Below are 144,179 nucleotides of genomic sequence, written 5' to 3'. Positions count from 1 at the left end.
GGTTCGTATGCAGAGGAAAAATAAAAACGAGGATCAAAAGATCGAGGAGAAATGGAGAACCAGTCGAAGAAAGGACCCGAAAAAGATCAACCCAATTCGAGTGTCGTGAACCAATTGCAGTCCCTGTTCAAAATGGAAGAAAAATTCGTAATCAAGTCATACCAAAGTGAGATTGATGCTCTCAAGATAAACCATTGGTTGCAAAGACTAGAAGTTTATTTCAGAGACTATCAAATCGAGGAAGGGAAAAAAATCTCATTCACGTGATTGAAATTAGAGGACCATGTACTGACTTGGTGGGAGAGCCACATAGAAACCCTAAGGTTGGAGGGAGAACCTCTAGTGACTAAGTGGGAGGAATTCAATGCCATCATTAAGTCACAGTTTTATCCCATTGGGTACGTGGAGGACCAATGGATCTAGTGGCATTAGTTCAGGCAAAAGTCGGGCCAAAGCGTGCAGGAGTACACCATAGAATTCATAAAGATGGCTGTAATTTTGGGTATCTCTCGAAAGAACCCAGATGTACTCCTCAAGTATTTGGTGGGTTTGTACCACCATATACATGAGAAAGTGATGACGTTCAAGCCCAAATCAATGGACAAGGCTTGTGTACATGCATAATACCTGGAGAACATAGACTTGAAAAGAGTGCAATCAAGTGGATCAAAGTAGAAGGAGAAACAAGAAGATTCTAAGGAGAGGAAGAAGAATAAAAAAGGGGGAAAAGATAAAAATACAACAGCCACAACACACAGTGCAAAGATACTGGCAACCACTAGAACCACAGCAACATTGATGGTCATATAGAGGAGAGGTGTTGGAAGTTGCATCGAGAGTTAAACCCGAAGAACAAGAAGGAATATAATAAGAAGAAGAATCTCATGGCCACTGATTCAAGCAACCAAGTTGAAAGAAGATCAGACGTGGATGAGAAGATCGTTTGTACATTAGTGGAAAAGGAGGTGAATCTGAGTATCCTTCAACAACAGGAAGAGAAATAAATGACCAAACTCTTCCATATAAAGATACAGGTCAAGAAGACAAATATTAATGCTTTGTTTGACTCAGGATCGTAGGTGAATCTCATTGCAGCAGAGCTAGTCAAGAAGTTGGGGCTGGAAATTCGTGATCATCCAAACCCATATCCACTGGGATGGGTGAATAAGGATGCAGAGCTAAAGATACTAAAACAATGCAAAATTAGATTTTTTATCAGTGTTGATTTCATTGATGAAGTAGATCTGGATGTGGTTCCCCTTGATTATGTGGAGCCATGTTTGGGAGTCAATACATGTACATGTGTGATGCAATATTCATGAGGAGAGCTAACCAGCATTGGCTCATAAAGGATGGAAAATCATTCATCATCAACACACACAAAGGAAAGTCAAAAATTTCACTGGTAAATGCGAACCAGGCCAAGAAATTGATCAGTTCCAGCAAGAAGTATGTTTTATTGTTTTTAAGAGAAAGTTAGTCTAAAGAGGAGTCAATAAGAGGAAAGGCATCCCTGGAGGGGTGTACTAAGAAATTGAAAAAATAATTGGAGGATTTATTACAGGCATACAAGGATGTGTTCCGAGAACCTAAAGGGTTACCACCTAAGAGAGAAGTGGAGCATGAGCTTCAACTATTGCCAGACTCCCCATTACCAAATATTGAGTTGTACAGGAAGTTTTTTATAAAAGCAAGTGAGGTGAAGAAATAGTTGCAGCAGCTGCTGGAACAAGGTGTCATGTGACCAATTAACCATGTGGGTCACCCATCATCATTGTGCCAAATAAGGATGGGACTTAGCTGTATAGATTATCGGGCGTTGAACAAAATCATCCTCAAGAACAGATACCCCCTTCACAAGATGATGATCTGCTAGAACAGTTGCAGCAAAAAAATTATTTCACCAAACTAGACTTGAAGTCTATATATTACCAAGTTCGATAAAGAAGAAGATACATGGAGGACCACCTTCTAAGCCAAGCAAGGTTTGTATGAGTGGTCAGTTATGCCATTTGGCCTATGTAATGCACCAACTATGTTTATGATATTAATGAATGATATATTGTGCCCTTTTATAGATTCATTTTTTATTGTCTATATGGATGATATACTAGTATATAGTGATACTTGGGAGGAGAATATTTCACATTTGACGCAGGTGTTGGAAACATTGAAGAAGCACTAGCTGCTAGCAAGTCTTAAGAAGTGTGAGTTTGTGTAGTAGAATTTGGTGTATTTGGGGCGTGTGATCAGTGGAGGAGAGTTGAATATAGATCCTTCCAAGATGGAGGCCATTATGAAATGGCCAGTTCCTACTAATGTTTCTAAGGTCATGAGTTTCAATGGGGAAGCACATTACCTGAGGAAATGCATAGCCATATATTCAGTGATAGCAGCACCACTCCATGCCATAACAGCAAGTGCCAAGAGTTTCCAATGGGGAAAAGGTTAGCAAAAGGATTTCAAGGAGCTAAAGAAGAATATCAGTCAAGCACTAGTTTTGGCATTACCAAACTTGCAGCAACCCTTTGAAGTGGAGATAGAGTGAGTGGGTATGCTATGGGAGATGTCTTGATGCAAAGAGGAAGGCTCATTTGCTACCATTCTAAAGTATTTCATGGGGTAGTTATTAACTACCCTACCTACGATAAGGAGCTCTATGCCATGGTGAAAGTTGTGAAGAAGTGGAAGCACTATCTAATGGGAAAGAAGACAATCATCCACACAGATCATCAATCGTTACAATACTTGCAGACCCGAAGTAATTTATAATAGACCAGGCATTACAAGTGGATGGTGTTTTTACAGTAGTTTCATTTGGTGATCAAGTATAATAAGGGAAGCATAAACAAGTTGGTCAATATTCTTTCAAGGCCACCCACATCAAAGATTACAACTTTGGGGACTCTTATGAACATGGAGCCATTCACCCATGATGCATATAGAGAGGCATATTCAGAAGATGAGAACTTCAAGGAGGTGTATTAGCAGTTGCAGAGCCACAATCATTTACACGATGGCGACAACATCTTTTACTACCATCTCCAGGATGGGTTACTCTAGAGGTTGGATACGCTATCTATTCCTAGAGGTGAGAATTTATAGTTGATTAGAGAGGCTCACACCTCCAAGGTTGCAGGGAAATTTGGTGTAGGGAAGGCCGTGGCTAACTTGTAGAGGTATGTGTATTAACCTAAGATGTAAGAGCAAGTAGCTAGGTTCGTAAGAGGATGCATGCTTGGTTGTACTAGCAAGCCTAGCAACAGGAAACAGGGTCTATATCATCCCTTACCTGTACCTACTCTTCCTTGGGAAAGAATTTCCATGGCCTTTATGGGAGGTTTACTAACAACCAGTAAGGGACATGACTACATGTTTGTGGTAGTTGACATGTTCAGCAAGATCTATGTTCTGATGCCCTATATAAAGACCATCAACGGACAAGAAGCAGCAAACTTGATCTTTGGGCAGGTTTGGGTGCACTTTGGGATACCAAGGAGCATCATTTCAGATAGGGAGACTATGAAAATTCATTAAATCCGAGAATTCCTACTGCAACATTGATGATATTTCTTTTACTTGTTAGATTTACATGAACAAGTTATTTGTAGCTTCCTATGGAAAACATTGAAATACATACACTATAGCCTAAACCAATTTAAATAATATGTTGAAACAAGAAACTGGACAATACATAAAAATACACACAAGTGACACAGTTGTTTTCGGACAAATGTCCCTAGAAAAACCCAATGCAGGAAAACCGGTGCAAAAGATTTGAAGGTTTTTATTATTATTCAATATTTTTCAGAATACAAATTTTTGATGCCCTCCCAAGAATCCAGTTATAGAGAAATATGACTGGCAGAAGAAATTTGTGAGATTACCTCACTCTTCCTGGCAAGTCTCAACTAATCTGGAAGCTAAACTATGAGTTCCCAAGCTACTTCTATGTTTCCCCTGCATGGGCCCTGCATCACCTCAGCTATGGATCAATTTTATCTCCTGGAGCTCTGACGTCAACCCTCCCAGCTCAGAACGTCAAACCCCAACAAATTTCTGATCTTCTGCTTGGATAACTACGTTACATCTACGTCAACCCTTATGGCTGAGCGTCAACCCCTCCTGGGTACTATGATGCCTCCTTCTCATGTCTCTCTACCTCTCTATTGTGTATCCTTGGCTCAAGAGAAGATTTTCCAACCAAACTATCCCTGCCCCTCACTGCAAAAACTCACTATCAAAATTCTCACAACAACTTCTCTACTTCAGAAAATCGAACTTCTGAACTCTCTCTCTGTATCTTCCAAATGAACCTCAAGCTTCCTTACATAATCATATCGTTAACATTCAACGACCTAGATTAGAAGCTAATCAATGGCTAATATCATTTCTACTTGATCCTCATCTTCTTCTAGAAGCTACACCCATAGTTCGATTAATACCCATTAATTATTTTATTTTCAAAAGTTTAGAGTTAGGATCCCATTAAAAATAATTAATTATTTTAATAAAATTATTTCTTGGTGGAATTTCTCAAAACGCTTTATGGGTTCTTTGGAATACATGTGCCCAAGCCTCCCTACAAAATTTGAGACTTAGAGCATATTCGATGCTACCAGAAATCAACACTCCCTCTTAGTGAGGAATGTGCTCTAGCAATGAAACCTGTTGAAGCATCACTATATTCTGTAACATCTCCCTCTGTGATTTTGAAGTCTGACATGTTGTCCACCAAACACTGCATAATTGTTTTATCTGTACTGTTGCTGACCCTACCACTGTCAACATTGCATCCGTACTGCAACTCCCTCGAAATTTTTTCATCCATGTTGTCACTAGCACTGCCACTGCCAACTACCCCTGCATTGCAAATTTCCGCTGCTACTACATCATAAACGGAAAAACATCCCAAATTATTGAAATAATTGTGTTTAGTATGATACCATGTGAATGCTAGAGTCTGACTACTACTAGTCTCTATGCTAACCCTCTGAATATTTTGTGTTGTTTTTTACCTCTGCTTTGTGCCATCTGCACTGCTGCCAACTCGGATTTGCATTGTTCAGTCTCTGGCGCTCCTAGCCACTGCAACTATCTCTCCAAACTTCCACGACATCATCCAACATTATTCCATCCTGCTACTTCTAATCTGGGCTCTCGTAGCAAGGAAATGATCCAAGAGGTGGGTTCCTCAAGGATCCTTCCCATCTTTAGCTATTTTGAACTACAGCTCCAAATCAGCCCACCTCCCTCCTATAGGTATCTTGGCTGCCATGGCAAAATTTTCTTCCTCGATTTTTGAGGGTGTAGCCTTTGGATTGTGCTTCTCATATTTTTCCTTCTTCTTGAGAGGAAATTTTGTTGCGTAGTGACCCATCTCACCACACCTGAAGAACTTTATCTTCGAGACATCCTTCTTTCGCCTTTGCTGCTCTTGTTTCCCCTTCGATGAAAGGGTTGCATTCTCCTCCTCCTCCTTGGGCTTTCACCCACTGCTACTACTTTCATCAAGCTTACACTTAACCAAGTCTCTCCTTAATTCCTCACCCTACCCAGATGCTCTGGACAAAGACTTGCCACTCATCTAAGATGTAATTGAGGGCCAATCTAAACAACTCGGAATCCTGAGGTGTAGACCGCATGGCTGATTTCTTATCTCGGGTCTCCTGAAGCTTTGTGAGGAACAAATCTATGTGCTTCCCCTTTTGAATCTGTGTAGATTTTAGTTTATTCTCTAGGTACATCTTCTATTGCTCGGAAGATCCATGATACAGCATAGAAAATGCATCCCACATCTCCTTAGCAGTCCCTCTGCTAGCGACGGGACATACTACATGATCCTTCACTCCATCAAGGATCATCCTCTTTTCCTTCGCCTTTTTTGCTTTGTACTTCTTCAGCGGATCCTGATTTGTAGGCACAGCCACCATGCTATTGACATATGTTTTGAAAGGATGCTCATCTAGAAGGAATGACATCCTTGCCTTCCATATGACATAGGTGGACACTCCATCCAATCTATCTTGATGTCTCAAACTACTGGTTTCCATCTTTTTTGATGAGCCTCGGTATTGCAACAAGAATGTTGCAACTCCCAAGGCTACCAACTTTAATTATCAACCCGAGGTTCATACAAACTTAAGAGGTATCAGCACTATATGTGTAGCATACAATGTGTCCTTCCTTTGATGTCATGATGTACTAGAGTGAATGTAAGGAAATCAAATCCTAAACTAATTTCATAAATGGGAATTTTACTTTGTAAAAGAAATTAATCCTAAGCAAAAACAACAAATTATAATTGAAATCCGAAGAGCATGAATTCAAATAAATTGGCCTAATCCACAATGTAAAAAGGCATTTTCTAATTGGTGTTTATTCTTCCTCAACCATTTATTTAGAGCCTAGGGGTCATGATTCAACCCTAAGGGACCAAAACCAATCTTTTTGAGCAAATCTGGGCAAGTATATACACGCTGGAAGAGTACTACAAGAAACTACAGGATGTTACAGATTTACTACAAGAAGTTATAATTCATCGAATGACCAAGAAAATAAAATCCAAATTGGATGGGACAAATTTTTTTATTGAATAGGATGTATTAGGTCTCCATTCCAAGTGGAATCACTCAAAAATACCTTTGTTAACCCATGCTAAAAAATAGCAGAAAATTACTAGTCTAAAATCTAGAAATTCGAGAACTAGTGAGCTAGTAAGGTAAAAAAAATTATTAAATAGAATTTTTTTGTGATATAATGAAAGTGGAATAAACTCAATTTAATCTTGCTATCATGTTCCAAAAAATAGCATAAATTTATTGTTATTTGCCACAAGGGACTTCCAGAAATCTAGATTTGGGAATAAGAAAACTAATCCAAGTAGCTCAATGATTAATATGACCTTTCAAAGTTGTTCCAATGATTAAATGATGCTTGTGATCCTACAAAATGACTCACTTCAACCATTTAACCCAATCCTACAACAAGAAATCATCAATACTAATTGCAGAAATAGGAAAAAAGACAAGAACAAGAGATGCATGTGAATAAGAAGTAAAATGAAGAAAAGCAAATGATACAAAAGGGATATGAGGCTCTTGGGGTGTCTAAGCGCAAGGAAAACCATATTCTTGTGAATGAGACTGGGATTTAGAAGCTAAACATGGCACCAATCTTCATTATTTACATCAACACAATTACATCCCTACATGAAATGAAAGTGGAGTAGCAAAAATACGAGTTCTCTCCAACACAAGACTGAGAAAAATCAACCCATAGAGAAAAATTGGACTTGGTGCTTATATTAAATGATTAGGAAGCATTACCCATGAAAGGAGGAAGCTTTCCCCACAAAAATCCCTCAAATAGTGGATCTAGTTCCCAATACTAGGAATCCACATTAAATGATAGGGAACACGTTCCTAGATTTTCTCAGGCATTGGAGATCAAGAATCTGTGCCATAATTTAAAAATATCTTCTTGATTTATTATTTAATAGTGATCTTCCTGTAGTAGGGATCAAGTCCCTAAATTATCTCCTCCTCCAAATCTTCATAATCTGTGCAATATTCTCACAATATTCCACAAAAATAAATAATATTCGGCACAAATATGTAACTATCCATAAACCTTCCTAATGAACATATTAAAGTTAAAAATACATTATCTAATGCAAAACGAGAGGTTTAATGTGTTGAATTATGGTAATATGGGCCTTAATTTATGTCTAATTTGGAGGTCCATCATACCCCCTGCTAAAAGTGTTGCTCATCCTCTTCGCAACTTAGTGACCTCATTGTGCCTCATTCATGGCCCTAGTGGCCTCCCTGATTTGTACATTCCTTCCTTTTTACCCTTATACAATATGGGTTATTTAAGAATTTTTAGTTTGGCAAGGTCTTCCACATCCTTTTCCAATCTCTTGCTACCTTTTTCTACCATTTGGACACCTCTGGAACTCTCAAAATGCCCTTAGATGAGATCATATAGTAAACTAGGACAACCTGTCGTAATTCCTGTAGTAAATAAAAAAAACCCTGTAGCAGCCTATTTAAACCTATTTTGAGTGGAAATGATAGTTTGAGCTTAGGATAGGCCCTCAACTTGACTTCCATGCCCCTCAATACCATTTTGGACCGGCTTTTCCATGCCTTTCTCCCATTTCTATAACAACTTTTAGGCCTTGGAGAAAAGCTAGAAAGAGATTAGAGACCCCTTGGAAAACCTCTTTTCATCATTATAGTTTGAGTTCTATTTTGATGGTGAATGCCTTCTTGCCTTTCATTTCATTCTTCTTCTCTTTTGTGGCCTAGATGATTGCCTAATGGGATTTGGAGTTCTGTGTTTTGATTAGGTCTCTCTTAGGCACTGTCATTTTGGTTTTTAGCACAATTTGTTCCTTTCTTCCTTCTTGTAGTAGCATTTGTCCTTCCTGTCATAGCCATTCCTTCTCTTTCAGGGTCTTCTAACTCTATGGGAGTGATGATAAATGATGTATAGAGTTTGGAGGATGATACTAGGGCTCAGAGTGAGTAGTGTAGGTTTGTGAAAATTGAGAGGATGTGCTCTGTGTGTTTTTTCAAGAAATTTTCAAGGTGAGACAGAGTGTAGGGTTTGTTCTTGAAAAATATTAAATTTGTCTTATGAAATGGGATGGATGAACTATGGATATGTAGTGGATATGAAGTGGATGGAGGGCTTGGAGTGCTTTGGTGACTTGGATTTTGCACAAATTTCCTCTTTTAACTGTTGTCCCCACTCCTCAAAATCATCACCCTTCCTAATTTGGTTTTTCCACATTGCATGAGTGAAGGAAAGAGTTGCAATTAACTAGTTGAAGGTGGTCGAGACTATTGAACCATTCTTAGCTTATAAAACCACATCTCTCATGCATTGACAACAAATTTCTAACTATAATATGCTTAAGACAAGAGATCAATAATATTGTATACATGTACCTACCTGATGGTTGTTGGAGAGGCATGCATGTTGTTGTTGAGTTGATGATCGATCCATCATCCTTTGGAGGTGATAATTTCCTTTGTTTACTTCTGCACAGGTCTTCATAGCTTGGTGATTAAACCTTTGTCTTTCAGTTACCATGAGCAAGCTATCTTAGTCAAATTTGGCCTTCTTGGAGTGTTGGGTCTGGCCATGGGTGATTTTCACCTTCCCCACACTTTTCACAATTTTCATACCCCTTCTCAGCACTTCTTTTCACCTTCCCTAGCTTCCTATAGCCTTCAGCTAGTTTCCTGTAGAAAACTAGGACATCCTGTAGTAACTACAATAAACCTTGTAACAGCTTGTTTAAACCCATATCTCCCAAATGGTATATTGGATTGATCTAAAATTTTCTAAGCTTGTTTCTAACATCCTTATGCACCTCCCCATAAAAAAAAATTGGCCATTGGATGCACGAATCTCAAGAAAAAATAAAAATGGTTTTAGGTGATGGAGGTCGATTTCTCAAAAATAGTGCACTGGAATTTGTTTAAATTTCTTGGTAATTTTACCATCATCCATATGCATCTCCCCGTGAAACAGATTTTCAAATGGATGCACAAATATGGAGAAAATTTAAAAATGGTCGTAGGTGATTGTTGGCTTAGGGGGTCCTAACCCAAGTTCAAATTTAGTTTTACCAAACAAATCCCTACACTACTCGCCCTTTCGGCATCAATCTGTAGTGCATGGACTGAAGTCTCACCCAAAGCAGTATGGGGGGATGCTGGAACCAAGTTTCCACACCCAGAGATCATTGTGATGTCCTTTTGGCAACCTAGATCTACCTTCACGCAAACCTTTATGCTCTTGCAACCTATTGTTGTAATTTCCTCCAATCGGCCTCTAGACCTTTGCGAAGATCTATGATTGGATTTTGCAGACCCTGAACATGTCAATTAGCTATTTATGCATGCTTTATATTACCCTTAGACCATTATTTGCTCAGATATACTTAAGTGTTTAATAACTTTAACAGAAAGCATTATAATCTTCGTGTAATCACTTAACATTAATTGTGTTCAGATAACAATGTAGATCAAGTAAAGTCACGCATAAATACATCATTATTTCATAAACCCATTATTCATCGCAGCATAAAGCGCATTCATGCATAACAAAAGTTAATAGATAAAACACAGGAATTTCTACAACAATCTTCTTTATTGATATTTAGTTAAGCTTACAGACTCAAGCCTTTCCTGCACACTCAACTCCAGGGGTCTGTGCACTCAGTTGCAGACACTACTCTAGGTCTGTACGCACTCAGCTGCATAGCCTTTCCCTCCTCTAAGACTTCTACTTTTGCGCTAGAATTCTTCACTCATACCCATAGAAAACTTCTTAATTTCCTTATACATCCCTAAGACACACCTATTTATACAATTCCATGGTCTGCAGACCATGGGTAGATCTTCAAAAGCTGACTCAAGTTACATAAAAGAAGGGTAAAACCCTTTTTGACTCTTAACTAGCTACGTGCTCCATGACCACAATTTGCGGAGACTCTACATATTTTTACATCAAAACTTGGGCTTTTGCCCCAAAACTGACCCAGGGGACCCCATCCCAACAGGCCCCCAATACAAATATCGTGAATCACCCTCGAGTCACTCAATTGGCGTAGATATCTTGCTACGAAGATCCCCCAGCTCCACTTGAACCACTGCTACTTCAATCGTGCTCTGTGTGGTTGCCTGCTTCACTTGTTCAACCAGCTGCTCTATCGCTAGTCCTTCGCTATCCTGCTTGATCTTCTGTTGTGTAAGTTGCAAGTTCGCCAACTTTTATTGTATGTTGGGGGAGACTTGGTAGGCTTGTTCCAACCAAGGATCCAACCACACCTTAAGGACAAACTCTTTTTTCTGCACGGCTTCCACTTGTGCAAGGAGTTGCTTTCCCTCCTGCAACTTGGCAAGGAAATGCATTGTAGCTACTTTGCACGCCGTCACCCACACTTCGTTGTATTGTTACTGAAGCTCGCAGGTCTTTGTTTTTAATCTCGGCAGGTTGGGATCTTCCTACAGGGCCATCACTACTTCCATGGCCTTCTCAAACAATGTTGTGAAGTCCACCACTACAGCATCGAAAATGGCTATTCCATCCTTAACAGTTGCTTTGCATTGTTCCCTAACTTCTAGCAGGGTCGAAGGCTGTGACCTGAGCTCGAGTTCTTTGATTTTTAGGTTGATCTCGAACTAAACTCGGGCCACCTTTGTCTTAGCATCATGGACACCTACTGCAAGTTTCTTGATCTTGGCCTCAATTGACGCCTCCTCTAGTATGTGCAACTCCAGCACTATCCTACATGTTTCTGCCACCATGGCTGCCAGCTGGGCGCTCTGCGCCTGGATTGTCTCCTTTGCCTTCAATGCCTCTATCTTCTCGATGAACATTTGCTCATTGTTCACCCGATATTCACTGATTAGGCTAAGAGCATGCTCCTCTCGTGCTCATAACTTTGTTGTCACACGTGTCTGCATCGTGTGAATATACTCGTTGGGGAGCGCTGTGAGGTTGAGGACAATATTCTTCAGAGTACTTATGATGACCTTTTCATCAGCCGATTCTGTGCTCAATGACCCTTCCAGTAGCGTGATTGCTCAAAGATCGACTGATCTGACCATCCCTACATCCTGACTGGTTCCTAGTGCCAAGCTCATCTATGCGTCGTTCACCTGCCCTGCACCCACCTAGATCCTATTGGTCTGGATCTACAACTCGCACAAATCCTTCTGAAGAGTTCCTAGTGACTGCAGGTGTTTTTTTTCAAACTGCTGCAACACTTCTATTGTGGTATCGCACACTTTATCTCCGATCTCGTCGAGATCGCCTTCTATGAGCATTATGGGATCTAGCGGTGGCTTCATTGCTTTCGACTTCTTTCGGGGCCCCTCCTTCTATTGTTCACTGTACCTATTTACCCAAAATGGAGTGCTTTGTTCTTCATCTCTGCCACCTACCCTCTCTGACCACTCCTCTTCCTCGGTCTGGGGCGAAGGGGATTTACCACTCCACTTAGAGTCACATTGTTCCTATTTGGCCTGCTGCTTTGCAAAGCGCTCTTTTTCCATCTGGGCCTTCTCTTTAGCCTCCTTCCTTCGCTTTTTGGCAAACTAATGGACTGCCTGCTTTGTTGCCTCCTTCTTTTTCTCCACGAAACTCCCCACACCTTTTCTAGTGCCTGTGGCCAGATCAGATGGAGAATGCCAATCTACTGGCCAACGCTTGATAACCTCTTGAATGGCATCATTTGTGGCAAGATAAGGTAGATCAAACCACCTCTTTTATGGATCCTTCTGCACCCTGATATATACACGGTGGAAGTATGCCTTAAATTCTGCAAACTTTGATAATTGCTCAAACACAGTTGGGGACAACCGTGGCTTCTAGTTGATGGCCATGTGAATGCTCGCCTCCATCAACACCTAGAAAAAATTTGTTTCCGTGACCCGCGCAGAGTTCTTTGTGGCCCAAAGGGAGGCAATTGTGCAGCCTCTGGCAATACTTTCTCCAAGGGAGGAAACTAGTTGTCCTCCCATAGCTCCCAAGCTACTAGTACGATGGAGAGAAACAACCAAGTGTAGTGGAAGGTTTTTCTCTCGTCCTGAGCCTCATGACAATTCACAAGAAACTCGTTGCTAAGGTAGAGTGACCAGTTAAAATGCACGCCTTCCACGCACTGTGTAGCTAACGAGATTATTGGCACTGGAACCTCATCGACGTGGCATTTCCTCATGACCTTAACAGCGAGGATCTGCATGGAAATTTGCACCGCGAGGTTAATATAGACATGATGGAGTACCCGCGTGACTTCTTAACTATACTTAACTTATCCTTCATCTTTTCTGCCAGGTCACGCTCACTAGTTTTTCTGCCAAACTCCTTGGTCGGATTCAAGCCTGAATGTGGCAGGAGCATGAACCAATGGATCAACATGTCAGTGATTGTGATCGAAGCGCTCAACCACAAACATCCATAATGTACTAGGGTTGTCATGATGCAAACCCAACCGAGTAGTGAGCTCTACCATCATGTAATTTCGAAATGAGATCCAGATAAGTAATGATGGTTTGAGGGTCACCAAATCAATCTATGGCATGGTTGAAAATAAATTGAGCAGCAGTTTTACTATCGGCATCACGTGTGGGCATCACCTTGGCCATTTAGTTAAATAATCAATGGAGACGATGATATAACCATTCCCCTCATTCGAGCGTGGGTTACATGTCATGAAATTAATACACGATTTAGCAAAGGGGCTAACAATAACAACTAGGTGTAGGAGTGTCGGTGAGGCACATTTTTTATGGTTGTAAAACTAGAAAGCATGAAATTTTTGGACTGCTAAAATGCAATCTTTAAAGATTGAAGGCCATAAATAATCGGTACGAAGGATTTTCTGAGTAGTAGCATACCATGACATGTGACCACCACAAGCCCTAGAGTGGTAGTCATTTAGGACTCTCTCATCTTCTTCAAGTGTCAAACATCTACAAAGGATAGAATCAACACCAACATGGTACAAAGTATCACCAATGATTCGATAGGGTTGGGACTGATGTCGAATGCAACGAAATTCAGAATTGGACAACTCTGATTGAAAGGTTTGGGTTTGGAAATAGACAATAATATCCCCATACCATGGGTCAAGAGTGTTGATGAGAAAGAGAGTTTTGTCACAAATGAGCTCATCAAAAACCATAGATGTGGTTGTAGAGGGAAGGTCACAAATTAACTCAGTGAAAACTAATGATTTCTTTAATTTGGTAGTAGCAAATTCCAAATAAAACTCTTGAAAGATAAAAATCCACTAAGAATACTTCCCCCCGGTAACACACAATTCAAAATATAGGTCATGGGGTTGCAATCAAAATTCACGGTGGTTTTCCGCAAGAAAATATAGTGTCGAAAGCGTTGAACAGCTACTAAAGACAGTTTCTCAACATTGGCATATCGAATCTTATTATCAATAAGATTTTTTCTTAAGTAGTAAATCACGTGTTTGTTTCCATCATCATCGGCTTGCACCAATAACATGGAAATAGTACTATCGGTTGTAGCCAAGGACAAGAAGTAATCGCAGTGATAATCGGGGGGATGCAGTAAAGGGCACTAATAAGGGTGTTTTTTAATGCATCGAAAGATTTTTGAGCGATTTCATCCCAAATAAATGAGATCCCCTTTTTCAACAAACGAGTAAATCCTTTGGCAAGTTCAACATAATTGGGTACAAAACGATGAAGGAAATTAGCTTTCCCTTGCAAGCTCTGCAAGTGGTGTAAAGATGATGGGGGGGTAAATTCAAAATGGCCTCAACTTTGAGGAGATCAATATGGATGCCTTCTTTAGATACCACAAACCCTAGGAAACAACCATATTCGACGCAAAAGACACACTTATGCATATTTAATCGAATATTGTAGTGTCTATAGTGAAGAAAATTCACTTGAAGGTGGTCAGGATGATAATGATGCTTAGTAGAATGGGCTGTTAAGCCGTCAAGATACTGTTGAATGATGTGTTTGATGTCATGAAAAGCATAATAAATCGCTCGTTGGAAGGTAACACCAACATTTTCAGACCAAAAGGAGTTTTTTGTAGGAAAAGGTTCCCCATGGATAGATAAAAGTAGTTTTATGTTGATCGGCGGGAAGAATGTTAATCTGGTTGTAGCCAGAAGAACCGCCCATAAAATAAAAAACCTCACTCCTCATGCATTCAACAATGATCTGGTCTATAAAAGGAGTTGGATAATTATCTTTCGGACACACCTGATTGATATCACGATAATCAACACAAACACGAATAGTCCATTGTTTTTTAGTCACAGGGACAATTATGTTCGAAAACCAATTTGTCAACGAAATGGCAGTTACCTTTCTAGGGTGCACTAGGCGAAGGCGCTGACGAACAGGCTTCATGTTTGGGTAAGTAGGAATTCCGTGCACAACAATACTCGGATCTATGCCAGGCATTTCTTCATATGACTAAAAAAGACATCATGGAATTCCTTAAAGAGGGCAGTGTAAATCTTGAGCTCATATGGAGAAAAATAGATCCTGACATGGATGTTTTCGACAATTCTTGGTTTAAAAAAAATGTAGATGGGCATCCTAGCAGTAATGTTCTCCACGTTTCCCTTAGAAAAAACTTCATGCACTAGAATAGGCATTTGAAGTGGATGGGCTAGTGTACGAGAAACAAAGGTTTCTAAACACGATGAAATCTCTCTGAGACTCGGGAGAACGAGGAACAATTATGAGCATCATTCTAGGGAGTTTCCTCAAGAGACATAAATGATACTCCCGCCTGTGGGAGATGTCTCATTCAAGGGATCCGAAGAATCCTAAGAACTGAGTCAAGGGGATTGTGAATACGTGTCTAGATGCATACTAAGAGTAGCATGACTTTTAGAAGTGACCACTGAATCCAAAACAACAACATGATAGGATTGTTCTGCTGGGTTGAGCAACATGATATCACCAAAAGAATCAACCTGATTAGGGTGAGGAACGACCCAAGGATAGTGAGAAGTGAATATCATGTTGATGGAAGCGGAATTTGGAGTTGGGAGGGAAAAATTTCCCATAAGAGAAGAGTCTTTAAAAAGACCCAACCAACACTCTCTTAAGGGATGTTAGTATTTCCCACATATGGCACATTGTCATTTGAAGATCTAGAAGAGAAAAAGGCTAACTGATCAACAGTGACTATTTTCCCTTCTTGAGGAAAACAGAGCACACAAAACAAACAAGAAACCACGCAAAACATAGCATGAGTAAAACTTTGACGAAGTAAAAGGTTATCATTTAAATTGGCATTAACGACTTCTACTTCTAAGTTAACGGCTTTTCCTTCCAACGTTATGGGCGAGTTCGTGACAATACCATAAGGATGAGATCCTCTGCCATCAAAGGCTTATAAGGTGTTAGGACACTTGTTAAGAGGCGGAGAGGCAATATATTTCCAACATGAGATAGACATGATGCAGGTGGAAGCGCCCTCATCATTCACAATCTGATGAATCGTCTTCCCTTTTATAATGACCTGGATTAAAAGGGAAAGTTGATGTGGTTGATGTGTAACTTGATTTTCCAGGTTAATGGTAATCAAACTCAAATCAGTAGGTTCAATTACTCCTATATCAGATAGTAATGCTTTCCGCTGTGATGGACAACTCTAGATAACTTCCAAGGCGGACATCGTCGAAGGTGCTTGAGCTCAATCTTTGACAATATTGTAATGTTGGGCAGCTCACACATTCGAATTGTAAGATGATTTCCAAAGGACACCTTTGGGAGGTGGACGGGTAACAGAGTCATTACTAGGTCTCTCAATATGAAGAGGACCGAAACTGGGTGGAGTAGAAGTGGAAGGTATATTAGAACTTCTTTCTCGACAACCTGTTTGGGAGGACTCTCATAGTATTTTTACTGAGTGGAAATAGAAATAGGGACTATTCCACTCATATAAACCTGAGAACCGAAGATGTAGAAGAGTGTGGTTGTTCTACTAATTGGGTTTGCTATGATGGAAAAGGTTCTTTTAATACAACTAGTGTCCCTTGAGTAACTTTTAACAAGCGACTAACTTCAGCATGACGAGGAAAATCCTTGGTATAGTGATCTTCCTCACAAATGAGGCAAGGATATTTGGGCTTACGTTTAGATGCATCATCAACAGACGATTTCGGAGGATTCTGTTTTGGGGTATTAGATTTGGATTTTCCTTTACCCTTCCTTTTACCTTTTGAGGCTTTTTTGTCACGGTAAACTAAACAACATTAACCTTGAAGGTTTTACCAAGATTTGGAGAGGGATTGGATATAGTAGTTGAAACGAATTTCTACTTCGAAGAAGTTTACTGGAATTTTGAGTCACTAACCCAATAATACCATTGACAGACCGTGGTACATCTAGAGGTTTAGAAGATGTTGAATCTGTAGAGGTTCTCAGAACATTAGGCAAGAGATCATATAATGTGCTAGATTGGGAATAAATCAAATCTAAATATTTGGAAATGACAATGGCTTGATCTTTGGTCACGCAACCACCCATAGCTATGTCCTTGGCAATTTTATTAATAAATGATTTGGTAAACCATTCAGTTAACATCTCATCAGGTATATCAAACTTGATAAGGCAACGCTGATGTCTCCACTCATGGATATGATCAGAGATGTGGGTAGCAGTATTCTGTTTCAAAGACGTAAGCAGATGGGTACCAATTTCATATCGAACTGGTAATTGGAAGTGAGTAAGGAAGGCCATTGCCAAAGAGTTGAAGTCTTGATAGGCACCTCGAGGTAACTCGATGTACCATTTCACGGCAGCAACCGTGAGGGTTCGGTTGAAAATACATAGACAAACAGAGTCCTCAACCTAGGAATTAGATGAACACCATAAATGGTAAGTCATAACATGGGCCTGGGGGTCTTCTCCAGAATTTCCTTCAAATTTCAGACAATCGCCAAGAATCTTAGTAGGAACCGGAGGCCAATACGGCGAATGGAGTATTGGATCATTTGTGAGCCTTGACACATCTGGTAGTTCCAACGTTGCTAGAAATGGAAATTGTGGATTAAAAGGCATGGGAGGCCTTTGATAAGGCCCATCTTGTGGATTCCAACCTTGTTGGTATGGGTTCTACCCCAAAAGTGGCGGATTTTGACCATAAGGAGCTTGATATTTCCCCCACTGAGAGGTATTATGACCATACAAAGGCTAATTTTTCCCCCACAAAGGTGGGTTTTGACCAAGATAAGGTTGATACTGACTCGTCATAGGCCATTGAGAACTATAAGGTGGATAAATAGCTTGTGAAGCATATGGATTATAAGTTTTTTTTTGCAATTGTTAACCCTGGTGGTAAAAGTAGTGACCCTGCTACTACAGGGGTTGACCTTGTTGTTGTAAGGGTTGGCCTTGTTGATACAAGGGTTGGTTTTGTTGTTGCAAGGGTTGTCCTTGTTGCTACAATGGTTGTTGATAAAGCCCTTGTTGCACATAAGGTCCTTGTTGTACATAAGGTTGTTGTTGTTGGAAAGTTCCTTGTGGAATTTGTTGAGTTCTAGGTTGGTACTGATAGGTTCCAGCTTGAAATTGACCAGATGCCCCAAATGAGGGATTTGAACCAGGCTGCATTTAGGGGCCTGCCTATTGAGTAAAGGGTGGATTTTGAGGTTGTTGTGAGCCATACGAATGGTACAGTTGTTGGTACAGTATCTGGTTCGAAAGAGGTTGTTGATACGAGATTTGGCATGATCCAAATGGAATAGGTGATCCACTAGGATAAGATACACTGCCAACATTTTGACTAAATCCAGTAGTGTGAGTTTGAGATCCACTCACATAAGTTCCACCCGAAACAGGAGGTAGATATGGAGGAGGTGTTTGATGCCCCTCGTGCGGTGGGATAGGTGGTGGCACATACTGTCCACTTAATGGAGGACCTAAGGAACCTATAGGGACATTAATTGTCCCAACTGTAATTGTCAGTTATATAGGAACTGAAGAAACTGCAGTTGGTATAGGAATTTGAGAGGCCACGCTTGAAACAAATGGACCAGAAGTAGGCACGGTGCATGATGACCAAATGGGATTGTGATAAAATGAATATGAATTTGGAGTACCTGAAACCAATTGAGCCAAATTGGTATAACTATGTGGAAACAAAAGTTCACTTCTTTCAGGCGATGGTGGAGGTGGTACACTTCCCACATACGAAAATCCTTCAGGTGGAAAGTTATATTCAGAATCATCGCCAACACCAAGAGTGTGAGTGGCTGAGACTTCTGGAGGAACTCGAGGAGAAGTTGGAAAATCACCTCCTAATGCCATGGGTGGAAACAATTGGTGGGAGGTAATCTGAGATGATGGTGGAGATAAATCCAAACGCACACCAGGATTATCATATGGACTATATGACCATTGAGGAGATGTGACCAATGGATCAAAAAGTGGATTCAAAGGGAACAATATAAACCTCTATGGACTCTCAGGAGTTTCTCGGTGAGATTCCTGAAATGATGAGTCTTGAGGTGGAGGATGAGAATCAAGGGGTTGAATACTAGGGATAATTCCAAGTTCAAGACTTTGGTATTCAAGTGACTGTGAAATCTTAGGATGGAATCCTTGTTATGACCCTTGAATGTCAGATGATTAAGGGGAAATGTAAGGTGAACCTGGTGGTTCAACCATGATGACCTTCTCTAAAAAACAATAAGGAGTGGTTGATTTGAGCCTATAGTTAAAATTTACTATTAAACAAGTAATATGAGGCCAATGATAATTGCATAAGTAAGTCATGTTATCGTGGGTAGTTAAATTTTATAACTTAAAAGCAAGAAATAAATCAAAAAGGGTGTACTAAGCAAGAGGCTTTACCAAGTATTCGTGAACCGTTTATACATGCCTTTGCCGAAACCAAGGACTTGACATACGATGACTAATCTCCCCAAATTTTTTGTTTGGTGTATCGTGTCTACAAGGCAGTTGACTGAGTTTCCTATGGCTAAAGGATAGCAACCTAGCGGAGTCTCCCAATATATACTCGATGATATGGGGAGCACAAGTTCATGTTAGCGTTGTCTAATGCATAACCATTTGGTGAGAGTGTTCCCATTTAATTGCCATACTAGAGTGCCTCTGATATACCCAAGAGTACTAGAGAACCTCTGATATACTTTCGTATTAGAACACGATTTCATCCCCTGGATACAATGCAGGTAGTTAACAATAATTGTTAGGTTTATAGACATTGTATCATGTCTCTAGCCTAGACCTCTAAATGTTTGTGTTAAGTTTCAAATGCGCCTTAGGTTAATTCAATAAATTTTAATGTTGTTTTTGAATTATGTTTCAATTTTGGGCTCAAACATTGTCATCTAATTCCTAAAATGCAACCATATGAGAAAAGGAAACTTTTCACTTCAATGAATGCTATACTAACCAGGGAAGAGAGTTCAATCAATTAATTCATCAAACAAGAGAATGCATAAAACAATATGCCTCCACTAACTTTTCTTTTCCAAATGCAATATGAAAAAGCAAAACTAAACTTCACTTTCACTATTCAACATGCAACCTATTGAAAGAAAAAATGGCTTTTAATACCGAGATTCACTTTAACTAAATCATGTTTTCTTTGATTTTCAAATGCTCTAATGCAATTAAGCTTCAACTAAAGCAAAAAATTAAATTTTTGATTCAAAAGCTCCTAATGCAAATGATGCACCAGTCAAAGTAACATCAAATCAAATCCAAAAGCACTCAATGAAAATGTCTTTCACTTTCTCTTTTGAATAGATAAAGTATTAGACTATTTTTAGTTTATAAACCAAGCAATGTAATCTATGCTTGATAAATAACAAAGATGAATTTCAAATAAAAGATTACTTAATACAAATAAAAAACAACTTTGCAAAAGACAAACCGAAATTAATGAAATCTAATTTTTTGAATGATTTTACCAGATAATTAGACCTAAACAATCAGAAAACCACAAACTAAGTGACAGTCACAAGCGGCAAGTGACAATCAAATGACCTATAAACCCTAAAATCAATCCAATTGCATTCAAACACTTGAAAGTTCAAAAAGATAAGAATTTTCTAATGAAAGAAAGTAACCAGAAAAAACACCATTAAATCCAATCATAGAGGACAAGGCAATACCTCAGTGGCTCAAACACACTGGAGTTTGATAGAGAAACCCTAGGTTTTTTGCCAATCTCTGAGGTCAGCATGGTTGTTATGGCCAAACTGCAGTTGAACAGGGGACCAACATCACTGTTTAAAGAGAAAGCGTGTTGGCAGCGCGACTGTTAGAGAAAAAGCACGTTGGGCAAGGAATAATGCAAAAAATAAAAAGATTTCCACAAACACTTCTAGAATTAGCACTCTAAGGTAGCAATCAGTGATTGTGAAGACCTATACATACTCAAACTAACTGAGAACACGATGATCGGTCAAACTGATCAAGAGATCAGTTGAGAAAATAGGATGAAGAGGCTATAGCTTCCCCAGTGGAGTCGCCATTTTATTGTGAAGGTGAATCCCCTCTACGAACAGAGGCGATCCTTCTAACCTAATGAGTGGGTCTAGTAACAAACTAACATACGCTTTCCTAGTTTATGTTTAAAAAATGTAGAGAGAAGAAGAAACCTACCTCACTCTGATGCTAATCACTCAATCCTTTGGAGGTGACTTTGATTCTTCCACTCTAGGCCTCGCTCCTTACTTTCTCTTCACGTCCGAGTACCTGTAAGGAATATCAAAGAGCTATGCAAGATACAAGAGCATATATGGCATGCATTAAAAACAAATTACTTAATAGATAAAGGAGTATTAAGCTAAAAGCATAAACATTTACACACTTATGGAAACTCAGCATCAAATGTATATATTAATGAGCTAGAAAGGGAAGCATACAACCTATGCCTTGATGTTGGAGACCTCCTTTTGGTGGATGTCCAAGTCCAAGAAAAGAATCTTCAAACACTCCTCCAATCTAGAATGGGTAGCATGTAAGAATAATCTCAACATAGGGATGCAACAATCAATGACCAATAATTTGGGGATGGAAGGGAGTGAATTTATAGGAAGGGAGAGGGAGTTAGGGATCCATAAAAGAGGGAGGAAGGTCCACATATCAGGGGGAAATCCCATGATGATAAGGTCAAGAGGTCCAAATGGGAGAACTCGACCATATCAACAACAACCAATATCCATCTCGTTGTTCTCGAAGGTTCTAGTGCATGAAGCTTCTCCTATAGTTTGGGAAAACCTGCCAAAAGAGGTTCAACGCGGATTTTCATATCAAAACCCACATTGGCAACGCTAGGGTAAAACTTTACAACCTACCATCAGCACGGGCAGGTAGTGTAGGAAAACACGTTGATACTAAAATTTAGGTTTTTATTTAACCTTATTCAAAATGGATTCAGGGAGTTTTCCTTTGATTCTTTAGGGAGGTTTTGGTCTGTATATCATGATGGATATGATGCACAGTTGTCAATGTTTTGGCACTTCGGGATATGGAAAAGGAAGTGAACATGAGGCATGAAAAAATATTGTTTAACACCAGGATGACTTGTTATAAAGCTAAAACAATGAAGAATGTTTTGGTGATAGTTGTTTGACCATATTTGCTCATTAGCTGCACCTAAAAAGTAGCAGAAGTTGAAGCTCTGAATTTGCAACAAAAAAGACAATTTCTTGAGTTTAGCTTTGGAATTTGATTTGTTTAGAGTTTTGGTTGTGTTATCACTCAGAAGTCTTCCCTAGAAGTTATAAAAAGAAGGAATAATCTGAGGTAACCACAAACCTAATCTTTTAGACTCGGGTTCTAGCCAACCTAAGTCCAGAGAGGGCTCTCTCTTTAAATTTAACTTTTTTGTGGAGGGATTTTAGGCTAGTTCTGAGTGCTCATAAGGTTTTGAATTTATTGGGTGGTGGAATTCTAGGAACAATGGACAGAGCAAGGCCTTCAAGCCATTGGGCTATGGAGTCAATGAAAGGATGGTTTAACTGGATCAGATCAATCACTAAAGGAAGAGTTCACAGGGTAGGCTAGCAAAGCAAAAGGCAAATCTTCAAGTTCCAAGGGATGAGATAGTCCTAACCAGGGTGAAAGGGCAATGAAGAATCCTTAGACTAGGATCAAGATAAAGAGTAGGAAGTGATCATGAGAAAATGGAAACTAAGAATCCTTTACTGTAGACCTAGGGGGGAACTACGAAAGTAAGGGATCAATTAAGAATTCCCAGACTAAGATAGTTTAGCATAAAACATTAAGAATGTAAAGAATCAAGACAGAGAGCATTCAAGCGAATTCTGAAATATCATTCCTAGTTTAACATTCAGATTTTATAGAGACACATATGATTATTTATCAACATGAAGAGAAACAATCATAAACATGAGATAGAGAATACCTATTTGATTTCCGCTTTACACAAGAATCCTGTGAAATGTCTTTACTTTATTCCTTGGTCTAGCAAGTCAATCTAGTTTTGATTACAATAGCTCCTTAACTTGAGAAGAAAATGTTTATAGAAATGTCTTTAAATCCACACTCAATACTTTGAAAGGTGAAGCATTTATACAAAAAGTATTTACAAAATATATTAAAACAATTTGATAATTAATCTAGGAAATCAAAATATCTTCAAGCATGAAGATAAAGACATATGGAAAACTGCATCATGTTGTCCCTTTTATTTTAATTGTGCTAGCTTTTTTCAGTTTGAATTTGAGCTTTTTAGGTTAGCAACTAGAATTACTTTTGTCTTTAACCTTTGACTAATACTCTTTAACATGTTACTCTTTGACCCTGATTACCTTTTTCATCTACCTTCAGATTTACTGGGGTAGTAAATCTATCATTTTTACCCACCATTCATTTTCAGGCAACTTTACCTTGAGCATCTTTCTATATATCTCGTTTGTCTTAGTGTATTTGGAAAAATTTGGCTTGATGACAAATAGATGCTTTACCTCGTGCTCCAAGAAGAATAGAATTTCTAAATTATCATATAATACTTTCCCTGTTGGCAATTCTTTGACTCTTGAAGTGCTTGCCTGTTCTCTAAACAATTTTTCTAATCTGTGAAAATAATCCACTTGGGTCATAAGTTTTTCATTGATTACCCTAGGATCGGGAAGGCCTTTACTTATCAAAATTTGAAGTTTTTCCATGAATCTGCCAATACCAACTTGCAATTCATGCCATTTTTTCTCTAAGTTAAGCATAAGGTTTCTTTTAGAGAGAACCTTTTTGGTTTTAAGGATGGTTTCTGTTTTGTCCTCCACTCCAAGCTCATCTAGTTCATACATGTTATTGTTGTTCAAGAAATGGATGAGTTGATTAGCTTCTTCAGGCTGGTTTCCTAGTTCTTCCTTTACCTTATGTATTACTTCGGTGGCCACTTTCACCACTGTTTGCTCGAATATTACTTGAATTGATGGCCAAATATCATTGACAGAGTCAATGATATTGGTCTAGAGCATCTCCTTAATTTATCCTAGTGGCTTTTGCAATGTTAAATATTTTTCAAGGAACTTTATCCTCTCACCCATCCTTAGGCTTTTTGTGCTTCTTCTTTTTGCTGTATTTGGGAAAGTTGACAGTCAGTTTCTAAGCTTTTCACTTTCTCCTTAAGTATTTTAAGCTTTGTTTCATAGATGGACATTTCCTCCATGGCTTTCACTAACTCTGTTGTTTTCTCTATTGAAGTACATGTAGTTGTAGACTCTGTTGTGACTGGAAGTGTTGTAGCAGGTGGAGCTGTTGGTGCTAAAGAGGTTGCCAATGTTGAAGGAACTATAGTAGAGGCTGTGGGAATAACAATCTGTGGATTAGTGGCCAACTCACTCTGTTTAGACTAAATCAATCTGTCCAACTCTTTCTCAGTTTCTTTCAGCGGATTATTTAGCTTAGGGGCCAAGTCCATAGGCTCTTCTTGTTCCTTCTGAGTCTCTTCTGTTGTTTGTGGATGATGAAGGTGTGGAATTTTGAGTTGCTTCTTCAAAGCAGTGTTGTCATCATTCTTCTTCTTAATTAACCTTTCTGCAGCTTTCACATCTTTGGGATCATGTCCCAACTATAGAAATTTTGAATAATTTAACACATATTCAATGGAGATTATCATGATCATACAATTATAAGCAGAACATGTATAATACATAATCTCCTCTACGTTGATCATCAATTTACAGAAGCAGAAACATTCACCGGCGCACATAGAAGCATCAATCAAACTCATTAACACAGTATGTATCCCGGGGAAAGCATCTCGCTAAAAACCCCAACTATCTGTATATTATATTGATTGAATCATGTAACATTACAAAGTACAATTCTTATCACAAGAAATCCAGTACCAGCTCCACCTGTTACACAGAATACAGCTAAGATCTGATCTCCAAATCTATTCCACTGCTTGCCTACCTCCATTGCTCAATACCTGCTCAAGAACTGATGAGAATGGCTCACCAAACTCGTATTTCACCTCAAAATGATCACTCACACTTTGTTGGACGTGAGCAAAGGCTAGAATATTGGGCAAATACATGAGCAAACTCATTGGCATACTCAATCCCTTGATTGTGCAAGATCTGGTGCACAACTATAGTCACGACTGATAGCAATCTGATTCTCTACCACCTGTCCCTGTTGAACTGAACATGCACTGACATGCAACTGAGTTAACTGATGTATTCATTATTTGCATCATGAGTTAATAATTAGTTTAAAAACTCATCATTAGTCTATCTGCAGTTAGACTAACTACAACTAGTTTAACCAAGTCAAACTGAACACAACTCCATCAACTCCACAATCAACTCCACCAAACTCAACTGATTGAGTTCTAACTGAAGTCATGCATGCAACAACTTAACTAACTCATAAGAAAAGCGTATTTCCTTCTAACAGCTACATGTGCCACCTCTGTAGCTCAAACTGAAGTGCTCCAAGAGAATAAGATCAAGTTTATAGTCCAAATATTATTATGAGACAATAATATTTGACTTTTCTATTTTTGACAGCAAGTCTAAAAATAGACTTTGACCACTCACACTGTGATCACTCACACTTTCATCAAAAATAAAAGTCCATCTATTTTTCCCAACTTGACCAATCATCCATAAATAGCAACCTGCAATCCATAGACATGATCCATATGTCTAAAAATAGACATAGTCTAAAAATAGACTTGCACCAAAAATAGCCTGCGGGCCCACTTAGTGAAGGCGACTCTTTTCACTAAGCTCCATCATCTTGTTGCACTCTCAACAAGCATTTCTTGTTGCACACTTTTCAACACTCCCTCTCAACAAGAAAGGCTTCCTCTCAAACCCGATCCTGTAACTCTGGAATGTTCTCCATGCAACACATCTGGCCGGTCCACTTGCTCTGTCATCAAAGTCTCTGACTGCTATTGCCTCTGTCGACTAAAACTCAGCATCTCTGTGCTCTTCAATATCTAACTGCTCTAACCTCTGTCACTTTGATCTCTGACTGCATCCGTGCTGCTGCTGGTTCTATCTCCCAGCATTACATCTGCACTGCACCTCCCAACTGACCTCCCTGTTGGGATAGAAACATCCTCTGATGCTGAAGCTCTACCTACTGCAGACAAGTGCTCCCTCTCTAACATCTGTGCTACTGCAACATCTCCATGAATCTCGCACCATTGCACACCTCTCTGTGCCACCTAGCACTATGCAAAACACTTGTGCCTCTCGCATTGCTACAGCCTGCTAGCTATGCGCTGTCCTGGGATTCCCTACACTGTCGCTCTCTCTACCGCTCCATCCACATCTGTCTCTACCTAATCAGTCATTTCCTACTACTACACATCTGGGGCTCTCGTAGCAAGGTCTCATCCAAGAGGTTGGGTACCTCAAGGATCTTGCCCCTCCTCCTTGGGACTATCAATCCACATCACCCCACCTCCTACCTAGAGGTATGCCTGCATGCGATCCTTCAGCCCATCTGGCTCGAAGTTTCCCCCTACTAGAGGTCTCTAGATGAGTAGATGTCTCTACTCTATCTCCTCTCAGCTTCCCTTGTTGTGGCTCCTCCACAACCTCCTGAAGCTGCTGCACCAATCGTGGCTCCTCCAAAATCGTCTGAGACTTCTTCTGGCTCTGCATGTCGAGAGGTAATATACGCTCCCTCTCAACCACCAAGTCTCCATCAGTTTCCTCGCTGCTCAAGGCTTCGCATGCATCTTGAACCTCAAGAGCATACAGGTTCCTGACCCATGAACCAATCTCATGACAACGAAAGCATCGCACTTTCGATTTGTCAACCTTCTTCCACCACTGGAAGAACAAGATTCGGAAAGATAACCCTTCTCCTTCCCCTTCTTCACCTTACTCATTAAGGCACAGTTCTCCTCATCCTGCATGGATGAAGAAACATCTCTGGTGCTCCGTCTAATCTCATCCTGCACAAGATCCGACCAAAGTCTCTCCCATCCTAGCAGTTTCTCCCTTCCATTCACTGAGTCCTGGTAGCTATGCCAACTCTTAGGAAGGTCAAGGAGTGCTAGACTCACCATCCTCATCCTCAACAGTTACCCCCACACTTCCCAGCTCATCCCGGCATTAGCTGAACTTCGTGAGATACTCGGGCATACTGTCTCCATTCTCACACTGAATGTTTCTGAGTTTTATCTCTTGCATTGGAATTAAATTCGAATTCCACCAGCTCAAAACTCAACCGCTTCTGATCTAGAATTCGTGAGAACAAAGTATTTCTTGTACAGAGATCGACTATATGGGCTTTTACTGGATATTTCAACTTCCAAAGGAAGGATGAATCCAGAGGCTACCTGGCCCGATTACAGACTCTACCAAAAGAAATCGAATGTAAACACTTCCTGAATAGTAGATCAGATGATCAATCCTCGCTTGATATCCTGTAAAAATCTCTTCTACAAATCAAGCAGCTCCGATACCATGTAGAAATTTTTTCTACAATTATCTAGCTCTGATACCATGTAGAAATTTTGAATAATTTAACACATATTCAATGGAGATTATCCTGATCATACAATTATAAGTAGAACATGTATAATACATAATCTCCTCTACGTTGATCATCAATTTACAGAAGCAGAAACATTCACAGGCGCACATAGAAGCATCAATCAAAATCATTAACACAGTATGTATCACAGGGAAAGCACCTCGCTAAAAACCCCAACTATCTGTATATTATATTGATTGAATCATGTAACATTACAAAGTACAATGCTTATCACAAGAAATCCAGTACTAGCTCCCCCTGTTACACAGAATACAGCTAAGATCTGATCTCCAAATCTATTCCACTGCTTGCCTGCCTCCATTTCTCAATACCTGCTCAAGAACTGATGAGAATGGCTCACCAAACTCGTATTTCACCTCAAAATGATCACTCACACTTTGTTGGATGTGAGCAAAGGCTAGAATACTGGGAAAATACGTGAGAAAACTCATTGGCATACTCAATCCCTTGATTGTGCAAGATGTGGTGCACAACTATAGTCACAACTGATAGCAAGCTGATTCTCTATCACCTGTCCCTGTTGAACTGAACATGCACTGACATGCAACTGAGTTAACTGATGTATTCATTAGTTGCATCATGAGTTAATAATTAGTTTAACAACTCATCATTAGTCTATCTGCAGTTAGACTAACTACAGCTAGTTTAACCAAGTCAAATTGAACACAACTCCATCAACTCCACAATCAACTCCACCAAACTCAACTGATTGAGTTCTAACTGAATTCATGCATGCAACAACTCAACTGACTCATAAGAAAAGCGTATTTCCTTCTGACAGCTACATGTGCCACCTCTGTAGCTCAAACTGAAGTGCTCCAAGAGAATAAGATCAAGTTTTATAGTCCAAATATTATTATGAGACAATAATATTTGACTTTTCTATTTTTGACAGCCAGTCTAAAAATAGAATTTGATCACTCACACTGTGATCACTCACACTTTCATCAAAAATAGAAGTCCATCTATTTTTCCCAACTTGACCAATCATCCATAAACAACAACCTGCAATCCATAGACATGATCCATATGTCTAAAAATAGACATAGTCTAAAAATAGACTTGCGCCAAAAATAGCCTGCGGGCCCACTTAGTGAAGGCGACTCTTTTCACTAAGCTCCATCATCTTGTTGCACTCTCAACAAGCATTTCTTGTTGCACACTTTTCAACACCAACTCTATGATTAAGTCCTCCAAGGACTTGATTATGGTATCCTTGGCTTGTGATGAAGCCTTCTCTAATTGAAACTGTGTTGATATATTATTCAACGAATTCTGTAACTGATGGGCTGAAATGGATTTGCTTGTCAAAGTAGAATATACCATTTCTATTGTCTGTTTATGCAATTCAATCTGGTCAATAGGATGTATGTCCTTTTCCAGCACTTCAAAATCTGTCTTTTGGTAGTCAGTTGCTGATCTGGGCTACTGAGTGGTGGGCTTCAGGAAAGTCATCTGTATTTTTCCTTCTTTCATATCAAAGGCTAACATAAGCCTTGTTTGGTTGGTGGGAGCCATTTTGAGGTACTGTGCATAGCTTTAGGCTTTTAACCTTTCATTCCTGGCCTTTATTTCCTTGTACTTTTCTCTGATATCCTGGTCTTGGTCAGCTGGAATCCTTAATGAGGACACTTCCACACTTTGTTGTTTTTCCAACATCTGAGCATGTGATGTGGAAGGTTCTTGTGTTCCTCCAGAGGGAGTAGCATGCATGCTCCCTTCTCTTTCTGTGCTTGTGGCTCCAACTATTTCTTCTATGAATTCTTGCTCGGAGAAAGGATTTAACCTTTGCCTTTTGACATATGTTTGTGAAATGGTTCTTCCTGAAGGAGTGGCCTCCTCCCTGTCTCTTTTGGGGTTCTTATCCTCATTTAGAGGAGTTTGTACAATAGGCAGAGTACTCATAGTGTGCTCTGGCAGTCTTGTTTGAGCCAATTCTTCTGATAGGTCTGGTTGTTTTAACTCTTCTTGAACCTGGGGTACTTCTTCTGCTTGTTGTTCATTGTGTGCCTATGATTCCCTTTGGGCTTGAGATTCTTCTGGTACCTGTATGAAATAATGTTCATCAAGTCTCCTCTCTAGATCAAATAATGCATTTTCAACAGCAACTTCAGTGTTGTCTCTATCTACTAGAGTATTCTCCACCCATTCCAACTGATTTGCATATTTTTCTATCTCAGGGATTCTGTGGTGGATATAGGGAGACAACTTGCTTTTCTGTCTTCTATTGCAAATGAAATCAAAGGGGTCATATCTCCATGTGAAGCTTTGTTTCATTTTGAGCCTCTGAAGGATTTCTTCTACTTCTCTTCCAGCTTCTCGACTATTGCACACAAAGGGGCGTAGTTGATCTTTGATTCTGAGTTGAGATTTCTTTTTAGCTTTCACAAAATATACCTCATCTGAGTTGATTATCTGTCTATAGCACTCCAAAGCAAATAACCTCATTGGGAGGTATCTGGGAAACTTGTATGGTGCTAATTCATAGCCATAGATCCTGATTTCTGTGTGATTTTGGTACAAGTACCAATCTCCCACATTGTGTTGTTTTGAAAGTTGTAGGATCCTCCTTATATCTGAACTGATCCTTGGAGGAGGACTTCCTAACAACATGGTTACTATAGGATGAACAAAAAGGTATATGAAGTTTGTGTATGAATATGGTGATTCATATTTGTGGATCAAAGGCGTCCAAAAGACTACTGACCTAGGGTTGCCTCTGGTATCAAGCTTTTGAAGAGTAAATGGGAATTTATCAGCTTGATATACAAGAAGAGGTGGTACAAAACTGAGGAATATTTTAACACTCTTTCATTATCCATTCTCATAAATTGTTCATTCATCCTATCAGATATGTGTTTGGCATAATCATACATGACAGCAGGGGACTGTCCTGGAGTAAAAATGGACATGAAGGCTAAAATGATTTCATCTACATACTTGCTGGTAGTATGGCCTAAGACACTAGATATCATTAACACAATGTCCTAGCTAGGTTTAGAAAATATGGTCCACATGTATGGGGGAGGATCCTTTGGAATATGTTTCTCTTCCACAATAAAGATTTGGAACATTTCAACAAGCCTGGTAGGGGTAAGCTTGGGAAATTGGTCTAGCAGGTCTCCAATGAAAATAGGGGTCAGATTTTGTCCTGGTTGTAATTGAAGCATTTCTTTGATGGATTCAGCAGTGATGGTAAAGAGTACATCTTGGTTGGGAGACATTACTACTCTTTGAATGGGGTTGTAATTGGTATGGCAATAATGAAAAATTTCAGGGAAGATATGCACCTTTGGGAACTGGTACTCAGGAAAATTGGATTCCCAAAGCCCAATTTGGTCAGCTTGGTTTAGGTGTTGGTCCCTGTATCGGCAGTATATTTTAATAGGGGATTCACGGACAGCAGTGTCCTTGATTTGGAAATCTTTGTCCGTCAAAGGGAGATGGTCTAAATCCAGATGGGGAGTGGTAATTGGTCAGACATCCATTGCAACTGGAGTGGCCATCCTTAGTTCTTATGGATTTAATAATGGGGAAAAGGGTTTTCAGTCAAATTGGGGTAATTTGGTTCACTTACAGAGCAGTTTGGGTTGTTGTGTAGTTCTTTTACTAAATTACTTAACAATTTCAAGCAATTGAGTAACAAGTTTAGGAATAAGACAGGGTTTCTCGGTGCATTCGGATAAATACCTAGAATTTTGGGCTCTGAGGGGTCGATGGGCAACTGTGCACGGTTGTAGGAGGTCTATTTGAACTGGAGGGTTGACTGGAATTCAGTGACTTCTAAAGTTTTGCGGTTGGACGTGGGTTGACAGTTGAACGTAGTCTGTCACTTGCATGGAGGTCCGAGTGTCTTTTTAACAATAAAACTAAAAAACAATGAGTTTTTTAGTTATATTTGTAAAGTCAACCGTTTGCGGACACATGGGGAAAAAGGTACATTTGGCTTTTAGTGGCAGAAGTGATGGCTTTGTCATTTAGTAGGAGGCAGTAAGCGGGTTTGATCATGCCACGTAGCATCGGGGCCCAAAAGAAAACTGCCCATATTGGGCGAGTAAAGTTCGGGTGCTGGAGGCCGCCCGATATGGACAATAACCATTGGATTAATGGGGAGCCGATCGCACAATGATCGGGGTGGGGAGTTGTACGAAGGGAAATGGAGGGGTTCGGCCAATGATTAAGCATAACGGGTTTTGTTTAATCAATGGGTTAAAGCGGGGTTTAGGGTGTCGAGGGTATTTTCATTGGCAGAGGGTTTTGGTTATTAATTAATTGTTGGTCGATTAATTAACCCATCAATTGTGTTATTATATTAATAAAGTTTATTTTTCAAACTTTTTTGGGGGCGGGGTATTAATATAAGGGATGTGTTATATAACTATACGGGAAGGGTTATTGCCTTTTTTTGGGGGGGATTTAATATATAAAGTTAAAAGTTAATATGAAAATGAAAAAGCGCTAAAGTGTAATGTATTCATTCATTTGTTGTTGTCATAACACATTATACTTAGGCTTGAAGTGTTTTTGGGTTTTTTAGGAAAGGGGTCTTTTCATGGGGGGGTGATCACTTTTCCTAAGATAGTAAAGTTTTATCCTTAGACAAAGGGGTTTATTAGGGGAAAATGACTTTTCCTTAGGAAAATGATGTTTTTTCTTAGGAAAAAGGGATTTGTTTGGGACTATGAGTGAATTGAAGGTGGTGAATGTTCATGAGGGGACTTTTAGTACTTAAGACCTATAAGTCATTGGGTCAACGTTCTGGTCCCTCCAGAAGTTAGAGAAATGCTCTGAGCCCCTTTGACTTAAGATTTTGGGTACATAAGACTTTTTATTGGAAATTAGTTAACTAAATGGTGTAATGAGGGAGGGAAGTTAATCAATTTGACTTTGTGAACTTGATACATGCCCAATTTTCATCCATACTTAGAAATTTGATGATGAAGGTGATTAATATGCTTTTATCTAACAATCATCACAATTTTGCAACCTTTCTTATACTTACCCACCTACTCATCCTACTATTTTTACTTCTCTTTATTAGGGTGCACTTAAGCTGGCAAACCCTTATTAAAACATTTTCTTTTCTTTTTACAATAGCAATCTAACTAAATCTAACCTTATTACATCCAAGGGCTCAGATTAAATAGTTTAGCTCTTTTTATTTACTCTACCTAATCTAATTATCTGCCAAGATTAAACAGTTTGGTCAAATTTTATTCTCTATCTATAAGCATGAAATTGAAAACATGAAGTAGTTAAGTTTAAACATTTTGACTATCATGGATTGTGGCAAAGGTAACAAGCTGTACACAATCATTTATTCTGTATCAGGCATTTAGACTTTCTCACTTTCATGGTCTTTTATTTTCTTGGGGTTCATTTTTTCATCTTTTCTGACCTTTTTTATTCTTTTTGTCCTTTAATTTTTCTTTTAGGACATACCATTTTTACATTTTTTAATTTTTTGAATATGGAAAACATTTGAAAAAAAACAAAAGTATGTACCTATTACAGGTTTAATTTTAGCCATTCAAAAATTATGACTCCTATTGGTATAGGAGCCTAACAGTGGCTCCACATGGTGTTGGGTGCAGGAATTACACTTAAGTAAACTCCTCAACACTTAAATTTTCAACCAGAGGGATTCGTAAACTTAGAGACAAAGCACAAGAAATGCCAGAGATGCTATGAATCTTTCTAATATCAATTCCTACTTTCTTTAAAGAAAAAATTGTAAAATCAAACTATAGAGAAAAAAGGGGCAACTCGAACCATTAAATTAACCTAAGGTTGGAACAAGAAGAAATGTACTTGCAAAAGAGATTTAGAAATAAAAGGAGGCAATTACTCTCGCTGACTATTGATTAACTACTGAGATTGTGTTTTCTTTAGTAAAGACACCTTAGCAGTCCTCAAAAAATGGGCCCTTCAAACCTACTTATGTAAAGATGTCCTTCTCGCAAGAATCGATCTTGCACTAGTGCAGGAACAGTGATTTATGCAAAAGGAGTAAAATGATGTATGTACTAAAAGTGCTTTTCTTCGTGCAAGGGGTTGAACTTTCTCAAGTCCAAAGCACTCAGATCTAGTACCAAGAAACTGGTTCTTGTACCCGATCAGAGCTTCTTACACTTTAACTTTTAATTCTTGAAACCAATGCTTAATTACTGCAAGTGTTATGAAACCGAATTGCATATCAAAAAGATGAATGTCTGCAGAAATAAAGAAACAATCTTTTTAATTTATCCTATTATGAAATGTTGATGAAAGAAAGAAAGATGTTAGAAGTAAACTAAAGAGGCTTACTGCATCACACTATCTAGCACTGGTGCGAGAATAGTTCTTCTGCTCGGACCAGGTGGGGGAAACCAAACCAAACGTGCCGAAAGTGAATAGCACACCAACGTGCACTGGTGCAAGTAATTTCTCCTACTCGAACCAGGCGGGGAAAACCAAACCAAACGTGCAGAAAGTGAATAACACACCAACGTGCATTGGTGCAGGTAATTTCTCCTGCTCGAACCAGACGAGGAAAACCAATTCAAAATCAGATGCAAAAAAGGAAATTTAACTACTTCACTTTGTATATCTGATTTCACTCAAACAGAAATTCAAATGTTGTAAATTAAATCACACTTGGCAGTTCAAAATGTAAATTACAAGAACAGAAACGAGGGAGAACGTGCTGGGTTGGTTGGGCCCTAGCCAACCAGTGCGTTTCCCTTTCAAATGGAAACGCTACTCAGTACTGTACCAATTCATCAACTATTAAACATAAAGATAAGATTCATGAAGCATAAGGTGAAGCTCCCTTTCTTATTAAATCATCAAGGAAAATACATGCGTGATTACATATCCAGCCCATATTTGGGCAATAACAAAAGATAGGCCTATTACCACCTTCCTAGTTCTATCTCTATTCTATACAACTCTATCAACGATTAAGAATTTCATCCTATTTACATTTCTCCTTATATATATCCTTGGCCGAAGGCCAAAAGGATCGCTTAACTCGTTACATAGTTGATTGTAGAATAAGCTTTCGTTACAACAAATTACATAACTGATTTCAAAATAAGCTTTCGGCCTTCAAAAATAGGCATATTAACACAACAGGTCGTGGCTATCTCCAGTTGTTCGTTCCTCCTAAGTCTGATCTACTCCAGATTTACTTGCTGTCATAACTAGGACTCGGCTGCCTTCAGATATGTTCTGTTGTTTGTGGCTAAGGCAGTGCAAAATTAGGCATCAATCAAAGAGATCCAGATTTGCTGCCAAGATTCACGGCGCTGGCACTGGTGTGAGATCTGATCTGCACTAAAATCAGCGGTCAAGGTGAGCATTTAACTATTAAATAACATAAGAGGTATCGATAAGTTACAAAAGTAATTATAAGCAAGAAATCACGTAATAAATAGATAATAAATGCTAAGTTAGAAAATGTAAAATATGAAGTTAATGCAAAATGTTTCATCGTTCTTGCACTAGTGCAAGATGAGGGTGCATAAGATAGGTAAAACAGGGGTAAATGGTTATGATTTTTGAGGGGAAAAATGGTCAAAAAGGATGCAAATTACGGGACTAACATCCTCCCATCCCTAAACTATTGTGTTTCCTCACACATCTCTTTACCTCTGCAAAAAAACTTCAAAATTTTGAGAACTCCAACTTAATCTTGCTTTGGCACATTGTCGTGAGGATACACTATTTCAGCCTTCTTCTTCTTGATGTGCCATAACTTCTTTTCTACCTTTTTCAACCACCTAAAATAATGTCCAGCCCAATATTTCCAAACTCTGACCTCGCTTTTCTTTTGTTTGAGGTCTGCCATTAATTCTCCTTTGCTTTGTTCTTTATCCTCCTATGCTTTGGTCACAAGTTGCTCCAAGTTTTTCACTTGGAGCTCTAACTCAGCTATCCGAGCAGCAGGAATCACCAATTCTTTTCCTCCCTCTGTCTCAGCAGGGGCTGTCACTTTCTCAGGGACTTCCATATCTGCCATGGTCATATTAGGGAATTCTTCTTCCTGTGGTCCCTCTTTTTCCAGGTCTCCTTCCTTCTGCTCTTCTTCCTCGGGTTCCTCTTCATCCGGTTCCTCTTCATCTAGTTTTTCCTTTTCTTTTTAAGGTTCTTCCGCCTCTTCCTCTTCCTTTTGTTCTTCTTCCTCCAGTTCTTCTTCTTTTGCAGGTTTTGTCTCTCCTTTTTCGGGTTCCGCTTTTTCTTCTTCGGGTTCTTCGTCGTCTGGTTCCTTTCCTCCTATCTCTTCTTCCAGTTCCTCTTCATCCAATTCTTCTTCTCCTATGTCTTATTTTTCTTCAGCTCCTCCTTCTGTTTCTAGTTCTTCCTCTCGGGTTGGTGCTTCTTCTTATACTGGTGCAGGATGGGGTTCCACACCCTATGGGGGTTGTGGTTCATCACCTGCATCAGAAATTTTACTCTTCTTATGGGGCCTTTTGATACAATCGGCCAACAGAGTATCGTCCCTGACTTGTGCAATATTTGTTGCTTCTGCAAGGACCGACAGATTGTTGTGCTCAGAGGCCTGTGCCTATGTAGAAGGGGTTTCTTCAACGGTGCGCCAGCTATTTCCTTATTGGAAGATGAGGCCTTATCTTCTGTTGATTTCTCTAACCGCTTCCTTTTCACACTAGTGCGAGAAGGACTTCCCTTTTCGCTTTTACTCAGGCCCTTGCTTGTGCTAGCAGGGGCCTCTATCTTATTTTCCTCGGTTGACTCTTCGTGCAGTTGTTTCAATAGCTCTTCCCATGACATACCTTTGCTCTCCAACTATTTTAGGACCAGTATTTTGATCAGGCTGTGATGGTATAACCATGCATCGACCTGGTCCTCCCTTCCATCCTGTACGCTTCTAGCCATTTTCTCTAGGCTTTTGAGCAAAAAGTAGGGGAAGTTCATCCTCCAACGAATGTGCCAGCCTGCTTCAAAATGTTACAGCATTCTGAAATGATACACCAAGGTGCGGGTGTATCTCCCTTTGCAGGTCACGAATTTCTACAAAATAAACAAGAGGTCCTGCCATTGACCCAGCAGGGCTTTGTGCAGGACTCTGCGTTTCCAATTCACCTCTATCTTTTTATCCTGAACAAAATGCTGCCAGCATTTGCTTTCCAGTGTCTAGTTCTTGAACCATTGTTCTCCCGTATTCTCCAAACCCGTTGCTACTGCTACAAATTTCTTCGTGACTTTAAATTTGAGCGACCCAATTCTCACTTGGCCATTCTTAAAACTTCTTGCAAATCGTAGGGTGACTTCTCTGTCATACCCGTTGAACTTCGGCAAGAACTATAGAAATCCCGACTCTCGCAACAGTGCAATACTGTTATGATATTCTACAGTTTCCTCAATTTTCCTGAGAGACAGAGGTTCATTTTGGACAGGCGGCATTGCTGCTAGCAGCTATGAACAGTCAAGCTCTGAGACTTTGCATGCAATACCAGGGAATCAGCCTTCATAAATAAAAAACTAACCATTCATCCATCATATCTCTGATTCATTTTCCGTAGATACTCATCATTTCTGGTCAAGCCTAATTGGTACGCACGACGGCGGTTTAACAGTTAAGTGCAATAATAATTACAGTGAAGGGACATTTAGGGTAAATGGAGGAGCGGGGGAATTATGAGTGAAATACGTTTCAAATCATGGCGGAGTGGGGTAGATTATATGCAAGCAACGATTAACACAATTTTTTACATTTCTTCATAATTACAAAAAAGGAACTTAGCATTCATTAAAAAGATCATGATTTCTACTTAAAAAAACTTTGTACTTTTAATTAATTTCCTCCTAGGTAGTATAATAGCATAAATACTTGTCGATGACATGAAAAGACTTCATATAACTTTCCATAATGACCACTTTCTTATGTCATATGATAACTTGTACTATGCTGCTGACGAGATGCATGCTCATATTGATCTTTGCATCGCTTAAATCATAGCGTTCTTCTGGTACTTATCTTATCACATAGGACAACATGCTTGCACTAGTGCAAGCATAATATTAAGACAGAGAATTAAAATATAGGTTGGATTTCACATGATTTCCTCAACTTTATTTTGAAGTTTCCTTCGCCCTTTCTGATGTTTTAGAGTACATACTTTTGCTCTTCGTATGCAAGATCCTGCAATAAATTCATGAGGGAATAAAGAAGTCGGAAAGGGGAATTTTTAGAATGGGAAGGAATTCTGTTATAGGGATTCCAGGAAAGTACCAAAAGAGGGAATAGTGGGATTTCTTCGAAGTGGACCGGATAAATTTAGAATAATGTGGGAAGGCCAATATTCTGGGATCAAAGAAGAAAAATGAGGGAGTATTATGAAAGCGGAATATGAAGAAAGGCATAAAATTTTCTGGAAAGTCTACCTGCACTGGTGCAAGAAAAATAACTACAGCGAAAATTAAGCGTTACTTGAATAAAAAATATCCATGCTAATTACCCCAACTGTAGAAAGGTTGATTTTGCTGAACTCGCTTCTACTTGGTGGTAGTTTAGCACATCTAAAGATCAAGCAAAATTTTCTTTTTATTAGGAATTTTTGATCTTCCTGCCAGCAAGCTGGTTTTCAGGTTGATCCTTTTGCAATCATGTCAGCAAACTGATTTTCATAATTACAGGAAAATATTTTTTTTCTTTATTTTTTTCGATTTTATATAATTTTTATTTGTATCTTTTAGAAGAAGAAAAATTCATGTTTCCAAAAGGTTGATATTACCATTCTTCACTACCATCCCAAATTTTTGTTGGACTTGTTGTGTAAAATCTTTCTTGGTAAGTGGTTGAAAGTACTTCTTTAACATGTGTCCATTTACCAAGAATATTGAATCTTGTCCATCAATAGTTTTAACTTCGACTGCTCCATTCTCGAATACTCGGATCACTTCATAAGGTCCCATCCATTGTGTATGGAATTTCCTTTAAAAATTTTAAATCTAGAATCATAAAGGAGCACCCAATCACGTGGTTGGAACTACTTTTTTCTGAATAAAATTTTGATGCCATTTCTTACGTTATTGTTGAATTAGTATGTTCTCCTGAACAGAATCCCTTCGAAATTCATCTAGCTCATTTAGTTGGAGAAGATGATGTTGTTGTGCCTTAGAGAGATCTAGTCCTAACTGGACTGCAGTCCTGAAAGTTTTGATCTGGAATTCAATTGGTAACAAAACCTCTTTGCCATATACCAACTCATATGGTGTATGTCCTGTGCTATTTATCCAAGTGGTTCTGTATGCCCACAAAGCTTCTGGTAATCTTTCAGCCCAGTCTTTTCGATGCATATTGATTGTCTTTATAAGAATGGACTCGATCACTTTGTTTGTAGATTCCACCTAGCCATTTGCTTGCGGGTGATACGGCATGGACTTCCTGTGTCGGATCTTGTATTTCTCCATTACACCCTGTACCAGATTAGAAATAAACTATGGACCATTGTCAGAAACAATTTCTCTAGGCACACCAAATCTAGTAAAGATTTCAGTAAAAAGAAAATCAACAAAAACGTTTTCTGTCACAAAAGAAACAACTTTAGCTTCTACCCATTTTGTAACAAAATCTGTACAAACCAAAATATGTTTTTTACTTAATTATGTTGGATTTATTGGCCCTATAAAGTCAATAGCCCATTTTTCAAATTTCTCAATCATAACTTGATGGCATAAAGGCATTTCATTGGTTTGATTAGGTTGGCCATTCGCTGATAGCTATCACAACGCTTGACATACTTTTGGCATCCTTAAACAAGGAAGGCCAAAAGTAACCAGCGTGCAATACTTTATATGCAGTCCACTTATCAGTGAAGTGGCCTCCACAAGGTTCATCATGGGCAGATTTCAAAATGTCAAACACTTCCTCCTCTCTTACACATCTATGGAATAATCAGAATCGGGCCTGTGTAAAAGAGATCTCTTTGAATCCAGGAGTATGCAGCACTTTTCTGAATAATATTCCACTTTTCACAAGTGGACAAGTGGGGTGGTGTTTTCCCAGTAACCAAATGATTAGCAATGTCAGCAAACCATAGAATCTATTGACATAGAAAAAAGATGTTCATCTAGAAAATCATCATTAACAGGAGTTGTTTCACTAGGATTATCTAATCTAGAAAGAAAATCCTCTACAACATTATATTTTCTTGGTCTATCAACAATACTAATATTAAACTCCTACAACAATAGTAACCACCTAGTCACTCTACCATTATTTAATGGTTTGTTCATCAAATATTTAATCGTGGAATGATCAGTATGTACAAATACTTCATATCATGTAATATAGTGTCTGAACTTATTAATTGCAAAAATCACAGCTAAAAACTCTTTCTTTGTAACTGCATAATTTAATTCAACAGAAGACAAATTTTTACTAATATAATAAATAGCATAGGATTGCTTATTTTCCTCTTGTCCTAGATCTGCGCCAATAGTCAAATCTGAAGCATCAGAGGAAATATGAAAAGGCAGAGACCAGTTAGGACCTCTCAGAACTAGTATCTGCAATAACTTTTCCTTCAATGTTTCAAAAGACTATTGGCAAGTTGTAGTCCAAGAAAATTCACTACCCTTATCTAGAAGTCTGAAAAGAGGAGCAGTTATCTTAGAAAAATTTTAGTGAATCTTCTATAGTAACCAGCATGTCCTAAAAACCTCTTACTTCCCTTTGAGTTTTGGGTGTAGGAAGATGCAAAATGATTTCAATCTTTGTTGGATCAACCTGGATACCTTTACTAGAAATCAAATGGCCAAGTACCACCCCTACATTGCACATCAATCTGCATTTCTTGTCACTCAAAGTGAGATGGACCACAACGAAGAAGTACATTTTCCAAGTTTTTAAGATCTTCTTGAAAAAAATCACCAAACATAGAAAAGTCATCCATATAAATTTCCACAAACTCTATATCAGTAAAAATAGCCAAGACTACCCTTTGAAAGGTAGCCTATGCATTAAATAAGCCAAAGGGAAGCACTCTATAAGAAAATGTACCCCATGGACATGTAAAAGTAGTTTTATCCTGATCTTCAAGTGCAATCTATATCTGGTTATAACCACTGAAGCCATCCAAAAAAGAAAAGTATTTCTTTCCTGCAAGGGTATCAAGCACATAGTCAATGAATGGGAGAGGGAAATAATCTTTGAGAGTGGCTTTGTTTAATTCTCCATAATCAATACAAATACACCATCTTCCATCTTTCTTAGGTACTAGCACTAATGGAGAGACCCACTGACTATCAAAAATAGGATAGATAAAATTGGCATCCAAGAGATTCTGTACTTCTTCTTTCACAATATCTCTTAGAGCTGGATTCATTCGCCTTTGGGGTTGTCGGACATGTCGGGCTCCTTCCTGAATATAGATATGATGTGTGCAAGTTTCAGGAGGGATACCCTTCATATCTTCATAACCCCATGCAAAGGCACTAAGATGGTTTCGCAACAAATTCACAAGCTGCTCTTGCTGAGATGAGTCCAAATCTGAACTAATATACAAAGATTTACCAGGGCTAATCTCAACAAGAGTAGTATCAGGCTCGGGAGTACTCAAGGGAGTGGTCAAATGCAGCGGCACAGAAGAATGGGGATCATGATCAATTTGAAAATCTAGGCTGAAAATTTGGCTCAATGGCTCAAAATTAGGCATAGTGTCTAGATTATTCAGGAAGTCTTGAATCTCATCTTCTTGTGAAGACCCAGTATAATGATGGATAAGGGAGATGGGCTGAGTCTCGTCATCGCTACTTTGATCCAACCACAAAGTATCTCGAAGGACCTGAATGGATCTAGCAGGGGGATATAAGGTAACTTTCTTCTTAGAGTCTCCCTATGAAATATACATATCACCAAAATGACATCCAATATATGCATTGGCGGTAGCAAGCCATGGTCGACCCAAGATCAAAGGATGTCCTCCTATTGGGTTCTTTGGCTGAATCACAATGAAATCAGCAGGATATTCCCAAGAATCTAATGAGATGATCACATCATCCAATACTCCTTGTGGCTTAATTTTAGATCTATCTGCTAATTCAATCACAATGGGAGTAGGGTGAATATGGGTTAACCGAAGTTGATCCATGGTTTGATTAGTCATGACATTAATGGCTGCCCCCAGGTCTATAAGAACATTAGAGACAAGGACATTACCAATCTGAACTGAGACAATGGGGTTTCCAGGATCAGTATATTTTGCCATAGATATGTTAGAGCCTAGATTTGCCTCAGGCTGAAAAGACAAGGTTCTAGGTCCACATCAAACCACGCTCAGCCTCGTAGCTAGCCCTACAAGGACAGGAGAGGGCTCTCTCCGGGTCAATCTCAGCAAAAGATAATCAATGGGGCTGGAGATGAATGATTTAGCAACTGATTTTAGGCTAGGTATTAAGTGTAAAGGTTTTGATTTGAGTTTTTGAGGGTTTTGTGTTGGAAACAAGGAAAGGCAAATTGAGCTCAGGGATGAGGCACAGTTTCTGCAGAGTTCTGATTGGGGCAAGGAAGGCAATCGTTTTGATGCTTTTAATTGAGTGAATGAATAGATCGGACTGGTGAGGAGCTAAGGAGAGCAAGAGAGTCTCGAGAATTCTCCTTAAACAGATGAAAACATGGAAATTTAAACAAATTCAAAGGCAAAGCATCGCAGTTAATGGATTCTACCTTAATCACTCATTTGTTCAAATTCAGAAGAAAAGAGAGGAAAATGATACACATAACACTAATGAACTTACAATTACTTAGAGAAACACACCATCAAAACATAAAGCCACATGGATCCCAAACAGTGCTGCAAAACCCTAGTCTTTCCTTAGCCAAAAATGCAGAGATAAAATGTACAATGATATGCCAAAGCAATCCCAAGTGTCCAACCCTGAAAATGACTTGGGAATTACATGATATAAACTAGCCCAACCCATTCCCTTGCCTCTAGGGGTCGAGCTCATCATTCTAGGAGTTGTTTCAAAAAATTCTAAACAAAGCACTAAAATCTAGGCAATCAAAACAACTTGCCTCTATAAGGTAGGAAACTGATTCATTCATTAAATTTTCACTTTTTAGTGAATGAATCCTCTAGAACAAGTAGATAAGTGACGAAATTACATCATGTTTATCCAATTACATCAAGATATATCAAAAATTACATCACAAAGCAAAACTAGTCAAACTGGCCGAATTTCTAAGCTCGAAGGTGAAAAATTGAGCAAAACTCCTATGTGCGCCGCGCCAAAATCTATATGCGTAGCGCCACTTTGAGGTTGAGTTTGAGGCACTTCCTGAAGTCCAAATTGAGCCCAAGTCTACTTGTTGGAAAGCCTTGCCTGTCTAATTTCCAACCTAAGTGGAATTTCTGAATTTGGATGTCATTTTCCCCTCCAAAGCTTCAATCTCCCAAGACTGCTTTCTGTGTGTCAAAATAGGGGCAGAGAGGTCATTTTTTGAGTGTTTTTGACCTCCTGGGGACTCAAAACTTGCCCAAACTTCTTGGCCATGCACCAATAGGCATGATTTTTCATGCCAAATCTAAAAATGCAAACTTTTTTCAGTTTGGAGCTCCCTAAAAAAAGCGTGCGCCAAGTGGCGCGGCGCACAGGGAGAAAAACCCTGTTTTTTGTACAAAAAATTTCCAAAATGTCAAAAATGCCCCAAATTTCTTGAAATTTTGGCTGGAGCTTCTTCATTAAGTGTTATTATAGGCTAAATAGGCTTCCGCCAGTATCTGAAGACGATAAGCTCCCTTTTCCTCTTTTCTTTCCTTATTGCCTTCCTCAATTTTGCCTTTAAATTCCTAATTTGAGCCTTGCAGACGTTGTTTCGTGCCATGTAGTGGAAATCCACGTGTCTCAGAAATGCATGATCCTTATCAGCCTTGTCCAACAGCCTCTCTAAGTGCATGTTAACTCTCTCAATATTAGCCTCCCGATCCTCATTAATCTCTTGCTCCAATGACATGAGCTCAATTCTTCTCCTTTGTGCAGCCTGGCAATTCTCGCAGATGTTCTATAGCTCCATGATTGCTTGCTAATCTTAAAGCTGTTTGTTCCTCTGCTCCAAATATTTCATGGTCCACTTAGCTCTCTCCAAGTCAAGGGATAAGGCTTGGATCTCTGTTGGCTGCTCCTGGATGATCTCCCTAAGCTTGGCACTTTGTGGGCCCATATTTGTATCATCATCATGAATGAGAATGAAGTCGGTCTCTCTTTCACCTGAAGGCCCTCATCCTACATTGGCCTCTTACCTTTGTCCTATACCTGTGATGTTGATGGAGGAAGCGAGGCCCCTTCCACCCCGGTGGAGATAACACTCGCTTTGCCACTACAAACAAATGTTTGGTACCTCTCTGATATGTGATGAATACCGACACACTAGTGGCCTCATGGCGCTCATACTGATGAGAAGGTCCACCTTCATGCTTAACCTCTGATAATCCCTGTGAAGCTCTGAAGAAGTCACGGGAGATGAAATCATCCCAAGTGATGCCCTGTAATTCAAGTTGATGAACCACCAAAATCTTAATAAGAGAAAAATGATAGACACTGTTAAGTTGCTGCTGTGGGGTTTTATGCTGCACAAGGGTGGTCATCCTCTCTATGTTGCGGCAAATGAAATACGGAATGTTCATCATCCGTACCCTGGTGAAATGCATGAGCAACCTGATGTGATAAGCATAGAGACGAGAGAACCGTCCCTCACAGCTGAAATATTTCATGATCAATTTCATTAGTGGAACATATTCATCTTTCAGATATCAGAATGGGAACACTCTCTTGAGCTACCTCAAGAAACCGGGTTTAATGTATGGCTCATAATGCTGCCGGTCAATCTTTTGCTTCTTGTTCCATGGTTCACCAATGTTCGGTATGCCGATTGCTAATGAGACAGATTCTGGTGTAAGTGTGATGGTGACACCAACTAAGATAGGTTGATCTCCATGTAAGTGCAGCACAAAAAGACGAGCCAACTCATGATGAAATTGAACACTAGCCACCTTTTGACAAAACTCATAGCATGATTGATGCTGAAAACAAAACATGGCAAGAGGGCAGGCCTGCAATTCTGTAAGGGTGGTCGGTTCTTCTCTAACATGTCTGCCACCTTTATGAGGCCTCCGGGGTGCCTGTTCTTCCAAGGGTGAGTCACTTTGGGTTTCCACTTCATAGTCGGATGAATGGTCAGATGTCATGACTACTGTTTTTCAAACTACCTTGAAGATGAAGATGTTGGTGTATGAAAACTGTTTAGACTGCTCTTTTAGTAATGTGTGCCAATTCTGCCACCAAAGGGGAAAATCAATGAAACAGGGACTGTTAGGAAAGGGACATAATATCAAGGGATTAGGAATTATTGGGAGAGATTTTTGTTTTGGGAAATATGGGAGGGGGTTTAGGAATTAGGTGTGGGCATAGGGTTTTAGGGTTTTTCACATTTGATAGTTTTGGAAAAGGGAATTTAGGACAGGGGTTTAATAACTTTAGGGGATGTGGAACAATGGGGTCAAGGAACAAAGGGAATTAAGGACAAAAGAAATAATGGAAAAGAGTAACCTTGGTGGCGAACATGTTTTGAAACCCTAGGCAGAAATTTAGATGTGAAGCATTCAAAATTATAGGGTTTGATTGTTTATTTGGAAGCTCAACACATCAACCATAACATACACCATAAACTTGAATGTTGAACAGTGAAGAAGGAACTCAACCTACTTGAATTCAAAAGAAAATGGTACAATTTTGGCATTTGGAGGACGTTCTGGAAATTTTGGGCCAAACAGTTGAGTGCGCCGCGCCGCTCACCCAGTGCGCCACGCCTGTTCAAAATTACACTGGGCAATTTGTCCCAGTGCGCCATGCCTCCCCAGTGCGTCGTGCCTCCCCAGTGCGTCGTGCCACCTGCTTTGTGCACCGTGCCGGCCAAATTTCCTCCAACTTCACCCAAAACGCACATTAACTCGACAAATTTGCTTTGAATGGCTTCTCTTTGGTCTTGGAATACAAATGACCTTGATCTTCATGAAAAAATATTTATAAAGACATGGGTTTGATTTTTGACTCTCCAAGACCCATCTTTATAATGTTTTCGCATTGGCATTTTTCTATTTTAATACAACTCTGTTTTAAATTTCCTTTTGATGTTTTGACATAAACAATGAAATTCTTGGCAATTTTTTGCAGGGATAGCTGACATGGAATTTGGCAAAGGAGACCAGGGTTGCGCCTGAAGATTTCAAAAACTGAAAACTTTTGAAAATTATTACAAAGGACAAAATGTTGACTTTTCTTCAAAACAGAGTTTTGAAGAACAGTCGTAATCCATCGATATAATGATGAAATTCGCGAAATAGAAAACATGTGTAGAACCTCCCTCTAGCCTGCTGGCATTTAAACAATTTAACGACTCAATTTTCGAAACCCTAGACCTATGATTGACATGACTCGTTGCATCCAGAGATCAAACATTGACTTTCATGGACTTTAATAAACATTGATGAAAAAACCTAAGCCAGCAGGTATAAGACATGAGGGGAATGAATGACAAAGCCCTTCCGTCATATTTATGGTGTGCTCCTAGCGGAATGCAAGTGATCGAGCAGGATGGGACACCTAAAAATGAAATGCAAAAAGAGTTTTGATCTCTGACGAAGGACTGACAAGACTGACTCTAACAAGATACACATCGTGTCATTAACTTTGTTGCCCTACCAACAAATTGAATGGTTTGGGGTTCCAATTTCTTCCTCCCGAGTTTCTTGAGACAGAGTTCCTTAATAATCTTAGTGCAAATAGGTATCTCTTTGATGGCTTGAAGCAAAGGTATCTTAATGAAAAGATTTCAAAGCTATGATGCCAAGCTAGTCTCAGAAATAGGCTCACTTCTTTCCATCACTAGCCTCTCTGGGAAGGGAGGCTGGTTGGAAGAAGGTGGAAAGGATCCAAAGGGTAAGGGCTGCTTGGTGACTGCTTTCAGAGAATGGTTAGGAGTTTCCTCTTCTCCTTTCTCTTCAACAATCACTGTGGGTCGATTATGATTTTCTGATGTTACAGTCCTTCCCGACCTTAACTGGATATCATGAACCCCAACTGGAATAGACTGGTACTCAAATGATAAAGGTGGGTTTGTTACATAAATCATTTGCACTACTTTGTTATTGTTAGGATTAGGCATAGGTTGAGCAGGCAATTGAGGAGGTCGAAAGGGTGGATGTTATGGAACCAGCTCAAGAAAAAGATAGAAAAGATAGATCAACGCCTTAGAATTCAGCCTCTTCGAGGGGGAAACCTCCTTTACATTACATAAATGAACAATTCTTGGATGATACAAATGAAAAGAACTCCTTTCTATATATAGGAGTCTAAGGGGTCATAAAATAATCATAGCCAACATAAAAATAATAATGTAAGGGCGCAATAATAACAATAGTGGGCTTCTATGGGGCACAATAGTAACAATATGGGCACTACATGGGTACATCAATATAATAAGTGGGTTGTACTAATAACCATAAGGGGTTACACTAGTAGTATAGGGGCCTAACATGCCCCTCTCCTTCAAAAAGCATTGTCCTCAACGCTTGCGTAGTTCTTGATGCTTCTGTATAAAATTCTTGTCCTCCCTTGTGGAATATTCAGCGGGTAAGTTCTTCCACTTGATGAGAAACTCTGAAATTGATCGATTTTGTCGTTGTCGGGTTCTTGTTTCTGTGACTTCTCCAGGTTCCAATATGATTTTTCCTTCCTCTTCAATTTATGGCAATATTGTTTGAATTGGGATCTTTTGCAACTTTTGAATAAGTGGCCATACTTCTTCGTCCTTCTTCCATTCATCCCTTGCTTCGTTTATCCAATCTGGTTGGATAATATAAATAGCACAAAACAATGCTTCCACATCCTCATCCTTGAAGAGTCTTCCCATTCGGTAAGGTCGCCATTTTTTAAGTGCATGTAGTATTGCCAACATTTCCTTCTCATAAATAGCTTGCTTGAGATGTAGCAATAAAAATACCCAATCACCTACATCAAAACATTTTTCACTACGATGTTGATCTACTTGTTGCTTCGTTTGATTTTGCACCGAAGTGGTGTTATCCTTTAAAAGTTGGAGAACTTCTTGTTGATGCTCGATGTGATCTTTCACTGCTTGAACCTTTTTCTTCTTGATATGTCCTTCTATCTCTAGAGTTTGAGGAGTGGCAATTTCTTCCAATCCTTTACAAGATATGGTCGGATTCATTTCTTGATGCTCGATGTGATATTTCACTTCTTGAACATTTTTCTTCTTGATATGTCCTTCTATCTTGATAGTTTGAGGAGTGGTAATTTCAACCAACGAATTACAAGATATGGTTGGATTCATTTCTTCTTTCTCGATGTGATCTTTCACTTCTTGCACCTTTTTCTTCTTGATATGTCCTTCTATCTTGAGAGTTTGAGGAGTGGTAATTCTTGCCAATGCTTTACAAGATATGGTCTGATTCATTTCTTCTTTCCCTAGGGTGGGGTCCTAGCGTAGATCCTCTTCTTTTGATGTTTTTTTATCCTTTTCTTCCTCCTCTTCATATTCTATGTAAAATAATTTCTTCTCAGCACACTTATGACCTTTAGTGCATTTTTTATCACAAGTGTAACAAAGTCCTTTTTCTCTTTTTTCTTCCAATTTTTGTGGTGTAACCCTTGTAGGTTGTGGAAGGCTAGGAGAAACAACACTTCCATCTTTATAGTTGTGAGGGGTATGCTTCCTGGTTTCCATAATTTTTCTTTCCACTATGTCACAAAGCCCTTTTACTCTTTCCAATTGTTGTGGTGTTGCTCTAAAGAAGGTGTTGCTCTTTGTATCCTCATAATGTGCTATCATTTCCTCCGTGAAAATTGACCACGTAACAAGTTGTTTACGAGAACAAAGCCCTTCATACCATAAAAATTGATCAGGTTCTAAATATGAAGATGCAATACATACCTTTTGTAATAGTTGCACACCATGTAGATCAAAATATTGCTCCATCTGAAGTATCCAATTTATCGGATCCTTGCCATCAAACTTCCTCATCTTGCTTTTTCTTGATTTTAGGAGCTCGATCTTGAAATGACTGTAACTCTGTACTTTCAGATCTTTAAGTTTTGAAATTGTGACTTCTAGTAGCCCTCTATGTCCTCTTTCCAATGCCACCAGTCTGCTCCAAATTGGATTCTCCAAGAAAGAGTTATGTGAAATCTCCCACAGTGACTTGATTATAGACTAGTTCGTAGAGTGAACTTGTACGACGTGCCACGAGTCACTATTTCGACCTTTGGATCTGAAAAATGCATAAAAGAAACTATATTCTATCCTCTTTCTGTACCTTCTTACAAAATTTCAATCTGATCCCCAGAGAGGAAGTTATGATGATTTTCCCCAGGTCACCTGTTTGGAATGTAATTCAGGAGTCCGCAAAAAGACCAACTTCCTGAGATCATATCTCCGCAAATATAGTGCGAAAAGCTCTTAAATTCGAACCAAAGGTTCAGCGCGATTTCGTCTCAAATGGGTTTTTTTTGCAACTTCTGAAACTTTGCAGAAAAAAAGTTATAGCGAAAATTCCATGATGACCTGTTTGGAGCAACGAAACCCTAGAATCCAAAGCTCTGATACCAAATGTTATGGAACCAGCTCAAGAAAAAGATAGAAAAGATAGATCAACGCCTTATAATTCAGCCTCTTCAAGGGGGCAACCTCCTTTACATTACATAAATGAACAATTCTTGGATGATACAAATGAAAAGACCTCCTTTCTATATATAGGAGTTTAAGGGGTCATAACATAATCATAGCCGACATAACAATAATAATGTAAGGGCACAATAATAACAATAGTGGGCTTCTATGGGGCACAATAGTAACAATATGAGCACTACATGGGTACATCAATATAATAAGTGGGTTGTAATAATAACCATAAGGGGTTACACTAGTAGTATAGGGGCCTAACAGTGGAGGTAAAGGTAAAGGTGGATTAGACTAACTCAGAAGTTGCGGCATTGAATTTTGTGCATGAGGATATGACTGCATAGGTTGCTAGTAGGAATATGGGGAATGAGTTGGCCCTCTCTAACCTTACTGCCATGGTTGAGAAGGTTGCCCATGCTGATATTGATTTCCATACTGCCACTGCTGATTAGTGTTAGGATAAGAATATGCATGTGAATTATAACCAAAATAGTGTGGAGAAAATCCAGGAGCCATACCTACACCTACCAGAGGCCAATTTCTTCTTGCTCCCATAGCATTCAAGTATTCAGCTTCAGGTTGTCCCCCTGTGAATACAACTTTAAGTCCTGGTATGGAGGGACATTTTTCTGTGATATGGTCTTCTGCACAAATAGCACACTTATTAGTTTCTTTTAAATTAAGAGGACACTCTTTAGGTAGATACTTATCTCTACATTTAGGATAGAAAATGCATAGTGACTCTTGTTCCTTTATAAGTTTTGCTGAAATTTTAAAGATTCCAACTGTTTAGAAACAGCATTCATTATATCAATTTTCATGTTTTCCATTCTATTTTCTAGTCCAATAATCATAGCATCGATAGATTCATTTTTTCTATTTCTATTTCGAGTTCCTCTACTAGATCTATACTGATTTCTTGAAAATTTCTTGCATAATTCACAAATTTGATCGACATTTTGCTGAGAGATATCACCTTGTCCTAGCAGATTTGGATCATTTCTAGAATTATCAGTAAGTCCTCTTAAGAACAAGGTTCTAATAGTGCTGGAATCAAGCTTAAGTTTTGACCTTTGTAGAATATACAGAAATCTTTGTAAGTAATCTTCAAGAGTTTCATCATCATCCTGTATGATCATAAAAATTTCATCTTGCATGTCTCAAGTTTTGCAATATTCCTGATATTTAGACAAAAACACTCTCTTCATCTGTTCCCAAGAGGTTATAGAGTTTCCTCTTAGCCCCATGAACCAGCGCAGGGCTGAATCCTTGAGGGTAGCAAGAAATATTCTTAACTTTTGAGCATCAATTGAATAATCATAACTTCTACACAAAATATCGAACTTGAATAGAAAAGAGTCAGTCTTCATGAACTTTACCATGGAAATGGGGGAGAGCTGATGGTGGAATATTCTTCATCTGTGCCACAATATCAAGATCCACAATTGGAAACACAAAAGTGGATTTTTCTCCATATACCTGGTCCTGGTTTTCACCAGACCCTTCCACATAATTTTCATGATCTGCCATTGTCTCTTTCTTACTCTCGACAGGTTGAACCACACCTGAGTTGTTGTCACTAGAATCCAAGTGGATTGTTCCTGCGTGATGGGTTTGATTGGGCTTCCTACTCACAGAAGGAGACCCAATATGAGAATTTTTTTCAAAATCATTTTGGCCCTTAGTGGGCTTTGAACCCTTACCTTTCCTAGGCATTCATTTCAGAAAAAAGAAAGAAAAACAACAAGTAATTTCTAATAAAAAAATGTTGTCAGAAATCAATTAACACCAGTAAAATTCCTTCAAAAGAAAAATCTTTCCCAAAAAATACTGAAAGAAAAAATTATCTCTATTGTACAATCAGAAAATTCTTACCAAATCAAATCGCCTCCCCGGCAACGGCACCAAAATGTTGGGTGCAGGAATTACACTTAAGTAAACTCCTCAACACTTAAATTGTCAACCCAGGGGATTCGTAAACTTAGAGACGAAGCACAGGCAATGCCAGAGATGGTATGAATGTTTCTAATATCAACTCCTACTTTCTTTAAAGGAAAAATTGCATAATCAAAATATAGAGAAAAAGGGGCAACTTAAACCATCAAATTAACCTAGGGATGGAACAAGAAGAAATGTACTTGCAAAAGAGATTCAGAAATAAAAGGAGGCAATTACTCTCACTGACTATTGATTAACTACTGAGAATGTGTTTTCTTTAGCAAAGACACCTTAGCAGCCCTCAACAGATGGACCCTTCAAATCTGCATATGTAAATATGTCCTTCTCGCAAGAATCGATCTTGCACTATTGCAATCTGCTTGCACTAGTGCAGGAACAACGATTTATACAGAAGGTGTAAAATGATGTTTATACTAAAAGTGCTTTTCTTTGTGCAAGGGCTTGAACTTTCTCAAGTCGAAAGCACTCAGATCTAGTACCAAGAAACTGGTTCTTGTACCCGATCAGAGCTTCTTACACTTTAACTTTTAATTCTTGAAACCAATGCTTAATTACTACAAGTGTTATGAAACCAAATTGCATATCAAAAAGATGAATGTCTGCAGAAATAAAGAAACAATCTTTTTAATTTATCCTGTTATGAAATGTTAATGAAAGCAAGAAAGTTGTTAGAAGTAAACTAAAGAGGCTTACTGCATCACACTATCTAACACTGGTGCGGGAACAGTTCTTCTGCTCGAATCAGGTGGGGGAAACCAAACCAAACATGCAAAAAGTGAATATCACACCAACGTGCACTGGTGTAGGTAATTTCTCCTGCTCGATCGAGGCGGGGAAAACCAAACCAAACGTGCAAAAAGTGAATAGCACACAAACGTGCATTGGTGCAGGTAATTTCTCCTACTCGAACCAGGTGAGGAAAACCAATTCAAAATCAGATGCAGAAAAGGAAATTTAACTACTTCACGCTGCAAATCTACTTTCACTCAGAAAGAAATTCAAATTTTGTAAATTAAATCACACTTGGCAGTTCAAAAACATAAATTACAAGAACAGAAAAGAGGGAGAACGTGCTGGGTTGGTTGGGCCCTAGCCAACCAGCGTGTTTCCCTTTCAAATGGAAACGCTACTCAGTACTGTATCAATTCATCAACTGTTAAACTTAAAAATAAGATTCATGCAACGTAAGGTAGAGCTCCCTTTCTTATTAAATCATCAAGGAAAATACATGTGTGATTACATATCTAGCCCAGATTTGGGCGATAACAAAAGACAGGCCTGTTACTGCCTTCCTAGTTCTATCTCTGTTCTATACAACTCTATCAACCGTTAAGCATTTCGTCCTATTTAAATTTCTCCTTATATAGATCCTTGGTCGAAGGCCAAAAGGATTGTTTAACTCGTTACATAGTCGATTGCAGAAAAATCTTTCGTTACAACAAATTACATAACTGATTGCAAAATAAGCTTTTGGCCTTCAAAATTAGGCATTTTAACAGAACAAGTTGTGGCTATCTCCAGTTGTTTGTTCCTCCTAAGTCTCATCTCAGCTACTCCAAATTGCCTTGCTGTCATAACTGGGACTCGGTTGCCTTCAGATATGTTCTGTTGTTCGTGGCTAAGGTGGTGCAAAATTAGGCAGCAATCAAAGAGATCTGGATTTGTTGCCAAGATTCATGGCGCTGGCATTGGTGCGAGATCCGATCTACACTAAAATCAACGGTCAAGGTGAGCATTTAACTATTAAATAACATAGGAGGTATCGATAAGTTACAAAAGTAATTATAAGCAAGAAATCACGTAATAAATAGTTAATAAATGTTAAGTTAAGTTAGAAAATGTAAAATATGAAGTTAATGCAAAATGTGTCATCGTTCTTGCACTAGTGCAAGATGAGGGCACATAAGATAGGTAAAACAAGGGTAAATGGTTATGATTTGGGAGGGGAAAAATGGTCAAAAAGGATGCAAATTAGGGGACTAACACTTGGGGATGGCATTTCCTGGTGAAATGTCAAGAACTTGTATATCAATGGCCTTCTGAATTGTTGTGATGTTCTTCTGCAATTTTTCCCTTTCACTTTTCTGCCTTATTGATAGTAAAACCTCTGAAGCTTAGGGCCTTCTCTTCGGGCTTCAAATCCAAAAATTCACTATCCACTCAACACTAAACTTTTTTGAAAAATAGAATATGTACAAGTGACTAGTGAAATCAGTAACTAGGATCTATGTAGTGCTTAAGCATTCAACCATTGACTGGTCCTCCTTCCACTTATGTGCCATCCAGTTCTTTGAGGAAAAAAGCATTATTGCACCTAAAAGCATAAATGATATAAGGGTCTTTCCATAGGAAGTCAAACTTCCCATGTTTACCTTTATCCTCCCTTCTTGAGTCCCATTTCAAAACTTTATCTCCTAGCTAAAAATCTTCTACCTTAGTCCTTTTGTCAAAAGATTTCTTGATCCTTTCCTGCACAACTTGGGATCTGATGTACACTTCTTCCCTGGTCTACTGTAAGTGAATTGTTTGGTTTATTCTCCTTTGAATATCATTTGGCTCAACCTGCACTTCTTGGAGTAATTTCATTGCTTGTGTTCCTAAGGAAGATGGGAAAAAAACCTCCATTCCATAGACTAATTGGTAAGGACTAGTACCAATGGATTTCTTTGTGGTCAGCCTATCTACCCACAAGGCATTTACTAGCTTCTTGTTCCAGGTTTTCTTGTTATCCTCCAAAATTTTTTTGATGATATTCACTAAGCTCTTGTTGGAAGACTCTGCTAGTCCATTTCCTTGGGGATAGTAGGTTGTGGAGTGACCCAGGGTTATATGATATTTGTTATAGAAATCAATCATTCTCTTGGATTTGAAAGCTATTGCATTGTCAGTGATGATTTTGGTGGGGCATCTGAATCTGGATAGAATGTTGGCCTCAAGGAAGTTTATTATGACAGTATCAGTGGCTTGTCTTGAGGGTATGGCTTCTATCCATTTTGTGAAATAATCTGTAGCAGTCAAGATCCATCTATGTTGGGCAGAGGAAGGTGGATGGATTTCACCAATGAAGTCAAGACCCCACTATTGAAATGGTGCTTCAGTAAATATTGGCTTCAAGGGTAATGGTAAAAGTTTTTTCTTTCCTTCAAAAATCTGACATTTATGACATGAGGTTACAAATTTCTTTACATCAGAAAACAGAGTGGGCCAATAAAAACTGGCTCTTAAGATCTTGTTAGTTGTGGTTTTCCAGTAAAGATGTCCCCCATAGTCACCTGCATGAAACTCCTATAATATTTTGTTAGATTATTCTTTTAATAAACAGTTAAGAAGGATGCCTTCATGATTTTTCCAAAATAAAGTATTGTCAAATATGAAAAATTTCAAATATTTCATTTTTAAGAACCTACTTTTAGTCCTGGATAATTCAAGAGGAGCTTGTAAATTTTGTAGAACGTATATAATGTCAGCATACCATGGTGAGTCAGTAAAGGCCTGGCTGATCGGTGGAGTCGCCATCTCCTCTTCATTATCCAATTCTGCAATGAAATTTGTATCTAGGGCCTGACAATTTGATTCATACATAAGCTTGGCTAAACCTTGGCCTTTGATCAATTTCATAGGTTTAATTTCTAGGTCATATTCTAATATAGTAGCTATCCACTTCCCTCTCTTTCCATCTGAACCATCCTGTGTTAGGATGTCTTTGACTATAGAATTGGGAACATAATCTATTACATGAGAATATATGATGTAAACTCTGAAATCTTTCATGGCTTTGACTAGAGAAAAAGCTTGCTTTTCCATTATATTGTACTTTAAAGGTGCATCCCTTAGGGATTTGCTAAAGAAGGCAATGGGTTATTCAAAATCCTCATCATTCTTCTGCAAAAGGACTGCAGCAATTGTGTGTTCTGAGGTGAAAGAAAATATAATGAAAACCCTATCAAACATTGGACTGATTAGAACTATTGTTTGTGTCAAGGCTAGCTTAATATCTTCAAAAGACCTCTTAGCCTCAAGTGTCCATTTAATAGTTGAATCTTTTTTCAACATGTTATTTAATAATCTAATTAGTTCTGCTAAGTTAGAAATAAATCTTCTAAGAAAGTTTATTTTACCAAAAAAGGCTTGTAGTTCTCTGATGCTCCTGGGATGTGGTATCTGTAAGATGGCTTCAATTCTTCTTGGACCTATCTAGATACCATCTTTAGAGATTATGTTGCCTAACGGTTTTCCCTCTTGTAACCCAAATAAATATTTTTTAGGATTCAAAGAAATTTCGTACTTCCTACACTTGGTGAAGACCTGCCTTAGATGATCTAGGTGTTGTTCATCAGATTTAGAGAATACTGTGATATCATCTAAGTATATTACAAGGAAGTCATGGATTTCGTTAGCAAAAGCTATATCCATAGCTCTTTGAAAGTTGTCCCCTGCATTCTTTAACCCAAAAGGAATCTTCACATACATGAAAGTGCCCCAAGGAGTGCTGAATGCAGTTTTTGCCTGATCATCTAGGTGGACTAAAATCTGGTTATAACCAGAAAACTCATCTAACAGTGAGATTCTGGTTGAACCTGCTACCCTCTGTAATATGTGATCCATCTTGGGAAGGGGGTAGTTATCCTTGAGTGAAACTTTATTGAGATTCCTAAGGTCAACACATAGTCTAATTTCACCAGTTTTCATTCTTTTGGGTACCAAATTAGAAACCCAATCAGAGAATCTAATTGGTGCTATGATCTTGGCTTCATATAATCTTTTGATTTTCTTTTCAATAGAAGGCAATAGAATAGGATTAATCCTTCTAAGCTTCTTCCTAAAAGGTTTCTGGTTTTCTTTTGGGGGATAGTGTGTTAAATTATGCTGGTGTCATAGGACTTGAGGTCCTCATAACTCCAAGCAAAAACATCTTGGAATTCCTTTAGCAGTTCTATGTATTTCACCTTTTCATTAGGAGGTAAAGACTTTGAAAGTTTTATCAATTTATGATCTTCCTCGGAGCCTATGTTGCACTCCTCTATGTTCGATTTTAAGGGTTCCATTTTCGACTTTCTAGGGACATCGTTTGAATCAAATAAATCCTCCAAAGGAGTTAATCCTTTAGGTAAAAAATTATCTTTGAGATTGATGATTTCAGAGTCTTCGTCAATTATCTCATCAATTTCAATTTGATTTAGGTTTTGAATATATGATTTTGTAAAATTTGTGGGATGGAATCTATCTATCTCTTCCTCTTCTAATTTGTTAAATTCTATTTTATCTGTAAAATCAAGATCTAATGTTATGTCAGTATCTATGTTGCTATTTACAAATTCTTCATCTAAAGTTAGAAAATTGTTTATTTGTTGGTCATTAGTGAATACTTGCCAGTTTTTCAAGTTGTCGGGGATAGCAGGTTTGTGCCTAACCTCAGCAATGTACTGATGATTAGGTTGAAATGGTAACTTACAAGTCCTGGCAAACATAGCTAAACTATGAACTTGCATATTGTGTTTTCTTGGGATGATTGCAAGCTGAGTTTCTAAAAAAATATTTAACATTTCTACAACTGTTCCTCTATAAAAGTCTAACCTAGGATCCCTAGTCATATATACAGCATTGATTTGTTTAATAACCAACTCAAAATCCCCCATAATAGAAATTCTTATGGCTCCTAACCTTTTAACCAATTTGAGACCTAAAAGAAGTGCTTCATACTCATCCATGTTGTTAGTGTTTTTGAAGTTTAGCCTGTAGGCATGGCCCTCTGAGTATTCATTCTCTAAATTATAAATCCACACTCCTGCTCCTGTACCTAGTTTGTTTACTGGCCCACCAAATTCAAGATGCCAAAGTATTTCATGTTCATAATTCTTACTGTCTGGGGGGACAAAATATTCTTTGACTAAGATATCTTGATCATCTTTATTATTTGAAAGCTCTTGAGTTTGGACAATTTGATTTTCTGCTGCAACTACAATTTCTTTTGTTTCTAAAGTAATGTTGTTTGAAGTGTTTTCTTGTTTTTTTTAGCATTGTACAAAATGAAAGGATCGATGTCAGAATGTATGGAATATATAGGAAAGTTTTGAGGTCTCTCCTGGCTACTCACTACAAACTTCATCAAGGTCTCTCTGTACAGTTTTTTAGGATGTCCAAAGACTGAAATTGTTGCATATGACATGTCAAGTTGCAAAGATCCTTGGAGTTTCCCCCCCATGATCTAGACAACAGCATGTCGCATTTGGGTGGTATATCAGCAACAACTATGTCGATAAGAATGGTCTTAGCAGGTTATTGCACTAGGGAAACACGGGTCTTTTATAAGTCCTAAGCACTTAACTTGGCTTGAATCAAATGAAAACAAGTCCTTGTAAGGCCTAGTTATATCCAAGTTTAGTTTCTCCGTAACAGATTTAGGCATTAGATTGTGTGAAGCCCCAGAGTCAAGCATAGCATTGTGTAGGATTTTATCGTGAATGTTAAGGCTAATGTAGAAGGGTGGTATCCCTCCTTCCTGTTGTGTGTGGAGCATGATTGTTCAGAGGTCTTTGTTTCATTCGGATGTATACCCCAAGAAGTTTATACACCCCTCCATGCGGGGGGGTGCGGGGGGGACTTGTCCCCCCCGCGGGGTCCGGGGGCCAGCGGTCCCCCAGCGGGGGCTCAAGGGCAGCGCCCCTGAAGCTAAAAACAAATGTAAAATTGCCTTGTAAAAGTATAGTAATTTCTGGTCAATCTGAGCCGTTCATTAGGCGGATGATCTGACAGTAGAACTTATGTTTAGTTTAGGGTTTTTTTTCCCTAGAAGGAAACCCCTCTCTTTGTATGAGGGCATTGTATTGGAGGCTGAGATATAGATGTGTATTCTGTGAGCGAGAAACAGAGAGGTGAGACTATGAGAGAAAACAGAGGATATTACAGCGGATTTGCTGTAGGTTGTGTCTCTTCATTTTGCTGGAAAATAGAAAGGAAGGACTGGCTGTTCAGGGTGGATGTAGCCCAAACTGGGTGAACCACGTATATTTGTGTCTCTCTTGTTTTGTGCATTTTCTATGTGTATATTTCTGCAATATTTTATGTGTTCCATTGCTCCGTAATATATAATTTTCTAACAACTGGTATCAGAGCCAGATTTTGGCTTCAAAGGGATTCTTTGATGCCACGGGTTTATAGTGCTTGATAAGATCAATGCAGCTTCAAAGGGATTCTTTGATGTCAGGGGTTTATAGTGCTTGCTAAGATCAATGCAGCCTTTTTACAGATCTAGGTCTGAAAATAATGGTGGAACAATTATACGTGGAACCTCGAGGAGAATGTGCGGAAGATAGTGCCGTAACTACCAGGGATCACAGTGCATTTGCGATATTTACTGGTTTGGAACATGTTGATGAATTATTCGGGATTCATGCAGCTTCGAAAATTGTTTGTTTTCTGCTACGTGAGGCCACCGGTGTTGGAATCTACGAGGTTCTCATCGAGCTTGCAGTTGGAGTGGTTTGATAGAAGTTTTTGAGCAAATCAAATTGAGAGAGGATGGATCAAAATGGCAGCAGCAATAAACAAAAAAAAATATTTTAATGAAGTCAAAATTATTGCATGAAAATGGGCATACTGCTGTAAGACCTAGTAAGGCATGTGTACCCCTCAGTGATCATCGGTAAAGTCTGGGTTAGACCTAGGTGATAGGGGCTGTAAGACCTGGTAAGGCATGTGTACCCCTCGGTGATCATCGGTAAAGTCTGGGTTAGACCTAGGTGATAGGGGGGATGTTGGGTTAACAATACCCCGGGTAAAAACTTTGAGGGGGGTAAGGGCTAGAGTGAGCGGGATTATCTCACTTAGCAGGTTTGGCTGGAGTTAGTCAAGGAACCCCAAGTCAAGTTTAAGGGGGGAATTGGTATCGGAGCCGAAAATTAACATCAAGACCGAAAATTAACTCAGGTTGATCATCAAATAAGTTAACAGAGTCTTCATTCTCAATGAAGTTCAAAGATTTGCTTATTTTAGATTTGTAAGTTTCATGTTTAATCAGTTCTATTAAAGGAACCGAGATTTTCAATTTGGCCACCATTGCCCCCAAATTGAAAGGCAAAGGGGATTTCTTTGTTTGAATGTTTGGAATTTTAACAGTAGGGTTTGGAGTAGTCTATTCTTCTTTTTCAGTTTTTGAAGTCTTTTTTGGTGGATTTTCTAATACAATTTCTAGAGTTTCTTCCATTGTCTCCTTAGAGGGGATTGAGGTGGATGGTTGATTATCAGTGGGTTGGTCATTTGTCACATCTACAATAGTGGGACTAGGAGGGTTCTGATTTGATCTAGGGAGGATTTGAAGAGTTTTTGCAATTGTAAATGCTTTAACTTTCTTAGGCTGATTTGGTACTGCTTTTTGGTTTTGGTCAGGAGTGTCAGTGTTCTTCTTACTCCTCAAATTGTACTATTTGTGCACCTCGAAGATAGCAAAATCATAACCTTTCTTGTAATTGAATGATTCTCCTGATTGGATCTGCAACTGCTAAAGCATGTGCAATTCCTGATCATCTTGAGTTAAAAAGATAGTTTCCTCTTCATCTAATCCCATTAAGTTAATTTGAGTGTCTTGTTCAGGGTCTTCTGAATGGGAAGTTTCAACATAGTTTTCTTGAAAAGGTGGCCTAATATTCTGATCAGGTCCTTTTTTTTCCAACGTTTTGATTTTCATTTTTTCTAAAGTTTGGATTTCTCACTGGAGGTGCCTATTGGTTGTCCCAGTGAGGCTTTCTTTCAATGTTCTCCATCCTATCCATCAATTTTTCCATTCCTTTTTCTAGGGCATCCATTTTAAGGTCGAAAGGGGAGGCTTCTTCTTTTAAGGGTGTTCTTCTTTTGTTCCTAACCCTAGCTCTTTTTGCTAGCAAATTAGCTTCTACACTAAATGCTACACTCTGCATATCTTCTAGAGTTAGAGGATTTCTCTCTCTAATTTGGGATGCCATATCAGTGTCAAACTTGTCTGGAAAATTTATCAGAGCTAAGCCAAGTGGGGATCTAAGGTCGACTGTTATTGCATTTTATAAGTTTTTGAATCTAGTACAGTAATCCTGGACCGTTTAATTTGGTCTCTCTTGATGTTTTCATATTCGGAAAGGATCTGTAGAGGGTTCTTCTTATTTTCCCATCTATTTAAAAATTGTCGGTAAAATACTTCTAAAGTGTTTATACTGTTAGTAGGTAAATATCTAAACCATATTCTTACATCTCCAGCTAAATTCTAGACAAAATGTCTCATTTGGACATCTTCAATATCAATTTCATGTAATTCAAAATGATATGTCATCTTTTTTATGTGATGTTGCACTATGTAGGGTCCCATGCCATCAAATTGGACGATTTTGTTTTGGTAGTCTTGTGGTACGGAACCTAGTGGAGCAGGCAACACAAGAGGAGTGTATCTGTTTGCCATGGCTCTAAGTTGGGCAGGACTAAGAAGGGGAGTTTGGGTGCTAGAAGATGATACAAGGGGTAATGAGGAACTAGGAGTGATAGGTGTTTGATAGGTAATGATAGGTTGGTGGGGAAGTGAAGGTATAACTCGAGGTGAGGAATGAACTTCAGAGATGGAAGGGAACAATGGTGAATTAAAGGAAATTGAATATGTTTCAGAAAGCTCAGGGATCCTATCAGTAGTAAGGGATGACTGAAGGGAATTTAGAATGTATTGATCAATTAACAAGTTTACCCTTTGGACTTCAAGTTCTGCTGTAAATTCTGGGTCTAGAACTATGTCATCAAGTGCACTCTCAGAACTAGTTCTATATAGGGAAAGGTCAAAATACTCGTCAAAGGGGAGGTATTCTAAAAACAGGCACTCATCTAGGCAGGAATATGCTTTAATGGAAGGCATAGGACTGACTGAACTCTCTTGTCTTCTGGATATTCTTGAAATTAGATTAGGATTATCAAATAGTTGGGGAGGGTTTGGATCAGGGTTGGCCCTAGTATAGTGAGTTCTCCTTGAAGCTAGATTTCAAGATTTTTTTAATTATTTCTTTTTGTGAGATTTTATACATAACTTCTAATAAACCCTTCAAGAAGCTTGAAATAAAAATTTGAAATTTCTCAAGGTATATTAAGACTAAGGGTTTAAATCCCCAGTATGATCGCCACTATGTTATCACTCAAAAGTCTTCCCTAGAAGTTATAAAAAGAAGGAATAATCTGAGGTAACCACAAACCTAATATTTTAGACTCGGGTTCTAGCCAACCTAAGTCCAGAGAGGGCTCTCTCTTTATAATTTAACTTTGATTTGGAGGGATTTTAGGCTAGTTCTTAGTGCTCATAAAGTTTTGAATTTTTTGGGTGGTGGAATTCTAGGAACAGATGGACAGAGCAAGGCCTTCAAGCCATTGGCTATGGAGTTAATTAAAGGATAGCTTAACTGGATCTTATCAATCACTAAAGGAAGAGTTCACAAGGTAGGCTAGCAAAGCAAAGGGAAAATCTTCAGGTTCCAATGGATGAGGTAGTCCTAACCAGGGTGAAAGGGCAATGAAGAATCCTTAGATCGAGATCAAGATGAAGAGCAAGAAGTGATCATGAGCAAGTGGAAACTAAGAATCCTTTACTATAATCCTAGGGGGAAACTACGGAAGTAAGTGAGAAATTAAGAATTCCCAGACTAAGATAGTTTAGCAGAAAACATTAAGAATGTAAACGGTCAAGATAGAGAGCATTCAAGCCAGTTCTGAAATATCATTCCTAGTTTAACATTCAGATTTTATAAAGACACGTATGATTATTTATAAACATGAAGAGAAACAGTAATAAACATGAGATAGAGAATACTTATTTGATTTCCACTTTACACAAGAATCCTGTGAAATGTCTTTACTTTATTCCTTGATCCAGCAAGCCAATCCAATTTTGATTACAATAGCTCCTTAACTTGAGAAGAAAATGTCTATAGAAATGTCTTTGAATCCACACTCAATACTTCGAAAGGTGAAGTATTTATACAAAAAGTATTTACAAAATATCTTAAAACAATATGAGAATTAATCTAGGAAATCAAAATATCTTCAAGCATGAAGATAGAGACAGATGGAAAACTGCATCATGTTGTCCCTTTTATTGTGATTGTGCTGGATGTTTACAGTTCGAATTTGAGTTCTTTAAGTTGGCAACTGGAATTACTTTTGTCTTTAACCTTTGACTGATACTCTTTAACCTGTTACTCTTTGACCCTGTTTACCTGTTTCATCTGCCTTCAGATTTACTGTGGTAACTTATAGTAAATCTGTCATTTTTACCCACCATTCATTTTCAGGCAACTTTACCTTGAGCATATTTCTATATATCTCGTCTGCCTCAGTGTATTTGGAAAAATTTGGCTTGATGACAAATAAATGCTTTACTTCGTGCTCTAGGAAGAATAGATTTTTGAAAGCATCATATAATACTTTCCCTATTGGCAATGCTTTGACTCCTGAAGTGCTTGCCTGTTCTCTGAACAATTTTTCTAATCTGTCAATATAATCCACTTGGGTCATAAGCTTTTCATTGATTACCCTAGGACCAGGAAGGCCTTTACTTATTAAAATTTGAAGTTTTTCCATGAATCTGTCAATACCAACCTGCAAGTCATGCCATTTTTTCTCTAAGTTAAGCATAAGGTTTCTTCTAGAGAGAACCTTCTTGGTTTTAAGGATGGTTTCTGTTCTATCCTCCACACCAAGCTCATCTAGTTCATACCTGTTCTTGCTATTCAAGAAATGGATGAGCTGATTAGCTTCTTCAGGTTGGTTTCCTAGTTCTTCCTTTACCTTTTGTATTGCTTCGGTGTCCACTTTCACCAGTTCTGTTTGCTCGAATATTACTTGAATTGATGGCCAAATATCATTGAAAGAGTCAATGATATTGGTCCAGAGCATCTCCTTAATTTATCCTAGTGACTTTTGCAATGTTAAATCTTTTTCAAGGAACTTTATCCTCTCACCCATCCTTAGGGCTTTTTTTGCTTCTTCTTTCTGTTGTATTTGGGCAAGCTGACAGTCAGTTTCTAAGCTTGTCACTTTCTCCTTAAGTCTTTTAAGCTCTGTTTCTTGGATGGACATTTCCTCCATGGCTTTCACTAACTCTGTTGTCTTCTCTGTTGAATTACCTATAGTTGTAGACTCTTTTGTGACTGGAAGTGTTGTAGCAGGTGGAGCTGTTGGTGCTAAAGAGGCTGCCAATGTTGAAGGAACTGTAATAGAGACTATAGGAATAATAGTCTATGGAGTGGTGGCCAACTCACTCTGTTTAGACTGAATCAATCTGTCCAACTCTTTCTCAGTTTCTTTCAACTGAGTATTTAGCTTAAGGACCAAGTCCATAAGCTCTTCTTGTTCCTTCTGAGTCTCTAAGACTTTTGTTGTTTGTGGATGATGAAGCTGTGGAATTTTGAGTTGCTTCTTCAAAGCAGCTATGTCATCATTCTTCTTCTTAATTAACCTTTCTGTAGTTTTCACATCTTTGGGATCATGTCCCAACTCTATGATTAAGTCCTCCAAGCACTTGATTCTGGCATCCTTGGCTTGTGATGAAGCCTTCTCTAATTGAAATTGTGTTGATATATTATTTAGCGAATTCTGTAACTGATGGGCTGCAATGGCTTTGCTTGTCAAAGTGGAATATACCATTTCTCCTGCCTATTCATGCAATTCAATCTGGTCAATAGGATGTATGTCCTTTGCCAGCACTTCAAAATCTATCTTCTGGTAGTCAGCTACTGATCCGGATCTTGGAGGGAGGCCCCCAAGATCTAAAAAATTGAAATGGATCTTGGGATAGAGAGACCCCCAAGATCTGTAAACTTGTATTGCCAGAAGAAAAATAGGAGAATTCCCAATAAAAAAAAAACCACAAAGAAACTTTTTATTAAAACCCACTGATCTGGATTTAAACATGAATGCAACAAAATACAGAGGTAACCATAAAGATAGTTGCAGCAAAAATAATACTTCATTTCATTAATGGAAAATACTGAAATATGATTACAACCAAAAATGGAAATAAGCCAGCTAGGGCGATGGTAGCTTATCTCTGAGGAGAGATGTGTGGCTACATGCCTCTGAACTGTAAAGGCTACATTGTGGCAGACAATCTGTCCTTTTACAAAATGTGACTTGTTACTTATAGTATTTCTCAATTACAATACCACGGGCCAATTCCATGGATGAATGAATACCAAGGGTAGATTTTACAATACCACGGGCGGATGCCATTTACAATACCATGGGTAAATTCCAGGGGTGAATGAATACCATGGGTGGATTTTACAATACCACGGGCGGATGCCATTTAAAATACCATGGGTAAATTCCATGGGTCGATGAATAATATGGGTGGATGAGTACCATGGGTTGATGCCATTTTCCATTCGGATCATTCCTCCCTCCTTAAGAAGCAATGGTCCCCATTGCGTAAAGTTCCCTCCTGCAAAGCCTCTGTTGAATATGAAGAGCCACTGAAGATAATGGTTTTATGTGGTTAACCAACTGTGATTCTGACAGTGTGCGGCCTAGCAAATGGACTTCGATGACAAGGATTTTATGCGGTTGACCCATAACCATGATGGTGGTTGCTGATGAAGTAGCAGGTGCCTACATAGCCTGGAGTGGGAGGGCACGTCTCCAAATAACCCAAGCCGAATGCTGCTATGTTGAAACTGATGAATGTGAAGCAGGTGCCTACTAAAGTGGGGTGGGAGGGCACGTCTCCAATGGAAGCCCACTCCGAATGCTGCTCCAAAGTTAAAATGGACATAACTCAGCCAATATAACTCAGAATATTTATTATAACCTATTTTTAGAAGCAGAATGACCATTTTGCATCTCCCCATGTGATGGAAATCCTTATTTCGGCACTCTGAGATCTCAGATTCACGCTGCAACAGTTCCACCGTCACAAAAATTCTAATAAAATAGTTGATTTTAAATCAGCGATATCTTCCACATCCGAACTCCGATTCGACCCAATTTTTTTTGAAATTGGGTGATTTTTCGAGAGGAATCCAGATCTGGTATTTGATTTTGTAAATTTTGTACCAAATGTTTCAGATCTGATCTGAAAAGTCGCCGCCCAAAAAAAATTCTGCAAAAAAATGAGAAAATAAAAATTCTTCCTGCTTGACCCAAGAAAGTGCTCTATGGAGGTTGTAACACATGCCTGAAGTTTGTTGAATATTTCTGCAAAATTTGAAACTGAAATATGCATCAAACCCTCATTCCCATCAAATCATAACCTGCTCTGATACCACTGATCCGGATCTTGGAGGGAGGCCCCAAAGATCTAAAAAATTGAAATAGATCTTGGGGTAGAGAGACCCCCAAGATCTGTAAACTTGTATTGCCAGAAGAAAAATAGGAGAATTCCCAATAAATAAAAACCACAAAGAAACTTTTTATTAAAACCCACTGATCTGGATTTAAACATGAATGCAACAAAATACAGAGGTAACCATAAAGATAGTTGCAGTGGAAATAATACTTCATTTCATTAATGGAAAATACTGAAATATGCTTACAACCAGAAATGGAAATAAACCAGCTAGGGCGATGGTAGCTTATCTCTGAGGAGAGATGTGTGACTACATGCCTCTGAACTGTAAAGGCTACATTGTGGCAGACAATCTGTCCTTTTACAAAATGTGACTTGTTACTTATAGTATTTCTCAGTTACAATACCACGGGTCAATTCCATGGATGAATGAATACCAAGGGTAGATTTTACAATACCACGGGCGGATGCCATTTACAATACCATGGGTAAATTCCAGGGGTGAATGAATACCATGGGTGGATTTTACAATACCACGGGTGGATGCCATTTACAATACCATGGGTTGATGAATAATATGGGTGGATGAGTACCATGGGTTGATGACATTTTCCATTCGGATCAGCTGCTGAGTGGTGGGTTTCAGGAAAGTCATCTACATTTTTCCTTCCTTCACATCAAAGGCTGACATAAGCCTTGTTTGGTTGGTGGGATCCATTTTTAGGTACTGTGCATAGCTTTGGGCTTTTAGCCTTTCATTCTTGGCCTATTTCCTTATACTTTTCTCTGATATCCTGGTCTTGGTCAGCTGGAATCCTTAAAGAGGACACATGGGGAAAAAGGTACATTTGGCTTCTAGTGGGAGATCTGATGGCTTTGTCGTTTAGCGAGAGGTGGTAAGCAGGTTTGATCACACCACTTTTGGCGCTGGAGTGGTTTCATGGGGAGACCACCCGATGCCACTCATCAGGCGCCACGTAGCATCAGGGCCCAAAAGAAAACTGCCCATATCGGGCGGTAAAGTTCAGTTGCTGGAGGCCCCTCGATATGGATAATAATCGTTGGATTAACGGGGAGCCAATCGCATGGTGATTGGGGTGGGGAGTTGTACGAAGGGAAATGGATGGGCCTGACCAATGATTAAGCACGACGGGTTTGTTTAATCAATGGATTAAAGAGGGGTTTAGGGTGTCGGGGGTGTTTTCATTGGCAGAGGGTTTTGGTTATTAACTAATCTCTAGTCGATTAATTAACCCATCAATTGTGTTATTGTATTAATAAAGTTTATTTTTCAAAAAAAATTGGGGGCAGGGTATTAATATAAGGGATGTGTTATATAACTATATGGGAAGGGTTATTGCTCTTTTTTTTTCGGGATTTAATATATAAAGTTAAAAGTTAATATGAAAATGAGAAAGCACTAAAGTGTAATGTATTCATTCATTTGTTGTTGTCATAACACATTATACTTAGGCTTGAAGTGTTTTTGGGTTTTTTGAGGAAATGGGTCTTTTCATGGGTGGACGATCACTTTTCCTAAGATAGCAAGGTTTTATCCTTAGACAAAGGGGTTTATTAGGGGAAAATGACTTTTCCTTAGGAAAATGATGTTTTTTCTTAGGAAAAAGGGATATGTTTGGGACTATGAGTGATTTGAAGGGGGTGAATGTTTATGAGGGGATTTTCAATACTTAAGACCTATAAGTCATTGGGCCGAGGGTACTTAAGATTTTTTGTTGGAAATTAGTTAAGTGAATGGTGTAATGAGTGAGGGAAGTTAATAAATTTGACTTTGTGAACTTGATACATGCCCAATTTTAATTCATACTTAGAACTTTGATGATGAAGGTGATTAATATGTTTTTATCTAACAATCATCACAATTCTGCAACCTTTCTTCTACTTACCCACCTACTCATCCTACCATTTTTACTTCTCTTTATTAGAGTGCACTTAAGCAGGAAAACCCTTATCAAACATTTTCTTTTCTTTTTACAATAGTAATCTAACTAAATCTAACCTTATTACATCCAAGGGCTCAGATTAAACAGTTGAACTCCTTTTATTTACTCTACCTAATCTAATTATCTGCCAATATTAAACAGTTTGGACAGATTTTATTCTCTATCAATAAGCATGAAATTGGAAACATGAAGTAGTCAAGTTTAAACATTTTGACTATCATGGATTGTGGCAAAAGTAACAAGCTGCACACAATCATATATTCTGTATCAAAAGTAACTAGGAGTGGCATTTAGACTTGCTCACTTTCATGGTCTTTTCTTTTCTTGGGGTTCATTGTTTCATCTTTTTTGACCTTTTTATTCTTTTTGTCCTTTGATTTTTTAATTTTTTAAATATGGAAAACATTTGCAAAAAAGAAAAGGTATGTACACATTACAAGTTTAATCTCAACCATTCAAAAATTATGACTCCTATTGGTATAGGAACCTAACAGATTGTTTCAAATTCACTCGATCTTGTCCTCTTGGGCCAAAGACATCATTACATGGAATAATGGGAAGCTCAAATCTCTTTTATTTTTATTTATTTAATTAAATTTTAGTTGAGAGTTTGTTTTCATAAACTTTTGGCACTTTGATTTTTATGAGCAAAATTAATTTATTTTATTTTAATTTTGATTGGTTTTTGGTAGAAGATTTGTTGGAGAGATGAGGAAAATAATATTTAGAAGAATTTTATTGCACCAACAAATGAGAAAAAGAGAAATGGAAGCTCCAAATTTGATGGATCTAAGGCCACTTCCAACAACTCTCTCTTCTTGGGAATTTTTGTAAATTATAAATAAGAGTGTGGGGAATGAGGAAGGGGTTCCTCTTGACTGTAATTTTGTAACTCCAAACACTGATCTAAGTGGATATTGGTGGTTACCCACCTATTCCAGCTAGACTGATCAGGTGCTCATAATTATGCTCAAAAACAAAAGTGTTACAATCTTGTCAAACTTAGCTTTAGATTGAAGAGCTTGTCATTCTGAATCCAACAATGTGAACGACACTCAAATCCAATTTCATATGCACAAGTTAGAGCAAGTCAAAGTTCAAGTTTAACTTGTCTACATGGCAGGATTGGGATGATGTGGCAAGGTCTTCAGCGAATGAGGAGGTGCCAAGTGGCATCCCACCATTGGCCCTCACAAATCGCATATTGCAATGGTAGGAAAAAGGGTGTTACAAATCGGGCCACGACAGGTTTAGGATTGTGATGTGATAAACCAATCACGAATCGCAATCACAATCACAATCAGTGAAGGGGAGAATAAGTTAGAATCGGCCCCCATCAAGTACCAGGTTGCGATGCAATAAATTGTAGATCGCAATTGCAACTCAAAAGAAGAATAACTCCCATTTTAAAACTATCGTCAGTTCTCCACGGAATTGCGAAATGTGATAAGACCCCGAACAAGAGGCGTTTTTGAATCACAGCGGGTCATTGCAATTGCAACATTCCACCAGGTAAACAAGACCTTTCGCGTGTCAAAACCCACCGATTGCGATTTGCAATACAGTGGATAGGATATGGCCCACGGTGCAGCGAATTTCTCACTCAGTTAGTGGATTTTGGAGCATAAATGTAGTTTTTTGCCGGTTTTATAGCATTTTGTGGAATGAATAGAGGGAAAACAAGGGGAAGTCATAACTTCTTCAGTTCTTGTCCAAATTGGATGCAAAAATAGTCAATGCTAGCAGTTTTGGGGATTCTAAACTCATTGAAATAGGTTTTAGAGGCATTTGAACATTGTAAACACACTTTTGATGTAATTTGAGCATAATATAGAGGCCCAAACCATTGGAAGCTGGACCAAGCAAACGTAGCCTAGGAGGGGTGAAATCCTTTATCATGTGCTTGTTGTGTGTTGTATTTTGATGTTATTTGTTGTTATATTGTTGTTGTTCAGCATAATTTTTTATTTTAAATTGTTTATAACATTTATATAAGAAACTCTCATGGGAATCTGTTAATTATGCAAAAGTTTTGAATCCTTAAGCACTTGAAAAAGAAAATGATAAGAATCTTGGGTTTATTTATGAATGGGGGATTAACACAACATTACTAATATGCTTCAATTCATAACATAGACTTTCAATTATTTCTAGAAGCTTCTGGAAGGAATCTTGAGGCGACACCTACCTTAAGGAGCTAACCCCTTGATGTGAGGAGCTTATCCCTTTGAAGGAGGATTCTATCCCTTCATAGGTGGACCTGTAACCTCCTCCTCTGCATTATAAAAAGAAGCATTGGGTTGGTTACTTAGGATTTAGAAGCTTAATATTTTTTGAGGTAAAATGTTGTTGGAACTTAGTCTTCTTTAGTTGAGTTTTTATGAGGAGAGATTACATACCTCTAAGATCTCATTTGGAAGAGGAAGAGCTTGTTCAACATCAAGGCTGAAAAGGTTGTAAGCTTCTTCTACTATTCAAAGTTAATACAAATATATATTTTTTTCTCAATAAGCTATTAATTTATAGTTTATTTTATGGATTCCTTGATCACCATAATAGACATGATTTATAATATTTGCTATGCAGGTGCAATTTAATGTTTGTTTGTTTTTGATTGCAAGTCTTCAAAGGTAACTCTTTCAAATGACTAGAGAATGACTACTACGAACAAGCATTGGATCTAAGGTAGGATCTTAACACCTGTGCAATATTTACTTATAAATCACATATGTCTAGAGAAGTATAGGTTTGTTTGTCCGTTTGTTGCTAGACTATCTTCTGATACTAGGGAGATCGGTCTTGTCTGCAATATTGATTTATCTGGCCAACAAATTGGCAACTCCACTGGGGAATGGTATTTAAATTTTGGTTTTCCTTTGTTTTGACTTGAGAAAATTGTTTTTTTTTTCTGGTTTTTGATTGATGTATACTAGCTTGGGTAGCTTTTAGAATCTAGAAGTATTTTTGTTTTTTCTTTAAGTTTTCTGGGGACCGCACTTTCTCTTTATAGACAGTGCGGGCATCTCCGCACTTTTCCTTCAGTAAACAGTGTGGGACCGCACCTATTGCTTCTGGAGCCTGCAGACCCTGTTAAATTTTTTTGAAAAACTTAAGATATCTTCTTCCAGTTAAGTTTAGGTTTGATTTAGGATTTTTAGTGTCTACCCAAATCTGTATTTTTCCTATCAAAAATATCTTGTGAGTGAGTTCTAATAGTATTTTTGTTTTGGATGATTTTCTAGAAGTTTTGCATGCTTGGAGTGGTTTTCACTTTGTCTCTGTAGTGACTCAAAGATCAAAAGCTTGAGAAACCTTAGATCACCCTGGTGTCTTTTCGTCTTCTTGATGAGTCTAACTTGGTTGTGAAATCTATCCTTTGTGAGAAAAAGATTTAGTTTTCTCATTGAAAATCTTTGAACAAACTTTGTTATAAGTTTTGAATTTCATTTTTACAAAAGAAAACATATCTGGATGTTTTTGATTGGTTTGTAATTTTGTGCAAATGAATCTTTATTTTAATGAACAACTAAGTAAAATGTCCTCAAAAATAATTGAAGCTTTTATTCATTTAGATTTTTAAATTTTTTAGATCTCAAAATTAGTTTTTGTAGTTTTGAGTGTTTTTCTAGAACTTGTAGATCACTTTTGAAGCAAATTGTTTTTTTTGTAGCTTTGAGATTTGAAAAGGGAAAGGGATTTATTGTGAGAATTAATTATTTGTCTCGTTTTGAGTTCTTATTTAAAAAACAAAAAGATTTTCTTTCCATTTCCATGTTGAAAGAAAGAATTGTTTCTTAAAGAATTGCATTCTCGAACTCTTTCTTTTAGCTAGAATTTCATTGAAAGAAAAACGAATTGCTTATAATTTTAGGTGCATTTTTTTAATGTGTTTGGAGTCGTCTTCACACCATCAAAGTTTCATTTCCATACCTATCAACTTAAAGAACAACCCATAAAAGCAACGCTTAATTAAAATTGATCTAGTAATCTTTTCTATTTCTAGAGCTCTTATCACCAATATAGCTTAGGCTAGTGTCTTGGAGTAGGGAGTAATTAACTCTCCAAGATAGTTAAACAAACAAGTAGATACATCTTGCAGTAGGAAATAAATCCAATTGTAATTGATATTTTCTGGGAAACTTCTTTTAAAGGAGTCAATCACGAGATCATGTCCGAACCTTTGAGACAATCAATTATGTTTCATTAGGAAAGATAGAAGATCTGCACGTATTATAAACGGTCAACCTCGGATTAACCATTGTCGAGGAGCCTGGGGTCACTTGTTGGTAAACCTCGGATTGACCATGTCAATGAACCTTCAAGAGGATTGAGTTTTGTTACTTTGCCCTTGCGCATAGATCAGATCGTAGACTATTCCCCCAATTGTATTTTTTGTTGTTGTTAACCTTAGTGTCCATAAACTTAAGATTATTTCCTAAGGTGACGGTGAAGGAAAGATCTCACTGTACCTGGAGCAGACGTCAACTAGACTCACTTGGACTCTATGGGGGGTTCTCTTCACTCGAGATGGTTTTGTGAAGAAACTTGTGCCCGGTCTGTTTCATTAAGCATGTTGTCGGGGTAACTGTTCCAACCACCCTTTCTATATTAAACTTCTGCTAAGTTGGATTTCATCACCAACTAATGTTTTTAGTACGGGAAGTTACTGTTTGTGTGTGGTTTGAACTCTTAGTTTTTTTTAGGTGTGTGATTCAATTGTTTGTTTCTTTAGAGACTTTAGGTGTTTTTATTGAAATTTTCTTTGTTTGCGTGTGATTAATTAATATTTAATCGTGGTCAAATTACCTAGACAATCTCATAGACTTTAGGGGAAACCTCCCGAGTATACACCAAGCCAATTTGAAGGGCTACGAGCTCTTGTATCACCTAGTGACAGTAGAGTTGGATCACCAGAAGCCGGAGAGTCATCTTTAATTGTTCCTCCTGATTATCAAATACAAACAACAAAGTATATTCAAGAGCTAATTTCATTTTCCGAAATTACTGGTAGTAAGCTAAGTGGGCTTGATTGTGGGGAAAAACTCCACAGTTAAGCGCGCTTGAGCCAGAGGAGTTCTGGGATGGGTGACCTCCTGGGAAGTCCTGGTTACCGGGTGCAAGCCCCGGAAGTGATGATTGATGCTATGTGATTCGTTCTCCACATTTCACTAGTTTCAATCCCACTTCTTCACCCCTGTGAGCATCACCCGATGCAATGAGTGCTAAGTGAACTATTCAAAAATCATGAGAAATTAGTCACTTTACGACTACCTCTCATGGAAATGGTCATACTTTGAATGACTTACTTAACGCAGTTGAATCCCAAAAATGATATCTAATATAATGCACTGCGAAAATCCCCCATACTTAAATTCAAAAAGAGTCAAGGGATCTCTACCTGAATGGTTCATGAGGCACAATACTTGCTAAGGTTTTGCAAATGGGGTAGCAAGCTAAGTGGGCTTGATTGTGGGGAAAAACTCCACAGTTAAGCGCGCTTGAGCCAGAGGAGTTCTGGGATGGGTGACCTCCTGGGAAGTCCTGGTTACCGAGTGCAAGCCCCGGAAGTGATGATTGATGCTATGTGATTCGTTCTCCACATTTCACTAGTTTGAATCCCACTTCTTCACCCCTGTGAGCATCACCCGATGCAATGAGTGCTAAGTGAACTATTCAAAAATCATGAGAAATTAGTCACTTTACGACTACCTCTCATGGAAATGGTCATACTTTGAATGACTTACTTAACGCAGTTGAATCCCAAAAATGATATCTAGTATTTATCCTTCCAATGAATTAGCTAAAGAACCTGAAATTTCTGAGCCTGACACTGAACCTGCTGGTTTGGAACCATCTTCAGGATTTGTTACTCCAACTTCTAGTGATCCTGGTTCACCTAGGGTAAGAAATATCATTAATCAAAATCTTCCTTCTGGCCTCATTTCTATTGAAGAACTTGTCAGTCCAGACGAAGACATAACTCTTCCCAAAAACCAACAGACTTTAAATCTTATGGAGCGTGAATCAATATTCTACAGTCCTTTTAGGAGTGACGGTTGGTATTTATCATTGACAATTTTTTTAGAAAACCCAGGCCTTAGTTTTTCACCACCTCGAATTCATTTTCATCCTACACAAAAAGGTTATTATCCTTTATTGATCATGTCAAGGCAGTCATCTATATTTTCCCAATCATCGGAAACATTTTTATTCGGCGGTCCTTCTATTCCTTCAAGGTACCAGTCACTCTCTAGTACTTTTTCAGGAGCAACTCCTCAACTGACTGAACAAGATTTATCATCTTGTAGTAATGGAACTCAAACATTAAACGCAGAGCAAATCCTTATGATGTCTGGTAGTATTCCAAATCCGCAACCTCAAGGTAGTCAGTTACTGCCTGGGGGGCTACCTCAAGGTAGTCAGTTACTGCCTGGGGGGCAACCCTAGGGTAGTCAGTTACCACCTGGGGGGCAACCTCATGGTAGTCAATTACCTCCTGGAGGGCTACCTCAAGGTTTTCAACCTTCAGGACAATACATACCCCAAGGTCAACCCTAGACTTAGTACATACCCAAGGTCAACCCCAGATTCAATACGTGCCTCAGGGTTATCAACCTCAAGGTCAGTGTTAGCTCGGCTACAGTTTGCGACATTAGATGGATTAAATCAGGTCAAACAGTGTTGGTTTGGGTTGCAGAGGGTTTGCAGCTGTTTATTTCATCCTTCCCTTTCATTTTCCCTTTTCTCCTTATAACTCCCACACCTCCATTTCCTCCTTCCCCTTAAATTCCCCTTATTTCCCTTTAAAACCCCTTTATCCCTGTTTTTGCCTCAAAATCCCTCATAAACACTTTTTCGAGCTCCCAGGCTTCTTTTTCCTTAAAAAACTAAAAAACCCCGATAATCCATTTAAACCCCCATATTACCCTTTTCTTTCGTTTTAATCCCCGGGCGCTAAAATCATAACACATATAACCCACATGACCATAATCATAAACCCACGCTCTATCCCCGTCACATAAGTTTAAAGGAACACATGCCTTTCACCCACAGATCCGATGGTGTACGCTTCCACTGCTCTGCGAACTTGCACAACTGTTAGCCCGCAGGGAAGCGGTTTCCCGCAAACCACATGTTATATTTTAATTGCATCGCATCGTTAAATACGGAAACTGCCTTTGCCCATAAAGCGATGCGGGGAAACCGCTTACCGCCCTTTCGGTACGGTTCCCTGCTCGTTAACCTGTGCGCAGCTCCCGCTCCCAATAGCCGTCTGATCTTTCCCGCTATGATCTGATGGCCCAGATCTGTCTCCGCCCGTCTTCCCCGATAGCACCCTTCGATCCAATCTCCACCGTCTATTTTTCAGATCCAACGGTCAATATTCCTTCGTTGGACATCGTTCATTTTCATGCATTTTCCATGTTTTGAGCCCATTTTATGCGCGCAAAGAAGGAGAAGATCATCGGTACACTGTGCATTGAATTCTCAGCAACTACAGTTAAAGAGAGCGCGGCCGAGGAAGGAAAGTACTGCCTCGAGTAGTTGAATTCATTAATCAGTCATGGAGCCTTGTACACATTACATTCCATATGCTCAGAAAGGACAGCAGAGCAGAAAAAAGGTTGATTTATTCATTAAGACCATCAGATTGTAGCAGACAAATTATCAGAAGAGTTAATATGTGTGGGTGGTCCATTATGACCCCTCCTCGTGGAACTCAGTAGAGTGTTTTTGTAAACAAATTCTATATATACCCAAAAGAAAAATGTAATCAGGGATGAATGTTATTTTGGTGTAAACTTCAACTTCTGGAGACTGCAACTATTGTGACACCTGCAGCTTTTGGTCTTCATTTCCAGCTAATACAAGCTTCTTTTGCTATTGTTTGCTCACTTTCCACTTCTTCTTCTTTGTTCCAGGCTCTGCTTGTCTGCATTTTTCATTTGCCTTTGATGCTTAGTACTAGAGGGGTTTTCATCCCACCTCTCTGCTAGAATCTAGTTAGCATTATCAAATATGTATGCAGGTTTATGTTGTTTTAATGCCAGAGAGATGTCATCCTGTCTGTGCATTAGGAAATAGAATTTATGGACCTTTTTAACTGGTTGCAGCTGGCCATTACATGGTCCTGTGCATTTGCTAGTGTGATCAGTGTTCCCCATCATCACATTTCCTTTAAAAATGTGAGTAATTGGTGGTCTAAATCCTTATAGTCTGGGGGTGTTCACCCATGTCTGGGGTTAAGCATAGTAGGAGTGGTTATCTGGCTTGAATATGCAGCATTTTTTACATTCATCCACCATTTATCCAACATTTTTTTGAGTATGTAATGTTCCCGAGCATCTCTGATATACAACTTAGGAGAGTTTCTTAGGGTGATAACAGTCAGTACCCAACTCAAGGTTTCCAACCACCTTCTAGACAATCATTTTTACAAGGAGCTGGAAATGTACCGCTTAATTATCAATCCTACGTTCAACCAGGTTATGGTCCTCCATATGCACAATCTTTTATGGGTCCATACTTCAGAATGAACATGGTGTGGGATCCGTCTCAAACTCAATAGATTATGCCACCTAATTTGTAGTTACCTAATCAACCTGTACAACCTTTGGTTTCTGGTCCAACCCAGCAACCTGTCCAACCTACTATTCAAATCCCTGAACCTGGTTTAGTTCAGCAGCTTGGGCCTAGAACACCTCGTACTTTGCCTCAAAATGCTCCAACTACTGCAACTTCTGTTCAACCTACAACACTTGTTTCTAGAGTATTTGTAGATCATGTTTCTACTATCCCTGCATCAGTGCAAATTCCTCAAGTCTTTGTGCCACAGTCAGGACCTACAGTTCAGACTTCGGTCCAGATGCCTACAAGACAAGCTGGTACAAGTACGATTGCCACAAGTCAGCCACAATTCATCTATCAACTATACTAAGGACAGTATCAATTCGGTCCTACTGTACAAAACCTAGTTTATCGGTATCAATTGTATCTTGGCTATACTTATCAATAGCCTCAACAACCCCAGTTTGGTCTAGTTACTCCTAGTTTTCCAGGAGGGTATAACATTCCTAATGCAAATCCAATTCCAAGTTATCCTGGATATCCTCCTCCTAGAACTAGTCTCATTACTCAAGATTTTTGCGACCCTAACCATCAGTTACCATTTATTGCAACTTTTGATTTACCTGATTTGTCGCACCTTACGAACGATCTGATTTACTATCTTCCGTATTGGCCGCCAATGCCTAGTAAGTTGCCCAGTGATATCCCGAAATTCGAGGGTAAGTCATGAGGGGATCCGTCAAATCACGTTATGACTTATCACCTCTGGTGTGCATCTAATTCAATCATTGATTATTCAATTCGTTTGCGTCTTTTTCAATGAACTCTTATTGGTCTTGCTGCCAAATGGTACATTGAGTTACCACGAGGCTCTTTTAATAATTTCAATCAGTTAGCCACTGATTTCTTAACTCATTTTCAATTGCTTGTCAGATACGACAATGGCACGGAATTGTTAACTTCACTAAAACAATCCACGTCCACATATATTTCTGATCATATTCATGAATGGCGACATAGAAGGCGTTTAGTGAAAGTTTTCATTCTGGATCAAATTTTAGCGGAATGGTTCATTAAATCATTGTTACCCAAAATCACTGAAGATGTAGCTGAGGGAGGAGTTGTCACTGAAGAGTAAGTCATTGCTCAGGCTCAGTACCTTGACCTCGTCTATACACAGTCAAGTACTTTACATGATAAAATCCCTGATCTTTCAAAACACGGTCAAATAAGTCCATTGGTTCAGTTAGTACTAAAAGTAAGAAGAAATATTCAAAGAATTATTCTCCTATAATAACTTTACCTGATTCCCCGACAGGACATTCTTCCACTGAAATTTCTGCCGACATCCATGTCATAGAATCATCTACGACCAAATCAAAATCCGGTAGTAAAAAGAAGGGGAAGAAGAAAAACAAACAAAATTCAAAATATAAAACAGATAAAAATGAATCTACTGACAAAAAATGGAAACCTTGCTATCTTCGTTTCATTTGCGATGAGGATCATTTTACCAAAGAATGCCCACATCGAGCAGAGGTTTCAAAATTCGTTAAAGGTTCTCAAATTTCTGTTGTCTTGAAGGATCCCTTTCCTACTCAAGATAATAAGATGATTGGTTCTTCCTTGAATGCCTCAGAAGAACCCACTATAATGATGTCTCATGTCAGGATTGCGACGCAATTGCAAGATTATGGTAGTAAAAATCTTGTTGGTGGTAAAGAAGCAGAATCTTCTAATTCAAACACATCAACTACACCTCCTCTTGTTTCCAATCCACTACAGATCGAGAAACCCAACCCTGACTTAGTAATCAAACCGCCTGCTAAAGGTGTACTTCGTAAATCAGCTTTCAATCCACATGCGAGAGCTGCTCAGAATTACAACATTGTTGAAGACTTAGCTATTTCCCCTTCAGCAATGTCGGCTTTGGAAGTGCTCCAATCGTTCCCAACACAATGTAAATTACTATTTTCTGCTATAGGAGTTGTCGATATTCAGGATTCGAACCTAATAATCTTCGATTTAGAGAATAGTACACCCTGCCTACCTCATCAAATGGCTTTCCAAATTCCAGTTTTAGTCAAAAACAGACCTTGCTTTCAGACTGTGATTGATGAAGGGGCTTCCATGTGTATTATTTTGATCTAGTGTTGGAAATTGATTGGTTCTCCCACACTCAACCAGTCTTCGACAATTCTAAAGGCTTTTGATGGCCAAGGGTTCCATCCCTTTGGTATTCTGTGGGATTTACCTATAGGGGTCGAAGGCAAAACTGTAAATCTAGATGTGGAAGTGGTTGATGCCCCTCTAGATTACAACCTTCTCCTAGGTCGCAGTTGGTCTTATGCTATGACTGCTATTGTTTCATCAGTTTTTCGGCTTATCAAGTTTCCTTATAATGGAAAGATTGTTACGATAGACTAGCTGACTTATTTCTCATCCGACCCAACCTCTATAGATAGTATTCAGCACATCAGTAAAATGACTATCCCTTACAAGGATGTTGGCGTAGGTTTGATTAAAGATTCTGGTTTACTGGGAACTTTTTCCTTCCCTCCCCCTAACGTATCGCCTTTTATTGCAAATACTCATATGATTTCATCGATTACTGTTACCTTTGATGATCTTTGGATGGTACCTTCTAATTCTAAGGTGGATTCATTTGATGGCGTGATGCCTTTGAGTCCCTTTGAAATTGCATATCAGGCTGTACAGTCGTTTTCTGATTCCTGTTCAACCGAAACTGATCTTCACCCTATAATTGTTTTCGATCCTTTTGCAAAGTGGGGTATTGACTTTATTAAATGTAACCCTCACTCAACTGGGGGGCATGCATATATTATCCTAGCGGTAGATGATTTTACTAAGTGGGCCGAGGCAATGCCTACATTTTCAATAAACGGAAAGACTATTGCAACTTTCATATTAAATAATATAATTGCTAGATTCGGTGTTCCTCAAGCTATTATTACTGATCATGGAAGTCACTTTCAAAATATCATGATGACTGAACTGACAGATCAACTTGGCCTATGCCACGATAATTCTATTCCGTATTACCCGCAGGCTAATGATCTGGTTGAAGCTATCAATAAATTTTTAGTCACTATAATCAAACGAATCATTGGTATTCATAAGTCCAATTGGTATACCATGTTATTTTCAGCACTTTGGGCATATCGGACCTCAGTGAAAACATCGATTGGTTTCACTCCTTTTCAACTAGTCTACGGTTTGGAAGTAGTGTTACCTATTGAATGCACAATTCTGTCATTACAATTAGCCATAAAATTACTCCCAGCTAATTCTGAAGAAAAGAAACATTTTTTGTACTTAGCTCGGCTAGATTAGAATCGACGCACTGCTGCAATAGCAAACGAGACTCATGCGAAACAAATGAAAGCTCAGTACGACAAAAGTGTTACACCTCGTAATTTTTCAGAAGGATACCTAGTTTTAGTATATGATCAAGCGAACGATAAGCTAGGGGTTGGAAAATTTGTACCTATGTGGCATGGTCCTTACATTGTTAAGTGAAAGCTGTCAAAAAGGGCTCATGAATTGATAGATTTTGACGGTGTCTCTTTGGGTAAACCCAAAAATGGGCTTTATCTGAAGAGATATTATGCTTAAATTTTGTGTGGAGATTTTTGTTAGATTAGTTTCTTTACAACTGGTGTGTTTTAGATTATAAAAGTGTGCCTAGTTTAGAGTGTGCTCTTATCATTATTCCTGCTTATCTTGATTTTACTCTTGATATTGCAGATGTTGACGTCTCTTCAAACATACATTGGTTTTGCTGATGGTACTTGTCTTAGTACATGGAACATTTCTTCCGCAGCTTGGGTTATCTATTCACCCTCTGATGAGTTAGTGTCTATGCATGGGGTAAGCCTCGGTCAAACAATGAATAACATTGCAGAGTATAGTGCAGTGATTGAGTTATTATCTTAATCCATCTCATTTGGGATTTGGAGTTTGATTGTTAGGTTGGATTCTAAACTCTTTGTATTACAGCTTAACAAGGTTTATGCCATTAGAAATCCAGTGTTATTAAGGTTATTTTTGAGAGTTCATCTCTTGGAACGTGAATTTGATTACATTGAATATTAGCATATTTCAAGACATTTAAATACATTAGCAGATGCAGTTGCTTCTAGTATGATAAATAGACATTTGCAATAATCAAAACAGTAAATTTAATAACATTCGATAACATGTTACACGAGATAGTCAGTAATAATGATTTATCATAGCATAGAAGTGTGTTTCAAAATATACATCGTCTTCGATCATAGGTTGAAAAACACCTTATGATCAGCAAAAATGATAATACAAAAAGACAAAAATGTCGTGAGTCTACAAAATCGATCATCCTATCCCTGGTGATGATCACGATAAGAAACTACTGCTCGGGCCACCCTACATAGGAACCTCCTAAAAGGTCCTGGGACCCCAATCACATATCTCTATAACCTAAGTGGAATATCATCTATAGCAGTATCTAGAATATCTAGTGTCAAGCGCTCTAGATGATGCTCAAAGTCGGTTAGGATCTCTGTTGAATGGTCCTATGTGGTTGGTGCTACTGCAGCTGGTTGTCTCCTCTCGTAAGGTTGGAGAGCAGCTGGTCATCGTGGACCCACATCTACATTTAAACTTTTGATTTTTAGTTTTGGACGATTTAAAATATAAAAAATTAAAACTTAGAAAGTGTTGAAAATGGTTTTTACCTGAATCATCCCATTGCTCTCCTAGTGGAAAAATCATGTCTAGGTCGCTGCGATAATCCATCCTGACATATGGAAAGTCCTGAATCAAAAAAAAGTTGGTTGTTCAACCAATGAAAATATTCAGGCAGAAATCAAACAACCTTTGTGCCCTCCTCAAGGTGACGGGCCATCAAAGCAACCCAACGAACCATTCTAGGCTCTCGAGGAAGACCAACATCAACAGGAATATGTTGCGGGGCTAACATGGGGATCCTCTCTAGAGCAAAGCTGACTACGATAAATCCATATCCAAAGTTTTTCAGCTGTCCATTCTTTTCTCTGGTTAGTTGGCCTTTCACATTTTCCAACACAGCCTCACACCAGTTGTATATGGTGCCTCGAAAACAGTCTACAGCCATCTGCATCTGGGATCTAGTAGCCACATGCAATGTTGCACTCCCGCATAGTCTGGTAACAGTGAATGCAATAACTTTAAGCTCAGGATGGCTAAGGTCTCATCGAAATTCTTCTGCGGCTCATCGAACCGTCTCCAAACTGTTCTTGTTCTTTAACCCTACTCATCGAAATTCTTCTGCGGCTCATCGAACCGTCTCCAAACTGTTCTTGTTCTTTAACCCTGCCATATTCTTCCGTCATTCCTTGCAGCTGCGAATAGATCTCGGCTTTCTGCGGCTTCCGGTGGTATAGATCTCAGCTTGGATCTCGGCCTGAGCTGCGAATAGATCTCGGCTTTCTATAGATCTCCCTGAGCTGCGGCTTGAGCTGCGAATAAATCTCGGCTTTCTGCGGCTTCAGGTGGTATAGATCTCAGCTTTGATCTGCGTATAGATCTGCGTATAGATCTGCGGCTTCCGGTGGTATAGATCTCGGCTTTCTGCAATATATAGATCTCGGCTTTCTGCAATATATAGATCTCAGCTTTTGATCTATAGATCTGCGTATAGATCTGCGGCTTCCGGTGGTATAGATCTCGGCTTTCTGCAATATATAGATCTCGGCTCGATCTGGTGCAGATCTGGTAAAATATGGCTCCGAGCTTCGCAAAAATAACTGGTGGCTCATCCGCCTCTGGAGGGCAATCTCCTGCCCATATCGTGAGTGAAGCCCCAGCTCCCACTATCCAAGTGGTCCAGGACTCACTCGATGAAGCTTTGAAGTTCTCCGAAAGTGCCCTAATTTGCCGGTTCAATGGTTTTTGGCCTCGGCTGATAGCACTCCACAATTGGATCTCGGAGGTATGGAAGCCTATCATTTCTGATGAAATTAATATCTACCCCTGTGCTAGAGGTTTCTTTATAGTAGATTTTGAAAATCCTGAAAGCAGACAATGTATTTTAGATTCCGGCCCTTGGTTTTGGGAAAAATCAGGCCTATTCATGAAGCCATGGAACCCATCATTCGATCCCTCTACAGCAGTGATAACCTCAGCACCAGTTTGGGTGAGATTGCCAAGCCTACCCTTGCATCTCTGGAATCTCTCATCGCTAAAAGCCATCGGAAATGCAATTGGGAAATTTTACTGCAGGTGCCGAGAAACAGAGGAATATGCCAAAACCACCTATGCACGCATCTGTGTGGAAATGGATTTCAGCGCCGGATTCCCAGCTGAAATAAACCTAACAAGTAAAGACTATGTGTGGAACCAGAAGCTTGATTATGAAAGTGTCCTCTTCAGATGTCGATCGTGCTTTGAGACGGGGCATCTAGCCAAAAATTGCCCAAAAGCCTCTGAGAAAAATTTTGCTAGAAAAAACCACCACAGATCTACATGGTGGGAAGGAGCACAAAAAGAACACTACACTGTCATCAAAGAAGACTATTCTAGAGAAAACTCTGAGTCACAAGAAATCAAGGAAGAAGGAAACAACTCGCAAAGCAAGCAAGGAGAAAGCCCGCCCCAACAAATCAACAGTTATGAAGATTTGAATACCGTAGAAAATAAATCTCCATTTAACAGCAAAGCAGATCTCCTAAACCAAACTTCTCCGACTATAGATCGCGAAGCTAAGACACCAATGTCCCAAGAACCAGAAGAGATGAAGGAGATGCAAGACAAAGGAAGTTGGAAGACCGTAGAGAAAAGAAAGAAAGCTACAACACCAATCTCGCCAAGAAAGACGAGGAGCCAGACAAGTAAAAATTAAGAAAATTGTAGGTCCGATAGACCAATTTGGTCTCAGTGGACGTTAACCACCATCATCATCATCATCAATCCATTTATCCTTGGGGTCTACTTGATCATTGCAAAACTCCAATCTAAGACTAGCGATAGACTGGCCACCTGGCCTAGTCCCAAAAAGAGATAATTGTTCACCCCTCTTGGACAAGCCAGTCAAAAAGTATATGTCCTCCAGCTCGATTTCAAGCCAATGGCCACCAATCACAAAGCATTGGTCCTATGTGTTCCATCGGTCTACCAGCCATGTCAAGAGGTCTACTTGGGCCCTCATGCCCTGTATGGCCCAGAACTTATACAATCTGCATGCTCTCAATGCCTGCAATGTGGGCATATCATTCATTGCGGCATAATCTACATCCTCATGCTCGCGTTCTCGCCAAATAAGCATTTTGAATGTCCTACAATGCATAAAAAGACATATTAGAACAAGCTTGTTCGAAACATTTTGGGCAAATTTGGAGAAATTTTAATTTTAAAATTTGTTGCGCAGGGTCCGCACCCGCTGCTTATAAACATTGTGTAGGTCTGCACAGGTTGTGAGCAATAGGTGTGGACCCACGACTTTTTTCTTTATAGAAAAAAGTCGGGGTCCGCAGGGCCCGCGTGTTGCACCTGCGAACCCCCGCGAGTGACTTTTTAAACCTATTTTTCCTTTAAAAATCAAATTTAAAGCCTAAAAACAAAATGTAAACAAATGAAATGCAAGTTAAGGAGGACATGGATTACCTGGAGCTGACGGTTTTCGATTCCGACGGATGGATTTTCCAAAATCTTCACAGGAACTTTTTTACCCAAAAGCTCTCACTTCTCACTCTGAACTCAAATGGTAAAAATGAAGTTAGAAAAGCCCTTTTTATAAGTTTTTTCGAATAAATGAATTTTTAATTTATTTATTTTTCACTTTAAAAAGGTAAATTTTTAAAACATTTTTATTTATCTTAAACAGGTATGTGTAATGTTTTGAGTTTTTGTGCAGAATATTGGATTTTTCAGGAAAATTGATCATTTTTCAACAAAGAGCATATTTTTATCACTTTTTCGGACTCTTTCAAAAATTTACGAAAAAGCGAAACATTGGAGTCCTCTTTAAACTCTTTTCATACTCTCAAAAATTGAAAAGATTGTCGAGCACTTGATTGTTTGAACTCGTTAAAATAAATGAATAATCATCCCTTCAGTATAAGTTTACCCCTTTTACAGACTGAAATGGACTATTTACGAAAAAGGTATATGTTGACTAATTACGGTCAATAGAGTCCTCTTTAAACCCTTTTCAGACTCGTTAAATATGAAAATATTATCGAGCGCTTGTCTTTTCCAGCTCGTTAAAGTATTGGAAATGTCATCCCTCCTGTATTATTTTATCCTTTTTTGGAACTGATGGATTATTTTACAAAAAATTACCCCCATGGAGTTTTCTTAATTTTTTCTTCTGACTCCCTAAAATTGAAAAACACCGAGTTTTTCCTATACTGGACTCGTTAAAATTTAACAGTAAAGGACCTGTTCAATCTTAAACAGGAATGAACCACTCCTTCTTAGGGTTTTAATTTTAAACTAAGTTGGATGAGCTTATAAACAAGCAAATGTTATCCTCCTCAAGCTTGTCAAAAATAACGAGGTACTTGCCAGAAATGGTGGGGGAAAAGAGAGAAAAATGAACCTGTTTGTTACACTTTGTTTTTTAAAAAAAGCCATCAACCACTCTTGAACACGACACTTTTTGTTCACCTAGGTTGGGAAAATCCTTTGCCTAACAGTTAATCAAACCACATTGAAAGTGTTCAGCCAGTTTCTGGGTATTAGCTTTGGGTCAATTGTCACCAAGCCATCTGCATTGTCGTTATGTGTTCAAGAGAATAATTCAAACAAACCATTCATCTGTGAGATATTTGTCATCCATTTTGACAATCCTTGAGTCAGTCCTTGCCAATATATTTCTTCAAAACTTGATCTATGATTTCATGTTGTGGGGTTGCCTACGACGGATCGCTTTCTATCGACTTCATCTCATTATCTAGGAAGTTGATCTAGAAATCATCAGTACCTTGAAAACCGCATGTCCTAATGGTATTTTTCTCGCCTTTGACGATATGTTGCATCATTGACCTTCGATCGAATGATTCTATGACATGTTCGACTTCAGCTCATTTATTCACATTTCATGGATTGTACTGGGTACTTTGAGAGCCATTGACATTACTAGTGGTTTCTCTCACACTTGTTAACAGTCCATATCATTAACTGGTAATCAAGTGGTTTCTACCGTGTTCGACTTCAACACATTCATTCACATGGATAGAATCGTACTAGTTCGGGAAGCGGAAATCAAGACCCTGGATCTAGTTTCTACCATCCAGGCTGCGAGGAATTTTGTTATTCATCATACAGTGGACTATTCATAAACAGATGGCTGCATCCATACTGTGTCTACACATGTCTATACTCTTGATGTATTACAAAATCATTAGAACAGTTTAGTCAGTTTTCTAGTCAGTTTTGATCTGAGTATGGAAATGCCTACCTCAGCGATGATATTTCTACATATATATATTTTGCATTGAATGTTTTTACAGATTTTGACTGGGGTGTCCACAAGATGATCCTTGAAATGATAAATTACTTCACTCTTCATAAATGACAGACTCTATCTTCATCTTTACAAACTTCGCACTTTATGGGGCAATTTGTTGCACTAAAAATTGTCACCTTGACATTCTACTATCTGTGTGAGTTCATTACCACTCATACTTTCCTCCTCTACAAGTCTAAAACATCAGTTCATCATATCAAGTCTTGAAAATAAGAGAAAAGCCCTCAAAGTCTTTAAAACTCTGGTTCCGCACTTTATCTTCGTCTTACCTGCGGTCCCGCACCTAATGGTCATGTTTCCTGTGCACCTAACCGCATTGTCTTTGTGTTAAAGGTGCGGACCCCTGTAAAAGTTAAAAAGGTGTGGACCCCTGTAAAAGTTAAAAAGGTGCGAGTATACACTAAAAAACTCACTTTTAGTTATTTATAGAAGCTTCTGGAAGGAATCTTGAGGTGGCAAGTTCGCTCTTTTAAGGTTCATGTATCCCATACCTTAAGGAGCTAACCCCTTGATGTGAGGAGCTTATACCTTTGAAGGAGGATTCTATCCCTTCATAGGTGGACCTGTAACCTCCTTCTCTGCATTATAAAAAGAATCATTGGGCTAGTTACTTAGGAGTTAGAAGCTTAATATTTTTGAGGTAAAATGCTGTTGGAACTTAGTCTTCTTTAGTTGAGTTTTTATGAGGAGAGATTACATACCTCCAAGATCTCATTTGGAAGAGTGCAAGACTTGTCAAAGTAAAGGAAATTCCTGTTTTGGACCCCAGGAAGAGCTTGTTCAACATCAAGGCTGAAAATGTTGTAAGCTTCTTCTACTATTCAAAGTTAATACAAATATATTTGTTTTTCTCAATAATGTGTTAAGTTATGGTTTATTTTATGGATTCCTTGATCACCATAATAGATATGATTTATAATATTTGCTATGCAGGTGCTATTTAATGCTTGCTTGTTTGTGTTTGCAAGTCTTCAAAGGTAACTCTTTCGAACGACTAGAGGATGACTACTACAAACAAGCATTGGATCTAAGGTAGGATCTTAACACCTCTCCAGTATTTACTTATAAATCGCATATGTCTAGATAAAGATAGGTTTGTTTGTCTGTTTGTTGCTAGACTATCTTCTGATACTAGGGATATCAGTCTTGTCCACAAGATCGATTTATCCGGGCAACAGATAGGGGGTAACTGGACCCAATGGAACCAGTCATAACCACCAAATCAAATGGATAATGACTTAGTTGGGGCTCTGACCAGGTGGTCTCCCTTACATGTTGACGAGGTCATTTTTTCCCATCAACAGATCCCTAAAGGAATACTTGAACACTTGAACCACATGAACTTAATGGCCTTATGCCATGATTGTAAGGAGGCTCCAAAATTTTAAGGTAGGATAAATTTGGAGGGTGTTGTAGCAGCGACAATGCTTGGCAACACACTAAAAGAACCCCATCTTCTCTTTTTAGGTTTAACATCAAGCATGATGTCTAGCCTTATGTAAGTATTGTCTCACGCTATTGATCACCCTAGCTTCCTTACTTATCCTGGTTAAAGATATGGTCCCTTTATTCCTCTTATCGACTTAACATATTTCACAAGACTAGTCAACCTTTAGTGGTTTCAATTAGGGAGTAGGTGTTGGCTTAAGGAGTCCTAACCCAGGTTGAGAGTTAGCTACGCCAACCAACAAAACCCTAACTATTGGCCCTTTCGGCAACAACCTTCATAGCACAGGTTGTAGTCTCACCTGAAGCAGTATTGGGGGATGACAAAACTAGATTTCTGCATCCAGAGGTCAATATGATGGTTTCTTGTGGTTTCTAGGGCTCATTTTGATCTTCGCAAACCCTAACCCTTACAATACAGATAATTGCAGTAGCGTGCAGAAACTGAATCTAAACCTTCGCGAAATGCTTTGAACATTCATAAAACTAATTAAATAAGCAAATTTTCTATTTTCGCGCATCAATTAAGCATTTCTTCATATAAATTCAGAATAACAGAGCTAATATACAAAAATTGCATAAGTAAATACAGATGCACAGAAACACAATTATGGCTCAAAATAGTATTTGTTCGATGTATTCCTTTTTGTTACAGACCCTTCTTCCCTACACACTCAGCTGCAGGGGCTCACGCACTCAACCTACGGACTTACCAAGGTCACTACGCACTCAAAAGCAAGAACCTTCCCCTTTGCCTAAGGACAGGAAATAGAGTTTCTTGTCTCAGACTACTTGCCCATACAATGATCTTCTATTCTTGAATGATTTCTATGACTCTCTGAGACTTCTTTATATATCTCTTTCCATTACAATACCATGGTTCACGAACCATAGGTGGGTCACAAACATCCTATCTTCTAACAAACTAAGAGACTAAAGCCCCTTTGAATCCTATGACCTTTGCGCTCCACTCCACAAAATGTGGAGACTTTACAATTATGACAAAATTAATTACAAAATTTACCCCAGGGGACCCTGTCCCAACAAGCCCCCAACACAATTTAGTGACTCGTCCTCAAGTCACTCTGTTGGTAGTGCCTCGATGTTCGCCTGCAGTTCACTTAATTCAATCTTCAAAACCTACAGGTCCATGGTTCCTTGCATAGCAACTTGTTGCACTTCTTTGACCAATCTTTCAGTAGTTGGGCCTTGAATGACAAGGCCCATGGTCCTTTGAGTCTATTGCAGTCTTCTCAGGTTGCTCTGTATTGACAGAGTCAACTGACTCACCTCATCAATCCATGGTTGTGTCCTTGAAGATATAATTGCATCCTTGTGACGCAGCTCATCGATCTAAGTCTGGATGAGCTTTCCTTTATGCAATCAAGCGAACATTTGCACTGGTGCCAAGGTCCACGTAGTCAATCGGATTTCATCGAACTACTCTGCTTTTCCTTTATGTCTGCATCGATCTTCTGCAAAGTTGGATCCTCCTGTAGTGAGGTCCATAACTCCATGGCATGCTCAAATAGCTCAGTGCATCCCTTGACTGCATCTTCCAAAGTGGTCATGCCTCCTTTAATGGCAGCTCTGCGCTGGTCTCGGACTTCGGGAGGGGTAGTGATGATCTGAAAATAAGATATTAAATCAATATTAAGGTATTACAGACTCATTTACAGGAATACCTATATTATTTTGTGCAATGGATTGAAAAGATTGTGAATAATATAGACATTTAACAATTGGAAAACATAACAATTCAACACATCAACACATCAACACAGTAAATAATCAAGGAGTTCACCAGACTTCCTGGCTACGTCTCCTAGTCCAAGCTTTTAGTGTTGACCTCTATATTATGTGTTCAAGAGTATATGATTACAAGTGTGAGCTCTAATAGAGTCTCAACACAACAGTGACAAAACATAGGGATTCCCTTGAAATCCTCAAGTCTACAAGAGTGCACAGCTACTCCCTCTTGCTCTTTGTCTTCTGCTTTCTCTTCTGCTCCCCTCTGCTTCTTTTGTCTACCATAGAGTTTCTTTTAAGCCTCTCGGCCCTGTCTGTTCACATCCCTTTTCGGTGTGGACACGTTTTGTTAAAAACGGTTAAGGCACAAGAACAGTTTCTTTTAGAAACGAAAGGATCGACGGGCGCAAGGAAACCGACCATTCAGTCTTCCTCCGCACAAACCCCTAATATAATACATATTTGGGCCTTATTTCATTTTATCAGAAATACAAAGAAATACATAGAATACATTGAAAAACCCGACAAAAACATTTTATCGGAACTCAAATATCCTATGAAACGATGTTTATAATTCTTTCAGGTCCGGGTTTATTGATATTGCATGTCGCATGTTGCATAGGCCCCGCTCCTTTGTATTGCTGCAATGCGATATTGCGATGTGATATCGTGATTGGCGATCGCATATCGTAATGTCTCGAGCCCCCGGTAAGTCCTTCCTTTGACCATGTTGCGATGCGATATTGCAATCAGCGATCGCATATCGCAATGTCTCCGGCCCTTGGTAAGTCCTCCTTTTTGTTCCATGTGATGCGATATTGTAGTTAATCCGAACCATTGATCTATGATCGTTAATCCGATGGTGGACAGTTATTTCGGGTGGCCCATTCGCACGAGGATTACCCACCTGAAAAAGTGGTTTTCTCTCTCCTATGCCATGCTATGTGTCAGCCAATGTATGGGATCGAGCGAAGCCCTTCCAATACCACTTACCGCCTGAAGCCTGCCCAAAATACCTTTTACCATGGAACTCAAATATTTTGCTATTTTATTCATAAATCCTTCGGGTCCACAGAAAGCCTTTGCACCCGTTTTAAGTCCTCTCCCTTAGTTTATTGCAATGCGATAAAGCAGCCATCGCTTATTGCTTAAGCCTGCTATCATGTGTTTAAGTCCTCCCTTTGGTTCCATGCGATGTGATATTGTAGTTAATCTGGACCGTTGATCTGCACGCTTGATCAATGGTTCACGTTGTCTCGCTTGGAATCACTATCTCATTTCCCTTAAGGCTATGGTCCGTTAGCACTTCTACTGGATTTCTCCGATGCGATTTTCCACTCTTCTCCCTTTATAACTCCGTCGGGTCTTTAACATTATGGAAGCCTTGGACTTAGAGGTTTTACTCAAGATCCATTTTGGATCACGCATTCCCACTGAAAAGCTTTTATACCACCAAAAGTTGGTTTTAGGCATCGATCAAGTGAGGATACAGTTCCCTCACTTGTCCAATTTCTATCCATCGTGCCTTACTTGGATTTGAACCCTTGAGCCCTACTCTCAGGTACTCAACATCCCCTTGATGCATAGTCCTTACCTTCTTGTCCAGAACTGTGTCCTCTTGTAACACATTGAGATACTCAGGCAACAAATCCCCAATAGAAGGAAACTGACTTTGTTCTTCAGGATCTTCAATCAATGAAGGTTCATACAATCTCAAGTTTTCTGCATTAACGACTAAATAGATCTGCATATAAGCTGGAAAATCAAGGCGAAAAGCATTTTCACCAATTTTATCAAGTATCTTGAAAGGTCCATACCTTATTGGTTTTAGCTTCTTACCTTCACCCTGCATTCTGCCTTTGCTAATGTACAGCCAGACTTGATCACCAACTTGAAAAATATGTTCAAATCGATGCTTGTGATATCTTGCCTTTGATCCGGATTTAGATGGGAACGCAATAGATTACAGAGATAACCATAAATACAGAGATGCGATAACCATAAATACAGAGATGCAGCGGGAATAATACTTCATTTCATTAATGGGAAATACCAAAATATGCTTACAACCAGAACTGGAAATAAACCAGCTAGGGCGATGGTAGCTTATCTCTGAGAAGAGATGTAGCGGCTACATGCCTCTGAACTGTTCCGAACTCCGTTACAGTGAGGCTCGAAGGCCTATTTATTGTTGAGAAACAATGGAAAACCCTTCACATCCCGAAACCTAACCCTAGAAGATGAAACGCCAAATTGTGGGCCCCGTTTGGGTAAATTGGTACATCAATTTCCCGGGGTCGTAACTTTGGCATACGATCTCCGTTTGACGCGCACGATAGCTCGTTAGAAAGATCTATCCGAGTACTACCACTTTGGGAGGCAACATCGGTCCATGGACCCATGTTGCCCCAGAATCCCAAAAAAACGTCGTTTAGGGCCTCAAAACGGCTCCGGAAGTTCAGGACCCGAAAAACTGCTAAAAATAGTAAACTGTGCTACAATTTAGGAAACTGAAAAGACTGAAAGAGACAGTTGTGGGGGTCCAAATGGGTTGGTGGGTGGCCACCAACATCCACCTGGATCATTCCTCCCCCCTTAGGAAGCAATGGTCCCCATTGCGTTGAGTTCCTCCATCTGTTGAACTTGTCCTGCAATCTCTGATGTGTCCAGTGATGGTGGGAAGCATGGTCGACGATGGTCCACATTGAACACTTGGTGCAGGCGAATGAATGGAGGAATGATGTGCTCCAAAGAATTGTTCCCCATAGCCTTGGTACTGTTATAAGGACCATGTCTGAGTGTTCTGAGCTTCTGATGGGTTCTGGTAATGCGTTCCTTTTGTCGATGCAACCAGACTTTGTTGCCCACCTGAAACTTGTGTGGTACCCATATGCGTGAGAAGTTGTTCCTGTGTTCTGTCATGACCATATTCCTTTGCTGCTGCTGCTGCGTAGAGGAACCCTTTGCAGGGGTCATGGATGTAGCAACAATCTTCCCCTTACTTTGGGAGTGGACCAGACAGATGAATTTCCTGGTCTGTGATATGAGCTTGCTGCCTTTCTTGGTAGTGATCAAAGATGTGGCGGTAGGTGGGGCTACCTCCGGTATCATGTATAATGAATTATTCAAAGAAATAATGACAGCACGAGGCCTGGACTCATACATAGCATGTCGCCTCCATAAGTATGGCTGGCCTAATAGTACATCACAAACATCCAGAGGTGTAACATCACACAATACCTCGTCTATGAAGGGCTTGATGCTGTAGGGAAGGCGGCACTGCTAGCGAACTTTGAGATCTAGTCCTTCATGAAGCCACCCGATACTGTACGGCTGTGGGTGTGGTGTAGTCGGTAGTCCCAACCGCTTCAAGACCTCTGCTGAAATGAGGTTCTTTTGGCTACCACTGTCGACAATGAATCGCAGTGGTGAACCCTTCACCCACATCTGTGAGTGGAAAAGACGCTCCCCCTCCTCTGGATCTTCGGGCTCATTTTTCTTGATCTTGGCGGTGGCAACAGTGGCGCTGGGATCCGCATCAATGATCTGCTTCCCTTTGCCATTCCCCTTGTCGGGTTCTGGCTCAGGATCAGAACATGCATCTGATTCGGAAGCCTTCAACTCAGCCACCAGCGACTGCTTGGTTCGACACTCACTTGTGTTATGAGTGGGACTCTTGTGGAACTCACACCACTTTCCTGTGTCCTTCTTCGGCTTTGTGGTATTGTTCTTTTCTTGCAACTTCGGTGGGTTGTCTTGGGCTGCCCCGCCTTGGCTTTGTCCTTTGGGCTTCGGATTTGCAGATCCAAAGTCTCGCTTCTTCTGTTTGAACTTTGCTCGATTTTGACAGCGTATCGGTATGTTGTGCCGAGTGAGGAGATGTTCAAGAACACCATCTCTTCCTGGATGTATTTGTGCAGGCAGCCACGGTATTTGAGTACCAGATGCAACTCAGAATCTTTGATACCCAACTGTGTGCGAAGGGTATGAAAAATGTTTGTGAACTCCGGCACATCTTGGTCTCGTCCCTGCCGCAGTGTGGTCCATTTGATGTATTTGTCCTCATAGCTTCCGACAGGGTAGTACTGCTCTTTGATGGCATCCCGGAAGTCATTCCAAGTGGGTGCGGCTGAAAATAGTGAGCCTTTACTTTCATCCTTCTGCTCGCAGTAGGTTTCCCACCAGTCCTTGACGTGGGGGGCTGCTTTGAGAAGAGCGAAAACAATCTTTTCCCGACTTGAAAATTCGTGAACAGAAAAATACCCATCTAACAGATTTAACCATTTATCTACGGCATCTGCGTCTATTTGACCCTCGAAGATGGGGATTTCAAAATTAACTTGTACCTTAAACGGTGTGGCGTTTCTAGAGTCGCTGTTGGAAGCCGATGCATCGCCTCTGGGTAGCCGCTGAAGAATCTGCGCAAAGCTATCCATCATCGCGTTCCTTTGCCGCTCGAGCGCTTCTTCGAGCAAGATTTTGATAGGATCTCCTGCTCCCTCGTCTTTCTTCTCATCCGCCATGGGAGGCCGTCGGGATTTGCGAGGCTGGTCTTGCAAAGGTTCGACCAGTTCAAGCCCTAACTCCTTATATCCCGACCTCGTTGGGGACATGCAAAGAAAAACAGAGAAAAAGCAGACCGCTCCGATACCACTGATCTGGATTTAGATGGGAACGCAATAGATTACAGAGATAACCATAAATACAGAGATGCGATAACCATAAATACAGAGATGCAGCGGGAATAATACTTCATTTCATTAATGGAAAATACCGAAATATGCTTACAACCAGAAATGGAAATAAACCAGCTAGGGCGATGGTAGCTTATCTCTGAGAAGAGATGTAGCGGCTACATGCCTCTGAATTGTTCCGAACTCCGTTACAATGAGGCTCGAAGGCCTATTTATTGTTGAGAAACAATGGAAAACCCTTCACATCTCGAAACCTAACCCTAGAAGATGAAACGCCAAATTGTGGGCCCCGTTTGGGTAAATTGGTACATCAATTTCTCGGGGTCGTAACTTTGACATACGATCTCCGTTTGACACGCACGATAGCTCGTTAGAAAGATCTATCCGAGTACTACCACTTTGGGAGGCAACATCGGTCCATGGACCCATGTTGCCCCAGAATCCCAAAAAAACGTCGTTTAGGGCCTCAAAACAGCTCCGGAAGTTCAGGACCCGAAAAACTGCTAAAAATAGTAAACTGTGCTACAATTTAGGAAACTGAAAAGACTGAAAGAGACAATTGTGGGGGTCCAAATGGGTTGGTGGGTGGCCACCAACATCCACCTGGATCAGCCTTGTACTTGGCTTGACTTCTTTCCAGTTGTTCATGTACTGCTTGGTGAATTTCTTGGATATGTTCAATGAACTTGGTTGTTTTTTCCACATCACTGTGTCCATCAACTGCTATGTCTTTACCAAAGACAAAATCCAAGGGATACTTTGGTATAAAACCAAAACAAGTCTCAAAAGGAGATCTCTGAGTAAAAGAGTTCTTGGCATGGTTGTAATCATGTTGCACATAACACAAATGCTCATCCCAAAGCTTGGGATGCTTGCTGCAATAGCCTCTGAGCAACTGGATCACGGTCCTATTGATCACTTCTGTCTAACCAACTGTTTGTGGATGAAATGTTGTGCTCTTCTTCAACTTGGTGTCCATCAACTCCCATAGATTTGACCAAAACCTCCCAACAAATCGAGAATCTCGATCAGATACAATAGAATTTGGTAACCCAAAATGAACCCATACATTCTGAAAGAACAACTTTGTTGTTTGTTCAGTTGTAACATGCTTGTTACATGGTATCAAAATACACATTTTACTGAACCTATCCACAACAACATACAAATAATTATGACCTTTCCTAGATTTTGGCAATCCCCCAACAAAATCCATGGAGACATCTTCCCAAGGACGAGAAGGAATTGGAAGTGGAGTGTACAAGACTAATTTCCGATTATTGGGCTTGCTTGTAGCACACATAGTACACCCTTTGATATATCTAGAAACTGTCTCATGCATTCTCGGCCAATAACAAAATCTTTGCAATTGTGCAACTATTTTACTTACACCAAAATGACCTAATATGAGAGAAGTATGTGCTTCTCAGATTATGTTAATTGTTTCAGTTTGTGGAATGCATAACTTTCCCAAAGTTGGTCCTTTACATAATAATCCAATTCTTCTACTTGTTTGCCATGACTTAAAGTTGCATATACATCTTTAAAATCTACATCTTGAGCATATTGTTCAATGTAACTTTCATGCATTACTGAGTTATGCTTAAGTATAGCAGATGCATTTATGATTGGTCTTGATAACATGTCTGCAACTTTATTGCGTATGCCCTTCTTATATTTGATGACAAGATGAAATTGTTGTAGAAAACCCATCCACCTATAATGTCTTGATTGCTGCAATTTAGTTTGTGAGTGAAAATATTGAAGTGGTTGATGATCTGTATGTATGATTGTTTCTTTACCCATTAGGTAATGTTTCCACTTCTTCACACTTTGTACTAATGCATACAATTCTTTATCATATGTGGGGTAATTAGCTACTGCAAAAGTAAATGTCTCAGAATGATAGCATATGGGTTTTCCGTGTTGTATCAACACTGCTTCCATGGCATAGTCACTGGCAACTGTCTCAATCTCAAATGGATGTTGAAGATCTGGCAGTGCTAGTACTAGTGTTGTACTAACTTTTTCTTTTAAGGTGTCAAAGGCTTTTTGTTGTTTGCCTCCCCATTGAAACACCTATTTCAATCCTATTAAAGCATGTAATGGAGCTGCAATCAAGGAGAAGTTAGCAATAAACTTTCTCCAGTGTTTTACTGCCCCTAGGAAACTCCTAACCTCTATAGCAGATTTGGGTTTAGGCCAATTCACAATGACTTCAACCTTGGAAGGATCTATCTTCAATTCACAACCCCCTACAATATAACCCAAATAGTTTAAAGATGTTTTTCCAAATTCACATTTTGACAGTTCTACATAGAGATTTTTTCTTTTTAAAACATCTAAAGTCTACTTTACATGCTTTACATGGTCTTCCCATGTCTTACTAAAAACAAGAATGTCATCTAAATAAACAATTACAAAGTCATCAATAAATGGTCTGAGTACATCATTCATAACTCTCATAAATGTAGTAGGAGCATTAGTTAAGCCAAAAGGCATAACCAACCACTCATAATGTCCTTGATTTGTCTTGAAAACAATCTTCCATGCATCCTGTTCTGCAACTCTGACCTAATGATAACCACTTCGCAAGTCTAACTTAGAAAAGTAAATTGCTTCTTTCAATTGATCTAATAAATCATCAATACGAGGAAGAGTATAATGATTCTTGATCGTTATTTTATTTATGTTCTACAATCAATGCACATTCTCCACGAACCATCTTTCTTTCTCACCAACATGATTGGAGATCCACATTGTGATGTGCTTGGTCGTATAAACCCTTTATCGAGCAACTCATGTACCTGCTTCTTTATCTCAACATTCTCTAAAGCTGACAACCTGTACATTCCAATGTTAGGTAATGGAGCATCTTCCTGCAAATAAATATCATGTACTATTTCTCGCTTGGGTGGCAGACCTTTTGGTTCTTGAAATAGAACATCATACTCTGAAACAACTTTAACAAAATCAGCTTTCTGTTTAGAATCACAGCCTTCAAATGCATTGGATTTTTCAGGATCCTTTTCCTTTACAACCATTAGTAAAAATTGCTAACTTGAATTCACAATTCTTTTCATTTGTCCTGAGTTTATGAGAGAATAGTTATCTTTGAGTTTATGAACTCTTACAATATATTCTATTCCATATTTAGTGAGTTGATACTTATTCTCAGCTCTATAGAAAATAGATTTCCTATCATACAAGTATGGACTTCCCAAAACAATACCACATATATCCAATGGAACTATATCTAACTCAACCTCATCTACAAATTTTGATCTAATAGCAAACCTAAGTTTACATTGTCTCGTTACTTGTAGCTTTGTTTTATCACAAACCCAACCTAATGGATATGGCTTCTCATGAGGTTTTGTTTGTAATCCTAACTTCTTTACAATTGTTTCAGAAATCAAATTTATTTGTGATCCACTATCAAATAAAGTATCAATCTTATTATGCTTAGAAATCACTCTAATACGAAAAAGCTCATTTCTTTCCCTCTCATTAGTTTCATTATCAGTAGATTGTGCATAATTACTTGTGGATGCTTCAGAATCTTTACCTTTAATACATGTGGTTGTAATTGTTGTTTCATCACCTGAATCTGATCCTAAGTCTTGTTGAATAGCAGCAGCATTCTTTCTCTCCTTACCACCAAACTTCTTAGGTTTCCATTCTATATGCAAAAGCCAGTAGTGTGCCTCATTGTGTCCTTCTTTCTTGCAATGAGTGCATGAAGGTTTATCCTTCTTTACAGTGTTTGCTTTCCTCTCCTTCCATTTAAGTTCCTTATTTTCCTTGCTCTTTCTTAAAAAACATTTAGATGATCCCCCAACCTCTAGGTTTACATTCTTACCTCTAGCTTCTAGATGTGTAGCTTGAATTGATACATCATCTAAGCTAGTGGGATTAAACATGAGAATAGTATGCTTTAAATAGCTATGAAGACCGCCTATATACTTCAATAAAGTCTCAGGTGAATCTAATGATATACCTAGATTTAAAGCTCTCTTTCTGAATTCCTGAGTATAACTTTGTACACTTTGACCCTTCAACTGGCGAAGAGTTTGCCAACTCATCACTGCCTGTTGCATGTAAGCTAAAGGATAGAATTGATTTTTGATAGCAGAAACAAATTCGTTCCAGGTAGAAATGATTTTACCATATCAGCTTGTGTCTTTCCTTCCCACCATACTAGCGCAGTTCCTCCAAGTCAAAGGCTAGCCAGCTGAATCTTCTTCCTTTCTGATTCAACATTTTGTACCCCACAATATACATCAATTTTTATTATCCAATTATCTAGCTTTTATGCATTGAGTTCTCCATCATAAATTGGAAAATCAAACTTCACATCTAATTTGATTAAGGAAGTTTGATTCTTATTCTTAGAAGAGCTAGAAGATGATGAGGATGAGGAAGGTGATGATGGAGGAGATGGTGGAGGAGGCATTTCCCCTTTCCCTTTGCCTTCTGGAGGGGCAACTAGAAAAGGTTCCTCTGCTCCTTTGTCTGGTTTGGGTGTTGAAGTGATTTCACCTCGACCCTTCTTAAACTCCAAATACATCTCTTCCACCATGGCTTGGAGTGTCTTAAAACTTTCTATAAACTAATATTATGATCCCAATGGAGCTTCTTCTGCCATTATACTCTGAGAATAGACTCTTCCAATCTCTGGATTAGCCTCAACAAGTTCTTCTTTTCCTAGTCTAAGCTTTAATCTAGTTAGCATTCAAAGTCCAGCACAAGCTTGTTTAACCTTAACAAAACCTTAAGTTCTGATACCACTTGATCTGAAAATGAGATCATAAATCAATATTAAGGTATTACAGACTCATGTGTAGGAATGCCTATATTATTTAGTGTAATGGATCGAAAATATTTCGAATAATACAGACATTTAACAATTGGAAAACATAACAATTCAACACATCAACACAGTAAGTAATCAAGGAGTTCACCAGACTTCCTGGCTACGTCTCCTGGTCCAAGATTTCAGTGTCAACCTCTGTATTATGTCTTCAAGAGAAAATGATTACAAGTGTGAGCTCGAATAGTCTCAACACAACAGTGACAAAACACAGGGATTCCCTCGAAATCCTCAAGTCTACAAGAGTACACAGCTGCTCCCTCTTGCTCTCTGTCTTCTGCTTTCTCTTCTGCTCTCCTCTACTTCTTGTGTTTGCCATAGAGTGGTTTTTAAGCCTCTCGGCCCTGTCTATTCACCTCCTTTTTCTGTGTGGACACGTTTTGTTAAAAACGCTTAAGGCAAAAGAATAGTTTCTTTTAGAAACGGAAGGATTAGCGGGCATGGTGAAACCGACCGTTCGGTCTTCCTCCACACAAACCCCCTGATATAATACATATTTGGGCCTTATTTCATTTTATCATAAATACAAAGAATACATTGAAAAACCCGACAAAAAAAAATTATTGGAACTCAAATATCCTATGAAACGATGTTTATAATCCTTTCGGGTCCCATCTTATCAATATCACATGTCACATGTTGCATAGGCCCCACTCCTGTGTATTGTTGTGATGCAATATCGCGATCGGAAATCGCATATCACAATGTCTCGAGCCCCCGATAAGTCATTCCTTTGTCCATGTTGTGATGCGATATTGCGATCGGCGATCGCATATCGCAATGTCTCCAGCCCTTGGTAAGTCCTCCTTTTTGTTCCATGCAATGTGATATTGTAGTTAATCCAGACCGTTGATCTATGATCATTAGTCCAACGGTGGACGGTTATTTTGGGTGGCCCATTTTCACGAGGATTACCCACCTGAAAAAGTGGTTTTCTCTCTCCTGCGCCATGCTACGTGTCAACCATTATATGGGATCAGGTGAAGCCCTTCCAATACCACTTACCGCCTGAAGCCTACCTGAAATAACTTTTACCCCTGAACTCAAATATTTTGTTGTTTTGTTCATAAATCCTTCGGGTCTGCAGAAAGCCTTTGCGCCTATTTTAAGTCCTCTTCCTTAGTTTATTGCGATGCGATAAAGCGGCGATCGCTTATCGCTTAAGCCTACTATCATGTGTTTAAGTCCTCCCTTTGGTTCCATGTGATGCAATATTGTAGTTAATCTGGACCATTGATCTGCGCGCTCGATCAATGGTTCACATTGTTTCTCTTGGAATCGCTATCACATTTCTCTTAAGGTTATGGTCCGTTAACACTTCCGCTGGCTTTCTCCAATGCGATTTTCCACTCTTATCCCTTTATAACATTGTCGGGTCTTTAACATTATGGAATCCTTAGACTTAGAGGTTTTACTCAAAGATCCATTTTGGATCAATTGGGTTGCAGCTTCAATTGTAGTTCTAATATCTGCAACTGCAGCTCAAAATTTACTCGGCCAATTTCATCATAAGACTCTTTGACTCCAACGACCAACTTTTGAATCTTCTCCACAAAGGCCGCTTCTACTGGAATATTGAGCTCTAGAAGCTCACTACAGGTCTATGCAATCGTTGCTTCCAGTTGCTGGCTGCGCGCTCTAACCTCTTCCTTTTCCTTAAGTGCCTGTGCATTCTCCTCAAAAATCTGTTGGTTGTTAGTTTTTACCTCATTAATCACCAAGAGCGTGTGTTTCTCTCATATCCTTAATTCATCTCACACCCTTTAGTGCAGCTCATGCAAAGTCTAAATGGGCAACGCAGCCAATTTTAGACTGAGATTCTTTGTCTTGAGTAGTTGTTCCTGTTCTTCAGCGAAGTCACCATGCAGGGACCCTTCAGGCAGTGGTACCGGGTGAAGATCCATAGTGATCTCAGCATCCAAAACTGACCCCCTCCAAGTCCCACGGGCCCTGATGGACCTTGTTGAGCAACTGTCGGTACTATATTTCAAAATGGCTCATGAGGTCTCTTGTCACATCACAGACCACATCTTCGATTTCTTCCAAGTCCCCCTCAGTGAGGACCAAAGGTGTTGCGTCGGCTGACTTGTCAGACTTTTTCTTCTTGCACTACCATTTTTAAGTCCTCTTCTTGACAATGAAGGGGGATCCCAACTCTGCACCCCATTCTTCGTCCACCTCAGCCTCTTCCTCCTCTTGCATTTCCTCGGGGTCTGGCTCTTCAACCTTAATCATAGTTTTTCCCTGCGCTGATTCTTTTTCCTTGTCCATCGCTTCAGCAACTTCTTTCTCCTTCGCCGCAACTGCTTTCTTCTATGCAGCCTTTTCTTGGGAAACCTTCAGTGCCTCCTTCTTCTATCCTCCGGTTGTGGTCTGCGTTGCAAACCCTTCAGCGGTTGTGTTGGTACCTGCATCAGCATCAGAAGGGGTGAGCCAATCACTTAGCCACATGTTGATGACCCCTAATATATCCTCCTCAACAACCAAATAAGGAAACTTATACCATATGCCCCAGGCATCCTTCTTTGCACAAATATGCATATTCTAAAAGCCTGCCTTAAATTCTGCGATGTGAGCATACTGTGCATGCAAGGTGGGTAATAGTCATGGCCATTGGTTGATCATTTTTTGGAGTTCCATCTCGAACAACACCCAAAACATATTGGTCTCCATGACGTGCACGGTATTTAGTAACCCACAGCAAAGTGAACTTTGCTTCCTCCAGTAGATCTGAGTCCTGTTGAGGGAATTGACTCTCCTCAGGTGTCCTCCACGCCACTAAAGCAATCAATAGCAGCAACCAGGCGTAGTAAAATGCATTTCCATCATCTTGGGCCTCCTTGCAATCCTCCAAAAACTCCTTAGGAAGGTATTTATCTTAGTTATATTGGATCCCTTGCGTGCACTGCGCAACCAAAGGAATGACTGGCACCAGTACTTCATCGGCGCGGCATTTTCTCATGAGCTTTCCATCCAAGATCTGCGCAACAAACTACACCGCACCATCGGATATGGATTGAATTGAGTATCTACACGACTTCTTGGTCAGACCAAATTTTTCCTTCATTTGATCTGCCAAATTCTTTTCTCTGAATTTCTGATGAAAGCCTCCGTAGGGTCCAGTCCTTAGGATGGAAACAACGTGATTCGGTGGATCAGCATATCTGTGATCAAGATGGGTTCTCCCAGCCAAAGACACCCATCATGCACTAGTGTCAATAATTAGCGCACAAAACAGTGTTAATATTGGTGCGACTGAAGTGCGGCACCCACAACATGTTTAGGAGCCTCGCGCCCCCAACTCTAGCCACCCAGTTCATTGGTTTGAGGCACATAATGCTTGAATCCTCATAATATACCTTCTTAAGGTACTTTATCGGTGCTAATTGAGGGAAATTCTCATGGCCCCCAAGGTCCCAATCCTCCATCTTTAGATTTGGTATCCGACCCAACAAAGGACCCTTAAACAGCAAATTCTCCAGTAACAACGGTGTGGAAACCATGAACTTCGCATTGTCCAAATTTTTGGGCACCTTCATCGTGGGTTTTCTTGGTGGTATGTACTTCGGCAATTGAGTTATTGGTTAAACCTCTTCTGCATCAAGATCCTCTATCCCTCTACGCAGTTCTTCCACATCCAAATCCATCGACTCCATCGGCTATTTGGACTTATCCATTTTTCCCTTTTGGCAGATTTCTGTCAGGGTTTTCCTTCGCGATTGCCACACTGGCACTTGCTGAGGCTTCTTCTGCTTCATAGATGTGGACAGTTTAGGCCTATTCGACCTAGGCACGGTATTAGGAAATCCGATATACATAGGTTCAGCTAGGTGAGTTGCAGTCATATTCTCAATGAAGCTCTTTTGGAAGTACTCACGCAAGTTGGCTAATTCCAGTCGTGAAAATAGTTCCTCCCAATCTGGCTCAGACATATAGTATTGTTCTTGGCGCAAATCAAGGCGAAAATTCTTAAGGAAAACTATTAGGAAGCAAAGTGTTCGAATGCGGAGGGGTATGTTGTATTTATAGACCAATTTTAATTCAAATCCAACCATTCCCTCCAATTCCTGGTCATTAATGCACATTTGGCAGCAAATTTCCAAATATATGCTCCATAAATGCTTTCCCCCTGCTCCTTTCAACGGAATATTCTCCATTCAATCATCAACAGTGTTTCCAACGGTCACTTTTTGGTTAGGCCACACAGGGCCCACCCACCTTGTATAACTCCTTCAGCATAGCTCTCTTTGGTGCCATCCTTCGACTTGTCACGCAACCCTTAACTTTTCCTTTCTAACTTTCAGGCAGTGTAGTTTAAAGTCCCGTACCTCCTTGTAGTTGCTAGGAGTACTAAGACTATCCCACAATCATATAGTCATTGCGTAGGGGTGGGATCACCCCTGTATAGCTTCAAGCGACTTCCATTGACTTTTCCCAAAAATAATTCCCCATTCAACTTCGCGAGTTGAACTGCGCCTCCATCTATAATTTCCTTAACAACATAAGGTCCCAGCCAATGCATTTGAAATTTTCTAGGGAATTTTCAAAACTTACTATCATAAAGCAACACTAATTTATCATTCTTGAAGGTGTGTTGTTTGATATGGAAATTATTGTACCTTAAGAAACTAATTTCCTGGTTGTGTAGAAATTGTGCTTAAGACATTAATGTTTATAGTTATTTTCACTTGTTTGTCACTTAATTATATGTTGTGTTCTCAAATGAAGGACCTGAGAGACTTGGTTTTTAACCCTCAATATTTAGGTGACAAGGAAATATCATAATTCCATTTGATTGTTGAATATAAATGATGAATGAAGAAAAGCTTGAATAAGGCATAGACAATATGTTGTTTTACATAGGATCTACTATTTGTGACACTTGGAGAAGTTAAAGATAATATGTTGATGTTGTCTTACACAGAAACTACTATCTGTAACTTAGAAGAATTACAAAGGTGTGAACTTCAAGTATAGGAGCGCTCTTTTAAGGAATTTTAACTTCATTTACATAAGAAAATAAAGATATGTAGCTTCATTACCATGCTTAAAGGAAGAAAACATAAGATGACACATAACATAGAAGTCACAAAATCATACCCAACAATATATGGAAAACTTCTGATTCTTTCATTAATCAACAGTTGTATCAGGAATTCACTGGCCTAGTATTCAGGTTCTCCAAAATTCAAACCCCTTCTCTCTAAATTTTCCCTTTTTTATATTATGAGACAGATGGTAGTCACCAAAACTGTCAAACTACTTAACTATTTCTCTAATTGTCTAAAGTAAAATCATTACAGAATATTACACAGAGGGTAAAAGACACCTCAAAGAACATAAAATAACAGGAAATTACGCAACTTAGAAGATTATGGCCATTCTCTGTTCAAAACTATATATTGAGCCTTAGTGGAGCATTGAATGAAGGGCGGAAAGCTTTGGGAGCACTACGGGAGGTAAAGAGTGTGTGAGAGCATCAACGAGGTTGAACCACCGCAGTGATTCCTGGCTGCACATTTTGATCAACAGTGCTAACGTCATAGTCAACTCCGAGGGTCAAGCTCTGATTAACCTTCGTGCTCATTGCTTCCGCACATCGCACCTTAAAGGACTTATCAAACTATTGCTTGATCGCTTTTGTCAAACTTGTATGACATTTAAATGATGGCAGGCCCATGGAACTTAAAAAGAATTAACATTGGTTCATAAAACCTATCGCATTTGCTTTTTCAATGCGCCTTTAACTCCCTTACAGACCCGATAGGACATAAAACTGTATTTAATAATTCACCAAGTCCAATATTAAGGACTGAACCTGATGACTTTGCCGACCCGATCTCCGGACCCCATAGGACATAAAACTGTATTTAATAATTCATCGGGTTCGATATTAAGGACTGAACCCGATCACTTTGCCGACCCGATATGCGGACCCAATAGGAAATAAAACTGAATTTGATGATTTATCGGGTCCGATAAAAAGATGAAAATTGATCACTTTCCAACCCGATATTGCGATCCGATATCTGACAGATCCCACCTCGTCCGATGGACGACTGAGATTAACCTAGACTTCGGCAAATTTAAACTATATTTGATACATTTTCACATCCGATCTCCGAAATAAACACATTCTTAGTTAACTATGTGATTTTCGTTGGATTTGTGGCCTGTTGATCGGACGGCCCAGTTCTTCTCACGGGTTCATTACTTTCAAAGCCCTTGGAAATATGAAATCAACCATTTCTTTCATGTTTTTTTATTTTCCTCTCATTTTGTAATAAAATGAAAATAAGACTTAAATAACAATGGACAATGAGTGCTACAACATCTGGCTCCACCTGCGGATAGTGCTTTTGCCACATAAGCACTAAGAACCACAGATCAATGCCTTCACCTCGGGCATGGAGTCATATGTTTCTTAATCAATTTAAATTCTATGGCATTTGTACACTGATTTCACTCCGGTATCTACAATAATTGGATGCTGGTGATTTGATAGCAAAGTGATAAGAATATTAGATTAGTAGCCTTAGTTGAGCATGGAGTCCAAAATTCTGAAAACCATGAAACTTGAATGATTAAAACCTGACATTCTTGAAATCTAAAACCTCTGCAAACTGGTTTCCTACTAGGACAGTCACCCTTATTTATCATCTAAAATTAAACTGAAGAACTGCAACTAGAAACCAAATGATCAACACTTGATCTTATTTATGTACAGGCTCCTACTTATTTACATGACTGACCTCAATCAAATGAAGTCAATCTTCCAATGGTACCAAGTTAGCATTTGAGTGCCTGATCTAGAACCATTCTATCGGTGAATTTTGAAAATACCATTCATCCTGAATGGAAAATAAACTATGCATAAGGGAAGCTCACAACAAAAATTACAAATATATCCACAAAATGGTATGTGTAGGCTTCTAATAGATTTCTCCATGTAATCTACCACAAGATCTTCATAAGTATAAGAAAAAATATGGTCCTGATCAGCTCCAAAAGAAAAAATTTGTATGTATGAAGGTTCTTGCTCAAATAAACCCTCTATTGGGATAATATGCTCAATAGAACAATCAACAACATCTTTAAGAAAATGATCTATGTCACTTTTATGTCTCCACTTTTCATCTTTGAACTTCGACTGAAAATAATTTGTAATTATGACCTCATGAAATAAAAGAAAAGTTTTCACATCAATATATGATGTATGGCCAACTTCAAATAGATTTTTTACCTCTGATCCATGGGCACCATTGTGTTCTTCAATGCAATGATATACAATCTCTTTATCAGCTTTCGTTTTACATAAGATAGCCTCTTTTTCTATGATAAATGGCTCAACATATTGTTGTCCAACATTTCCCAATTGTTGGTTTTCTTCTTTATGTCCAACACCTAACTGATGAACTTGAAGACCTTCATCTTGTTCCTCATCTGAAATAGGAGGACCATCCAATTTAACAAAATAAGATCTCTGGGGATTTATTTGCAACTTAATAATTTCTCCCTCTTCTCGACTATTGGGCAAAAATTCTTGATGCATGTTTGAACTTTTCTCTGTTTGAATGCTCTCTTGATTTTCTTGGAACGAGGTAAACCAATTCTCTACTTGTGAGATTATTGAAGAAAAGTTTTTTTAACTTTTCCACATCATTTTGAGAAAATTATAGTTCTTTGCTTTCAGAGACTTGCTCATAATTAATTTCTTTATAACCTCTCTAAATGCTTGATATATTATCAACATGATCATTAGTTTCTTCAACAGGATTATCATGAGCTTTTAAAATTTCTTTAGAATCATAATATTCACAACAACCTTCAAAATGAAACTTGTGTGAATAAGAAGTTCTACAAAAAGAATTTAACACTAAATGGAAATCTTTCAAAGATGAAATGCTTGAAAGAGGCAGAGAACTGTACCAAACCCTAGCTTCTTGGTCCAAAGAAAACATAAACAACTTCATATTCACATCTTCATGAATGATGCTCTGCTACTCCATGCATTCATGAAACTCATGGAGGTGCTGAACCGGATCTTCATATTCATTTCCACTAAATCTTGGAAGATACTCATTCCACTCATGAAATGTAGGCATATGATGAGGATAGACGATGATCCCAGTAAAATCCAATGTGCCAAATTTATTGTCTAATATTGCAGGGATAGCCATTAAATCCTAGAAAAGAAAACTCCAAAGTGAAGGTCACAGGTGTTAATGTACAACCAACTGTTGAAACTTGTCACCCTCAAGAATTAGCTTCAAACTTAATATACCAAGGGAAAAGTGTTCTTATTCAATTGTTTTGCAGGTTGTGGTTCTTGTTCTTGTGGAGTCGCCTTTTTTAAGGGAGCTAGAACTTGTTTCTCACCTTCATCTTCCTGACTTCTAGATTTTTTCCTTGATCTCAAGTCATATTTCTTATGTAGCTTTGCCTGCATAAAATCAGAAAACCGCTTCCAACATTCATCAATTTCATTGTGATGAACTGTTGCCTGGTGCAAACAATTTAGGACTTGGTGTAAGTGGATTTTTAGGCCTTCCAACCCTCTTGGAAACTATCCTCTCAGGATCTGAAAGGGCTTGAACCTTCTGTTTTGAGGTGTCTGATCTTGTATGGGGTCTCTTGGGGGCTAGATTTATTTCTTTTATCCAAAACAGTGAAAAATTCCTCCTCATTGAACAACCAGAGGAAATTATTGAAAACCTAGGGAAAAGTGTTCTTGTCTTCTCTCCCCGACAATGGCACCAATTAATGTTGTACCTTAAGAAACCAATTTCCTGGCTATGTAGAAATTATGCTTAAGACATTAATGTTTATAGTTATTTTCACTTGTTTTTCACTTAGTTATATGTTGTGTTCTCAAATGAAGGACCTGAGATACTTGGTTTTTAACCCTCAATACTTAGGTGACAAGGAAATATCAGAATGCCATTTAATTGTTGAATATAAATGATGAATGAAGAAAAGCTTGAATAAGTCATAGACAATATGTTGTTTTACATGGGATCTACTATCTGTGACACTTGGAGAAGTTAAAGATAATATGTTGTCTTACATAGAAACTACTATCTATAACTTAGAAAAATTACAAAGGTGTTAACTTCAAGTATAGGAGTGCTCTTTTAAGGAATTTTAAATTCATTTACATAAGCAAATAAAGACCTGCAGCTTCATTACCATACTTAAAGGAATAAAACATAAGATGACACATAACAGAGAAGTCACAAAATCATACCCAACAATATATGGAAAACTTCTGATTCTTTCATTAATCAACAGTTGTATCAGGAATTCACTGGCCTAGTATTCAAGTTCTCCAAAATTTTAACCCCTTCTCTCTAAATTTTCCCTTTTTTATACATTATGAGACAATTGGTAGTCACCAAAATTGTCAAACTACTTAACTATTTCCCTAACTGTCTAAAGTAAGAACATTACAGAATATTACACAGAGGGTAAAAGACACCTCAAAGAACATAAAATAATAGGAAATAACGGAACTTAGAAGATTTGATCTGTTATTCACCCTATGAGTGACATCAGTTAAAGATTTATTAAACTAAGGTATTACAGACTCATGTGTTGGTGTGTGTTCTATGTTATTGAAACAACAGATCGATCAAATTGCCAATACACAAACAATAAAATGGAAAGATAGCAGAGAAATACAATAAGCAACACAAAGACACAAGCAATTTTAATAAGGAGTTCACCCTATTCTCCAGGGCTACGTCTCCGGTCCAGATTTCAGTGGTGGCCTTGTTTTATTATGTCTTTAAGCAGAGAAATTACAATACAGGGACTCAATGTGAGTTCTCCTGAAGTAGGTTTTGCTTGGCAAGGTGGTTCTTGGATTCCCCAAGCCACTTGAGTACACAGACTTCTTCTTCTTCCTACCATCTCTTTGACCTTCTGGTCTACAGTGGAAAGAGACAAATATGATGCTCCATCCAAACAGATTCCTCTATGGGATGGCTTGAATCTTCAAGCTCTCTAGTGCTTGATGCTGCCTCTGGTCAGCTTGAACCTCTATCTCTTCTGCTTTTCTTTACTGTTCTCTGTGTTCAGTCCTCCTCTCAAGGTTCACTATTCCAATTCTTCTTCTCTCAACTTCTGTCTAACTCCACTCTCCACTGACTAATTCGACTATCTTTGTTCATGGCTTTAGCCATTCGATCCCTATGCATATTCGGTTCCTCTTCTGCCTCTGTCAATTCACCTTCTGCAGCTACGCTTGGAGTTCCCTGTTCGGTGTCATCATGAACGCTCAGGGAGTGGCCACTTGTCCTCCTCTAAACGGCGCCAGCATGCTTCGTCGGTTCATTTCTTCAGTTACGTCGTGGATGCATTCTTCCTCCACCATGACAGTCAAACGGATTCCAAATCCCTTATATAACATGGCTTAATTCCCTGTCGGTTCTGCTTCTCCCCATCGGGCACGATCTCAGCCGTCCGATCTAGGCCCTTCAGATCCGACGCCATACGCACATTTCGCGCGATTGACATGCTCGATCAATAATGCACGATCAATAGTGGTTTTCTCTCACCTCCGCCTGCCACGTGTCGATCGTTGTATGTAATCGCTCCACTCTCATCCAAAACCTCTTACCATTTAAGGGCACCCCGATCAATACCGTCGGTTTTCCAGAGCACGGGTCCCGCCTTTGTACGTTAGTGCTTTTCGCTTTTCCACCCGCAGTTTTCTGCCTCCTGATGTGACCGAGTGCTCAGGCTTCCCCATTTCAGCCCTATTCACCCAGCGATGCGCGATTAGTGCTAAGCGCTAATCATGCATCAAAATCCACCTCCTTTTCCCTATTCAGGGCTCCCAAGGGCTACCTTGACCTCCTGTGCAGTCTCCATGGGCCTCGGTCAGCGTGCTTTGACCGAGGTCCTCGTCGTTCAACGTTGGATGCCATTGCCATTGGTTCAAGGTGTCTTTAATTGTTGTTTTGGAATTCTTTAGAGATTTGTTCGACCTGATATAGTCATGGTTCTTTGACAGTCTTCTATGGATCTGATTCGAATCACAGCCTTCGCACTAAAAAAGCTTTTGGACCACCAAAAGTTGGTTTTCAAGCATCAACTAAGTGAGGATATTGTTTCTTCACTTGTCCAATGTCAATCCATTTTGCGCTGCTCGGATTTGAACCTTTGAGCCCAATCATGAGGTACTCAACATCTCCCCTACGTGTTGTCCTCACCTTCCTGTCCAGCATTGTATCTTCCTGCAACTCATTTAGGTATTCAGGTAGCAAGTCATCAATAGAAGGAAATTAACTTTTCTCTTCAGGGTCCTCAATCATTGAAGGTTCAAACAATCTCAAGCAATCTGCATTTACGACTGAGTAGATGTGCATGTAAGCTAGTAAATCAAGGCAAAAAGAATTTTCACCGATCTTCTCAAGTATCCTAAAAGGTCCATACCTGATGGGCTTTAGCTTTTTACCTTCACCTTGCATCCTATCCTTGCTGATATACAACCAGACTTGGTCTCCAACTTGAAAACTATGCTCCATCTGATGCTTATCATGCCTAGCCTTGTACTTGACCTGGCTCTTTTCTAGTTGTTCCTGTACTGCCTGGTGGATCTCCTGGATCTGTTCAATGAACCTAGTTGCTTTGTCCAAATAATTGTGTCCATCAACCATGGTATCTTTACCAAAGAAAAAATCCAAAGGAGACCTTGGTGTGAAACCAAAACAGGCCTTAAAAGGAGATCTCTGTGTAGAAGAGTGTTTGGCTTTGTTGTCAGCATGCTACACATAACACAAGTGTTCATCCCAAAGCTTAGGATGTTTACTGCAATATCCTCTTAGTAACTAGATCACTGTCATGTTTACTACTTTTGTATGGCCATCTGTTTGTGGATGAAAAGCTGTGCTTTTCTTCAACTTGGTGTCCATCAGTTCCCACAGACTAGACCAAAACTTCCCCACAAATCGGGTGTCTCATTCAGACACAATGGAAGTGGGTAATCCAAAATGAACCCATACATGTTCAAAGAACAATTTTGTAATCTGTTCAGCTGTGATATGTTTACTACAAGGTATCAAAATACACATTATCCACAACAACATATAGATAATCATGACCTTTCCTAGATTTAGGCAGTCCTCCAACAAAATCCATGGAAACACTTTCCCAATGATGAGAAGGAACTGGTAATGGAGTGTACAAGCATAGTTTTCTATTCCTGGGCTTGCTTTTAGCACACATGGCACAACCTCTTACATATCTAGAAACTATCTCATTCATTTTCAGCCAATAGCATAATCTTTGCAGTTGTGCAACTATTTTACTTACCCTGAAATGACCTGATATCAAAGAAGTGTGTGCTTCCCTAATTATCTTTATCCTCTTAGTTTTTGGAATGTAGAGTTTCCCACAATGATATAAGAGTCGGTCCTTTATATAATAGTCCAATTCTTCTACTCTTTTGCCTTGACTCAAAGTTGCATATGCATCTTTAAAATCCATGTCTTGAGCATATTGTTCTATGCAGCTTTCATGTAGTACAAAATTATGCTTAAGTATGGTAGATGCATTTATAATGGGTATACATAACATGTCAGCAACCTTGTTATGTATGCCCTTTTTATATATGATGACTAAATGAAACTGTTGTAGAAAACCCATCCATCTGTAATGTCTTGATTGCTGCAACTTAGTTTGGGAGTGTAGATATTGAAGTGGCTGATGATCAGTATGTATTACTGTCTCTTTACCCATTAAGTAATGTTTCCACTTTTTCACACTCTGAACTAATGCATACAATACTTTATCATATGTAAGATAGTTAACTACTGCAGGATTAAAAGTCTCATAATGATAACATATGGGTTTACCGTGTTGTGTCAACATTGCTCCCATGGCATAGTAACTGGCATCAGTTTGGATCTCAAAAGGTCTTTGTAGATCTGGTAGTGCTAGTACAGGTGTTGTACTAATTTTCTCTTTCAAGGTGTTGAAGGCTTTCTGATGTTTGCCTCCCCACTGAAACACCTTATTCAATCATGTTAAAGCATGTAAGGGAGTTGCAATTGAGGAGAAGTTAGAAATGAACTTCTTCCAATATTGTGCTGCTCCTAAGAAGCTTCTTACTTCTGTAGCAGACCTAGGTTTAGGCCAGTTCACAATGACTGCCACTTTAGGGGGATCTATTTTCAATTCACCTCCCCCTACTATATGACCCAAGTAGTTTAGAGATGTTTTGCCAAATTCACATTTTGAGAGTTTAACGTAAAGTTTTTCTCTTTTCAAAACATCTAATGTCTGCTTAACATGCTTTAAATGTTCTTCCCACGTTTTACTAAAAATCATAATGTCATCCAGATACACAATAACAAAATCATCAAGAAAAGCTATGAGTACATCATTCATTAATCTCATGAAAGTAGCAAGAGCATTAGTTAAGCCAAAAGGCATAACCAGCCATTCATAAAATCCCTGCTTTGTTTTGAAATCAATCTTCCATGAATCTTGCTCTGCAACTCTAACCTGATGGTATCCACTGTGCAAATCCAGCGTGGTGAAATAAACAACTTCTTTTAATTGATCTAAAAGATCATCTATGCGAGGAAGGGGATAACAATTTTTTATTGTTATCTTATTCAGTGCTCAGTAATCAATGCACATTCTCCAAGAGCCATCTTTCTTTCTCACCAAAACAATTGGTGACCCACATGGTGATGTGCTAGGCCTGATGAAGCCCTTCTCGAGCAACTCCTGCACCTGCTTTTTGATTTCATCATTCTCTAAAGCAGACAACCTGTACATCCCAATGTTAGGCAATGGAACATCTTGCTACAAAATAATATCATGTACTATTCCCTTTTTGGGTGGCAGACCTTTAGGTTCTTGAAACAAGACATCATACTCTGAAACAACCTTTTCTATATCAGCTTGATGTTCAGCATTACAGCCCTCAAATACATTGGTTTTATCAAGTTTCTTTTCCTTTACAACCATCAGTAAGAATTGTTTGCATGAATTTATCATTCTTTTCATCTGTCCTGAGTTTATGAGAGTATAATTATTCTTGAGCTTATGAGCTCTTACAAAGTATTCGATTCCATCTTTAACAAGTAGATACTTGTTCTCAGCTCTATATAAAATAACCTTTCTATCATACAAGTAAGGGCTTCCTAAAACAATTCCACATATATCCAAAGGAATTATGTCTAACTCAACCTCATCTACAAATGTTGACCCAAAAGAAAACTTGAGTTTGCACTGTCTAGTCACTTGTAGTTGTGCTTTATCATTCAACCATCCTAATGGGTATGGTTTCTTGTGAGGTGTAGTTGTTAATCCCAATTTCTTTACAATTGCTTCAGAAGTCAAATTTACTTGTGAGCCACTAACAAACAAAGTATCAATATTTTGATTTTTGGAAATGACTCGAATATGGAAAAGCTCATGTCTTTTTCTCTCATTTTCTTCATCAATAACAGATTGAACAAAATTACTAGTAGATGCTTCAAAATTCTTACCTTTTATACCTGTGGCTACTATAGTTTTTTCATCTCCCGAGTCTGACCCCAAATATTTCTGAACAGCTATAGCTGTCTTCTTCTTCTTGCCCTCAGACTTCTTAGGTCTCAGCTCTGGATGCAAAATCCAAGAATGCTTATCATCATGCCCCTCCTTTTTACAGTGGGTGCATGAAGCTTTGGCTTTCTGTGCAGTGTTAACCTTCCTTGCTTTCCACTTATGCTTTCTTTTCTCCTTGCTCTTGCTTACAGTGGGTTGGGATGGTCCCCCAATTTCTGGACTGCCATTCTTTCCTCTAGCTTCTAGATGAGTAGCTTGTACAGATACCTCATCTATACTAGTGGGATTAAACATGAGGATGGTATGCCTCATGTCGCTGTGTAGACCACCAATTTACTTCAAAAGAGTCTCTGGTGAGTCTAATGAGATACCCAACATCAATGCTCTCTTTCTGAACTCTTGAGTATACCCTTGCACACTTTTCCCCTTCAACTGTCGAAGAGTTTTCCAACTCGTCATGGCTTGCTGCATGTAGGCCAATGGATAGAACTACTTTTTTATTGCAGCAACAAATTCACTCCAGATAGAGATGGTCTTGCCATGTCTTTTCATATCAGCTTGGGTTCTTCCTTCCCACCAAACCAAGGCAGTGCCTCCTAGGCATAGGCTTGCCAATTGAATCTTACTCTTGTCTGAGTTTATGTTCTGTACCCTGCAATACACATCAATTTGTCTAATCCAATTGTCCAACTTTTCAATATTTAGCTCTCCATCATATATAGGCAAATCAAATTTCACATCTAGCTTAATCAAAGATGCTTTCTTATTATGCACAGGGCTATTAGGAGGTGTGAGAAAGATTTCCTCTTTCCCCTTTCCTTTGGAGTGGTCATGGAAGTGAGACTCATCTTCTTCTTTATCTTGCTTAGAGCCTGATGCATCTTCCACCTTTTGCTTTCTAAAGTCTTCGTACATTTCTTCAACCATAGACTTTATAGCTAGGAAACTCTCTATGAACTGAGGGTCTAGCTCTACAGAACCTTCCTCTGACATTGTCTTTCGAGGATAGACTCTCCCAATTTCACGATTAGTTTCCACCAACTCTCCTTCTCCTAATTTGAGCTTTGATCTTGTGAGCATTCACAACTAAACCAACACAATCCTGTCTAACCTTACAACCTAGAGCTCTGATACCACTTAATCTGATATTCACCCTATGAGTGACATCAGTTAAAGATTTATTAAACTAAGGTATTACAGACTCATGTGTTGGTGTGTGTTCTCTGTTATTAAAACAACAGATCAATCAGATTGCCAATACATAGACAATAAAATGGAAAGATAGCAGAGAAATACAGTAAGCAACACAAAGACACAAGCAATTTTAACAATGAGTTGATCTTATTCTCCAGGGTTACGTCTCTGGTCCAGCTTTCAGTGGTGGCCTTGTTTTATTGTTTCTTTAAGCAGAGAAATTACAATACAGGGACTCAATGTGAGTTCTCCTTAAGCAGGTTTTGCTTGGCAGGGTGGTTCTTGGATTCCCCAAGCCACTTGAGTACACAGACTTCTTCTTCTTCCTACTAGCTTTGTGACCTTCTGGTCTACAATTGAAAGAGCCAAATATGATGCTCCATCTAGAAATATTCCTCTATGGGATGGCTTGAATCTTCAATCTCTCTAGTGCTCGATGTTGCCTCTGGTCAGCTCAGCCCTCTATCTCTTCTGCTTTGCTTTACTATTCTCTATGTTCAGTCCTCCTCTCAGGGTTCACTGTTCCACTTCTTCGTCTCTCGACTTTTGTCTAACTCCACTCTCCACTGACTGATTCGACTGTCTATGTTCATGGATTTAGCCATTTGATCCACATGCCTATTCAGTTCCTCTTCCACCTCTGTCGATTCACCTTCTGCAGTTGCGCTTGGAGTTCCTCGTTCGGCGTCATCATGAACGCTCAGGAAGTGGCCACTTGTCCTCCTCTAAATGGTGCCAGCATGCTTCGTCAGTTCATTTCTTCAGTTATGTCTTGGATGCGTTCTTCCTCCACTGTGGCGGTCAAACAGATTCCAAATCCCTTCTAGAATTCGGCTTAATTCCCTGTTGATTCTACTTCCCTCCATTGGGTGTGATCTCAGCGATCCGATCTGGGCCCTCCAGATCCGACACCATACGCACGTTTCGCGCGGTTGACTTGTTCGATCGATAGCGAGCGATAAATGGTGGTTTTCTCTCACCTCTACCTGCCACATGTCGATCATTGTATGGAATCGCTCTGCTCTCGTCCAAAACCTCTTACCGTTTAAGGGTGCCACGATCAATACAGCCAATTTTCCAGAGCATGGGTCCCGCATTTGTACGTTAGCACTTTTCACTTTTCCGCCTGCAGTTTTCTAGCTCCCAATGTGACCGAGTGCTCGAGCTTCCCCATTTCAGCCCTGTTCGCCAAACATCAAAATCCACCTCCTTTTCCCGATCTGGGGCTCCCAGGGGCTACCTTGACCTCCTGCGCAGTCTCCATGGGCCTTGGTCAATGTGCTTTGACCAAGGTCCTTGTCGTTCCACGTTGGATGCCATTACCACTGGTTCAGGGTGTCTTTGATCACTGATTTAGAATTATTTAGAGATTTGTTCGACCCGATACAGTTATGGTTCTTTGAAAATCTTCTATGGATTCGATTCGGATCAAGATTATGATCGTTCTCTGTTCGAAACTATATCTTGAGCCTTAACGGAGCAGTGAATGAAGGGCGGAAAATTTGGGAGCACTGCGGGGGGTAAAGAGTGTGTGAGAGCATCAACGAGGTTGAACCACTACGGTGATTCATGGCCACACATTTTGATCAACCGTGCTAACGTCACGGTCAACTGCGGGGTTCGAGCTCTGATTAACCTTCGTGCTCATTGCTTCCCCGCAGCGTGCCTTAAAGGACTTATCAAACTATCGCTTGATCGCGCTTGTCGAACTTGTATGACATTTAAACGATGGCGGGCCCACGGAACTTAAAAAGAATTAACATTGGTTCATAAAACCTGTCGCATTCGCCTTTTCAACGCGCCTTTGACTCCCTTACGGACCCGATAGGACATAAAACTGTATCTAATAGTCATCAAGTTTGATATTAAGGACTGAACCTGATGACTTTGTCAACCCGATCTCCGGACCTGATAGGACATAATAATTCATCGAGTTCGATATTAAGGACTGAACCCGATGACTTTGCTGACCCAATCTTCGGACTTGGTAGGAAATAAAACTGAATTTGATGATTTCTCGAGTCCGATGAAAAGATGAAAATTGATCACTTTCTGACCCAATATCTGACGGATCCCACCTCTTCCGATGGACGGCTGAGATTAACCCGAACTTTAGAAAATTTAAACTGTATCTGATACATCATCGCATCTGATCTCCGAAATAAACCCATTCTTAGTTAACTATGTGATTATTGTTGGATCTATGGCCTGTTGATCAGATGGCCCAGATGTTCTCGCAGGTTTATTACTTTCAAAGCCCTTGAAAATATGAAATCAACCATTTCTTTCATGTTTTTTTTTTTTATTTTCCTCTCATTTTGTAATAAAATGAAAATAATACCTAAATAACAATGGACAATGAGTGCTACAACGGTGACCATGCCATTCTTTTTCATGGTCCTTCTACACCTACAAATGAAACTTGCCAAAAAGCGATCTTCCCCCAATTCAACACGTTGCATGATTCATTCCTCCATGGTATCGCGATCAACCATGTCTGTAACTACTGAAATCCGCAAATTTGGCACAATATATTCCATGGGCATTATAGCCTCCTGCCTATACACCAATCTGAATGGGGTTTGGCCTATCAACTTCTTCCAAGTAGTCTGGTATGACCAAAGGATCGTTGGTATGCACACATCCTAGTCATTCCACTTCACATTGCAAATATTTGTCAAGGCACTCTCCAGAATTTTATTGAAGGCTTCCACCGTGCCATTCGCTTAAGGGTGATAAGGCATACTCTTCTGATGATATACATGGAATTCCTTAAGCAACGCAACAGTTGCTTCATCTAATAAGTGTGTACCCCTATCACTCATTAAAATTTATGGCAGTTGAACCAAGGCAAGATATACTCAAAGATAAAATTTGCGGTTATAGTTGCGCTTCAATCGTTTACAGGTTTGTAGGAATTTACAGGGTAAGTTCCTCAGACAGAACACCAAAAGGACACCGCTCACAACAGGATCGCAGATCAATACACCGGTATTTTGTCGTGGTTAAAACCATCAAAGAGGGAAACAGTCCACGGCCTGAGCCAACGCGGCCACTTCAGGCAATTTATTAATAAAAGAATGAAAATTTACATATGTTTCTCTCATGCACGGATTACCCTACAAATGACCCTTCATGCGCTTTAAATAGAAATCATGGACCAATCGGGTGTCAAGCCACGGATCAAGTGTCGGTAATACCGAGGAGAGAATGAACCGTCGGATCACTACATATCGTGACCGTTGGATTGTAAGTTACAAAATGTACAACGGTAAAGAAACACACTTTACCTAACTCTATACTAGACCAAGTTGTACTTAACTATTTCCTACATGTCGGAATATCCTAACATCCCCCCTTAAGAACAACTTGGGATAGGATTGAAGGATTTACAAATATGACACAATAGGAGAAGGAACGAGGCACTAGAACCTATCCCCCCTTAGTGACAACTTCCTGAACTCCAACCAAAAATCGAAGTTTAGTGAACTTCGCCTCTATGAGAGCCTTTGTAAAGATGTCTGCAACTTGATCATCTGTAGAATAATATTGCACTTCAAGAACATGGTCATGGATGAGCTTTCTGATGAAGTTCATGTGCAGTTCAATGTGTTTGCTGCGCTGATGTTGGACTGGATCTTTGCATAGCTGAATGGCACTTTGATTATCACACCAAAGTGCAGTCGGATGCTGCTGCTGAAAGCCAAACTCTGACAGGATCTGACGAAGCCACAAGGCTTCCTTACTAGCTTCTACGGCACCACGATACTCTGATTCTGCTGATGAAAGAGAAATGGCAGCTTGTTTCTTACAAGCCCATGTAATAGGTCCTGAACCAAGAGTGAACACATAACCGGCAGTAGACTTCCGATCATCAGGGTCACCAGCCCAATCAGAATCAGTGAAACCAACCAATAGAGGAGCTGCTTCGGCACTGTAATGAATCCCAAACTCAACTGTACCTCGAACATAACGAAGTATTCTTTTAGCTGCTTTCCAGTGACTTTCTCATGGGTTTTGCATAAACCGAGCAACAAGACCAACAGCAAAGGAAAGGTCAGGACGAGTATGAGTTAGATACAAGAGTTTTCCTACAAGTTGACGGTATAAGGTAGCATCAACTTCAGGAGAAGTACAAGTGACTGAAAGTTTGACTCCAGACTAAAAGGGAGAAGGGGCTGGCTTACAGTCTTCCATGTGAAAATGACGTAGCATATCACAAGCATACTTGGACTGGGAAAGGGAAATACCCTCCTTGGATTGCAAGACTTGAAGACCGAGAAAATAGTGTAAGTGTCCTAAGTCTGTCATTTCAAATTTCCTTTTAAGGCTAGACTTCACATGGTTTATAAGGTTGGGATCACTACCAGTAAGGATAAGATCATCAACATAAAGAACAAGGATGATAAGATATTTGCCCACTTTCTTGGTGTAGACAGTATTGTCAAAATGACACCTAGAAAAGCCAGATTCTAAAAGGAAGCTATCCATTTTGGCATACCAAGCCCGAGGAGCTTGCTTGAGACCATAAAGGGATTTCTTAAGTCGACATACAAGGCTGGATTCTGTTTGTATGAAGCCAATGGGTTGTTCCATATAGACTTCTTCATGCAAGTCCCCATGCAAGAAGGCATATTTAACATCCATCTGATGGACTTCCCATTTGAAAGAGGCAGCAAGGGAAAGGACAAGGCGGATAGAGTTCATGTTGTCAATAAGGGAGAAGGTTTCAGTGTAGCCAATGCCTTCAACCTATGAAAAACCTTTAGCAACAATACGAGCTTTATGTTTATCAACTTTCCCATCTGGTCCATACTTGGTTCTGTAAACCCATTTGCATCTAACAAGTTTTCGTCCCTTTGTTAGAGGAACAAGATCCCATGTATCATTTGCCAACAATAAATGATATTCTTCATTCATAGTTGCTTCCCAATCTGGATGGCCTGAAGCTTCTGCAAAGGTGTCAGGATCATAATTTACTGGAGCTTGAGCCAGTAAAGAAGAGGCTCTCTCGAACTGAGAACGTGTGCGTCGCTGATCTGTAGGATCACCGGCAAGATCACCTGCTACATCTCGAGTAGCACGAACCCATTTTGGAAGCTCAGGAGCTGAAGGAGGATCCTGAGATGGTGGGGGAGGATTGTCATCCTCACTTTCATCATCTGAAGAAGAAATGTTTTCAAAGGTAGAAGAGATAGGGAGAGGTGGCACATCCGCCGGACTAGGCTCGCAGGCCGATATATTTTCATCAAATTTTACATCTCTTCTAATGATAACATTTTTGGACTTAAATGGAATAAGTCTATAGCCTTTGACATCTTCAGAATATCCAACAAAAGTACATTTTTCACTCTTAGGTTCTAAAGCTTTATGCTTTTCATCTGGAATATGGGCCCACGCTTCACTTCCAAAAACACGAAAGTGACTTACATCTGGTTTGATTGAGCTCCATGCTTCTTCTGGAGTGATATTCTTTAAAGCCTTAGTAGGAGTGCGATTTATTATGTAATTTTCACAGTTAATTGCTTCTGCCCAAAAACTAAGACCAAGTCCTTTAGATTGTAGCATACAATTAGCCATTTCCTTTAAGGTGCGATTCTTCCTTTCAGCTACACCATTTTGTTGTGGAGTATATGGAACAGTATGTTGCATTTGAATTCCATTCTCAGTGCAATAGTTGATGAATGTGTTTTTAACATATTCTCCACCATTATCAGATCTTAACTTAAGAATTTGATGTCCAGATTGTTTTTCAACAAAGGCCTTGAAGGCCAAAAAAGTGTTAAATACTTCACTCTTGAGTTTTAAGAAGTATACCCAAGTGCGTCTGGAGAAATCATCAATAAAAGTTAAGAAATACTTGCAGCCAGAGAATGACACAACTAGAAGTGGACCACATAAATCACTACGCACAAGCTGTAAAGGGGCTGAGGCGTGCCAAGAGGCACGTTTTTCAAAATTGTCCCGATGATGTTTTCTGAGTACACATCCGGAACAAACACCATCTCTGCAAGATACCATAGGAAGACCTGTCACCATATTTTCTTTACATAGATGCTGAAGGGAGCGATAGTTTAAGTGACCAAATCGCTCATGCCAAAGTTTGCTCACTTCATCGTTATGAGCAACAAATACTGAGGGAAGATTTGATGACCCAAAGTTGTGAAACTTATACAACCTTGTAGAATCATCAGCAATGCCAGTAGCCAAAATATGTTTAGGATCTCTTAAGTCCTTGATTACAACATCATGAGGTGAAAATTCAACGATCTTACCTTCACCTGAATGAGTTATCTGATATACAGATAGAAGGTTGCAGGATAAGGTGGGAACACATAATACATCATTAAACTGACCATTGTCTAGATGAACAGTTCCAGTCCCTACAACATTAAGAGATCTATCATCACCAACATATATATTTTTGGTGTTACAATCATTTAAAGAAGAAAACATGGCTTTGTTTTTGGCCATGTGATAAGAAGCTCCAGAATCAATGAGCCACTCATGAGAATGAGAAGAAGAAGATACATTTAATGCATAGCCAGACCGAGATGCTTGACAACCACATGCAGAAAGTTCCATTCTTGAAGTTGAAGTTGAAGATTTCCCCAAATGGATGTTATGCTTCTTCATTGCTGCTTCCAAGGCTTCCATCTTCTTAAAGCATTTTGATTCTAAGTGGCCATCTCGATTACAAAAATTGCAATGTCTATCAGTCTTCTTCCCTTTGTTTTTATTTGTCTTGTCATTTTGTTGAAATGATTTTTCATTTTGGGGCTGAAATTGCTTAGGACCCTTGTTTGGTTTAGGACCATTCTTTTTAGGATATGACTTCTTAGGATTCTTTGAATTTGGTTGCTGCTAGGCGGCTAACGCTTTCTTGGAAGAATTTCCAAGATTAAGAAGACCAAGGTGTAAGAGTTTTTCTTGTTCTCTTATTAAAGAATCACAAAAAGAGTCAAAGGAAAGGGACTTGTAGTCTGTTCCTTGAGAAATGAAGGTTTCTCTTGTAGAATGGAAGGTGGAAACAAACACAGAGTAGGCTGGTCCCAACTTTGTAAGAATGGAATAGATAAGGTTACTATCTTCTTTCTTAACTTTAACACCTTCCAAAAGATATCTAAGGGTCTTGAACTTGGACAAGAAATCTTCAATGCAAGAAAAATTATTAGGGTCCAATGTAAGCAACTCATTTTCAAGTTGATGGGCTCTAATTTCATTTTTAATCCCAAAAACTTTATTGATTTGTTTCATTGCTTCATCAGGAGAATCAATTTCTGCAATATGGAATCTAAGATCTGGAGAAATAGACATCCCTATCAATCCACGTGCTTGATCTTGCCTATTTTCCCATTTAACAGCCTTATCTTCATCCTTCAGTTTCTTTTCTTGGCCTGAGGCTATTCTGTAGAGACCTTTACTTCTAAGTAAATCCTCAATGTAAGCCAACCATTGGAAGTAGTTGGTGCTGTCAAGGGTAACTTGGTATTGACTTTCCATTTCAATGGAAACTGAAGCTAAAGATGCTGAAAATAAGTGTTCCAATGGATAGATCTCGAAAAAATAGGCTGGTTTAAAAAAAACGGCTTCCGGATGAAGAAGTTATGGCTTTTCGAAAAAGAGTTGTTGAAGTTGCCGACGAAGTGCGGGAATGTGCGGAAATGAAAAAGTCTGCCCCCACAAAATGGAGACTTGAACCCAAGACCTCTACTCTCTTAAAATAGCTTTGAACCAATTGATCTATACAAAAAATTTGAGAGAGAGAGAGAGAGAGGGGGGGGGGGTGCTTTGGGTTGCGTTCTTGCTTTGAGAAAGCTCTTTTCCCCTACAAAACAAAAAAACACAAAACCAACAAGGACATACAAAGAAAACGAACCTTATGGCTCGAAGTTAGCCGAAAAACTAAATATTTTAAAAAAATGAACCTTGCGGCTCAAAGTTAGCTTTAGCCGAAAAACTAAATATTTTTCTCAATGTTTCTGATTTTCCGAGATCACACTAAGGTGCAGCGAAAAGAGCATACGCATGAGAAAAATCCTTCCTTTCTGTTTCTGATTTGCCCAGATCGCATAGAGTCGCAAGGAAAAGAGAATACGCAGAAATGAAAGGTATAGATCCGGTTAAAAAAAATCTAAATAAACCGAAACCGAAATAGGCAGAGAGAAAATAACAGTAAACTGCAAATAAACACTGTATACCTCCAGATCTTAAAAATGACGCAGCTAGGGCTACCGGAAACCTTTTCGCGTGAAACGAAATGGGTTCCTCACTAGAACAAATGTTCCCAACAAAACAGAGCAGTCCTCTTGGCTCGAAAGTAGTCAGAAACAGCAGATCTAGGAAACAGCAGTCGGATGCAGTTCTACCGGCTTCAGATTTGGATCACCAACGGACGCAGCCCTCAAATAGCTCTGATACCATGTAGGAATTTACAGGGTAAGTTCCTCAGACAGAACACCAAAAGGAAACCGCTCACAACAGGATCGCAGATCAATACACCAGTATTTTGACGTGGTTAAAACCCTCAAAGAGGGAAACAGTCCACGGCCTGAGCCAACGCGGCCACTTCAGGCAATTTATTAATAAAAGAATGAAAATTTACATATGTTTCTCTCATGCACGGATTACCCTACAAATGACCCTCCATGCACTTTAAATAGAAATCATGGACCAATCGGGTGTCAAGCCACGGATCAAGTGTCGGTAATACCGAGGAGAGAATGAACCGTCGAATCACTACATATCGTGACCGTCGGATTGTAAGTTACAAAATGTACAACGGTAAAGAAACACACTTTACCTAACTCTATACCTAACTCTATACTAGACCAAGTTGTACTTAACTATTTCCTATGTGTCGGAATATCCTAACAAGGTTGTTCCTCCGCCCATCTAGTCAAGTATTCAGTCATTGTAATAATGTATCTAGCCCCTGTCTTTTTCCCAGGTGAGTGTATTGGACCCACAAAGTCTATCGCCCACTTATCAAACACCTGCAACATCACTTGCGATTCAGGAGAAATTCATCTATTCACAATGGTCTCCCTGTCATTTAACAAACATCACACACCCTACAATAGGTCTTAGAGTCCTTATGCATAGTATGCCACCAAAGTCCTACATATAGGATTTTCTGCGCAGTTGCTCTTCCTGCGTAATGTCTATTATCACTCAAAAATTTTCCCTAGAAGTTATCAAAAGAAGGAATCGTCAGACATAACCACAAACCAATCTTTTAGGGTTAGGTTTTAGCCAACCTAAGTCCAGAGAGGGTTCTTTCTTTATAATTGAGCTTTGTTTTTATGGGAGTTTAGGCTAGTTCTTAGTGTTCATGGGGTTTTGTTTTGAATTGAAGGTTGGGTGGTGGAATTCTTAGAGCAGATGGATAGAGCTAGGTCTTCAAGCCATTGGGCTATGGAGTCAATAAATGGATAGCATAACTAGACCAGATCATTAAAGGGAATGTTCACAGGGCAGGCTAGCAAAGCAAAAGGAAAATCTTCAGGTCTAATGGATGAAATGATTCTAACCAGGGTGAAAGGGCACTTAAGAATCCTTGGACCAGGATTAGAATGAAGAACAGAGGGTGATCATGAACAAAGGGCAATTAACAAGCCTTTGTTATAGACCAGAGGAGAAACTACGGAAGCAAAGGAGCAATTAAGAATTCCTTAGCTGAGATAGTTTAGGAGAAAACATTCAAAATGTAAAACAGTCAAGACAAATTGCATTCAAGCAATTTCTGAAATATCATTCCTTGTTATACATTTAGATATTTTAGAGAAACAAAAAATATTATGAAGAAACATAAGAGAAAACAACAATAAACATGAGAGAATACTTATTTGTATTTCTCTTTACACAAGAATCCTGTAAAATATCTGATCTTTATTCCTTGATCCAGTAAGCCAATCCAGCCATTGATACAATAGAATTTTGATTTGAGAGAAAAAGTCTTTAGAAATATCTTGGAATCCACACTGCATACTTCGAAATGTGAAGTATTTATAAAAAATAATTACAAAATATCTCATAACAGTTTGAGATTTAATCTAGGGAATAAAATATCTTCATGCATCAAGATAGAGACAGATGTGAAACTGCTTCTTGTTGTCCCTTTCATTGTGGTGTTGATGGTTGTTTCTATTGAGTTTTGAGCCCTTTAAGATGACTGATAGTTGTGGTATTTCCACACTGGAATCTTCTTTACTTTGATCTTTCACTGATACTCTTTGACTCTGTTACTCTTTGACCCTGCTTATCTGTCTTTCACCTGTTTCACCTAGCTACCTTCAGATTTACTGTGGTAAATTTCTGATGTAAAACTTTTTCATAGTAAATATGTCATTTTTTCCCACCATTCTACCTCAGGAAATCTCACCTTTAACATTCTTCTGTAAATTTCATCTGCCTCTGTGTATTTTGCAAAATTGGGCTTGGTGAGAAACAAATGCTTCACCTCATGTTCTAGGAAAAACAGGTTTTCCAATGTATCATATAATACTTTGCTAGTGGGCAAAGCTTTAATGCCTGAAGAGCTGGCTTGTTCCTTGGCTAACCTCCTGATTCTATCACTATAGTCCAATTGGGTCATGAGTTTTTGATTGATGACCATAGGACTGGGAAGTCCCTCGTCCCTCAAAATTTGAAATTTAGCCATAAACCTGTCAATGGCTACCTACAGTTTATGGCACTTTTCTTCTAAGTTGAGCACGAGGTTTCTTTTGGAAAGAACCTTTTTAATCTCTAGGATGGCTTCAGTCCTATCCTCTACACCAAGCTCATGGAGCTCATATCTGTTCTTACTATTCAGGAGGTGGATGAGTCGATTTGCATCCTCAAGTTGGTCTCCTAATTCTTCCCTTACTTTCTGGTTAGCCTTAGTGGCTACCTTCACCAATTCAGTTTGCTCAAATATAACTTGGATTGATGGCCAAATATCATTGACAGAGTCAATGATATTGGCCCATAACATCTCTTTAGTCTATCCTAGTGGCTTCTGTAGTGTCAAATCTTTCTCTAGGACTTTGATTTTCTCACCCATCCTTAGGGCCTTCTGTGTCTCTTCTCTTTGCTGAATTTGGGCAATTTTACAATCAGTTTCTAGGCTTTCCACTTTCTCCTTTAATATTTTGAGCTCTGTAGCTTGGATGGACATATCCTCCATAGATTTTACCAGTTCTGTTGTTTTCTCAGTTGATGTATCTGTTGCTGCAGTGGATTCAGTTGTAATTGGCAATGCTGTGGTAGGTGGAGCTATAGGTGCCAATGATGCTGTCGTTGTGGAAGTAACTATTGTTCTCACTGTGGGGATTGCATTTTTGGAAGTTCTGGCCAAGTCACTTTGCTTGGACTAAATCAAAGTGTCCAATTCCTTCTCTGTTTCTTTAAGATGATCATTTAGCTTTAGGACTGGGTCCATAAGCTCGTCATGTCCCTTTTGTGCTTCTAGGACTTCCATTGTTTGAGGGTGATGCAGCTGAGGAATTTTGAGTTTATTCTTTAGTGCAGTAATGTCATCATTCTTCTTTTTAATTAGCTGTTTTGTTTCTTTCACATCCTTGGGATCGTGTCCCAATTCTATCACTAAGTCCTCCAAGGACTTGATTCTTGTATCTTTGGCCTGTGAGGAGGCCTTCTCCAACTGAAACTGAGCTAGCATATTGTTTCAAGAGTTCTGCAACTGGTGGGCTGCTATGGCTTTTCCTGTCAATGTAGAATAAATAATCTCACCCATTTGCTTATGCAGCTCAATTTGTTCAATGGATGAATATCCCTTGCCAGTACTTCAAAATCCACTCTTTTAAAATCTGTTGCTCTCCTTGGCTGCTGAGTGGTCGGCTTGATGAAGGTCATTTGCATCGTCCCCTCTTTGACATCATAGGCTGACATAAGCCTTGTTTGATTTGTAGGGGTCATTTTTAGATACTGTGCATAGGTTTGGGCTTTCAACCTCTCATTTCTAGCCTTTATTTCTTTGTATCTCTCCTTAATGTCTTGGTATTTATCTACTGGCGTTCTGAAAGAGGATACCTCAACACTTTCTTGTCTTTCCAACATCTAAGTGTGTGATGTGGAAGGTTCTAGGATGCCTCTAGATGGAGTGGCATGCCTACTCCCATCTCTTTTTGTGCTGGTAACCTCAGCTATCTCCTCTATATATTCATGTTCATAGACAGGATTCACTCTTTGCCTCTTAGCCCAGATTGTCTCTACATAGGCTTGTGATGTTGTTTTTTGTGAAGGAGTGGCCCCTTCCCTATTTCTCTTGAGGATTTTCTCCTCATTTAGAGGAGTCTGTAAGACTGGGGGGGTACTCATGGTGGCCTCTGGTCTATTTGTTTTCTCTGATTGCTCTGGCTGTAATAGGTCTGGTGCTTCTGATTCTTCTGGTACCTGTGATCCTTCTTGTATCTGTGATTCTTCTTGCACCTGTGATTCTCTTGACACCTGCAGGAAATAACCCTCATCAAGCTCTTTCTCTAGAACAACTAATGTGTTTTCCATAGAAACTTTAGTACTATCCCTGTCCTCTAAAGGATTTTCCTCCCATTCCAATTGGTTGGAATACTTTTCTATTTTAGGCATTTGGTGATGAATATAGGGAGCCATCTTGTTTTTCTACCTACTATTGCAGATGAAATCCAAGGGATCATATCTCCATATGAAGCTCTGTTTTAGATTTAATATCTGAAGGATTAGGTATGCCTCCTTTCCAGCTTCTCAGCTATTACAAATAAAGGGACCTGATTGTTCTTTGATCCTGAGCTAGGCCTTCTTTTTGGCTTTGACAAAGTGTACCTCATCTGAATTTATTATCTACCTGTAGTACTCCAAAGCAAATAACCTCATTGTGAGGTATTTAGGTAGTTTGTATGGGGCCAGCTCACAACCATAAATCCTTATCTCAGTATGGTTTTGGTACAAGTACCAATCACCCACTTTGGATTGTTTTGAGAGTTGCAGGATTCTCTTTATATCTGAACTAATTCTTGGAGGATGGATTCCTATCAGCATTGTCATAATGGTACGTACAAATAGGTCTATGAAGTCTGTATATGAATATGGGGAGTGATATTTATGGATCAATGGATCCAGAAAATCACTGATCTGGGTTGACCTTTTGTATCAATCTTCTGCAAAGTGAATGGAAACTTGTCTAACTGAAAATATAGAAAAAGGTGATACAAAACAAAGGAGTATTTGAAGACTCTCTCATTGCTCATTCTGAGAAACTGGTCATGCATCCTATTAGCTATAAACTTGGCATAATCATAAATAACAGCAGGAGGAGAAATTGGTCATGCATCCTATCAGCTATAAGCTTGGCATAATCATAAATAACAGTAGGAGGCTATCCTGGAGTGTCTATGGACATGAAAGCCAGGATGATTTCATCTATACTCACTGGTGGTATAAACTAGGACACTGGATATCATTGCTACAATGTCCTGGCCAAATGGGGAAAATATGGTATACACATATGGAGGGGGTTCTTTAGGGATATACTTTTCTTCTACAATGAAGGTTTGGATTATTTGGGCCAATCTAGCAGGGCTAAGCTTGGGAAATAAGTCCAACAGATCTCCAATGGAGAGTGGAGTCAAGTTTTGGCCAGGTTGGATTTGTATCATTTCATTGATTGATTCAACAGTGATGGTGAAAAGTATGGTTTGGTTAGGAGACATCACTGTCATTTGACTGGGGATATAATTTGCATGGTAGTAATGGATAATTTCTGGGAAAATGTGAACTTCAGGAATTGATACTTGGGCAAATTGGACTTCCAAAAACCAATTTTATCAGCATGGTTCAGGTATTGGTCTCTGTATCGGCAGTATAGTTTGAGAGGGGATTCATGGACAGAGGTGTCCTTTATCTAGAAATCCTTATCAGCCAGGGGGAGGTGATCTAGGTCCATATGAGGAGTGGAAATAAGTCTAACATCCATGGCAATTAGGGCAGCCATTTTCAGTTCTTATGGATTTGAGAGTGGGGGAGGTGATTTTTAGTTTTTTAGGGCAATGGTGGTTCAGTGTAGTGTAAGCTTAAGTTACTGGAGTTTCTTTGATTAATTTTTCACTTTAATTAATAAAACTCAATAACTGATTCTGAAATTGACACGTTTTCCAGTGAATTTTGCTTAAATAACTATAATTTAAGGAAAACTAGCTCTGAATAGGTCAGCTAGCAACTACGAACACTTGAAAAGGCTCTATGTAGGTTGGAAGGTGAACTAGGTGCTCTGTGGCATCTTTAGGGTGCAATTGGACATAGGTTGATAGCGTTGACATTCGCAGGTGCGTGCATGGAGGTTTGCAGTTGAAAAAACAATAAAAACAAATGATTTGGGGCTTTTTGGCTTTATGTGCGAAATTCAATTTTGGCGGATACAAGTGAACAGTGGTCATTTTGTCATGTAGCAGGTGAACAATAACCATTTTGGCGTGTAGCGAGCGGGTGGTAAGTAGTTTCCATCGCACCACTTTTGGTCGCTCAGTGGTATTGGGGGGAGGCCACCCGATTCCATACATTGAGCGATATGTAGCATCGGGGGCTCGGTGGAAAACAACTTTTTCAGGCAGGTAATGTTCGAACATCGGGCCCGCCTGAAATGGATAATGGTCGTCAGATGTGAGAGGGAGCAATCATATGGTGATCGGGCGGGGAAGTTGCATGGAGGGTAGTGGGGGGCCCAGCGGGCGCTTAAGTGCGGCGGTTTTTGGATTAATGAGGGATTAGAGCAGGGTTAAGGCATCAGGGTCATTAGCAGAGGGTTTAAACAGGGAATTATCTAACTTAATCGCAAACCAATTAGTCAGTGGATTTTCGGAGTTTTCGTAGAAAATCATAGTTTATATAATTAAACTAGGGTATAGGGATAGTTAATATTGCCAGAGTTAAATATATACAGGAAAAGGATTTTTGTTTGGGATTTAATAAATAAAATTAATAATTAATCAAATGAGTGGAAAGGGGCACAATACCCTAAGTATATGATATTTCATGTTTTAATTCTTTTTCGATAATAACATAAAAACTTAGGATATAGTGTTTTCGTCGGTTTTTAATATGAAAATGATTTATGTGGGGGAATAAATACTTTTCCTAGGTAAAAGTAAATTTAACCTTAGGAAAAGAGTATTATTAGGGAAAATGAGTGAACTGAACGGGGGAATGAATTTTTATGAGGGGATTTTAGTACTTATTGCCTATAAGTCATTGAGCCGAGGGTCTGATCCCTCCAAAAGTCAGAGAAATGCTTTGAGCCTCATTGACTTCGGGTTTTAAGTACTTTGAACTTTATTGTGGGAAATTAGTTAAGTAAAAGGTGAAATGAATGAGGGAAATTAATTAATTGACTTTGATATCCATCTACATGCTTGATTGCCCATTCACATTTGGAACTTTTATGATGAGAATAATAAATATGCTTTTGTCTAATCAATCATCATACTTCTGCAACCTTTCTTCTACTTACCCACCTACTCATCCTACCATTTTTACTTCTCTTTATTAGGGTGAATTTGAGCTAGCAAACGCATATCAAACATTTTTCTTTCTCATTACAATAGTAAACTAACTAAAACTAGCCTTATTACATCCAAGGGCTGAGATTAAACAGTTGAGCTCCTTTTATTTACTCTACCTATCTAATTATCTACCAAGATTAAACAGTTTGGTCAGATTTTATTCTCTAACTATCAACATGAAATTTAAAGCATGGCATCATCAAGATTAAATAGTTTGATTACCATGGATTGTGGCATGAATAACAAGTTTGACACCATCATTTTATTTTGCATAAAAGTAAAGTAAGAGTTGCATTTTGGCTTGCTCACTTTCATGGTCTTTTTTCTTTTCTTGGGGTTCATATTTTTCATCTTTTTGACCTTTTTATTGTTTTTTTGCTTTGATTTTTCTTTTAGGACATACCCTCTTTACATTTTTTAATTTTTTGAATATAGAAAACATTTTCAAAAAGCAAAGGTATGCACATATTACAGGTTTAATCTTAGTCATTCAAAAATTATGACTCCTATTGGTATAGGAACCTAACAGTGGCTCCACTTGGGGATGGCATTTCCTGGTGAAATGTCAAGAACTTTGTATACCAATGGCCTTCTGAATTGTTGTGATGTTACCCTGCAAATTTTCCTTTTCATGTTTCTACATTATTACTATTTATGACAGTAAAACTTTTGAATCTTAGGGCCTTCTCTTCGGGCTTCAACTCCAAAAGTCACCATCCAATCAACTCTAGACTTTTGAAAGTAAAGTATGTATAAATGATCAGTGAAATAAGTAACTAGGTTCAATATAGTGTTTGAGCATTCGACCATTCACTAGTCCTCCTTCTGCTTCTGTACCATCCATTTCTCCAAGGAAGAAAGCATTATTACCTCTGAAAGCAAAAATGATATATGGGTTTTTCCATACGAAATCAAATTTCCCATGTTTACCTTTATCCTCTCTCCTTGAATCCCATTTTAGAACTTTGTCCCTTAGGTAAAAATCTTTTGCCTTAGTCCTTTTATCAAAAGTCTTCTTTATCCTTTCCTGCACAACTTGAGATTTGATGTACACTTCTTCTCTGGTCTGCTGTAAGTGAATCGTTTGGTTTATTCTTCTTTGGATGTCATTTGGTTCAACCTACAACTCTTGGAGCAGCTTCATCACTAGTGTTCCCAAGGAAGATGGGAAAAAAGCTTCCATTCCATAAACTAATTGATAAGGACTAGTACCAATGGATTTCTTTGTGGTTAGCCTGTCTGCCCATAAGGCATTTACTAGCTTTTTGTTCATGTTTTCTTGTTATCCTCTAACAATTTTTTGATGATATTTACCAGACTTTTGTTTGAGGACTTTGCTAGTCCATTTCCTTGAGGGTAATAAGCTGTGGAGTGGCCCAGGGTTATATGATACTTATTACAGAAATCAATCATTATTCTACATTTGAAAGTTGTTGCATTAATAGTGATGATTTTGGTTGGGCACCCGAATCTTGATAGAATGTTGGCCTCAAGGAATATTATTATAACAGTTTCAGTGGCTTGCCTTGATGGTATGGCTTCTATCCATTTGGTAAAATAATCTATAGCAGTGAGGATCCATTTGTGTTGGGCAGAGGAAGGTGGATGGATTTCACCAATGAAGTCAAGACCCCATTGCTGAAAAGGTGCTTCAAAAGAGATTGGTTTTAGGGGCAAGGGTAAAAGAATTTTCTTTCCTTCAAAAATTTTACATTTATGAAAAGAGGTTACAAATTTCTTTACATCAAAAAACAAAGTAGGCCAATAGAAACCGGCTCTAAGAATCTTGTCAGTGGTGGTTTTCCAGTAAAGATGTCCTCCACAGTCACTTGCATGAAACTCTTGTAACACTTTGTCAGATTCTTCTTTTAATAAATAGTTAAGAAGAATACCTTCATCATTCCTCCAAAACAAAGCATTGTCAATTATGCAAAATTTTAAGGATTTCATTTTTTAAAAAATGCTTTTGGTTCTGGATAATTCAGGAGGAGCTTGTAGATTTTTGTAAAACATATATGATGTCAGCATACCATGGTGATTCAATAAAGACCTGGCTAATTGGTGGAGTTTCCATCTCCTCTCCATTATCCATTTCTGCAATAAAATTTATATCTAAGGCCTGATAGTTCGATTCAGCCATGAGCTTGGCTAAACCTTGGCCTTTGATTAACTTTGTTGGTTTTATTTCTAGGTCATATTCTAATATAGTAGCAATCCATTTCCATCTCTTTCCATCTGGACCATCCTGAGTTAGGATATCCTTGACTACTGAATTGGAGACATAAGCTATTATATGATAATATAAAATGTAAACTCTAAAAATCTTTGATAGCTTTGACCAAAGCAAAGGCTTGCTTTTCCATTATATTGTATTTTAAAGGGGCATCTCTCAAGGCTTTGCTAAAAAAGGCAATAGGTTGTTCATATACCTCATCATTCTTTTGCAGTAGAAGTGTAGCAATTATGTGTTCTGAGGCAAAGGAAAATATAATGAAATCTCTATCAAACTTTGGACTAATCAGAACTGGTGTTTTTGTTAAGGCTAGCTTAATATCTTCAAAGGATTTCTTAGCCTCAATGGTCCATTTTATGGTCGAATCTTTTTTCAACATATTGTTTAATGACCTAATTAATTCTGCTAAGTTAGAAATAAATCTCCTAAGAAAGTTATTTTTCCCTAAAAAGGCTTGTAATTCCCTAATGCTCCTAGGATGTTGTATCTGTAAAATGGCTTCAATTCTTGCAGGATCTATTTGGATACCATCTTTAGAGATTATATGGCCTAATAACTTTCCCTCTTCTAACCCAAATAAAGATTTTTTGGGATTCAAAGAAATTCCATACTTCCTGCATTTGATGAAAACCTGCCTTAGATGATCTAAGTGTTGTTTATCAGATTTTGAGAATACAGTGATGTCATCTAAATATATTACTAGGAAGTCATGAATTTCCTTAGCAAAAGCTATGTCCATCGTTCTTTGGAAAAGGGCCCCTGCATTCTTTAATCCAAAAGGCATCTTCACATACATGAATGTGCCCCAAGGAGTAGTAAATGCAGTTTTAGCCTGGTCATCTGGGTGAACTAAAATCTTATTGTAAGCAGAAAACCCATCCAATAATGAGATTCTAGTTGACCTTGCTACCCTTTGTAAAATATGATCCATTTTAGGGAGAGGGTAATTGTCTTTGAGTGAAACTTTATTAAAGATTCCTGAGATCAAAAAAATGTCTGATCTTACCAGTTTTCTTCCTTGTTGGCACCAAATTTGAAACCCAATCAGAGAATCTAATTGGTGTTATTATCTTGGCCTCATACATCCTTCTGATTTCCTTTTCAATAAAAGGCAATAGGATGGGATTGATCCTCCTAAGCTTCTGCCTAAAAGGTTTCTGGTTTTCTTTTATGGGGATAGTGTGTTGTATGATGCTGGTGTCATAGGATTTGAAGCCCTTATAACTCCAAGCAAATACATCTTGGAATTCCTTTAATAGTTCAAGGTATTTCATTTTTTCAGTAGGAGGTAAGGACTTTGAAAGTTTGATGAATTTTGGATTTTCCTTAGTGCCTATATTACACTCCTCTATATCAGATTTTAAAGGTTCCATCTTTGGTTTTCTAGGGACATCATTTGAATCAAACAAGTCTTCCAAAGGGGCTAATCCTTTGGGCAAAAAGTTGTCTGTGAGATTAATGATTTCAAAATCTTCATTGATTATCTCATCAATTTACAACCTAAAAACGAAGGAACAAGGGGTTTGTAGGAAAAACCCTAGGATGGCGATGGAGGCGATCGGAGGCAGCAGAAATCGATCTGGGATCACCTAGGATACCAGCATAGGCAGCTACAGTACTGGGTTTAGGTAGTCTATGGCAGAAGGTGGCAGCCACGGTACGGGGGAGACAGTTGGCGGACGATTCGAGGCGGGCTGGTCACAAAAAAGTCACGGTTTGGAAGGCGTTTTGTTTATTCGGGCGGTCTTCAGCGAAAACGGCAGCGTTAAACCATAACCGGAGAGACAGCGGAGGGCTTATCTGTTAGTAGCTTTGTTAGGTGTTAATCTGAAGACTAAACGGGAACGGCGAGGTTTAGAAATTCTACGGAGAACAGCAGCTGGTTTTGGGGAACCGGCATTTACCCGTTCCGAAGCGGCTTCGAAAACTACAGCTAAGCGCAGTGTGGAGTGTCAGGTACTGGGGTTTTTTTACTGTTTTCCTTCACCATGGTTAAATCTTCCGAATCGGTTGACCTGGAGCCGGCGCCGGAGGATTTGCTTTCAGTTTGGGGACAAGAGGTAACCGCCCAAAACTTGGTCAAGTTTTTCGGCAGCCATGCTGATGCGGAGCCGTTTTCGGAGGGCGCGTGGAAACCTAAGAGGAATCCCGAACAGTTAGAGGTCAAGGCAGGTGTGGACGGGTCATGCATCAAAGGAAGGAAGGTTTCCTTCTCACCTTTTCCTCCGGAGAAGAGCCCACTCCAGGTTTCAGTAGGGTTTCATGGCAGCAAGTTAAAACCCCTCTCAGTTCCAGCCAGGATATCAGGAGGGCTTGAAGACATTATAAATTTCCCGACCAAGCATGGCATCTGGAGATCAGTTGGTGGGGGTTCGAAGACAGGAAATGTGGATATAGAAAGGGGAAACCGGCATACTGTGAGGCGTTCTCCTTTAAAACTTCCTCAAATCCCCAGCCAAAATCTAGAAGGGTTTCTGACTGAAGGAAACGAGACGGTAAGGCTCGAGAAGGTGGGGAAAACTCTATTAATTGGAAGTGAATCGGGGAAACCAGGACAAGGGGCAGCCGAGAAGGTGGTATTGGAGGCCGATAGACAGTCTGCGCGGGGAGATTCAACGCCCCAAATTCCTGTAGTGAGCAGTGGGAACCCTCAGGGCAATCAAGATTGTGCAAACCCTAACCCTCTGGGAGGGGCCTTTGATCGGGGTCAGGACAAGTCTGAGGCAAGCCGAAAGAAGGAGTTCTCCCTGAAGAAGAAGACCTTCGAAGGCAATCTGGTCCTCGGCATGGATGTTCAAGTTCAAGATGCTTTGACCGTGGCGGAATGCACTCTTGTAGGACGAATCAGAGGGAGGGCTCTATCTGGTAAGTCCTTAAACCAGTGGGCGGAGACCCAATGGAAAAATTCTCTGTCGAATTCCTTCAGAGTGGCGTTGTTAGTAAAGGGATGGTTCATGGTTAGTTTTGTCAAAAAAGAAGATGCTGATTGGGTCGCTGAGAGGAACTGGATTATTGGAAATCGTCCGGTCCTGTTTCAGAGATGGACGCCAAATTTTGATGCAAATAGGGAGAAGGCGGATGAGTTCCCAGTATGGGTCAGAGCACCTGGACTTCCTCCGTTCTTATGGGTTGAATCAGTTTTTAAATCCATAGGGGACCTGCTGGGCACTTACCTTGAAGCTGATATGTCTTTTCTCCATACTTTCGAAAGAACAATGGCAAGGATTCTGGTTCGATTGAATCCTAAGGAAGGATTAGCGGAGTCTATAAGACTTGAGTATGGAGAATATGTGTTTGAGCAGCCACTGGATTATGAGCACCTTCCTTTTCGGTGCTTTAGGTGCCACGAATATGGGCACTTGGCTAAGGACTGCCCTCTGGGTAATCGTAGAAGAAGACCGCAGAAATCAGATGAGCAGAGGGAGAAAAAGGTGAGAAGGGATCATTTTTCTGAGACTAAGAAAGCACAGAAGGACGAGACTATGGCGGAGAGGAACAATAATATAGAGGAGCCGGTCAGAGAAGTTGCAAAGCCTATGACGGAAGAACCAAAGGCCAAAGAATCCCCGGTGAAGGGCGATAAGGAGCCGCCTGCTGAAGGCCCCGACATTGTAATGGAGGATCATTCTGGTATGCCTCATGAACATTGCACTGTTTCTTCTTCCCCTGATCATATTGTTAATCTTAAAAACAATGCTTCTACCTCTTGTAGGAATGTTGTTTGTTTATCTGTTGAAAAGCTTATCGATGCCATTCCCAACATAGATTTGAATTGCGAAGATGTGTCTCATTGTAACCTAAATCCGGTTCCCTCCTCACTGAGTTGTCATTATAATCTGAGATCTCTGGACAAAAGGCAGGATAAGTCTTTAGAATCTCCTGACCCGATAGGTGGTTTAGGTCCTTCTTCTTCCCAAACCTCCAAAAGAAAGGGTAGGGGTAGGAAATCAAATTTTTCAAAAGCTCAGGTCAAAGCAAAGTTTGATGTAGCTGATGGGAAGCAAATGTCCATTCCTGGGGCGCTTAGAGCAGCGAATACCCCTGACCAAGTTGTAAAATGATCCTTCTGTCCTGGAATTGTAGGGGGTTAGCCAGTAAACCCAAAAAACTGGCTTTAAAAGAGTTAATTACTCGTTACAATCCGGACATTTTTTTCTTACAAGAAACCCTTGGAAGGAGCCTAGAGGTGGAAACTATGCTCAGATCCTCTTTCCCTGGATGGACTTTTCATGCCTTAGATGCTGTAGGCCACTCGGGGGGATTGGCCATTGGTGTTAAAGATGGAAGGATGATGATCAACAGTATTTGGGGCATGGACCATGCTCTTGGAATGGAGGTCTCATCCCCTGACATGGGGCTTTCTTTTTTATTACTAAATATTTACGGGCCATGTCAAGGGCGAGAGCTTTTCTGGAATAACATTTTTTCAAAAGATCTTGTAAAAGATAGGAGTGTTATCTTGGGAGGAGACCTAAACTTCTCTATAGGGAACGCGGAAGCCTGGGGTCCCTCAGCCAGGGAAGACCCGCTCTCAGACTTCTTTACAAACACCCTCCTATCTCATAATCTGATTGATGTCAATCTAATCAAAGTCAAGCCTACATGGAGGAACAGAAGAATTGGGGAGGGGAGGGTGGCAAAGCGGTTGGACCGTTTCCTTATAAGTGAAGATTTGATAAACAACATTCCTATGTTCCGACAGTGGGTCGGAGAAGGGGGGAACTCTGATCATTTTCCCATTCTATTGGAGTTTCAAAAGCCACCTCCTAAACCTGCTTCGCCATTCAAATTTAATGCGGCTTGGTTGCAGGAGGAGTCTTTCAACACCCTCGTCAGGGATACTTGGAGACACCCGGGCAGTTCTCCATCAGGAAGCAAGGGAGCCCATTTCTGGGATAATTTAAAAAGACTCAAAAAAGCAACTATAGAGTGGGCCAAAGCTCGGAAGGTGTCACAGAATGAAGAGCTCTCCCTCATAGATGCTGAACTTCGAGAACTTGAGGCGCCTGAGGCTGATGGGTATTTAAATCAGGTCTCAAAGGACAAGATCCTGATGTTAGAAAAACAAAGAAGTAAGATCCTCCTCGAGAGGGAAGAGGAGTGGAGGCAAAAAAGCAGGGCTATATGGCTGAAAGCTGGTGATGAGAACACAAAGTTCTTTCACAATTATGCAAAGGGCAGGAAAAATGCTAACACTATCTGGAAGCTAAGGGATCAAAACGGAAGAGAAGCCTCCTCTTTTGAGGATCTATCAAGAATGGGTAAAGCCCATTTCCAAAACCTCTTTACAGCTCAAGGAGGGATTACCTTAGCAGAAATTATCAGAACTGCCCAAAGTTTCCCCAGATTTGTTGAAGAGGAGGAAGCTGAAAATTTAATGGATGTCGTGACAAAGGAAGAAGTTGAGCATATTATCAAATCCATGGCAAAAGATAAAAGCCCAGGCCCAGACGGGTGGACCATTGAGCTTTTCAATCATTTCTTTGATTCAATTGGTGATGAGCTTACTGAAGTTGTGGAAGAATCTAGAAGGAAGGGTGAGATGTTTGCCCCTTTCAATGCTACCTTTATCGCCCTAATTCCAAAAAAGGAGGACCCCGACTCCTTTGAAGATTTTAGACCAATCTCCCTCTGCAACTGTGTCTACAAAATCATAGCTAAAATAATAGCTGTGCGCCTGAAACCAATCCTGTCAAACAACATTTCAAGTGAACAATTTGGCTTCTTGGATGGAAGGCAGATTCATGAAGCCATAGGGGTAGCACAGGAGACGATCCATAGCATCAGGCAGACAATCAAGAAAGGGGCTGTGATCAAAATTGATCTATCGAAAGCATATGATAGAATCTGTTGGACTTATCTCCGGATGCTGCTAACACACCTTGGTTTCAAGCTGGATTTCATAAACTGGATAATGGGGTGTGTCACCAGTGTAAGTTTTGCAGTTCTAATCAATGGGGCAGCGTCTCCCTTCTTCAAAGGTCAAAGGGGACTGAGACAGGGATGTCCCCTTTCTCCTTTGCTTTTCCTCCTCGTGGCAGAGGGTCTTAGCAGGCTGATTATGGAAGCAAAAAGGACAGGTTTGATTAAAGGTTTGGAAGTAGCTGTAAATCTTTTCATTTCACACCTCCTTTTTGTAGACGATATTTTGCTTTTTACTAATGGAAGTCTGAGTGAAGTGAAGGAACTAAAGAACATTCTGGACCTGTTCATGAAAGCCACAGGAATGCAAATCAATCTCAGGAAATCCCATTTTATTATGGAAGGTTTCAACAGGAATGAATGCTCTCAGATCACTGCTATTCTACCTTTTGAAATTTACAACATGGATTCACCCTTCAAATATTTAGGATTTTGGCTTAAACCAAATTCTTATAAAAAGCAAGACTGGAACTGGCTGGTGGCTAAAATTGAAGCTAAGATAGCCCATTGGAGCTTCAAGTGGCTGTCTAGAGCTGGAAGGTTGACATTGGTAAATTCAGTGTTGCAAGCCATGCCAGTCTTCTGGGCAGCCTTGACCTGGATACCAAAAGGCACGCTTCATAAGATAAAGAGAATCTGTTGCAGGTTTCTTTGGTCAGGGGCAAAGGAAGACTCGGTTCTCCCTTGGGTTGCATGGGACAAGATTGCCAGGCCAAAAGAATGGGGTGGATGGGGCATAAAGAATCTTAATGACTTTAGCACCTCATTGGCAGCCAAATCTGGGTGGAGGATCATATCATCGGAGAATCTTTGGACAAGAGTAGTAAAACGCAAGTATATAGATCCAATGTCTCTGGAAAATTGGATCCGTGACCCAAATAAAAAAGGGAGGAATATCTCAGTTATTTGGAAAGCTACCACTGAAGCTTTTAAAGTCATAGAGCAAGGGTTGTCCTGGCAGGTGGGCAGTGGGGAAAATGTCAAAATAGGCAGGGACCCTTGGGTGGGATGTAATGAGCATTATGCATTATCTCCGGGCCTCATTAGACATCTGGATTCAAAAGGAATTCTTCATCTGCACCAGATAGAGAAAATTGGTCATTCCTCCATCTGGGGGCAAGCGTGGAAATCTGGTGAAGACCTCGATCTAGATCCTATATGGTGGGATGAGTGGCAAATCTTTATTCAGGAACTGTCAAGATCCAATGTAAGGATAACGGATAGACCTGATCAGTTGGTATGGGCCCATGCTGACTCAGGCTCTTATGTCCCAAAAGCAGGGTATAGTTTCTTAATGACAAAGAAAGGCTGGGAAGAACCTGTTTGGTGGGCAAAATCCCTTTGGAAGCTAAAATGCCCTAAAAAATCTAGGTTGTTTTTCTGGTGTGTACTGAAGAAGAAGGCCCCAACTTGGGATATTTTACAAGCTAGATTCATGCAAGGCCCTGGCAGATGCCCGCTATGCAAAAACGATTCTGAGTCCATCCTTCACCTGTTCCTAAACTGCCCTTTCACTAAAAAGGTGTGGGAAGAGGTGCAAGGCCTTTTAAAGAAGCATCTTAGATGGGAAGGGGCTTCCATTATGACAGCTTGGGAGCTATGGTGGAATCAGAACCCGGGGGGGAATTTGAGGAACCTCCCTCCCATCATCTCATGGGGAGTATGGATAGCCAGGAACAAATCCATTTTCCAAGATTCATCTATTCCAGCTGAATCCATAGCCATTCAAAGTTCAGCCATTTTTTTAAGTATTCCTGTGTCGGAGGAATCAAGCAAAAAGGGTCAAAACAGGGAAGAACAAATAAGACCAAACATTCCGTGGGCCTACTTCGATGGGGCCTCACAAAACAACTCAGCAGGGGCAGGCATAGTCATTCATCTAAATGAATCTCATTCTCTCTCGGCTTCGGTGGGCATTGGTACTGGTTCAAACAACTTCGCTGAATTGTCAGCCCTCAAGTTACTCCTTTGCTGGCTTATCCACAGACACATCTTCGTAATTCAGATCTTTGGGGACTCTTTAAATGTGGTTAAATGGGTTAATGGCAACAGTAGATGTCAAAACTATATGCTGAGACCTCTTCTTGAAGAAATTATGCTATTAAAACAGTCTTTTAATGTATTTTCCATTGAACACATATACAGGAGCCGGAATGAAGACGCGGATAAACTATCTAAAGATGCTCTGCAGCAGGCTCTGGGCGTATGGAAAGTGATTGAAAAGCAACAGGATCAGCTACAGGAGTCGTTCCAGCCTCCCTATGTCTAATTTTGTGGTCACGGATGTCTGTTTTTTCCATGTGCATATAAACTCTGATGTGGTTTTTGATGAGATAGTTTGTTACTTCACAGCCCAAGTGTTTCGGGCGTTATTACTTGTAACAGTGGGTTGCTTTTCCTTCATGGAGGCCCACGTTTTGGTTACAGACGGGTTAGTGTATGGTGTATTTGTTGCAGGCAGAGAATCTGCTGTGGTTTTTTGGTTTTTTGTAAAAAGAACAGAACTGCTTCCTCTGTCAGGGGATATGGTTTTTTGGTTTGTCTTTGGACAGCTTCAGAGAAGAGACAACATTCTCTGGGTCAGTTGAGGGGTATCTCCTCGCTGCAACTGAATGCGTTAGCATCTGCTTGTAACTTTTTATCTATTTTATATATAAAAAGTTCGTTTTTTTCTCCGAAAAAAATCTCATCAATTTCAACGTGTTTTAGGTTTTGTACATCAAATTTTGTAAATTTAGTAGGATGGAATCTATCTATCTTTTCATCTTCTATTTCATCTTTAAAATCAGGATCTAATGTTATGTCAGTATCTATATTACTATTTACAAATTCTTCCTCTAAGGTTAAAAAATTGTTTATATGTTGGCCATTAGCAAATCCTTGCTAGATTTTCAAGTTATCTGGGATAGCAAGTTTGTGCCTGACCTCAGCAGTGTACTGATGGTTACGTTGAAATGGTAATTTACAAGTGTTGGCAAACATTGCTAAACTATGAGCCTGCATATTATGCTTCCTAGGAATTACACCAACTTTGGTTTCTAGGAAAGTGTTTATTATTTCTATAATGGTTCCTCTATACCAACTTAATCTAGGGTCTTTGGTCATATATACTACTTTAATTTGTTTTATCACTAATTCAGAGTCTCCCATGATAGCTCCTAGCTTCCTAACTAATTTAAGACCCTAAAGAAGTGCTTCATACTCAGCCATGTTGTTAGTGCATTTAAAATTCAGTCTGTAAGCATGGCCCCCTGAGTGATCATTCTCCAGATTATATATCCACACTCCTGCTCCTACTCCTAACTTATTCACTGATCCATAAATTTCAAGGTGCCACAATATCTCATGTTCATATTTTTCACTGTAAGGGGGAAGAAAATTTTCCTTGTTTGCTGCATTTTGATTTTCTTGTTTATTGGAAATCTCTTGAGTTTGGACAGTTTCTTTTTTAGTTGTAACTGCAATTTCTTTTGGTTCTAAAATAATATTGTTTGAAGTGGTTTTTTGTGTTTGTTCAGCATTATACAAAATAAAAGAATCAATGTCAAAATGCAGGGAGTAGATAGGAAATTTTTGAGGTCTATCTCGGCTACTCACCACATATTTCATTAGGGTCTCTCTGTACAACTTTTTAGGTTGTCCAAAGACTAAGATTGTAGCATATGACATGTCAAGTTGTAAAGACCCTTGGAGTTTAGCCCCCCATGATCTAGACAGTAACATGCCATATTTAGGTGGGATGTCAGCAACTATTATATCCATGAGAATGGTCTTAGCAGGATATTGTACTAAGGAGACACACATGTTTTTGATTAACCCTAGACATTTTACTTGACTTGAGTCAAATGAAAATAAGTCCTTGTAACGTCTAGTAATGTCCAAATTTAATTTTTCCATAACCGATTTAGGCATTAAATTGTGTGAAGCTCTTGAATCTAACATTACATTATGCAAGATTTTATCATGAATGTTAAGGCTAATATAAAAGGGTGGTATCCCTCCTTCTAATGGTTTACCATTAACATCAGGACTGAATATAATCTCAGGTTGATCATCAAACAAGTTGACAGAGTCTTCATTCTCAACAAAGTTTAAGGTTTTCTTTATTTGAGACTTATAGGTTTCACTTTTAATCAGTTCTATTAAGGGAACTAAAATTTTTAGTTTAGCCACCTCTGCTCCCAAATTGAAAGGCAAAGGGGCTTTCTCTGTTTGAGTGCTTGGAATTTTCATAGCAGGAATTGGAGTAGGTTGCTCTTCTTTTTCTGCATTTGAGGTATTTTTCTATGGATTTTCTAATATGGTGTCTGGAGATTTCTCCACTGTCTCCTTAGAGGGGATTGAAGTGGATGTTTGATCATTAGGGGGTTGGTCATGGGTTATATCTACAATAGTGGGACTAGGGGGATTCTGATTTGGTCTAGGGAGAATTTGAAGAGTTTTAGCAACTGGAGCTGCTTTGATCTTCTTGGGTTGATTTGGCACTGTTTTCTTGGTCTGGTCAGGAGTCTCAGAATTCTTTTTACTCCTTAAATTGTATTATTTTTGTACTTCAAAAATGGAAAAATCATACCCTTGCTTATAATCAAATGATTCTCCAGATTGGGTCTACAATTGCTACAGCCATATGCAGTTCCTGCTCATCTTGGGTCAAGAATATAGTTTCCTCATCATCTAATCCCATCAAGTTAATGTGTGTGTCTTGTTCAGGGTCATCTGAATGGGATGTTTCAGCATAGTTTTCTTGAAATGGAGGCCTGATATTCTGATCAGGTCCATTATTTCCAGTATTTTGATTATGATTCTTTCTAAGGTTTGGATTTCTCACTGGAGGTGCTTGTTGATTATCCCATTGAGGCTTCCTCTTAATGTCTTCTATCCTATCCATCAGTTTGTCCATACCCTTAGTTAGAACATCAATTTTCAGGCCAGAGGGTGAGGCTTCATCTTTGGCAGGTCCTCTCCTTTCATTCCTAACTCTAGCTCCTTTTGCTAGCAAGCTGGCTTCTCCACTAACTGCTACACACTGCATGTCTTCTAAAGTTGGAGGATTTCTCTCTCTGATTTGGAAGGCCGTATCAGTATCAAACCCATCAGGAAACTTTATCAGTGCTAAGTCAAGTGGGGGTCTAAGATTGACTGGTATTGCATTGTATATATTGTTAAATCTGTACAGTAATCTTGGACTGTTTCATTTGGTCCTCTTATGATGTTTTTGTATTCTGAAAGGATCTGCAGAGGGTTATTTTTCTTTTCCCATCTATTTAAAAATTGCTGATAAAATATATCTAAAATATCTATGCTATTAGCAGGTAACGACCTAAACCATTTCCTTACATCACGGGCTAGAGTCTGAGCAAAAAGTCTCATCTTAACATCTCCAATATCAATTTCATGTAATTCAAAGTAGTCTATCATTTTTTTTACATGATGTTGTGTTGTATAAGGTCCTACGCCATCAAATTGGACAATTTTGTTTTCGTAATCTTGTGGCATGGCACCAAGTGGGGCAGGTAACACAAGAGGATCATATCTATTTGCCATGGCTCTAAGTTTGGTAGGGCTAAGAAGTGGGGTTGGGCTACCAGGAGATGATACAGTAGTTGATGGAGAACTAGGAGTAATAGGTGATTGATGGGTAATGATAGCTTGGTAGGGAAGTGAAAGTATAAATGGAGGTGAGGAATGAAATTCAGAGGTGGAAGGGAATAATGGTGAACTAAGGCTAGTTGAAACTAGTTCAGAAAGCTTAGGGATCTTAGCAGTAGTAAGGGATGACTGAGGGGAATTCAGAATATACTCATCAATTGACTAGTTTTCCTTTTGGACTTCAAGGTCTGCAATAAACTCTGGATCTAGAATTATGTCATCAAGTGCACTTTCAGACCTGGTTCTAAATAGGGAAAGGTCAAATGACTCATCAAAGGGGAAGTCTACTAAAAAAAACCACTCATCAGGGCATGAATGTGCTTTGATTGAAGGTGTTGGACTGACTGAATTCTCTTGTCTTCTAGATCTTCTCGAAATCAGGTTGGGATTATCCACTATTGGGACAAGGTTTGGATCTGGATTAGCCCTAGTCTAGTGAGTTCTCTTTGAAGCCAGAGTTTCGAGTTTTTCTAATTACTTTCTTTTTGTGAAATTTTGTAAATAACTTCTAAACAACCCTTCAAGAGGCTCGAAATAAAGATTTGAAATTTTCTCAAAGGTTTATTAAGACTGAGGGTTTGAAATCCCCAGTATGGTCCCCATTATGTTATCACTCAGAAATTTTCCCTAGAAGTTATCAAAAGAAGGAATCATCCAAGGTAACCACAAACCAATATTTTAGGCTTAGGTTCTAGCCAACCTAAGTCCAGAGAGGGCTCTCTCTTTATAATTTAGCTTTGTTTTTGTGGGATTTTAGGCTAGT

The sequence above is a fragment of the Pinus tabuliformis genome, chromosome X (genome assembly GCF_031772625.1).
Source record: "Pinus tabuliformis cultivar Carrire ecotype Pingquan chromosome X, CPIR1, whole genome shotgun sequence".
NCBI lineage: Eukaryota > Viridiplantae > Streptophyta > Pinopsida > Pinales > Pinaceae > Pinus > Pinus tabuliformis.
The sequence above is the reverse complement of the archived record's forward strand: the minus strand, read 5'-3'. Positions refer to the sequence as shown.